This window comes from Arachis stenosperma, chromosome 6 (genome assembly GCF_014773155.1).
Source record: "Arachis stenosperma cultivar V10309 chromosome 6, arast.V10309.gnm1.PFL2, whole genome shotgun sequence".
In the NCBI taxonomy this organism is placed as follows: Eukaryota; Viridiplantae; Streptophyta; class Magnoliopsida; order Fabales; family Fabaceae; genus Arachis; species Arachis stenosperma.
In genome coordinates this window covers 4,519,425-4,663,150 of record NC_080382.1, presented here as the reverse complement: position 1 = coordinate 4,663,150, position 143,726 = coordinate 4,519,425, and the positions used below count along the sequence as shown (strand labels likewise).

The following is a 143,726-nucleotide window of genomic DNA, read 5'->3' as shown; positions in this document are numbered from 1 at the left end:
CTTACTTCTTAGCTTTGCCTTTCAGAGGTTAAAGCTTAAAACTTAAAAAGTGAAAGTGTAAATAAAACACCCCAATACGCTGCCGTTTATTGCATCACTCACATGTCTAATTATTTTATTCTTCACAAAATAGTAAGGTATTATCACATTAATCAACTGTTAATATTCAATGTGGTCCTGAACTTGTACGTGAATCTTTAATTTTGTCATTAAAATTTTAATTATTGTTATTTAATTTTTAAATTTTATAGACGTGCTTTACATTAGTCTCTGAGGCGATGTTTAGTACAAAAACGTTAATAGAGTATTAAAATAAATAATCAAATATCACACTGAAAGCTGTAAAATAGTGCCGTGTTTATTTTGGCATTTAAATAGCTAAAAAATGACGTTGTATCACTTATTTTGTTTGTTAAAGTTTTATTAAACACCACTTATAATGTTGTTTTTGGATTATTTGAGTGTCAAAATTAAAACGACATCATTTTACAGAGTCTAACATGATATTCACCTGTCCATGATAGCATTCTATCAACGTTTGTACATTGAAAATTATTTTAAAGACTAACATGAGTTATATTTGTAAAATTTGGAAACTAAATAAAAGCAATTGAAAGGAAAAACTATCATTTGTATCCATAAATTTTGCGAACGCTGACAAAAGTATCCATCAAACAAGAAAACTAACGTTGTATTCATGAAAGATGGGTTTCGTGTGACAATAATACCAAAATCGTGATTTTTTGTTGACTTTTTAATAAAATTCTCAAATTACCCCTTTTATCTTCTTCTCCAAATTCCAAATTTCACAACCCTCATCCTTCGTCTTCCTTTGCCACCGCCACTCACCATTCCCTCAAGACCCAAGCACTTGATGTCTTCCTCCAACCTTTATCTTCAACCTCCATCTCTCTTTATTCCAATTCTAATTTGTTCTCCAAATCTAAATCCAAATCAACTTTAACATCATTATCCTTGTTGTTTCTTTCTTCTTCGGATGCAACAACAACACTAAGAAAGCACACCCTTTTCAAACTCTTCAACCTCTTCAACCTGAATATTGTTGTTCTTCTTATTCCAAAGCAATAAGTAGAAGAATTCAGCAAGGCCAGGGGAATGCAGGGTGAAGAAGGACCCACACTCTCAAGCCCACCTTCAACGACGACATCATCAGCAAGTGCTGCTCCTCGGGTGAGTTCCCGGCAAAACTTCTCCTATGCAACAAATGCCACCAAGACTATCACATCTTCTATCTCCGACCTATCCTTCCTTCCATTTCCAAAGGTTTTTTGTTCTGCGCCTCTTGTTCCCACAGTAACACCAAAAAACCAAAATGTATGTTTTTTTGTTAATTTCAAACTTTTTTTCTTTTTCTGCACCAAATCTATAAATTCATAATATTTGAACAATAACCTTAAATAATTAATAATTCACAGTTTTTAATCTTTTTAATTTTTTGGTGGCTGGGAGCAACCGAGGAACACGAAGGGTGAGGGTAGTGAATATTTGAAATTTGGGGAAGAAGATAAAAGGAGTAATTTAGAAATTTTATTAAAAAGTCAACAAAAAATTACGATTTGAGTATTATTGCCACATAGAATCCATCTTTCATGGATACAACGTTAATTTTCTTATTTCATGGATACTTTTGTCAATGTTCACAAAATTCATTGGTACAAATGATAATTTTTCGCAATTGAAACTTTATGAACTAAATTGAGGCTCCTATGCAAATTTAGGTATCAAATTGAGTATTATCTGGTTCAATTTATTCTATTTATTTATTATTTCTTCTATTTTATATTAAGTATTTAAGTGTCTCTTCTAATTTAGACATTTAGTGCTGTTTTTTAATTTTAGGAAAATATTAATTAATATTTACTTATTATTAATTTATTATGTCATCCATAATCTATTATTAATAAAAGAAAAATATTTGAGAGTTGTACAAGGCTGTTTGTTGTGTGTTTCAAGGAGGGAAAGGTTCTTGGGGAAGAGGAATGGGTCAATTTCAGTTCTTGGGATGAGTTTCACTTTGGAACTGTTGGTGGCATTGGGAATAGTGAGAAGAAAGAGCAACAAGTGAGTGTGAGCAAGTGATGATACATGAAAGGTGCTGATTCGGGAGGCCATTAGAAGAACCAAGTTTTGCACAGCATAACCAACTATGGCGGGGATTTGTAAGTGTGTTGAGTGTTGACATTGCTACTTGGCAGTGTGTTAATATGGAAATAATGTATTGAATCAAGTCTAATCTTTTGTAGTCAAAGATGCTAATTAAAACAAAATTAATTGTTTAATCGTGTAATTTAGGGAACTAATTGATGGTTATTAATGTCATTTAATACAATTAGATTTAATTGGCTCTTTAAATTTGGTTAAAGAGAAGAATCTTAAAGCAAGGAGTTATATTTTAAATGATATAGTTTTCTCATCTTCACCTAAAGATTTCGAATTTGAATCTCACTTCTAACTTTAAAAAAAATATCCTTAAAACACTTGCAAATAAAAAGATTTAACTTAAAGAAGTAAAATATTTATAATCAAATCAGATATATTAAAACAAATTGATATTTTGTTATTTCTTTTTTTTAAAACAAAGATGAAGCAAAAAGAGAAAGAAAAACAGCAAAAACAAGAAAAATAAACTTAATTCACCGTGATATCTAGCATTTATCAACAACAAAAGAGATTTAAACTACTCTATTTTTTATAGTTCATAATTAACTTTTGAATAATTACCACAATACGGGACTCTTTATTTTGGAATATCTTTTATTTTTTTTAGCTAAATATTTTAAATAACCGCAAAGAATCTTTTATCTACAATTTCTGTAGCTCATCTTTTTTATTATCAACGTCTGCCCAACTCTCAAAATTATTTTGTTATATTTGAAAAAATTCAAAATTTTCTAGTGTTAATCAACTAAGCACATCATACCTGTCAAAAAAACTCACAATCAAAGAACAAATGATGAACATATTCAGTATCTTTTTTACATAACACATGTATATTACTATGCTCAATAAGACCTAGCCACATTTGTTATTTCTACTTTCATAAAATTTGTTAAAAAAAATATTAACCACTCAAATACTGAGGTCTTCATGTAAAATAATAGCAGAGAATGGTTTGTAATCACGTCCATAAATACTTAGGTGAATCATTTCTTCTGTTGTACTAATATCAAGGAGATTATGTTTCATATATTGAGTTTACATCTTTAATGACATCCATATTATCCTAATCTCTCAAATCATTAGACCACTCATATTAGCTTTGATTAAAGTGGTGCAATGAGCATGCTAGCTCTTAACTTTGTTTCAATTAACTGTAGTATACCAGAATTTTGTGCCTCTAAATGCATCAAAACTCAAGGTTTAAACGTCAAAGAAAGCATAATTTTCTTTTATTTGACTATTATAAATATGATCATCATGCATGTACATAATAATGAGCTTCCAAATAATTATTATGAATACACTAAGAGCAAGAATATTGTAGCACATGAAGCATTTTTCATTCAAATCTTGAATGTTGGAGTTTGATCAGATTCAGAGCGAGGGTAAAGTGTCTGATATAACTTCCTATCAATGAAATTCCTGTACGGATCCTCCTGCCTTTTCTTGAGCAAGTAACCCATATTGTTCTCAACTTCTGACTTAATTTTAAGGTATAGTTTGTTGGCAGCTTCTCTGTCTTTAAGCATGTTCTCCATCCCTTTTGTGCTTATTGGCTTCCCAAATAGATAGTAGAATCTTCCAGGCAATTTTGGAAGAATCAATGGTGGAGCTATATCTCTGCTTGCTACCTCACCACTTATCTCATCTCTGAAAATTGTTTGATTGTTATTAACAACTTTGACATATTAACTATTAGAGAAAAGGACAAATAGGTCATTGACCTTTTAATCCGTAGGCATTTAAGTCCTTGAGGATTTGAAAATACATTAAGTCATTGACCTTTTCAAAACCTGGACATATCGATCTCTCATGTTCACTTGGATCTGTCAGACTCAACGGAAAAATCAAACGTAACTCCCGTTGTACTGACCTGGTTGATACGGATGCACACGTGAGAGAGTTTTTAAAATTGGACAAATTAGACTTAGGGATCGATATGTCCAGATTTTGAAGAGGATAGGGACTTAAATGTATTTTTAAATCCTCAGGGAGTTAAATGTCTGCGACCAAAAAGTCAGGTATCCATTTGTCCTTTTCTCTAACTATTAACTATGTTAAATATACATATTCAATCATGTGATATTTACAAAACAATCAAGCAGCCTGAATTTTAAGATGGAGAGTAATTACCTGAACTTAACCGAGCCTCGCTGCAATTCTCTGACATATTCTATGAAATAAGGGATCTTTGCTAAGTCATTGAAGTCAAGAACTATCTGTAAAATCAAGATGTGAGCCCAATTAATTCATCATGTTCCAGGTTTGCAAGCAAAAAGAAAGGATATATAGCAGATATTTTCTTATGAAAAACAAATAGTTAAAAAAGAGCTGAAGATAGTGAAGTTCTCCTAAAATTGCACTGGCTAACTAGGCTGATTCTCAAATTACTGTAATTTTGTGTTGATCACATTCTTAAAGTGTTTATAATTGTTGTTTCAGTGATTATGAAAGCCAAAAATCCCTCCAAGGCTTAAGTAGTATTGAGTATAGCAACATTAATAAAAAAATAATACTAAAAAAAGGGAGTAAAGAAATCATTATAGAAAAAGAAGAAACCTACATCAGCTATATCATCTTCGCCCACAGTACCAAATGGCACGATTGTAGCGCCAAATCGCGCCGCCATACGCACAAACTCTGGATGATCCGGCCAAATTACCTTGTACTCTTCCCCCTAAACAACAAATGGGAACAAAATCAGAGCTGCCCTCAAATTTTGACAAGCATGTTTTGATGTCACAAAAGTACAAAAATATTTAAAACTACTGTATGCACATCAACTTCATGGATTCTTTGAGAGTACAATTTTGGAAACTTGATGCACCTTATAATGCAGAGCCTCGCGTTGACCACCAGGATATAGAAGAATATGTGAATTGTTCTTAAGTAATTTGAAAAGATAGCTTCCTGAAACAGGCACTGAACCAAATATCTTCATCCAATCAAATACACCAAACTCAGAAGAAGCATTCTCCCTTCTTCCTTCAAAAAGCTCAGGATGGGATATTCCTCGAAGCACGATACCCTTCTGAGTTATAAATTCTTCCACAAGTGAGGGAAGATCTACTCCAAGCAACATATGATAACCAACATATATGACAGGACCCTCGACCGGAACACCATCAAGACCTTGCACAATCTTTCCATCCTCCAATGTTGAGAACACGACAGAACCGGTAAGAAAGCGCAACAATCTGCAACAACAGTTATTATGTTGTTGTTCTCATTTACTTGGGAACAAAGGTACAACTTAAATTCTTAAAGAAGAATATGAAAGTAAAGCACAAACAATTATACTTTAACTACTAATACATTTCTAGCAACAATACATGGTGAGCATAATACTTGATTAATTGCTAAAAGAAAATTACCCAACTATATCCATTGCAGTTTTGAATTCATTCATACTGATGGGAATGTAATCCCTGACCAAATCATGTCTTCTTGAAAGGCGGTACATGCAAGTTCCCCTGATAATTGTCAACAAACCAATGCCATCTTCCTGTATCACCATGAACAATGAACAATGAACAATTGATTAACTACAAGTGTGGTGCACAAGCATCCTGCGTTAACACAGGGCTGATTCCACGGCTTGAACACGTGATTTTGAGGTCACATGGAGACAAACTTAACCGTTGCTCCAATGCTCCCTTTCGCATACATTTTGTAAAATAATCAAAATAAAAAAATAAATTCAGGTTTTAGCTTCTAAAGAGAGCAATTTACTAGAAAGATCAGTCTTCAGCTTTTTTCAATTATTACAAGTTGAATGGTCACTTCATTGAGAATTAGAAAGAAGACTCTTACTCATATAGAGCTTCTATCACAAGAGAACTACATAAGCAGTAGTAAATATAAAAAAGCAAAAGTTTGTTATAACAGCTAATGAGTTAATCCTAAAATGCAAAGCATAATAGAACATTTTAACCAGAAGCCATAGGGAAGTTTCTACAATAGCCTTTGAAATTTATGATGATAGTTGCAGGAATATCTGTTCATTCACATACCAATAGAAGGGTGTGTCCGCTGTCCTTAAAATTACGGACTCTGCAATTTTGTATCGAACGTGCTAGTCTTTGAGCTTCATCTTTACTGGGGAGCATGTTATCCTTGCCACTAGAATAAAAAATTTTATCAATCTAACCTTTTAGCAACCAATTTACACAAATTTGAAAGCACATTATACATGTTACATGAACTGATGATCACACACCTCACAGAAAAGAATGCATAAATTCCTTAGTTCTAAAACATAACATTATTGATTCAGTTACTGCTACAACCAAAAACCATGCATTTTGAAGAAGAGATCACAGAAAACAAACACATATAGACACCCCATAAATCATATGAGACATCAAATCTAGAGAGTAAGAACCTAGCAAGCACGAGTACTTCAGCTTTAACCGCATGGAGACGTGAGTTGGCATAAGCAGCTGCTGTTTTAATAAGCTTAAGCTTCCAAATAAGAGTTTCCTTTGGCATAATATTAGCCAACTCCTGAAAAAAATATAGGACGAATCATAATATTGATAGGCAATTCAATATAATTCAGCACCGCATACGTGATAAAAATTCGAGATATAGAGATTAAGGGAGAAGGATAGAGGAAAAAGACAGAACATACTACTAGGTAAAAAACCTTTCACAAGTTTGTAATTGGAAATTTAGGAGTTGAAATCCATGCTACAAGTTTGTCATTCTAGTCAACTAATGCAATTAGAAACAATATAAAATCCTAAACAGAAGGATGACAAGAACAGAATATTGAAGTTTTCTTACAGGAAGACATGGCAGCAATGCAGTTAGATTGGATGATAATTGTTCTAGTTTCTTTGCAGGTGGAAGACTGTTTTCGATACTGACTGATGCCATCTTCATTGGCTCACCTGATCTCATGAAATTACATAGCATTGTATCAACAATGACAAATTTTCGATAGCACAAGAACGATTCAATTACATTTGAAAATAAACTCACTAGTTCCATGAACAAAATGTAATGTAAAAGTTGTGTCATGAGAAAACAGATTACTTACCCATAACGAAACTAAGAAGAAAGGGAACGGTAACATGCAGTTCATTGGGCAAAGCTTCCAAGATGGGAAACAAAGGTTGCAACTGGGATCTGCCAAAGGATGTAGCTGGGTTGAAAAAATGTACTGTCAGATTTTATTATCACGAATAATAACAATTTCGAATACAGCACTAATCAGTGTACCTGGATTGACTAATATCAGAACCAGGTCGATTGTTGGATTGCGTGCAGCAACAGCGAGTGCTAGGCATCCCCCAAAGGAATCACCTACCAGATATATCGGTTTCTTCGGAGCCAAAGCATACTCAACCTTAATAGCTTCTTCAACAAGTTTCACCAGTCCTTCATAAAATTTAAATATGGAAGAAAAAACAAAGTTAAGGACGAAATACCAACCTAACAAGAAATAGAAATCCAAATTCCATAGATAATTTGAAGGCGCAAACAAAATATCTCTTAACTTTCTAGAAACAATTATCAACCAGGAGTTGGTATCAGTTAAAAGCATAAACTACAACACAATAGTATACGAAATTACCTTCAAACGGTGTTCTATCAAGAACAGGAATGTGCAAGCAACGAACTTCGAAAGCCCTGAAATCCAGAAACAAAATGGGTGAGAAAGTAGAACACAAAATAAAATTACAAGAGAAGTGCTAACTCAAAAGAATCTCGCAGACTATGACATGTTCTAAAATGCCATTCCTAGAGTACTTGTTTATATTAGTTATTAAAATATGCATATAGCACAACATACTTCCCAAGAGCTTTGTGGTGCAAAATGAGGCCAAATCCTGTACCATCCAACCCTGCACAAATAAAACTCAAGAACTTTAACACTGCATACATGTTTCATCAACCAACTAACCCGGTTCGGGTTCATCATTTCCCCTCTCATTACCTTCCTTATGGCTTAAGCTTCACATTGCAAGGAAGGGACTAGACCAACTCAATGTTGGAGTTGGCATTCAATATGCAGCATTACAAACAAGTAGCCAACATAATTGGAAATTGAATCCAACTAACACCAAAGAAAATCATGAAGAATTTTGAGGAATAAAAAAGTGCCAACCCTAGAGTAGTCTAGACAGATTGAAATATACAGGAGTGAATAGTAGAAATTGTTATACCGGGTAGAAAGAGAAGAGTGGGAGAGTTTTTCAAAGGAGAACCACACTCAACTGGGCAAAACCACCTTGGTGGGCCACCATCACCATTGATAATCTCTTTTGCTGCTGCAAAGTAATCTTCCACTGTTTGAGTACCATACCCATCATCCCAAAGGGGTTCCAAAACCATAGCATCATCTGCATCATTGCCCTTCCTCTTCTCTTCAATTATCAACTTCCCATTTTCCTTGTTCTTCTCAACAATAAAGGAATCATTTTTATCATGCTTTGTATCAAGAACAAGTGAGGAAGAAGAAGAAACTCCATTTATTGCAGTCACTGCTGAATCTGATTCAGATGGCAATACTGTGTTGGTGGGGATTACTGGACCGTCCAAGTTCTGAGCTTGAACTCGAAAACGAGGCCTCATTGCAGAAAAGGGTGACACCCCAAAACTCATTATAGAAGTAGAAGCCATGGCAAAAAGTTGAACTGAACCTTCACTCTTCAACTCACACAAGGCTTTTGAGGAAATTGAAGACGAGAAAAGAGTTCACCTTTTTTATTATGGTTACTTTTTGTTTTCTTTTTTGGTGGTTGTTGTTGTTGGCTTTTCAGTTTTCATTCAAGTGAGACTGTAGAAGCACCACACGAAACTTGCTGTGATTATTATGCTAAAATCCTTAAAACCGATGTCTGAAAATGAAACCGTCAGAGTCACATGTTTGGTGTTCGGAACACTAACGGAAGAAACAGAACAGAGGATGAGAGATACAAGCTAACATGCCGCTAAACACACGAATAGTACATGCGCACAATCTTCTTCTATCTAATGCTTATTGGTTAATATAATATAATTAATAATAATATATAGTTTTTTAATGACAATTTTAAAAAGAGAAAGTCTTATTCCTAGTTAGCTAGTCATTGGATTTATATATATTAATGAAAAAATGTGATAGAATATTTTGAATATTCTATATTTATGTTTAATAATTTTTTTTAAATGATTATTTATTTATTGTATTTTAATGATAATAAAGAAAAAATTTTATAGAAAAATAGTGGTTCAAAATTTAAATAGTAGTTCAATTTTATACTGATTTATAGGCAATTAGAATACAGGTATGAGTAAGTAATTTAATGGATAATTTTTGTTTTGTTGAAAATATTAGTGAGTTAGTATTTTTATTAAAATTTGACTAATATTTAACTAATAAAAAATAAAATTTTATATTATTATATGTAATTTTATACTATTAAAAATATTAATAATAATTAATTAGTGACTATAAGTCACAAAATCTGGAGGTCTCCTTGCACTTGTCTTTGAAAAATTAGGATTAACAATTAATGATAAGTCATAGTTAGCTAATTGGGTGTTGGTTATCCAGCAAATTCTTCTTTTAATTGATTATGTATTTAGTTTTTTATTTATTAGGATATTTTTTTAATAGATTAACATTTAATTTGTCGCGAATTAAAATTCTATTTAAGAGTGTATCATTATGAATTATTCTATACACAAAATATAATTAAAATCTTAACAATTATTTAAACAAACAAGTGAACCAACTACTCCACCAGTCTAAATTGACTAATTATGTAAGTTTCTGTTAGTTTGTTAATTAACATGATAATTTATTTAAACAAAAATATTTAATATTGACGTCTTAATCATCAAATAAATAAATACACAATATATATTAAAATCAGTTATTATTTATTAATATAAAATATATATTAAAATATAAAATATTTATTAAAAATAAATTAAATAATATATATTATACATAATATTTTAGTATATAAAATTATAAATAATATTTTTATTATTTTTTTATATTCAGAAGGGAATGAATAATCTGTAACGCGGGAGACTGGGAGTAACTGAAGCATTACCGTCAATAAGTGGGCTTTGATGGGGAATATACCACAATAAAAATATTATTTGTATATTAAAATTAGTCACTAAAATCAGTCACTAATATATTTATGTATAAATATATATATAATTTAATTTATTTTTAACGTATATTTATATTTGGATATATATTTTATACTAATAATAAATTTTAATAACTAATTTTAATGTACACATAACATAATTCATATAAAAAATAGTCCTAATCTTTTAGTCGTATGCAAAAGGATATTTTTTTTATTTTTAATATTAGATTAACAATGGTATTTTTTTAAATTGTGATTAACTGTGGCATTTTTTTAAAATGTGGGATGATTTAATGTACGGAGTACAAATCGAAACATCCGATGGACCGTCCGATTTTTAGGTACACAAATCGGATCGTTCGATTTCTGTACTCGGACTGTCCGATTTGTGTTGAAAAAATTAAAAAAAATTTGGAGTACACAAATCGGACCGTCTGATTTGTAGAGGTACAGAAATCGGACCGTCTAATTTGTGAGAAATACACAAATCGAACCGTCCGATTTATGTTAAAAAAATTAAAAAAATTTGAAGTACAAAAATGGGACCCTCCGATTTATGTACTTCTACAAATTTAAAAAACACAAAATTATAATGTTAAAATATATCATTACTTCTATTTTCATAACAAAAAAAATTAGCCTGTAAAAGAATGGACTATTATAGAATACGGCAAAAACTCAGTTATAAACTTATAATTAACTTTATAAAAAAATAATAATTAAAAATTATTAAATAATAATTTAATTAAATTTATTAAATTATTTAACTATACTCGACTATTATTGTCAGTTAACTATATCTGAATTTCATTATAAAAAAATATTGAGTTTAATAAATTGTAACCAAAAGGCAAAAGAAAAATATTTATTTTTCTTGAAATAATTTTTTTGGAGAAACTAAACTAATAATTGCAGGCAAATATCAAAGAAGGAACCCATTAACTCAACAGTAACAGCATGACAATTGGCTTGAAATTGATGTGGCCAACATTTATACACGCCAACCTCTCTTGTGCTTCTCTGAAATGTGCGGATAGAAAATCAAGAGAGAGAATGTACTTTTTTCATTTTTATTTTTTATTTTCAGAAATTCTTTCAGCTCTGATTTTTTTCCCTTCTTTCACTTATCAATTATCATACTTGACAACAAATGAAATAGATAATTAATATTCGGATAAACTACCAAAAATGTCATCTGATTATTAAATCATTATTAAATCATTGTCAGGACTATTTTCTAAATTTAATAATAATAAAAAGGTGAAATATATGGTAAAGATGTTGTTTTAAAGATGTGTTTACGGGGCAAAATCCAAACCACACATTCTAAAACCACACTTTTCACTTAAAACCGTAACTCTTCACAAAGAAAAGCGTCACCTAATGGAAAAAAGTAAATTAGAAGATTTAAGAGAAGAAATAATTAAATTATCAAAATTAATAGATCAAAAATTAATGATTTTAACCAATGTAATTGTAATGACACTGAATTCTTAAAATCAATACAAAATGATTTCTCTCAAAATCTTTATTTTACTATAAGTTTTATCGAAGGACTTCAAAAACCTGAAAAAACTTATTTTTCACATGGAATTTCTAAAAAATGCTACCATGAAAATGATTCCCCACATCTTTATCATACTTTTAACCCACAATTAAATTCTATAGTAGATATGCTTGAAGAAATATTAGTATCCATAAAATTTCAAAGAAATAAGGAAAAAGAAAATCCCAAAGAAGAAAAATTTCAAAATATAATCAACATAACAGACTTAAAAGTAAAACCACCATTGAAATTATAAATATTGAAGAAAAATTAGAAGAAGTTACAATGCTTTTTAAACAATTAAAAATGGCTCAAAAAAATAATATTATGGAACATGGTTTTCAAATAGAAGAAGAATTAGTAAATGATGAAAATATAGAAAATGAAGAACACATTCTAGATTATTCAAGTGAAGAAGATCCAGCAATTCCAATACAAGTAAAAAATGAAGCTGGAACATCTAAGGATAATCAATCTCAATTTAAATGGGAAACAGATTTTGATAATTATGCTTTTAAAAAAGGGTTTATAAATAAAGATTCAAAATATACAAAAATACCATCAAAATACGTTCCTAAAATCCAGGAAATGGAAGGAGAAAGGATGCTCGATTTAGACTGCAAAAAGAACGAAAAAGAAATTTTCGAAAACTGGTTGAATTCCTTCTTATTAGAGGCCTTTACTAGTCCAAAACTTAGTGAATTGTCTGGAAGAGACATTTGGAATTACATAGGATTTCATACTAAAGGAACTATAAGAGATTATATGACATCAATAGAAAACCAAATAATAGAAGAATTAGAAACAAAAACAACAGCTTATGATAAGATATTATATATAATGATGATTCTATATAAAGAATTTTTTGGAAAAAATATTATAGATCATAGACAAGAAGTCTATAATAAAGAATATCAAGAAGCAAAAAACCATTTAGCTAATATTCAGATATATGATTTATGTAATGTGGAGTCTTATATATGTGAATATAGAATACATTATTACAAATTAAAAGAAGAAGATAAAAATCATTATCTTAGTATGTATATAACAAAACTTCCATATCCTGCTAATGAATTTATAATGGGAAGATTTATAAGAGAAATAAATAGAAGAACAATTGAAAATAATTTTGGTGGAGCAACCTCTGCAATAAGAGAGGAAATAAAAGAACGTTGTATGCAAGAAGCAACTCAAAAAAGATTTGCAAATATAATTAGAATTTGCTGTCAGGATAATGAAGAGATACCTCAAAAATATGGACTTAATAAAAATTTTCAAAGAAAAAAAAAATATCAATTTAGAAGAAGAAAATACTATCCAAACTGGAGAAAAAAAGAGATATTTTAGAAAAGAAAATAACAATAAAAATAAAAGACAAAGAAATAACTATTGCCCGAATAAAAAAGAAAATTGTAAATGTTGGTATTGCCAAAAAGAAGGACACTACGCAAATGAATGCCCAAAAAAGAAGGATAAAAAGGATCTTACTAAACAAATAGAAATTGCTAAGTCTTGTTTCATGGAACCATTAGAAGAATCTGATGATAACTTAGACTATATTTTTGAATATGTATCAGAAACAGACTCAGAGACTGAGTAATAATGCTACATTTATTACTATAAAAATAACAGAAAAGTTTATAAATGCTTTCATAGATTCTAGAGCAACACAATGCTTTGCTAGTTCAAATATAAAACTTGATTGGAAAAAATTAAAGAAACCATTAAGAGTTAGAATAGCTGACAAATCAATACATAAAATTGACCAAAAAGCAGAGATGGTTGAAATTTTTATTCAAAATTATAGGTTCATTGTTCCATCTATATATATGTTAGATTCTGGAATGGACTTTATCATAGGAAATAACTTTTTAAAGCTATATCATCCATTCATTCAAGAATTAACATATATAGTTTTAAAAGCTCCACACGATTCTTCAATAAATCAAAAATCAAAACGTATAAAAATACCAACTACTACTATAGATAAGATCTTAAAATTTAAAATATTTTCTATATTAGAAACATGTTATTTAGATCTATACTTTCAGATAAATATTCCAAAAAATAATCTTGAAATAAAGATAGAAGAACTTTTGGATGAAATTTGTGCTGAAAATCCTTTAGATATTAAAAATACAAATAATGAATTAGTAAGCATTAAATTAAAAGATCCCACAAAAGAGATAAATGTTCCAAATAAAATTCCTTATTCCGCAAGAGATAGAGAAGAGTTCTCATTAGAATGTAAAGATCTTTTGGAAAAAGGAATTATAAGATTAAGTAAAAGTCCTCATGCGGCTCCAGCTTTTTACGTTAAAAACAATAATGAAATTAAAAGGGGAAAACAAAGAATGGTAATAAACTATAAGAAAATGAATGAAGCAACTATTGGTGATGCTCATAAACTTCCAAGAAAAGATTCTATTTTAGAAAAAATTAAAGGAGCAACTTGGTTTTCATCTCTTGATGCAAAATCGGGATATTGGCAACTTCGTTTAGACGAAGAAACAAAGAAATTAACTGCTTTTACTTGCCCAATGAAAGAATCAACAAGTGTATTGCTCTATGAATGGAATGTATTACCATTCGGATTAAAACAAGCCCCAGGTATTTATCAAAGATTTATGGAAGAAAATCTAAAAGAATTAAATGAATTTGTTTTAGTGTACATTGATGATATACTAATTTTTACAAAACAGGATAAAGAAGATCATCTTCAAAAATTATTAATAGTTTTAGAAAGGTGTAAACAGAAAGGATTAGTTCTTAGCAAAAAAAAAAAAGCAAGAATAGCAAAACAAGAAATAGAGTTTCTTGGATTAATTCTATCCACTCAGGGAAAGCTAAAACTTCAACCAAATGTTTTAGAAAAGGTAAATTTATTTCCTAATAAAATAGAAGATAGAAAACAATTACAAAGATTTTTAGGGTGTATAAATTATATTTCGGATCAAGGATTTCTAAAGAATATAACAGAATACACTAAAAGCTTATTTCCAAAAATAAGTACTAAAAAAGAATGGAAATGGGATGAAAAAGATAGTATGCAAATTCAAAGAATTAAGAAATTATGTGAAAAACTTCCAGAACTTTATATTCCAGAAGAAAACGACTACTTAATAGTAGAAACAGATGCTTCAGACATAACCTGGTCAGGATGTCTAAAAGCTAAGAAAGCTATAAAAAGTTTGGAACAAAAAAAGAATCACTAGATTCTAAATATTCCATAAAGGAATTACTTTGCAGGTATATTTCAGGAACTTTTACTCCAACAGAACAGAGATATACCACTCATGAAAAGGAAACTCTAGCAGCAATTAAATCTCTTAAGAAATGGAAAATTGATTTACTACCCAGAGAATTTACATTAAGGACAGATTCAAGTTACCTAACAGGTTTTATACGATATAACTTAAAAGTTGATTATAATCATGGACGATTGGTAAGATGGCAATTATTTTTGTTACAATATCCAATAAAAATTGAATATATTAAGGGTGACAAAAATGTTATTGCAGATACATTAACAAGAGAATGGAGTTCGTCTACAACGCATTAGATTAAGAAATTCAAAAATACGAACAAGAACTCGAAAAATGCAAGCATTGTCAGCAAATAAGGATACAGATCCAATCCCTCAAAAAGGCCATCGAAGCAATGAAATCAACACAACAACCAAAACCATCAGAGTTCAGCCAGCTAAGCGTGGTGGACAAATCAGGTGAAGAAAAAATTCCAGAAAATAAAACAATTGCTGAAATTATCAAAAAATCCACCCAAGATAAAAAATATTATGTAATTTATAATGGCCCCATGAAAGGAGTATATGATGCCTGGGAAAAAGCAGCACCATTTACACATCAATCAAGGATAATTCATAAAGGAGGGTTTTTAACACTGGAAGAAGCAAAAGAATCCTTCAGGGAATATGAAGCTCTTCATCCAGAACAAACCCTAAAAAGAGCAGATAAAGCTCCAATTCAAACCCAGAGAACAGGGATAATAAGAAACATTCCTACAAGGGCTGAAATCAAGGAAAAGAAAAGGGTCTGTAGATCAAATCTCAGAGAAACCCTTAACATAGTCCTGAATTGGACTGAAGAAAAAAGGGCAATCTTGGGATATTATCCTATTGCCAAAGAACAGCTAACAAAGCTGGTTATATTTCCAGATGCTTCCCCATCTGACACCTATCAGTTTTTCCAGTATGGATTAATTGATACAATTTTAATTTTTAATGATTTGAAAGTTATTAGTGAGTTTCCTGCAGGATTCGTTGATGCAGTAAAGAGATTTAAAAATATGATTGACAACGTAAATCCAAGGGATATATCCCTAAAATTTACGAATAGTCAACCTATTTTTAATGAAGAAGAAGAATGCTTGGTTCCAGCACATCAAGTAATCTTCATGTCCGTCTTTCCAGGAAATTTTCAACCAATTGATCAAGTTCAAGATTTAACAATCTACAGTCATGAAGGAAGACTAGCCAGCACACTAGCAAGGGTCTTCGAAAGAACTCAAAAGATAACAAGGGAATCTCACACAAGAATCAATTATAAAAGCAGAAATACTTTGCTTGTGTCCAGTAAAAAGAATGAAATTGAAGAAAGAGAGATGAGACTCTTAGTGGAATTTGAATCAGCATTCTACAACTTATCTGGACTCTTAAAAAAGCTCCCCGAAGGGATAAAGAGGAATCTCTGCTATTTGATAAAAGACAGAGAAGACCACAAGTGCCAGCTATGTGTCTCAGAGTTATCTGAAGAAAGCAATAATGAAACGGAATCAACCCACATGATAAAGGAATGAGACAACGCATCTGAAGGCCACATAATGAAAGAGGAGGACAGCACATCTGAAGCATCTCTCAACATTATTGCATAATGACGTCAGCGCTTAGGTCATAGAGCACCAACAATGTAGCTGGTGCAAGATAATAAACAATGACGTAAGCAATTACGTCATAAGAAGGGTAAGGATGGGAATTGTCCATCAGACCCAACCATTATAAATAGGTTGCTTAGGCAATTGTAGAAATCATCAAACCATAGAAAGCAGGAGGCTAAGAGTACTCATATGCTAGGAGAGCAAGGAGGAAGCTGTCGAGGCGATTCTATAGTTTGAAGAAGAATTCCCTTAGGAAAAACCAATTCTAAACTTCCCTCTGGAATTAGTATCTACAATCTCCCCTCTGGAGATAAAAACATCGTATGTAAAATATTCTAAATAAAGGAAGTTTTTCTCCAGAAAGGTACGCCTTTATCCTAATCTCTTAGTTATGAATTATTTAGAAAGTTTAGAATTAACGGAAGAATCTGACTATTATAGATTATCTGCCTTATTAGATAATGAAAAACAGGCTGTTCTAAAAACAGAATTAAATCTCAAATCAAATGAAAATTTTACTAAACAAAATCTTTTAAAAGAAGTTTTTAATAGAAAAAATATAATATACTATGGAAAAATTCAACTTGAAGCCCCTATAAAGATAAAATCCGCCAATGAAGAACTTGAAATAGCTTTGATAAATGATGAAGAATTGAGTAAACAGATTGAGAAAATTAAGGATCAACAAAAAAGATCTAAAATTGGATGGATCCATATTAGTACTATACAAGTCTTAATCAAATCTACATATATGAAAGGAATTAATTCACCAATAAGCTTAGCAATCTGTGACAAAAGAATTACTGATGACCCAATAGATCAAATAATTGGAATTGTTCATGGAAACTTGGCAAACGTAAATGTTAAATTCAATGCCCATCTTGGATATGCTATACCTTTGTCAACTGAAAATCTTGGAAGATCTATAAGTTTGGCTTATAAATTTCACAGAAAGAATCTAATGGAACAAGATGATGAACCATTTTCAATTACATATGCAATAAATTATGCTTTAACAAATAGCCATCATAGTATAATATTTAAAAACAGAGAAAGAATTTATGTTGATGAATTATTTCAGAAAATTGTAAAGACAGAAATACCAAAATATAAAGATATTGAAAACTCAGTTCTTTTACTAAAAGAACCATCAGGAAAATTAGTTTCATCGAATTTTCAAATAAGAGAATCCAAAATTAATAGCCCTTTAAGTTTATCTAAGTTAAAGACTAAAGAAGGAAATTTTGAAATAAAAGAATTAACAAAAAAGGTTGAAAAATTAAATGAAACCCTAAACACTAAGTTATGACAATAAATAAAGAAAAAATATATGTAACATATCAAGACAAGAAACAAGAGCTCTTTGAAAGAGAAAATCGGTTGAATTATTTACAGTTTTCTGAAATAAATCAAAGAGCATTTAAAGCTCTAAAAATAATCTATGACAAATTGAAAAGAGAAGTTGAAGAGTTAGAAAAAATAATAGAATCTCTAGAAAATAGTGATGAATCGATGATAGAATTTGCAGAAATTCTAAGATAAATAATGAAGTTTACAAAGATTGAAAGACCAGAAAACAAAATAAAAAGAAAAAGGGCGAAAAAATTAAAAAGTAAAATAAAGGAGTATAAAAGGGAATTAAATAATCTTCAGTTCGAAATTAATGACCTTATAATAAAAAAGGATAGAAATAAGAACAAATATAAACAAGTTGGAGCTAAACTTAAAAAATTTATAAATGCTTGGAAAACCATATTATGACTTAAAAGAATTAAAGTTGTTGAAAGAAAAAATGGAAAATGAAGTTGAAAAATTAAAAAGATATTTAGAAATAACAGAAAGTGTAGAAATAAAAGAAGTTTTTGAGGATTTAAAAAATTATATTAAAGAAAAGGACAAACAGATAAAAGATTTTATATACAATAATCCATGCAAAAAAGAATATTATAAACTAAAACAAGATTGAAAAACTATAAAAATAAAATCAGAATTAGTAATAGTAGAAATGGTTAATATTTTTTATTATGAAACTGCAAATTATAAAGTACCACCAACCAAATCTATACAAATTATAGAAGCAAAATACGAAGAATTTTTGAAAAAGAAATTACATTTTAAAAATTGGTATCAGAGCCAAGTTAACGATTAAGGGTAACACTTTCTCTTTAAGTAACACTTTTAGTGATACGCTTTTAAAATCAACAAATAACCATAAAAGACAAAAATCTTTACAAATGCATCTGTACACTAGATGCCCCCTAATAAAAATACCTTTAGAATATTTTAAAATGCAATAACAATAACAAGAAAATACATTTTTTTAAATAGCAAATGACTTATGTGTAATGTGTCAAACTGTTTGGATATTTAATTCGAAATTTTATAGAAAATATTTGGATATATTTAAAAAGTACATGAAAAAAATTAATCTCTAAATTTTAGTTTTTTTTAAATACTTTTGACATTTAAAAAAAATCGTAAAATTATCAAATTTTAAAATAAAAATATCTTATTTTTCTAATTATGCTTGCAAAAATACATTATTAAATTTCAATATCTAAAACATTTTTTTCTAAAAAAAGGATAAAGTATATTTTGTTTTTGAAGTTTGGCAAAAATTTTAAAAATATTCCTAAATTTTAGTTTGTTTCAATTTTATCCCAAAAATCTTCAATTTGCATTAAATATACTCTTAAGGGCTAAATTTTCAAAAAATTTAAGACCAATCTAGTTAATACATGAAAATTATGCTTGATTTGTTTGTGTTGAGGGTTGTTCTAAATTATTGTTGAATTGATCTTAAATTTTTTGAAAAATTAGCCGTCAAGAGTATATTTGATGCAAATCGAAAATTTCTAAAAACAAAATTAAAACAAAATAAAACTTAAAAATATTTTTTAAACTTTTATCAAACTTCAAAGACAAAAAATATACTTTACCCTAAAAAAAAATATATCTAACAATTGCGTACTCTTATCGTGTTTTAAAATATTTTAAAGATATTTTTATAGTAAAAATTTTTTAATAATACTTTTATCAACAATTTAATAATTTAGGATATTTTTGGTGATTTATTTTTAATATTTTAATAATAAAATAACAAAAACTAAAAAGTTCAACTTGAAACCTACACAACATTGTTGTGATACCAAAAATTATTGGAATCATTTCACATATGGACAAAGGTGAAGGAAAATTCAGATTACATGATAAAAAGTAAGTGATAAAAATAAAGAGTGAAAAATGTTAAAAAAAAAAACCAATTTTTAATTGAGGAACTATGTGATTAAAAACTATAAGATAAAGAAGAGCATATATTGATATCATGACTGATATGATTCTAAATTTTTATATCTAGCAATAACACTAATTTTTTTGCCAATTTCAGGTATGACCTAGAAGTCGATAGTACTTTTACTTCTTACTGCTTTTCTCTTTCTATTTTATTATAAAATCTTTGGCTATACTATTTTTCTTTGGGTGCTACAAACATAACTCAAGTGAAAACCCTTTAGTTTATCTATGAAAATAAATATAGGACTAATATTTAAATTTGTCTTTAAAAATAATTTATTGTCTAAATTGATTTTTTAAAAATTTTGTTAGTCATATTAGTCTCTAAAAAATACAATTATAAAACAAGATAATGACATATTATGTGATATGTCGACATAACAGATTAATATCATGTGTTATAAAATAATTAGTTGACCAATTATTCTATAACATGTAGTATTAATCGCTACATTATCATATCATGTAAAATTTAACACAATACATTATCATTTAATGAATGAAAACATAAAATTAATTTATAATTATATTTTTTAAAAATTGATATAATTAATAAAAAATTTTAAATATTAATTTAAATAATAAACTATTTTTCTCAAATTCTATCAACTCATAAATATTCTCATAAATTATTCACATGATTCGATCATGAATGTTGTTTTACCGATAATCTATTTTTGTCATACGCGATTGATTATTTGAGTCTCACCTCTCTACTTTTTATAAAATAATATAAAATTATATATTATTCCTACTATAGTTTTGATAAATCATTAATAGAAACAATTTAAAGAAAGTCGCTAAAAGTCAATGACAGAAACACAGGTAACCTCTTTGAAGCTTTTCAGCTCAAATGTTACTCCCCATCTCCCTAACAAGAATAACTTTAAAAAAAATATCACATATTTTATCCACGTAATTGAAATACTGCTATGCCATGTATGAAACAATAGTTGGTAAAATATTTGTTATACAACAGATAATACAATATTTAAAAAGCCTAAGTCTCTGGTGGCTATGTCTATAGTAACTAGTGGTGGATAAAGCTATACTTTTAACTTAAAAGTGTAGCTCTTCACAAAGAAAAGCATTACCTAATGAAAAAAAGTAAATTAGAAGATTTAAGAGAAGAAATAATTAAATTATCAAAATTAATAGATCAAAAATTAATGATTTTAACTAATATTAACTGTAATGACACTGAATTCTTAAAATCAATACAAAATGATTTTTCTCAAAATCTTTATTTTACTATAAGTTTTATTGAAGGACTTCAAAAACCTAAAAAAACTTATTTTTCACACAGAATTTCTAAAAAATGTTACCATGGAAATGATTCCCCACATCTATATCATACTTTTAACCCACAATTAAATTCTATAGTAGATATGCTTGAAGAAATATTAACATTCATAAAATTTCAAAGAAATAAGGAAAAAGAGAATCCCAAGGAAGAAAAATTTCAAAACATAATTAACATAACAGATCTAAAAGTAAAACCACCACTAAAATTATGAATATTGAAGAAAAATTAGAAGAAGTTACAATGCTTTTTAAACAATTAAAAATGGCTCAAGAAAATAATATTATGGAACAGGAATTTCAAATAGAAGAAGAATTAGTAAATTCTGAAAATATAGAAAATGAAGAACATATCTTAGATTATTCAAGTGACGAAGAACCAGCAATTCCAATACAAGTTAAAAATGAAGCTAGAACATCTAAGGATAATCAATCTCAATTTAAATGGGAAACAGGTTTTGATAATTATGCTTTTAAAAAAGGGTTTATAAATAAAGATTCAAAATATACAAAAATACCATCAAAATATGTCCCTAAAATCCAGGAAATGAAAGGAGAAAGAATGCTTGACTTAGACTGTAAAAAGAATGAAAAAGAAATTTTCGAAAATTGGTTGAATTCCTTTTTATTAGAAGCTTTTACTAATCCAAAGCTTAGTGAATTGTCTGGAAGAGATATTTGGAACTACATAGGGTTTCATACTAAAGGAACTATAAGAGATTATATGACATCAATAGAAAACCAAATAATAGAAGAATTAGCAACAAAAGCAACAGCTTATGATAAGATATTATATATAATGATGATTCTATATAAAGAATTTTTTGGAAAAAATATTATAGATCATAAACAAGAAGTCTATAATAAAGAATATCAAGAAGTAAAAAACCATTTAGCTAATATTCAGATATATGATCTATGTAATGTGGAATCTTATATATGCGAATATAGAATACATTATTACAAATTAAAAGAAGAAGATAAAAATCATTATCTTAGTATGTATATAACAAAACTTCCATATCCTGCTAATGAATTTATAATGGAAAGATTTATAAGAGAAATAAATAGAGGAACAATTGAAAATAATTTTGGTGGAGCAACCTCTGCAATAAGAGAGGAAATAAAAGAACGTTGTATGCAAGAAGCAACTCAAAAAAGATTTGCAAATATAATCAGAATTTGCTGTCAGGATAATGAAGAGATACCTCAAAAATATGGTCTTAATAAAAATTTTCAAAGAAAAAGAAAATATCAATTTAGAAAAAGAAAATACTATCCAAACTGGAGAAAAAAGAGATATTTTAGAAAAGAAAATAACAATAAAAACAAAAGACAAAGAAATAACTATTGCCCGAATAAAAAAGAAAATTGTAAATGTTGGTATTGCCAAGAAGAAGGACACTACGCAAATGAATGCCCGAAAAAGAAGGATAAAAAGGATCTTACTAAACAAATAGAAATTGCTAAGTCTTGTTTCATGGAACCATTAGAAGAATCTGATGATAACTTAGACTATATTTTTGAATATATCTCGGAAACAGACTCAGAGACTGAGTAATAATGCTACATTTATTACTATAAAAATAACAGAAAAGTTTATAAATGCTTTCATAGATTCTGGGGCAACACAATGTTTTGCTAGTTCAAATATAAAACTTGATTGGAAAAAATTAAAGAAACCATTAAGAGTTAGAATAGCTGACAAATCAATACATAAAATTGACCAAAAAGCAGAGATGGTTGAAATTTTTATTCAAAATTATAGGTTCATTGTTCCATCTATATATATGTTAGATTCTGGAATGGATTTTATCATAGGAAATAACTTTTTAAAGCTATATCATCCATTCATTCAAGAATTAACATATATAGTTTTAAAAGCCCCACACGATTCTTCAATAAATCAAAAATCAAACCGTATAAAAATACCAACTACTACTATAGATAAGATCTTAAAATTTAAAATATTTTCCATATTAGAAACATGTTATTTAAATTTATACTTCCAGATAAATATTCCAAAAAATAATCTTGAAATAAAGATAGAAGAACTTTTGGATGAAATTTGCGCTGAAAATCCTTTAGATATTAAAAATACAAATAACGAATTAGTAAGCATTAAATTAAAAGATCCCACAAAAGAGATAAATGTTCCAAATAAAACTCCTTATTCCGCAAGAGATAGAGAAGAGTTCTCATTAGAATGTAAAGATATTTTGGAAAAAGGAATTATAAGATTAAGTAAAAGTCCTCATGCGGCTCCAGCTTTTTACGTTGAAAACAATAATGAAATTAAAAGGGGAAAACGAAGAATGGTAATAAACTATAAGAAAATGAATGAAGCAACTATTGGTGATGCTCATAAACTTCCAAGAAAAGATTATATTTTAGAAAAAATCAAGGGAGCAACTTGGTTTTCATTTCTTGATGCAAAATCAGGATATTGGCAACTTCGTTTAGACGAAGAAACAAAGAAATTAACTGCTTTTACTTGCCCAACAAAAGAATCAACAAGTGTGTTGCTTTATGAATGGAATGTATTACCATTCGGATTAAAGCAAGCCCCAGGTATTTATCAAAGATTTATGGAAGAAAATCTAAAAGAATTAAATGAATTTGTTTTAGTATACATTGATGATATATTAATTTTTACAAAACAGGATAAAGAAGATCATCTTCAAAAATTATTAATAGTTTTAGAAAGATGTAAATAGAAATGATTAGTTCTTAGCAAAAAGAAAACAAGAATAGCAAAACAAGAAATAGAGTTTCTTGGATTAATTTTATCCACTCAAGGAAAGCTAAAACTTCAGCCAAACGTCCTAGAAAAGGTAAATTTATTTCTTAATAAAATAGAAGATAGAAAACAATTACAAAGATTTCTAGGGTGTATAAATTATATTTCCGATCAAGGATTTTTAAAGAATATAACAGAATGCACTAAAAGCTTATTTCCAAAAATAAGTACTAAAAAAGAATGGAAATGGGATGAAAAAGATAGTATGCAAATTCAAAGAATTAAAGAACTTTGTGAAAAACTTCCAGAACTTTATATTCCAGAAGAAAATGACTACTTAATAGTAGAAACAGATGCTTCAGACATAACCTGGTCAGGATGTCTAAAAGCTAAGAAAGCTATAAAAAGTTTGGAACAAGAAAAAGAATCACTAGATTCTAAATATTCCCCAAAGAAATTACTTTGCAGGTATATTTCAGGGACTTTTACTCCAACAGAACAGAGATATACCACTCATGAAAAGAAAACTCTAGCAGCAATTAAATCTCTTAAGAAATGGAAAATTGATTTACTACCCAGAAATTTTACATTAAGGACAGATTCAAGTTACCTAACAGGTTTCATACGATATAATTTAAAAGTTGATTATAATCATGGACGATTGGTAAGATGGAAATTATTTTTGTTACAATATCCAATAAAAATTGAATATATTAAGGGTGACAAAAATGTTATTGCAGATACATTAACAAGAGAATGGAGTTTGTCTACAACGCATTAGATCAAGAAATCCAGAAATACGAACAAGAACTCGAAAAATGCAAGCATTGTCAGCAAATAAGAACACAGATCCAATCCCTCAAGAAGGCCATCGAAGCAATGAAATCAACACAACAACCAAAACCATCAGAGTTCAGCCAGCTAAGCGTGGTGGACAAATCAGGTGAAGAAAAAATTCCAGAAAATAAAACAATTGCTGAAATTATCAAAAAATCCACCCAAGATAAAAAATATTATGTAATTTATAATGGTCCCATGAAAGGAGTATATGATGCATGGGAAAAAGCAGCACCATTTATACATCAATCAAGGATAATTCATAAAGGAGGGTTTTTAACACTGGAAGAAGCAAAGGAATCTTTCAGAGAATATGAAGCTCTTCATCCAGAGCAAACCCTAAAAAGAGCAGATAAAGCTCCAATTCAAACCCAGAGAACAGGAATAATAAGAAACATTCCTACAAGGGCTGAAATCAAGGAAAAGAAAAAGGTCTGTAAATCAAATCTCAGAGAAACCCTTAACATAGTCCTGAATTGGACTGAAGAAAAAAGGGCAATCTTGGGATATTATCCTATTGCCAAAGAACAGCTAACAAAGCTAGTTATATTTCCAGATGCTTCCCCATCTGACACCTATTAGTTTTTTCAGTATGGATTAATTGATACAATTTTAATTTTTAATGATTTAAAAATTATTAGTGAGTTTCCTGCAGGGTTCATTGATGCAGTAAAGAGATTTAAAAATATGATTGACAACGTAAATCCAAGGGATATATCCCTAAAATTTACGAATAGTCAACCTATTTTTAATGAAGAAGAAGAATGCTTGGTTCCAGCACATCAAGTAATCTTCATGTCCGTCTTCCCAGGAAATTTTCAACCAATTGATCAAGTTCAAGATTTAACAATCTACAGTCATGAAGGAAGACTAGCTAGCACACTAGCAAGGGTCTTCGAAAGAACTCAAAAGATAACAAGGGAATCTCACACAAGAATCAATTATAAAAGCAGAAATACTTTGCTTGTGTCCAGTAAAAGGAATGAAATTGAAGAAAGAGAGATGAGACTCTTGGTGGAATTTGAATCAGCATTCTACAACTTATCTGGACTCTTAGAAAAGCTCCCCGAAGGGATAAAGAGGAATCTCTGCTATTTGATAAAAGACAGAGAAGACCACAGGTGCCAGCTATGTGTCTCAGAGTTATCTGAAGAAAGCAATAATGAAACGGAATCAACCCACATGATAAAGGAAGGAGACAACGCATCTGAAGGCCACATAATGAAAGAGGAGGACAGCACATCTGAAGCATCTCTCAACATTATTGCATAATGACGTCAGCGCTTAGGTCATAGAGCACCAACAATGTAGCTGGTGCAAGATAATAAACAATGACGTAAGCAATGACGTCATAAGAAGGGTAAGGATGGAAATTGTCCATCAGACCCAACCATTATAAATAGGTTGCTTAGGCAATTGTAGAAATCATCAAACCATAGAAAGCAGGAGGCTAAGAGTACTCATATGCTAGGAGAGCAAGGAGGAAGCTGCCGAGGCGATTCTATAGTTTGAAGAAGAATTCCCTTAGGAAAAATCAATTCTAAACTCCCCTCTGGAGTTAGTATCTACAATCTCCCCTTTGGAGATAAAAACATCTTATGTAAAATATACTAAATAAAGGAAGTTTTTCTCCAGAAAGGTACGCCTTTATCCTAATCTCTTAGTTATGAATTATTTAGAAAGTTTAGAATTAACGGAAGAATCTGATTATTGTAGATTATCTGCTTTATTAGATAATGAAAAACAGGCTGTTCTAAAAATAGAATTAAATCTCAAATCAAATGAAAATTTTAATAAACAAAATCTTTTAAAAGAAGTTTTTAATAGAAAAAATATAATATACTATGGAAAAATTCAACTTGAAGCCCCTATAAAAATAAAATCCGCCAATGGAGAACTTGAAATAGCTTTGATAAATGATGAAGAATTGAGTAAACAAATTGAGAAAATTAAGGATCAACAAAAAAGATCTAAAATTGGATGGATCCATATTAGTACTATACAAGTCTTAATCAAATCTACATATATGAAAGGAATTAATTCACCAATAAGCTTAGCAATCTGTGATAAAAGAATTACTGATGACCCAATAGATCAAATAATTGGAATTGTTCATGAAACTTGGCAAACGTAAATGTTAAATTCAATGCCCATCTTGGATACGCTATACCTTTATCAACTGAAAATCTTGGAAGATCTATAAGCTTAGCTTATAAATTTCACAGAAAGAATCTAATGGAACAAGATGATGAACCATTTTCAATTACATATGCAATAAATTATGCTTTAACAAATAGCCATCATAGTATAATATTTAAAAATAGAGAAAGAATTTATGTTGATGAATTATTTCAGAAAATTATAAAAACAGAAATACCAAAATATAAAGCTATTGAAAACCCAGTTCTATTATTAAAAGAACCATCAGGAAAATTAGTTTCATCGAATTTTCAAATAAGAGAATCTAAAATTAATAGCCCTTTAAGTTTATCTAAGTTAAAAATCAAAGAAGAAAATTCTGAAATAAAAGAACTAACAAACAAGGTCGAAAAATTAAATGAAACCCTAAACACTAAATTATGACAGTAAATAAAGAAGAAATATATGTAACTTATCAAGACAAGAAACAAGAGCTATTTGAAAGAAAAAATCGGTTGAATTATTTACAGTTTTCTGAAATAAATCAAAGAGCATTTAAAGCCCTAAAAATAATCTATGACAAGTTGAAAAGAGAAGTTGAAGAGCTAGAGAAATTAATAGAATCTCTAGAAAATAGTGATGAATCAATGATAGAGTTTGCAGAAATTTTAAAATAAATAATGAAGCATAAAAAGATTGAAAAACCAGAAAATAAAATTAAAAGAAATAGGACGAGAAAATTAAAAAGTAAAATAAAGGAGTATAAAAGGGAATTAAACAATCTTCAGATTAAAATTAATGATCTTATAATAAAAAGGATAGAAATAAGAATAAATATAAACAAGTTGGAATTAAACTTAAAAAAGTTATAAATGCCTGGAAAACCATATTATGACCTAAAAGAATTAAAGCTGTTAAAAGAAAAAATGGAGAATGAAATTGAAAAATTAAACAGATATTTAGAAACAGGAGAAAGTGTAGAAATAAAAGAAGTTATTGATGATTTGAGAAGTTATATTAAAGAAAAAGACAAACAGATAAAAGATTTTATATACAATAATCCATGCAAAAAAGAATATTATAAACTAAAACAAGATTGAAAAGTTATAAATTAAAATTGGTAGAAATGGTCAATACTTTTTATAAAGCACCTATAAAAATTATAAACTTATTCAAAGAATATGAAGAGCTAATAGAAATTTCGAAAAAGAAATTAAAAGAAAAATCGAAATTAAAAATTTGGTATCAGAGCCAAGTTAACGATTAAGGGTAATACTTTCTCTTTAAACAACATTTTTAGTGATACGTTTAAAAAAAAAAAAACTAGTTACCAGATGTCCACAATTAATTGATAAACTTCTTTATAGTCACCATAGGTACAATAAAACAATAGGTACCACAGAAGACACCTATTTAAAATATCCTTACAACAATGCATAAAAAAATTAAATGGTACCAATCTACTAGTATAGCATTGACCATCGTTTTTGTTGTTTTATATTAAAAAATTTTTAAGACAACCCACACTATATATCACTTGCAATTAATGAACTAATTTGTTTAATATTATACAAACATTTTTACTAATTAACAAATAAATATGTATCTATTAAAATGTCATGTTTTTCTTGCATCAATTTACATATATTTAACCATTTTATTTATTCTCTTTACTTATAAAAAGATTTAACATGATTTGTAATTCATTAAATTTTTATATTTTTTATTTTAAATAAAAAATTTTATTAATTTAGTCAACTTCTTTTTCTAATAATTTTTTATATCTAAATTTTTTATTTTATCTATATTTACATTTTTTATTTTTAAATTTTTTTTGTCTAAGTTATTTGATATTTAATATTTTTTTCAAAATAAATATCTATTTTATTTTTTAAATTTATTAAAAAGTTAGTATATCTAAATAAAATAATTATTTGAATACATTATTTTTTTTTAAATGAATCTAAGAGATTAAAAAATAGTTAGTTTGGCAAGTAAGAATGATTGTATAATTTTTCAAAAATACAATGTCACGAGTCTAAGACTTTATATATAATTAATGAGATTATCTTAACTTTGAAAATAGTCTGAATTCTTTTTATTAATACATGTATGATACTAAAACTTTAAATATATTAGATCTATATAAATATCATAATATTATTTTTAGAATTATTTTTCATTTTAAAATTTTTAATTTCAAATTGCTTATCTGGTGATTATATAATGTATATTTTATAAGGAACAATTATTTATAAAATCAATAAGAGGTTATTACTGCAATTAAACCCATAACTTTGTAACTATTTAATGTTATGTATGTATGTCGGGTATTTTTTTTTTATTGCACGAATTTATTATGTATATGTTTGGGGTTTATTAATATTTAAATATAGTAAGAAAAATCTGAATATAAATATAAATATAAAACACAATTTTTTGAATTTATATTTTTTATCTTTAAAATTAATTGTAAAACATCATACCCTATTTAAATTAATTTATTTTAATTTAATCAATTTAAAATTTTTAAATTATTAAAAAGATATAATTTAATTTATAATTTGTTAAAATTTTAAATAAAAATAATATTATCATTTCTATGTACTCACATATAACTAGTTTTATAATTTTGTTGTCTGCCATCACAAATCTAACTTTATAAATTTAATAATTTAGCATTATACCCTATTCCTATAATTAGCTAAACTTTTTAACCCCCTAACATGCATCTATTTGAAATTTACTAATAAGGTTCACAAAATAAAATTTATAACTATTGTTGTGGGCAACTCCTAAAATAGGAGAAAACCCTTCAAAAATTGGCGTATGCTACTTAATGCAACATGTACACGGTATTCTTTAGTAAAAGGCGAAAGAATAGTTCGCTTTGTACATAATGCGTAGCTGCGTGCTTTGTTGTTGTTGCCCATCACCACTATTTCTAATAACTCTCATGTGAGAAGCATAAGTGGCTTCATCGATGTAGGACCTATAGAGACAAACACATACATTGGTTGTTGCTGCAAAGTGTCAAAACTCGTTCTAATATATTTCGTGTGGCATGCAATAGTTGCCTATAATTTGTCAGGCCTATAATTCTATATTCTTAGAAAAGTATAATGTGTTTTTGAAAATTCAGTTAACAAAGCTGTCAATGAAAAATTTTGCCTGCCTTCACGAACTAATAAAAGAGTTGATAAAATATTCAACAATTAGTATTTAAAGACAATCCATTATGGATGAAGTCAATATGATGCATTTCCTTTTTCTTTATTTCTCATATCTTTATTAAAAATTTTGGAAGATACTGTGTAAGATTATTTTTCTTCTAGGCAGAGGCGGATTCAGGGGGACCTGCATTCCCCTAAAATTTTAAAACTTAAAATATATATAATATAATGTGTAAACTTTTAAATAATATATCTTCTAGTTCAATGGTTAGAGGAAAGCATCTTATACTCTAACACATGGGTTTGAATCTCATTTTATGCATTTTAAATTTATTATTTTTATTTTTTCAATTTTTTTATCTTTTTTGTAATTTTTCTATTTATTATTATATAAAAATAAATTACATTAAATTTTATTTTTTATGATATTAAAATCAAAATATATTAAGTAAATTATTTATTTTTTATAATAATTACTAATTGAATGTAATAAAAAGAATATACATAAAAATAAATTAGATTAAATTTTATTTTTTATGATATTAAAATCAAAATATATTAAGTGAATTATTTATTAATATGAATATATCTTATATATTATATTCATTAATTTATTTTAAAATATATATATTAAAAGTATTAGAGAAAATAATTTATATTATTTATTTTATATCTTTTATAATATGAATAAAAATTAGAATTTTATGAAAAAAAACTTTAATATAAATGATTTTTTTAAAATTAATTTTAGTTTAAAATAATATTAAAATATAATTATTTTTTATTAAAATTTTTAATTTTAATATGGTACTTTCAATTTTTTGTTTTCGGCCCCCTCTTTATAAAATTTCTGGATCTGTCACTGCTTCTAGGGGTGCAATTTTGATATTCAAATTTAGTTCCTTATTCTTACTACTAGGTAGAAACTGCTATAAGTAAGAGTAGTTTATGTGAGGTTTATTTTTGACCAATTTTAATAAGGTAAAAAGATAATTTATTAAATAGATAAGAATTGTATTAAATGTAAATAGGAGATCAATGTGAATTGGATCGTCAAAATTTTGATTCGATCCATCCAAAAATATAAATAATATAATTTAAATTATAAAACATTTAAAATTTAATAATAATACCAAATATACTATATGAATACACTACATCAGTAATTATTATCCACTTAAATTCAATTTTTAGATAAATAAAATTTAAATTATAAAACTTTTAAAATTTAAAAAATCAATACTTATTGAATTTTAAAAAGTTTGGTATTAATTTTTTAAATTTAAAAGTTTTATGATTTAAATTTTATTTATCTAAAAAGTGAATTTAAGTGGACAATACTTATATATTCATATAGCATATTTGGTATTACTTTTTAAATTTTAGAAGTTTTATAATTTAAATTATATTTATTTATATTTTTAGTGTAGATCAAATAAAAATTTTGAATACAATTCTTATCTATTTAATAAATCCTCTTTTTATTTTATTAAGAATGGTGAAAGATAAATATGTAAAAAGTTGCAATTGCATTTTGAGTTTGAGAAAGTTGTAATATGATAATATTGATTTGTAACCATTTTATTTAAGTAACTTAGCCTTAATTTTAATTTATAGTAAAAATAAGAGAATTGAAATCATAAACTAGTTAATTTTATGTAGTTACTAATAAGAATATATACGATCCTATTGGCAATCATCTCAAAATAAAACTCGTTTTTTTATTCATGAGAAAATTTTCATTATATATTTTTATCTTCTTTACTTTAACTTAAATATGTATATAAAAAATCAAATAATATTAAATAGGATGTCATCTTTATAAAAATCTTTTTTTTACTCAAACCCGCAACCTCTTAACTATGCCATTTAAGCTATTATTCATTGGCTTTATAAAAATCTTTTGCATTTAGTTTTTGATTGCAAATAAATAGGATGATAAAAAGTAACTTTTATTATTATTATTATTATTATTATTATTATTATTATTATTATTATTATTATTATTATTATTATTATTATTCTAATCGCATATAAATAAACTATACTCGTTAATTAAACTGAAATATCATAGCATTTGTTTTTTTTTTATCTTTACACATGTATAATTGATAGCTATTTTAAAATATAGAGATAATCATTAAAAAAATAATATCAATATATATATTTTTTAGACTTACCATATATTTTTACTAATATGACTAACGATCACTAAATGATATTTATCAAAATTAAATATTGATTAATTGTCTAAATTACCAAATATTTTTTTACTTTTATACTAGTTGCATATTTATTTTTGTTTGGTTTTAACATATGAAAGGGTCATTAGAAAAAATGTGACTTCAAATTTAAGCTCAGCTTACTCTACATTCTACAACATATTATGGCTTGAAAAAGAGAAGGCTAAAAATTTTGCAATGCAAGTACAAGTTGCACAACCATAGAATTTTGAACCAATAAAAACCGGAAAAAGAAAAGACCATTTGCATGTATTTGGTGAATTTTTCAAATTGCATGCTCACAATAATTTTGCCAACTCAATCTAAACTATATAAGTTATTTAATATAAATCTCAATGGCTGTAAGAATTGAAATATCAATATGCCAAAAAAGTATAATGATATACTTGAAAACCTTCCTAACTTTTAATGAAACTAATTTTTTTTATATAGAAGAAAATTGTGTGTAATTTATTATTATAGATAATTTTTATGTTTTTCTTTGATATAAGATTAATTTTTTTTAATTTTAAGTAACAAATCGGACTCTCAGATTTGAAGTAGAGAAATCTAAGAATTAGATTTGTATATTTAAAAAATTTAAAATAAAAAAACTCAAATCTAACTCTCATTTGTATTTAAAAAAAAATTAAAAACCAAACTTTTTTCACCTTATTAAAAAACACCACTATCCCCCCCCCTCCTTTTCCCATATTAAATTATACGCCTCTTAATATGCTGCATCCAAATTTAAATTTCGGTGAATAGACCAAGTGTTATGAATCCTTAAATATAGTGTGAATAAGTGTGTAAAAAAAAAAAAATACAAAGCGTTTAATGAATGCCAAGATGGAACATTTTATAATTTATTTCAATTATTAAATTGTTAAATTTATCCCGGAAGTATATTGAACAATTTAAAATTTTATGGTTTGATAAATGGTTAATAGGTATTAAAAAAATCGATTTCACAATAAATTATTAGTGAATACTAGCTCAAATTCAAAGTCAATATTTCTCTTTTTAAAAAGGAGAAAACACACCTTATGCTATATATCCTCTAGTAATGCTACATAGCCAGTACATATTACTTTTTTTTACACATAATAAGTATATAATTTACACTTATATTTACCAGAGTTTATACATGTAAATCAATCTAATTTACGTCCACATTTTTCAAATTTTACATGAATTAATAAAACTTATTTGTTAAAAATAATTTAAATTTTACATGAATTAATAAAATTTATTTGTTAAAAATAATTTAATATTTATAATGGTCAAATAATGACAAAATACTAAAAATTACTTATGTCTCATATAACCTCTGCAAGAGTGTCCAATGAGTTATATTATTATTAACTCGTTAAATTAATGAGTTTAAACACACATTCATAAAACGAAGGCAACGAAGGCGCCTAACGGTAACCGACAAATACAAGTTCAATATGTCAGCCTAGGACACGAAACTGAATACGTTATCAGCTAAGATTTCAACACTGCCTCATTCTTAAACTTCTCAAATATACATAGAGAAATACATAGATAGACAAAGGTAAATACAAACCAAACAGTGGATGGCTGACAGGCTGAGAAGACAACAGAAGAGCATCTATCCATAGGAGATATCAGATATCCAACTGTCTAATTTGAACAAATGAAAATATTATTAGCAATTAATAATTAACAAAATTTTATTAAAAAAATGGGGGGAGCTAAATGTAAGTTACACTCTGAGAACACAAATTGAATTTCTATGGCTAGGTACTTAATGCACAGTCCAAATTTACAACGTTTTCGTTGTCATCTCTAAATTTCAATATACCTGATTCCTGAACGAAACAACCCCCCACAATATGCAAGTATGATCCCCAACCCACTAATTATCAACAGTCAATTAAAAATTAAACCCTCATGTAGCCAGATGCAGAAGAACACCCCCACGACTCTGCCATGTCCGGCAAAGGTGTGCACGCCGCCTATATTTCAAAATTTTATGGTAGGAGCTATGTGCTTAAGAGACACTAGCCAAACTGGTCAGAAGAACGGCCGCGAATTCGGTCATCAACGAGTGATCCCATAATTTACAAACCGATCAATTCAGGCATCCAAGAACCAATGCTCAGAAGTATTTTTACACAAGCACAAGAAAACCTGCAACAACTAATAATAGTTATGTACGGAAACCATGCCGAGACAACATGTATTGGCTACATATTTTTTACACACAAAAAATCAATCCATCTACATCAGGAGTAAATTTTCAATACACTTCAGTAAGAATAGTGTACGATAACCCACCTCGATGCAATTGCAATTTGTATTCACCTGCCTTGGACCACTCTGTAATTTAAGACCAGGTCATCTGATTTCTTCCATATATAAGCTCTCACAGTAGCTAAGCTCATTTCAGGAGACAGCACCTGGAGACAATTCAAGCAGTTGGTTAAATGCAGATTTCAACCAAAATAATGATCATATTTAAGCAGAAAAAGTACTATAAATTGAACAAAATACAATCCAGAAGATTAGGTGAAGCAACATTGAAAAAACAAATACCATGATACAAAAATTACCAAAAGTTCAAAAACTGCATTAAAACTCAAACTTTAACACAGCTGATTGCATCTCAAAATAATATGTGATCTGTTCTAAGACTTAAAATATTCTCAAGATTTCAGTTGGAGAATATAGCAACTGGCATTAAATTTTATGACAAATACAGACCAGTGGAGTACAAGTTAAGCATTTAAGTCTGAAGATGTAGGTATCTTTGCAGGTCTGCATTATCTGTTTATCTTATTCTCATCATGTCAAGTGAATAAAATTTATACATGGCTACCAATTTTTATGCTAAAAAAGCATCACTATTGTTTGAATTGAAGCATCTAGGTGCCATACGTGTGAGTAAACTGATTTTTAGCTGTAAGCAGGCCAGAAATATTTTACCCACATCAATAGCTAGTGACCAGATTTTTAGGAACTCTTCCTCATGCATTTGGAAATTAGTGAGTTGTAACATTGCAGATGCATTACAACAACATCAACAAAGCTTTATCCCATTAGGTGGGATCGGCTATATGGATTAGACGACGCCATTAATAAATAAAAATTCTTCAGGAATAACATAATTCTAGTAATACATATGTCATCAAATTCCAGAGAACACATACAATCATTCAGAAGCAAGCTACTAAGCAATGAACTTGCTCAATATTAGCATCAGCAAAGCTATAAGATATGCACTATCATAAGACTGCATTGAAGGAGAAATATAACTCACCTGATTGTTGCACAATATTTCAATAGAAGGTCTAAGCTTCTGCCAAGGCTTAAATCCCGATCGAAAAGATCCATCCCCAACTACTTGATGCTGCAATTGTGGCCCAGCAAGTCCAGGGGCAAAACTACCATCGGTATTTAAGCTATCTAAAGGTTTGTCGAGGACCATCTTTTCTATAACGTAATTAATAACCTAGACCAACAGTTAAAAATAAATAAATTTAAAGACAAAACAAGGAATCTCTTTCAAGCATTATCAACATCAGCTAAACAACACGTACTTCCTATGAAAACAATTATTTCCAACTGTCAACTACTGTAAGTATTAAAACTTACTTTGTGAATTCTTAATATACGTGGAGCACTTAGCTTCCCTTGTGTGAGGATCTGGACTGAAGAACCTTCACATGGATGCAAATAGAAGCTACACCTGCAGATGTTATAACAAAGAACCAATTTCAAAGAAAGAACATCATATCGCTGTCTCAATCATGGTTAAAGCTTAAAGCTATCATACTCAGACTACAAACTCATGAACAAAATCCCATTTGTTTTTATGGCAACAAATATTAGAAGTAGAAAAATGTTCAAAAATTTTAGGATCAATAAAACAATGGCACTGTATTAATAGGAAGAAAAAATTCCCACAACTTGAGATACAATAGTTGATAGCTGTCTCAAGCATGGACTCTTGCTCTTCCTTTTGACTACAACAATGTGCAAACACAACCATTTAGGAGAAAAAGAACAAGAGTAAGGAAAAAAAATTACTTAGTATTTTCTCTGGGAGGCAACCGGTTATGCAAAACACAATCCAAACACCACCATGGGAAGTCTTTCTCATCTTCAGTTCCATCCAAATCCGTGATTTTTTTTCTCCATGGACCTCCTTGTGTGCCCTCTGTAATAATGGATGGAGGTGAAACACCTGAGAATTCAAAAGGAGGATAAACCATAGCATCATTCTCAGAACTACTATCAACTTCAATTCTTGAATGGGTATGACTTCTAGTAGCAATATCCTTTCCAGATAATAATTCCCCATTCGCTGGAGCTGAGGAACCCATTCTTTGCTTCCGTTTTATCAACCAATGAACCAGGAGCCCTTTAAGAGTTTCTCGAGCCAAATTAACCTGCAGAATAATGTTAATATTTTGGATTAATGATGGTAAGCTACCAAGAACGTTATCATAATGTCATTGTGCATGAACCTGACTCCCTGAAGCACATAATAGAATTAAGCCAAAATCACTTCCACAAAAATATTTATCCCTTACTTTTTGAATTAAATAATATTTCAATTATAAAACTATTACTTATATAGTTATATTTTAGCTTAAGGATAGACTTGAGCCAAAATCACTTTAACAGAAATATTTATCCTTTACTTTTTGAATTCAATAATATTTCAATTATAAAACTATTACTTATATAGTATATTTTAGTTTAAGGATAGTTTTGTCCGATGAAAATACTACATTCTAAAAAATTTATGTGAAAATAAAAAATGTCAATTTTGACACATGCCTGTCAATTCACTAGTAATTATAAAAACATTAATGTTCATTAAGACTAACACCATGAAAGAAATCACTCCAGAATTCAGATTGAGCAAGAACACGAACTATAGATGGTTATGTATATTGATCCCATAAACAATACACTAATAAGATGATGTTGCCAACATATTTAAACTTAAGTGACAACTATCATAGCTTAACAAGCAAATTGTAAGTTAATGCTATTGTTATAGCATGCCAAAAATAGGGGCAAAATCAATACCATTGGAAATTCAGTACAAGGGTAGGCAGGTATGTTATTTTTGACAATAAACCCATACCTTATCATCTTCAGGCTTCCCTGCAATGTTAAGATCAACTGAATACATCTCTGCAGAAAAGCACTGGGGTGTATCTAAATGTACAGACAAACTTCCAAGCCTAGTATCCACAGTGAACCATGCGGGAATGCTAACCTGAATCAGCATCAAAAGAAAATAGATGTTAGCTAGAATTAACAAATTAATATAACTCATAAATGAGGCCCTACCAATTAAAAAATATGAAAGTTAAATTCTTAAGGTGAATTAGTAATCATACCATCTCAAATAGCTCTTCCTTTTTTTCCTCAAATGAAACCTAAATTAAAGAGTCCACAAGTAAACAAATGAGCATGCTAGCTGTGGTTGAAATTGTCAAATATTATTCACTAAAGCTCAGACCCTCCGTAGAAACAATAATGTCATGCAAGTTACAAAACAAAATGCACCTTCCCATAATCTTCAATCACAACACCTCTAGTAATCTCCCATAGTTTGACTGATCCAGAAGTATCCTAAGAAAAGATACATTTATCACTTGATTCGGAAAGTCATAGAGAAAGATTAAAATTTAGCAGCAAATGGATGATAATATTGACATGTTTCAGCCTAATATCATGAAAAAACACTATGCTTACCTTCGTCAGAACATGCCTCTTATTATTTAAAACTTCATGTTGCACTATTCCAGGGGTGCCAGGGATGGTTAAGTTGGGCTCTTTATAAACAGGAACCTGTTAACATTTGTAATATTGGTAACAAAAAGTAAGAACTATTAGTTCCCCAGAGCAGAAAGATTCAACAGAAACTTTAGTTTCATAAAAAGAATTTCTTTAACACAATCCTCCCATTTCCAAACATCAAGCAAAGAGATGAGATAAATAAAATATTCATCTCCGTAAAGAACACATGCAACTGGTAGTATAGAGTTCCAGGTTCACAAAATAAAACTTCATAGATTATATAAATAAAAAATTAACTGGTGATTTTTTCAGAACTAAATGTAACATACAGGTGTAGATCCCTCTAGTGACACCCTTGCTCTTGAAAAGGACAAGTTTCCAGCTAAAAATGAATTGCCTCGTTGCAAAATATTTTGGGGATTGCGTCCTTCAACAGGCCACCTGTGAACTGAAGAATCTGTTGATGCAATCCATATATTATTATCATGCAACGCCACTTGAAGAATAGGATGTTCCCCTGTGCAAAGCAAACTACTTTCTCTTGTTTGCAGGTCTGTTAAGTATAGCTTACGATACCCCAAAAAAGAAAAAAAAAACAACAAATGCATTAGAAAAATCAACAAACCATACAACACAATAACTAAATAAACAATTTTGACATAATCTTTAATCAAAAGTTGCACTCACTGAAAAATCTCTCCCACCACTATAGACATGACTAAACGTTGGGGTGCTGGCAAGTGCCCAAACAGAATCTGTGTGAACTGCATAAGAATGAACACATCTTTGCTGGCCTATATCCCAAAGCCTATCAGAAAAGATGGAGATCTTACTAGTCAACAGAAAAACGGGGAAAATTGAAAGATAGAAACACTTATGACACCATATGCATAAGTTACCTTATCATAGAGTCCGAAGATCCTGATAAACAATACCTGAAATAATCATTGTTAAAATAATTTGGCTGACTTGTAGGAGATGAGTTATTAATATGTTGAGAGACCATATAACAACAAATGAGAAAGATTTAAGATATTAGAGAAAAATAATAAATTTGAAGTACAAAGCAAGTGGCCAAGTACAGCTTTAAAATATAAATTTCTGAAAATATGTATATCTAACCTTATATGTCCACTCAACAACGTGACCCAGACGCAGCACTCTGATGTTAAATATAAATGTCAATTGAAAATATGCAACTAAAATTAGATGTGGACTCAACAAACCTGCCACTGGAATCCAGGAGCAAAGCCCTGATGTTATCCGTATGCCCTTTTAGCTTCAGAGCCTTTGATCCAGATCTTGAGTCCCAAACACGCACAACCTAAAGGGGAAAAAGGGGCAAAAAAGAAAAAGAAATGAAGCAAGTATGAAGATCAGGGCAGAATTCCACAATTAGCTAAGGAAGTTCAAGCCACTATAGCTCAAACAAACCACCTGTAAATTTCCAAAGAGAACATAATCCTAACTAAGAACACAAATTTGAAAATTAATCCCACATAGTACCTTTTCTGTGCCACCAGAAACCAGAAGTGTTCCACCTTCATTCATTGCCAATGCATAAACAGACTCCTTGTGGCCTTTGGCAGCAATTGGAACATAACCCTGAGTATGAGTAGTGTGCATGGATATGTTGTTGCTTGAGCTGATGGTCCGTATGTTAGCCAATGGTAGTGAATTGCCAGGGCCATTGATACCATTTGAAGAATCATCAACCATAGCATCATTGCCCTTGGAAACTGGAGCAAGTGCAGCTTCAATGTCCCATATAAAAACCTCCCCACCAAGGCCACCAGAGGCAACAATATTGCTCTAAAATGCATGCCACTATTAAAGGATCAGAAGATGCATTTGATAAAGATACAAGTTTTTAATTCAAACAAAGTATCAATCATGTTCAATGCGGAATATACGAAAACAATAAATGAACCTTTTATGGATGCACAGACTTAATAAAGAGTTTAGAAAGTTTGGAGTACATTACATTTTTCCCTGCAGCAGCAAGGCAAGTAACATAGTCAGTGTGTTGGCGCAGTGTTCTAGTACACGTTGCATTGGAAAATGCATTCCATGTCTGGCACAAGCATACAGTATCCCAAGTTAACAATAACAGATTGAAAATATTGATTAGAACATTAATGGAGAGCGATCAACAAACCTTCAGCGTCGTGTCTGAAGAACAAGAAACAAGTATATTATCACCAACAAGAACAGCATCATTAACCTGCCAGATTGAGATAACATCTATAAAATTGACTATCACTCATGGTATTGGAATTGAGTTATAAACGTGTGGGTATCATGTTTTGTGGGAATGACGACTCACAACGTCGGTTTCCTATTAATGTAATGAGTGCTATTGAAACAAAAGTGTTGAATTTAGGGGAAATTGTAAAAGTGCAAGATTATATGCTCAATAAATACAGCATACCTTAAGAAACTAGCTGCTGAAATTTTTAGCAATTTAAACAAGAAGGAAAAAGGTAAAATAATAAAATGTTATTTTAAAGGAGATGACAAAATAAAACTTGAGTGGATCAGGATTTATACAAGCAAAGAAAATAAACCTTTAAAAAGTTCAATTGTTGTTTTTCTTTTTTTTTTTTTTTTAAAGATACAAGAGAGAAGGTAACAAATTTTCATTGCCTTTTCCTTCTCAACCATACTTTTCCACCAGAACTGAGCTTTATTTATTGATTTTAATTATAATTACAGAGCTTAATAAATTTTAAGACAAAAAGGCAACAAACCAAAAACATTTACAAAATGCAAGTAACATGTACGATGAAGTAATAGAGAAAATAAATAAATAACAGTCATATAAAAATCCACATCTGCTGGAGATGAAAAACAGAAGATAAAGTATTCAAATCAATTGAACATCACAAGGTGGTATGGGTGCCACATAATCAATACCAAGTACCCAATAATCAAATGATATTTGCAGATGGCATACAACTCACTTAACCACACATCAATCATATTATTTCTTACACTGTTTGACCTGACCACTGAGAACGGGCATTAATGTTATTAAAATTTCATTATTAACAAAAAGCCACTAGACCCGTTATGGAAAACAGAATAAAAGAATGCATTACAGACGAGCTTCATCAAGTAACAGTAGTATAGAAACAATGCCGTTTTCTCAAGGTTATCAAACAATGTGAATAAACTAATTGAGATAAAAGAATAGGGGGAATAAAATAAGAAACTACTGGTTACCCAATCCACGTGAGATTCAAAGGTAGCTGAGCATGTTGCTGCATCCTCAGCTAATGCCCATCGTTTTAGCCTGCCATCACGGCTCCCAGTAAAGAGAAAATCAGACCCATCAGATACTGCAGATTTATGTACAGCCAAACAATTTATGCCTGCACAATGCTGCAGAAAAGAACCAGCTCTTGATGAAAATTGACAGCATAAATAATAAAAACAAAATCCCAAAAGTTTAACTTTCTTCAACCAAAAGAGGAAATGTTGGTGCTGACGCAGAAATATATAATGTATGACTTAACATCTCAACAAATCTTCAAAGAAAAATGCCATGTCCTAGTCTCAATTGATGGAGCTCTGGTTGATCATAAGTTAACAGCGTTGGTAATTATTACAATATAAGGCGGGTGATGCACAAACAACAAAGATTCTATGCATAACACTATTAGAAAGAGAGATGTATTTTAGCAGAAACCACACAATCTCCTTGATTTTGGGGAGTGTCAACTTGTTCCTACTTTTGCAGCAATTTGGTCTTCAAATGATAAGTATTTGACATCCAAAAGAATCCAAAAGTTATTTTTAACCCTGAATGAATTGATGTCCCTAATCATCTCCACATGAAATATTACAAAGATCTTTCAAAGACCACATTCAATGCATGAATTTTATTCAAGAACAACCCAACCATCCATCGAATAGGCAACAGGTTTTAATGCTCAATGTCAACAAATACATTTCCAATAACAAAGATTCAATATAGAGAAGTAATGAGCTCACCCTTGTGTCAACAGAATCATTCAACACATATGTTAATCTCTTCTCCTTACGAGGGCGAGAAGAACTGTTTGTGTTCCCCGCACTACCCACACGGTGCATCGCGAAAGCTATGACAATACATAAATCAAGAGTACATTACAGAAAGCAATCACAATAAGAAAAGTCTACTATGGGTCATTCAGAACCATGTAATTAGGGATTAAAAGTAATACAATTTGCGAACTATAACCATTTATTTAACAACAAAAGTTCATAATACAGGACAGCTGTCTCAAGGGAACAGTTGAAGAAACATCCAAACATTTCCAAACAAGCCATACAAAAAATGTATTTGGCACAACCAAGGAGGTGCCTCTTAAGTCTTAACTCAAACAAACTAGCACAAAGAGTTCTCTGTAAGTTTTCCATCACAGATTGACCTCAGTCTACTCAATAGTCAAGATTTCAATTATCCGCTCTATACCCTAAGTTTCCACGTGTCAATTATTTTGACTATTACAACCATACCACGGAAAGCAGGTGAACTTCAAGCTCATCGTTTCCACACAATCTGAATTTGCCAGTCGGAACAGATATAGCACATCAAATTCATCGAGTTCTCAATGTGAATCAAAACCAAAGCCACAGTTACGTAATCAAACACCAAATACAAAACCTATTAAGATGCAACAACGAACTGAACCAGCTAAAAATATCAAATACCCCAAAAATCATCCCCAAACACACAGAACGCTAACGAATGAGGCAAAACAATAGCTGCTAGAATATAAAATAAATTAACTATCCCGATCATAAGGCTACTCACTTAGCAACATGATTCTAAGCTAAAACAAATTAAATAGCTGCGATATAATCTTCTATTTTCTTTTTTCCTTTTTTTTTATGGAATCGAATCAAAACGAATAATCGAACAAGCTGAAATCAACTTCGACGACAGAATACTGAGAGTCCAAACCGTGATCAGTGGTGAAGAATTCGACGCACTTCCTCTTGTGATTTCTTGTTGTCCTTCTTTCTACTGCCGAAGTTTCAACTCTAGAGAGAGAAAGCGGGGTTGTCTCTGAATTTCTAGAGCGAGAGAGAAAGGGAAACGAGCATTAGGAATTTAGGACTTTGGGAGTAAATGGGCTTTCGATTATATTCTTGCAAAGATCCTTTGACCCGGTTCGGCCGAATTTCAATTTTCAATTACGACGGGGGCACGATGGTCTTTTCATCCTGAGGGATAAACTAGCTAAGCGGAACTTGCAGTTGTGGCCATTGATTTCGCGCTGATTGTTCTCGCTGGCTTCGGTGGCCGTTTGATCAGAAAAGTGGGCCCCATTTGGGGTAAAAGCGAAGTCTTATCGTAGCGTGGCACTTAGACAGAAGAAGCGGCGAGCAGTGCGTGCGGTAACCTTTGTCTATTTTCAATTTTTCATATGTTGTATGTTGTAAGTTGTAACCCACTTACAACATAATTTCTATAAACTTTGTGTAGTTACTCCTTAATTAATGTTAAACTCGTGGAATGTACAGACTTATATTTTAATATAACATGTTTAAAAATAATATTTTATAATTATAAATTTTTTAAATTTAGTATAACACTATTATTATTATTATTATATATTAAACATATTAAATATGTTATTTTATTTTTATTTAAAATAAAATACAAGTAAAATAGTTTAAAGTCTATAATATTTTTAAATTATAATAAAAGAAATCTGAAAATATAAGAATATATGTAACTGTAATAATAATATGTTAATTTTATATTAAATTTTATATCAAAAGATTAATAAAATTTATCGACAACTTTATATTTTACTAACTTCATTAGAAAAAAAAATTGACATATGATATTGTGTTTTTTGTTGCACATTTTATTTCACATCTAAAAATAGAGTTATAGATAAATTAATTATATTTCTAGTAAATAGTTATAAAAAAATATAAATTATGAAAACACACGACAAATGAAGACAGTTTATATATTGGGCTTATGGAAGAAATGAAGTAAGCAAATGTAGCAAATTATGTTCATAAAATACACGACAATGCTTTTTCTTTTAAAAATTTTGGATTCATCAAGAGTTCATGATCGAAATCATCAAGTAATGAATAATCAATGTAAAACAATTATATATTGACTTCAAAGTTCGAACATTTTAATTGTCAACGACCAATATGTTGGTTGAAAAAAAAGTTGGCGGAAGAAACAAAGGGCTTAAGGTATGTTGCATGAGTAAGCATACAAGAACGCAATTCATAAAGGACAGAAGGAATTGAAAGGGAACAAGAAAAGAGTGAAAGGCATAGAGATGTCGCTAATATGGATCATTTAAATTTTGAATTTTAATTTTAATTTTAAATTTTAAATTTTTTATTTTAAATAATAAAGTGTAATTTATTATTTTTAAATAATTTTTTTTCATATTTTTTTGTCTTATTTATAAAATAAATAATAAAAAATTATATTTTATATTTTATATAAATTAAAATTTAAAATTTAGAGAATTCAAATCTCGTATAATAATATTTGATTTCTGTATACCAAAAAAAAGCTTGGGCACTAATCCCAAATGCATTCCGGCAGCTATATCGTGACGGAGTACCAAATCTAGAATTGGAGATTTGAGTTTGGGTTGATTTGTAATTTTGAATTTTGTGTTGTTATGTAATTAGGGATATCTTTAGGGTCTTGCTGAAATATATTTTGTAAGGATGGTGTATAAATATAAAATTCTTTAAAATTATTGCTAAATTTCATGGTGGTGAGATTTATGTGTATAAAAATGAATATGGTAGGAGTCATTAGAAGTAAAGTAGAGAAAATAGAAATTTTATGTGAAATTAAAAAAATAAATTAAATATGTAAAATATAAAATTTTAATAAGATTTAAATTTTAAAATTGTAAGATTTAGTATAAATTTTATAAAATTGATTGATTCATTTAAAATTATAATATCAAAAGATTTTAAAAGTTAAATCGATATTCTAACTATTATGTTTAAAAAAATTATTCATAGATGCAGATGATAATGTATTTATTCTCTCTAATTAATTTATATTATATACACTAAAATAATTTTGTTATAAATATTTATGAATTACTTGTCACTTAAGAATTTTGTTCATTAGAAGTGAGTTTCTTGGAAAGTTAAGGTATAAAAATGGGTGAGGATATTTTTATGATAAGAAAGGTATATTTTTTGTTTTTAAAGTTTGTTAAAAAATTTAAAAATATTTTTAAATTTTATTTTATTTTAATTTTATTTTAAAAAAATTTGATTTGTATCAAATATACTTCTGATAACTAAATTTTTAAAAAATGTTAGACTAATCCAGTCCTAAGTTTTTTGAAAAATTAGTCGTTAAAAGTATATTTGATACAAATAAAAAATTTTTAGAATAAAATAAAAAATTAAAATTTAAAAATATTTTTAAAATTTTTAACAAAGTTTCAAAACAAAATATATATATACTTTAGTTTTGGGGGTAAAGCGTCTCCAAACATGTTTGATTTATGTACATAATTTTGTAGTACATTGTTGTATTGCTAGGTATTTGGACTCGGTCCCAAGCCCCCCATAGAAGCAACCATAACTCAGTTATCCGGATCGTGACTATGGGTGGCAAACGAGCTGAAACTCGTCGGGTCGATCTGCATAACCCGCCAAAAAAGGCAGGTTGAGTTGGAAATTTTAGACTATCAAACTTAAAAATCCTGTCTAATCCGCGAGCTTTGGCGGATTTCGGCGAGGCGGACTTCTCTGCGGGGCCAGGCATTTTTTTTGTCAAGGTTATTTTTTTACAAATTTCTATGATGTTATTGAATTACAAGAGGATGAAGATGATAATTGAAGATCTTCTAAATTATATTTTGAATTATATTTTATGTTTTATTGATATAAACTTGAAGATATTTAATTATATGTTTTGGATAATGTTTATTTTGCCTTGGACAATGTTGATTTTATTATTTTGTTTCAAAAAACTTAGTTTATAATTATATTTATTACATATTTATAATTATAAAGATTTTAATGTTTGTGAATTTAAAAATTATAATTTTTTATCTCTTTAGAAATTATAAATTTATTGAAATAGTTGTGAAATTATATATGTTGTTTAATATTTAATGGTTTATTAAAAAAAAAAGATTTGGTGGGGCGGCCTTTCTCGTTTGCTACCCATAGTCGTGACCACTACCGCGGTCCAAACCAGCCTGCTAACCGTAAACCCCTAACCATCAACCAAATTCAAACACTTCCCTTATCTTAGCCAACAAGATAAGATAACTACCTCGGACTATATAAAGGAGGCCAAGGGTGCCCTCAGGTACGACACACATACCTAACCCTCCCTACCTCTTAGATCTATTCTGACTTGAGTGTCGGAGTATCTTTGCATGTACCACCCCCGCCACTCCAAAAATCCAGGAGCAGAACACGGTGAGGCTTTCCTGATTAAGGAGATTACGGGAGAGAGTGTGGGGAGAGCTGCATCAGGTGACAAGGAGGATTTCCAACAGGGTAGTTTTAGAGTGGCTCTGAAGATTTCATTATGTGATAAAGTGGTCAGTTCTTCTGAAACCTTGGAGCGTATTAGAGTTGATACCTTAGATAAGGATTCAATGACGGTCACAGAAAAACAAGGCGACCCCAATGCCTCCAAAGGTAAGGTTTTATGAGGAGGCTAGAAATGCTCTATTTGAACCCTACAAGAGGCCATCGTGATTAAGGTCCTTTGGCAGTATTTCAGTTATATTGCCTTGGTGCATAAATTGAAAAGCGTATGGAGGCTTAAAGGAGGCTATGAAATTTTGTATATTGGTTTCGATTACTTCTTAGTCAAATTTAATCTTAAGGAGGATAAGGAAAATGTGTTATTAAGGGTCCATGGATAATGTTAGGGCATTACATTGCAGTCAAGCCATGGATTCCAAATTTTAAACCATGTAAGGCATCATTTGGGGACATAATAGTTTGGATACGTATTGCATGGTTGAGCATATGGTATTATCATAAAAAGTCCATGATATGGATTGCTTCAGCTATAGGCAAACCCATTAAGGTGGATCTCGCAACCAAGTCGGCAGAGAAGGAGAAGTTTGCTAAAGCTTGTGTACAAGTGAATCTGGGGCTACCAGTTGTTCGGCGAGTGATTATCGACGACTTTAAATATAGTGTGGAGTATGAATGTATACCATTGATATGTGAGAAGTGTAATTATTTTGAGCATATAGTAGGAAAATGTAGCACACCCATGGTTTCTTCGGTGGCTGTAGATGTACAAGCAGGACCAATTGTTCATGAGAGCTTTCTGGTGACCCAGAATCAATAGATTTTTTAATTTGGAATTGCACCCATTAATGCCGCGATAGTAGCGGATTCTGCGGAGAAGATGCAGGCAACTACGTTGCATGGGAAAGCGGATGTGAAGGAGCCATTGGACAGACAAGGGGGCTGGACCAAAGTTGTTGAAAGGGGTAGAGAAAAATTGGGTCAAAAAGCTAAGGCCCAAGCGATGGCTAAAAGCTTAACACCCCCCTTTTTGGACACCAGTCGGCTAAATTTTTTATATTTGCTGATGATCTACTACTATTCTGTAAAGCTAGAAAGCTTAGGTAGACGAAGTTATGAATTATATAGACTTGTTCTCTAAAGCATCAGGCCTATGAGTGAATCTTAGTAAGCTCAATGTTCAAAGAATATTTCTTTGAGAAGCAAGGAGATACTCTTAGAAGTCTCTAGTATTCATTTTTTTATCAAGACTTGAGAAGATACCTAGGGATTAATATTGGGCATGAAAGGTCTTCCAGGAGGACGGTTCAAGAAATGATTGAGAAAATTCAGAACAAGCTTGCTAGTTGGAAGGGGTGTTTGTTGAATAAGGCAAGAAGGCTTTGTTTGGTTAAGTTGGTAATGGCTTCTATTCCAATCTATAACATGCAGGTTACTCTCCTTCTGAAGTATGCATGTGAAAAGATTGATTCACTAATGTGACAGTTCTTATGGATATGCCATAATAATGGAGAGAGTTGCTATTGGTTAAGTGGAAAGTGGCTTTTACTCCCAAAAAGACGGGTGATTTAGGTGTAAGAGATACATATTGTGCTAATCTGGCACTTCTTAGCGAGTTGGTTTGGGAATACTTTAATAACAAAAACAAACTATGGGTGCAAATTGTGATACAAAAATACCTCCAGAATTTGACTTGTTTTGGTGGTAGTGATGGACAGAATGTGTTGGCCACTTAGAACAGCACTGTTAAAACATATGAGGTTCTTAAAGATGGGTTTAGGTGGAATGTAGGGGATGTCCAGTAATCCATATGGTATGATGAATGGACTCCGTCTGAAAGATTTTGTGATCTTGTTCCTTATGTTCACATATCTGAGTCAGAATTTGTAGTGGCTGGTTTGTGGTGTGATGGATCTCGGGTGGTAGATATGCTTGCTATGACAATTTTTCTTGCAATTAAGCATTTCATTTGCAGCCTTTCCTACCCAAATTCGGTTGACCTGGATCCGGGACAGAGTTGGTGGCCTGCAAGGGAAAAATGTTACAGTGCAAGATAAGGTTACAGTTAGTTGTTGAAGCATAAAGTGATTGGAATGGAAATAGTGATTGAAGATAAATTTGGCATTTAAATCTTCCGGAGAAGATCAAATTCACTATGTGGCTGGGTTTTATAACATTTTTCTGACAGAGGCTTTCCGATTCTAGCGGCATCTAACTAGTTCAGATTTGTGCCAGAGATCCAATACGAATCAGGAGACAATTGAACATTGCTTGTGCGACTGTGTTAAATCCAAGAGTCTTTGGCAAATGTTAGTCCTTCGCTTTATTTGTTTCATTTCAATGCACTTCCATTGAGGCCTGGTTTAGAAAGGTTGTGCCTGGTAATCAGATTCTTTCGAGACCATAGTGTGGTAGTTGTAGAGACATAGGTATAATGATGTTCTCAATGTTGGAAATCTTTGGACGGATCACAAAGTGATTGTCTTTATCAGAAGCACTGTCATAGACCTGAGACTTTATATGCATCGGTGTTTTTCCTTTAGTACCTTCAAGAATCGTTGGTACTGGGAACCCTCTGTAGGTAATAGTTTTAAAGTTAATTGTGATACAAATTTATTTTCTGATTTGAGTTTGGCTGGTTTTGGCTGTATTATTAGAGACATTAATGGAGTTGGATCTCAGACTGTTCTGATAGTTCTCCGCTCTAATCTATCACCAGATGTGAGCTTTTTGCCGTCTAGAAGGGGTTTGTCTTAGTTTAGGACTACGATTTGAGAGACATTATGTGTGAAACGGATTGTTTGGATGTTCTGCACCTTTTGCATGACTCTGATGGTGGATACACGTTTGAAATTATTGATTTAGTTCACAAAATTCATAAACTTTTACCAAGATCTTGGTATATTCAAGTCGATTGGATAGCTAGAGAAGCAAATGAAGCGGCAAATTATATAACTAGATATGGAATTAGAAGTAATCCCAATCATATAATTTGGTGAGACCTAGTGATATTATTCAGCAAATTATTAGTTTTACTTTAAAATAGGTGTTTGTTTTGGATTTAGATCCTCTAAAGTTTGAATTTCAAGTAAAACGTAATCTTCTACTCTTGAATAGTTTCTCTTTCATATTTATTCTTGACCCCACCTATAAAATCAATGGTAAGAGATCATACTTTACCCTCTAAAGTGAAATTCAAATTTTAGAAGATTCAAATCCGTTTGTTTGGGTCTTTTCTTTTGTTTAGATAAAAAAAATATTAAAATAGGTTTCATTTAAGAGAGGTCCTCTAATAATTTACGAAAGAATTAAAAAAAAAAAAAAGAAAAACGATGTCGTTTGAAGTTTGAACACGATGGGGGAGCACTGCAGTACCCTTCTGTTTAGCGGAGACGAGCAGTTGAAGACAGCCGCCAGCGGAGGTGACAGCATCGGAATATAAAAAAAAAAAAAAAAAGAAAAAACCCCTCAGATTGAAGGAACGATTCAATGCGTGCACTCGTGAGAGTGAGCAATAACTATCTTTGCTCATCCTTTAGCCAAATCCACAAGTCACAGTATCGCTCCATCTTCTCTACACCACAGCTTCAGGCCTCATGGATGGACAAGGTCAAAAACGTCTTTACAGGCCAAAACCCCAAGCAAAACGACTCCTCCTCCGAATCGTTCACCCTCCTCCGTCAGATCCTCCTCTTCTCTTCATCTCATCTTAGCTTAGCTCGTTCCTCATATTCTAATGGTGATTTGTCTGTTTTGCCCTTCAACAAACAGGCTTTGCGGATGAAATGAAGAACGCAAGAAGGATCGGCACCTTTAAGCAGTTTGTGGTTGGAAGAAGCAGCGAAGTCACCTTCACCACCGCCTTCGAAAAATACGAAGCTATCCTTCGATGCCTCGCCAATTTTGATCCTACCGGAGAGGTACGTACGCTTTCTCCTTCTCATCGATCTTGTTTCAGTTATTGTTAATTTTAGTTTTTGTTAAATTTTATTTTCGGTAATTTTCAGAATCTGACTAGGGATCAAAAACAAGAAGCGGCGAAGCATTGTAACTCGACGCTTGTTGAAGTTGAGAATACGCTTGCCAAGTTCACTTGGGCGAAGTTAGCACAGAAGAAGATTGAGAAGTTAAAAGAAGAGGGAAAACCATTGCCCACAACTATTAGCGAGGTTAATGCTTCTAATTGCTTAAATCAATTCACCACGTTATGATTAAAAAAAAGGTTTTGGTTTGGAGATAATTTTGAATTGAATTCAGTGTAACCGATCAACCAACTAAATTTAGGGTATTTGGATGTTTTATAGGTCCAAAAGCTGGTTGGTTCAACTCCATTGGATCTTGCAAGGTCTAATATGGCTCAGGGTGGACAAAATAGCATTGGCAGGAATGCACCCTGTCCATGCGGATCAAAGAAGAAATATAAATGGTTCATTTTTTTTTCTTCTTTCATTACTTTTTATTCGAAATGTTCTTGGCATTGAGGCATATTACCTAAACTCGTCGCCACTAGTTCATTTGGATTTTGGACTAGGTTTTTAATTTTCTCTGCATATATAGCTGAAGTTATGATATATTTATTCTCTGGCTAAACTGGATTTCTCACTTAACTTGTATCTAAAATATGGATTTGGTGTTGTATTATGTATTGTAATTATAATGTAAGGTTATGTTGAATCTGGTGTGTCCCTGTTTGCGCAACTGGGAACAGCAACTTAACATTTCTCATCCGTTTCAATTGAACAACTAATTACTAAAATACATTGGCCATGCTTATTTTTTTTGAAGTAGTATATACCAGAACCCTTATGAAAAGGTTTTTCCAAATTGATTAGCTAATGCTTTGCTTGGTTGTTTATTCAGGTGTTGTGGAAAGACTTCAAGAAAATCAGGGGTTGTAAATTAAACTGCGAGGAAGGTGCTCACAAATGGCTGAATGAATCTGCAGTCCTACATGTTCTATTTTAATTCTGATCAAGCTGCATACTGCAATAAGCTGGTGTTAGGATGAGATATTTTGCAAAATAGTTGCTTGGGTTTATTTTGCTCATAATTTTGAGTTGTGCATAGGCAGAACTGAATAGAATGGTTTTTGTTCACTGTAACAGTAGCTAGCTAGTTAGTTCTCTTCTTTCCCTTACTCCCAAATAAAAGGCACGAGAATAAGAAACAAAGGTTGAAGGAATATATTATTTTGTTGCTATATCATCTCTCTTCTGTCTTTGAAGATCCACTGTGTGGTGTGTACTATTGTTTGCAAAGTTAACACGATTGAACTGGTTTAGGGAAGAGTAACATAAACTGATCATATTTATAAGGAAGATGTCCATTTCCTGTATCATCGTTATTTTGTGGGAACCTTTAATTTTCGTTTTTATTGACCATGCTTTAAGCATGTGGAGAATTGATACGCACATGACCTCAGACTCTAAATTATCCAAATCTTTTTTTAAAAGCTCACTCAACCAAATCCTAAAAACTTAAATACTCTCTCATCACCATAGTATTGCGGTTAATCCATCTTCTTGAGCTCACTCAAACTATTATTTGTGAGGAGGAATTATGAAATTATATTGGTGAGTGAATTACACGTGTGAGGGCCGAATTCTCAACCAGCAGCCTTAGCTTTCAAGCTCTTCCATAAAGGAGAGTTACTTGCATAGTTGCATGTAAATAAAATAAGTGAATAAACAAGTCAATCATCCTTCATGGTTAGCACTTAGCAGTTAGCACTGTGGAAAAGCGTGGAGCTAATTAAGAAGCTTTTAGAGTACTGGAGGTAACAGGAATAAACAAGCCTGGTATTCAGCAATGTATTCATAATGTTAGATGTGCAGCCATATACATAGAATAAGTGAATAATTTTACAAGACTAACTGTGTATTGGATTTCTTTGCAACCCAAGGAGCTTCAATCATGCAATCACTCGTAGTTAATCCGTCATAGTTAGGAAGGAATCCACATACCATCTATAAAGTATAAGGTCAAGGTGAATTGAAATGTCACACAAGCACAAATTACAGTAGTGGTGATGGATGTTGATTCATTTGTGTAAGTGATATAAATATAAGTGAAGTAGGGTAGCAGTAGTTAGAAAATCAAGATCAAGAAGTGTTTGTTGAGGTCATTACTTCAGTCACATATTAGTAGTATGCATGGCTCTGCATCTGTATAATGCAGAGGTACTTGGCCTTGTGTTCACATTATTCATTCTCTGCATAGAGTGCAATTGATATTCAGTCTCAATTCTTTACTTTTCTCTGATTTTGCTCAAAACATCTTATGCTATCAGACCCAAAGAATCAAGATCTTGACCGTAGCCTTCATTCTCTCAACCTCATCTTCTACCAAACAGGCTTTACTTCCTATTGCTGAGAAGTTGGAAGATTCAAACTTCAACACATGGAAGCATCATGCCTGACTTAACATCCAGAGTCTCTCTATGGAAAATCATCTTGACTGGGGAAATGTTCCAAATCGATTTGAGCCAGTCCCAAAGCCTCAACCAGCATCAGCATATAATTGTATTCAACAAACATCAACATAGTTTATGGAACACTTGAAGTGAAAGAGTGAACGAAATTATTATTAAAATTTAAACACCGATGTCTTCCTTTACGAAGTTTGATTCTGCTACCTACTTTCATTTATTTATTTATGTTTTTGGCAGGAGGCTTACTTTGATCTGCCAAAAACCTTATGTTTTGAGAAGAAAAGAATTAGCCTCACAATTTGTTCAGTGAAAGAGATACCGTAATCCAAAGGGAGAAACCACAGGTTCATAGAGATAGAAGGAACATAAAAACCCTTGAGAAGCTAGATAGTCCCACATCAGCTGGGAGCAAGAAAGGGAGGTGGAATGCAGTGTACAAATAAAGATTAAGCAACAACGTTTCAATATACTTACCTGGACGGGGTCAATGGGTGATCAAGAAGGCCCATGGCTTAGGTTGGTGACCTCCATTGCACTTAGGAGGGGTGCCCGCCTAAGGTCTCCTCAAGTAGGAGAGCCTACGTCATAATTTGTGGCAGCGGGGACTTGCGTTCGCGCAGTCCCTACCTAATTTCAGTTTGAAATCTCTTCAATCATATATTGTTGGTTTTCACCCATGGAGATTCAATGGTGCAATCACTTGTACGTGAATCGTTGTATCATATTTAGGAAGGAATCCACATACCATCCATAAGGTCAAGGTGAATTTAAATGTCACACAAGCACGAATTATTGCGGTGATGGATTCTTGATTCATTTGTGTAGTTGTGTAAACTTGTAGATGGAACACTTGAAGTGAAAGAGTGAAGGCAATTATTATTAAAATTTAAACAACGTTCATCTTCAGTTTAATGGTAGGAAGACTACGTGTTCCCTTGCCAAGTTTGATTCTGCTACCATCTTTTCAATTTTGCATCCTAAAGTGCTCATCTTTTTATTTTATTATTTAAATTTTTAGCAGGAGTCTTGTACTTTTGATAAATATCCGAGGCTTGCTCTGAATCTTTGTTCTTAACTCACTTCTCATGTGTTTTATATGGAAAACCATGTTGATTGGGGAAATGTTCCAAATCGATTTGAACCAGTCCCAAAGCCTTAACCAGCATCAGCATATAATTGTATTCAACAAACATCACCATAGTTTATGGAACACTTGAACTGAAAGAGTTAATTCAATTATTATTAAAATTTAAACACCGTACCAAGTTTTCTGCTACCTCCTTTTCAATTTTGCATCCTAAAGTGCTCATCATGGGATTCTTCTTTTTCCTTTCTTTCATTTATTTATTTATATTTTTGGCAGAAGTCTTTTACTTTTGATAAATATCTGAGGCTTGCTCTGAATCTTTGTTCTTAACTCACTTCCCATGTGTTTTCTTGCTTTAAACAATAATAAGAAAATGAAGCAGCACCTTCAAAATTCTCATACATGTCTAACACTCCAACTACAACAGGTATACTTTGATCTGCCAAAAACCTAATGTTTTGAGAACAAAAGAATTGGCCTCCCTATTTGTTCATCGAAAGAGATACCGCCAATCCAAAGGGAGAAGCCGCAGGTTCATAAAGATAGAAAGAACAGAGGAACCTTGAAGTCCCACATCACCTGTGAGAAAGAAAGGAAGGTGAAAATGCAGTGTATAAATAAAGATTAATGAGCAACATTTTAACATACTTACCTGGATGGGGTCAATGGGTGATCAAGAAGGCCTATGGCCTAGGTTGGTGATTTCTATTGCACTTAGGAAGGGTGCCTGCCTAAGGTCTCCTCAAGTAGGAGAGCCTACATCATAATTTGTGGTAGTGGGGAGTTGCGTTCGCGCAGTCCCTATCCAATTTCAGTTTAAAGTCTTTTAAATCATATATAAATTGGAAGAAAATAGTTTTTGGCTGTGGCTGTCCATTTTATTTACACATATTTTAAATTTATGGGGTAAGGTGAGTGGGTCCTGACAGAGATAAAAAAATGAAAGATATACGGGGATAGTGGAGTAGGTGAGTTGGTATACTAGACTAGTAGGTGATGGTGTATCAAAAACAAGGCCGCTATAAAATTATAAATAACGTGAATAATATATAAGGCAGATGGTGAAAAATGTCGAATTTGGATCTCTCAAAAATATCTCTGCGGCCATTCAAGCTAAGCGATGTTGACGACTTTTTGCTTTGGGCTGGGGATGATCAAGTCACACAAAACTTAAGATGGAAGACTTGTGGTTCAAGGGAAGAGGCTTTGGCCTTCATAAGAGACGTGTGCATACCTCATCCGTGGCGACGCTCAATCTGCCTTGACGACCGTTCCATAGGCTTTGTTTCGGTGTATCCGTGGTCAGGTGATGATAGATGCAAGGCTGACATAGGCTATGCCGTGGCCGCAGACTACTGGGGCCAAGGCATAGCCACCAAAGCAGTGAAGATGGCTGTGCCTCAAGTGTTCAATGACTTGTCTCATCTGGTAAGGTTGCAGGCTTTCACTTCCCCTGAGAACAAGGCTTCTCAGAGAGTACTGGAAAAGGCTGGGTTCCTTAAGGAGGGTCTGCTCAGAAAGTACACTTATTTTAAAGGGAACATTAAGGATTCGGTAGTGTTTAGTTTCTTGTCAACTGATGAATTTCCTCATGATGACTAGTGGAAATAATCTAATATGGTTTGTGCTGGAAATAGTGTCTAATGAAATCCCTTTTGTTATGGGATATGCTTGTATTGTATATTTCTTTCTTTAATGTGATGCTTCTTTTGAAACAAGCTTAGCTATCTCTCTGTCTTCTTTTTATATTTGATCAATATGTGACTTGAGGTTCATATGAACTTGAATCTCAATGAACATAATGGATTTGGTTAGTTGCTCATAATTTCTTGTTTCAACTTAACAAAAAAACCAACACAATACCACCTAACCAATGCCATGTTACACAAACCATTCCTTTATTCTGAATCCCCACCCCAAATAATGTACATATGCTATAATTAATTAGTTATAGGGTAGATTCTGAGAATTATTTGGTATTTATCACTTCGGATAGGTTGATTTGGGTTCCCAAGCATATCATCAAGTTCTTTTGCAAACCTCTCCATATCACTGGCAGACAAGTAAATTGGAACTAAAACACCACCTCCATTTGCATTCCCATAATCCATGAGATCCATTTCTCCGAAGCTATTGTCTGATGCCCCATTACTAATTAATCGTGTATTGAATTATTGATATATCAATAAAAATAATTAATTTTTAAATTTATTATTTTAAAATCATTTATATATATAAATCTGATTAGATAATTTTATAAATTCTGTAGGATTTTTTTCTGATATAATGTAAAGTTCGGCAGTTTCTTCGGCAAATTTTAAGGAGTTTCGTCCAAATATAAAAATCTGTGACCCTTTCATTTTCACTTTTCATCATTTTCACTCTTCTTCATTCTCATCCTCTTTTCTCTGGTAAAACTTTTTATTTTCCATCTTTTTGATAATTTCAAGTAATTATGTTCGTCTGTCTCTTTTTAATTTTATTGTTGTATTATTTTATGATTTTAACATGTTTATTTAGTTAGATTAAGTTTTGTTGTTAGTTTTTAATTTTAGTTAGTTTGATAATTAGATGATATAGTTAGTTTAGAGTACCATCTATTGTTAGTTTAGATAATGTGAAATGATCATTTGAAGTTTGAATTAATTATGCTTTAGAGTAAAATTATAGTTTATGGTCCAAGTATTTAGAATTTTTAGATTTATTGCCTATAATTTTTACTGGTAATAACATTATGGGAATATAAATCTTTTTAGATTTATTGCCTATAATATAGTTATATTTCAATTTTAATTTTAATATTTTAATTTTAATTTAATATTTAAATACAATTAGAAAATATCATGTTACACATTTTGATAGTCAAATTTGTAATTAATCATTGTTAATGATATATAAGAAAGATAAAATGGGTGAAGGAATGAGAGAGATAGAAAAAGAAAGAGGGAGGAGAGAAGAACTCTTTAATTTTAGAGAGAAAGATTTGATTTCAATTGTAATGAAAGAGTGACATGTGGTATATTTTGATTATAAAATTAGTAATATATAATAGTTGTGTTTGATAATAAATTAGTTAATTTTAAATTATTATTTTTATTTAGATTACTATTTCAGTTGAACTGATTATGGTTTAGAATTAAATTATATTTTATGGAGGTAGTTATATTAAGATTGAATATGTTTGACAAAAAGTGAGTTAATTTAAAATTATTTTATTTTAATTTATTCTGTCATATTGTAGTTTCATGGCGCAAAACATGTTAGGATACGAGCAATAACTACGAGCAAAATGCCTCCATATTTACCATACAAGTGGGTGCCATTGATGGAAATAAATGATTTGAAAGTCTCAACACACGGAAGAAACGTCCAAAACATTCGATGAAACATGACACTATTGACTGAAGTAGGCCAAGGCGATGTAATGAAGCACTCAAATACCTAAAAAACCATCAATTTTTTAACATATAAGTAGTTACTTAATTAAGAATTTATAAGTAAAGGCGATGTAATGAAGCTTTCCAGGTAAGTATATCTGCATTGTGAATAACCAACGAAAAAAATCATTGTATGATTCCTCCCAATCTCCATATATCCTAGCAATGACTCTCTGCTTTTTTACAAGCCAAATTTTTCTGTACGAAGCCTTGTAACCAAAGTGATTCTCCACACCTCTTTGCAGAACCATTATGCTGATGGTTGGATCTACTTTGACCATTGTGAATATGTGCTGAGTAATCACATTCGAGTCAAACCTTCAATGGGCTTTGACTATTGATGTTTGCATGCAAGTATGAGGACTGTTGTATATTCTCACCTCCCATTTTTTCTGCTTTCGGTGATAACCTATGCGTATATTTCATTGACAACCAGTCCCAAACTGAGAATACATTATAGCATACTTTAACTGGTCACTCTCTAGTATTTTATACTCCACACCCCTCCTAATGCTATATGTCTTAACTGCCATAATAACTTCCTCCTTATTTTCATACTATTGTCCAATCTCAAACTCATTGGTGGGATCATCCTCGAGGCCTCCTTGACTAAATAAATAATTTGAAGTCATTGCCTCGAGATTCAACGAGAAAAAGTGATCCGGCCGATCATATGGTCGAAAAATATCAACCTCTATCAGTACGATTTGTGTGTCACTGTAGTAGTTCATCTCTTCCTCCTTCTCATATGGAATTTCAGTTGGTTTAGCCTCAGCATCTTCACTGTCATGAGGGTTAACTTGATAGGGATCTATCGTCGGATCTTTAATAGCAGAACCCTCATAACTTTCAACATCAGCTTGCATCATACCATCATTAAAATCTTCAACATTTGACCCCTCTTGACTACCTTCAAGTGACATATTTAGGTTAATTATCATCCTTCTATATTTCTCCTAACCTCCCCACTTAAAGTGATATCATCAACAGTATCCGTAGAAGTTCCTCCACCCAAGTCAACTAGAAAAATAAATAATTCTAACAGATGGACATTTGTTCAACGGTTGTGCCAAACCCTAATAAGACGTATGTCCTCGTCATCACATAACTGATATCTAGTTTACAAAAACATAAAATCTTACCAAAACCATCATCAAACAAAAAAATAACAAAATAATGATAACAATTGTAATCCATAATATACCTTTTGTAAAATAAAGTATTATCTACTTTGGACGGATATCTGTAGTAGATTTTTATTCGCTCTTTTCATGTGTTGTTGACCAATGATATGCAATATCAAATTCTTCAACGCTGTTAGAATTTCGACTTTAGGTGGCATAGATTTAAATAATGGTTCAGCAGAATTGAACACGATAGATCTATCTTCATCATATAGTATTTCACCATCATAATAAATGAAAAACAATAAAAAATTCGAGACATTGAGACATTATATAGAGTAAGCAGAAGATTAAGGTAAAAGGAAAAGGATGAGTTACTAATAGTAATTTTGATTTCCAATCAGTCTCGCTGAGATTTTATTGGGGAAGCTGCTTGAAGTTCGCCGAGAGAGTCGACGAAATTTACATATTATATGAAGTTCGTCAAGGGGAGTAACGAACCTTGTAAAAACGACAAAGTTCGCCGAAAAAAATGGCAAACTTGTCCCTGGCAAAAAAAAATTCAAAAATAAATTTAAAATAACTTTTTTTTAAAATAAAGTTTTTTTTTATTTTATATAAAAAATTCTCAAATTAAACCCTATTTATAATTGCACCTAAGCAAAGCCAAAAAGAAAACATAAGACTTTGTAAGTACAACATCTTGAAAAGGCAGAAACATATTGCCATAAGATGTGTATTTTGAAGAACGAAATTGCATTTTTAAAAAACGTTTAGCTGGCACGTATGTACTCTAAAAACACGTCTTAAAGATATTGATCTAACAATTAACTCACTAGTCTATTTAAATAAGTATCAAAAACTTAAAATTCGCTTTGTACATGAGTAATCCATTGACTAATGACAAACTTTTAATTGAAAAACAAAAAAAAAAGTTATTGATTGAAAAAAAATTATAAAATTTAAGTTTTAATATATTTATTATATATTTATTAAAAATTTAAAATATTCAATTAATAACAACTTTAACATAAGCAAGTGCTTAGAATTCCATCTCTCCTATAACACCTTACTTCCACACTATGTTTACATAAATTAAACAAGAATTTATAGATAGTACAATATCTGTCAAAAAAGAAATACCCTAAATTTCATTTAGTGAGACCTATTTGAATGTGAAGAATTCTAGTATATTATTGGGCTCATTTTTTTAGATATTAGACAAGGTTTGGTATAATGCTCTAATATTAGATGCTATAGTATTTTGTAAAATTTTGAGTGTGATAAAATTTGCAGAGGACAAATTGTTAGAGCAAAAATTTTATTTTAATTCATCAGTAACAATATGCGAGGAACGGATTATTTTTTTAAATGTTTATAAAGACAATATACGGGTGTATTTTATTATTTTAATAGCCTTCTTTCATGCATACTTTAGATCTATACGCTATGAACTCAACAGAGTTTTCTGAATATGTCAATTCAGGTAATTATTATTATTATTATTATTATTATTATTATTATTATTATTATTATTATTATTGAATCATATAGTAATAGTCAGAATTATTTATTGTTATTAGTGTAGATCCTGTTGTTACAAACGGTGAATTTGTTGTTGACATAGAGTTTAGTTTTAAAGAGCCGCAGACTGTTATTGCAGCAATTAAAAATTATACCATTCATAGGGGATGTGGATTATCAAGTGTGTAAATCTCAGATAACCACATTTTATGCTAAGTGTGTACAATACAGAACAAGTTACGATTGACTTATTAAGGTAGTCTTATTAAGAGAAAGTTTTGTTGGGTTATAAGATAGTACAATGGTAGTCACACAAGCACTAGAACTAGATCTTCTCAAGATCATACCAAGCTAAACTCAGACATGATTGCAGAGGTGATAAAGCCATTGATTGAAGCTGATCAATCTTTGAAGGTAAAATCTGTGATTGCAAAAGTGCAGTTAAAATTCAATTAACAAGTTATCGCAAAGCATGACTTGCTAAACAAAAGGCAATTTCGAAATTTTTTTGTGGTTGAGAAGCTTCTTATGAATCTTTGCCGTTGTAGTTTGAAGCAATGGCACAAAAAGATCCATCAACAGCAGTCGAGATCGAAACTTGATGAGTTTGGAAAACTCCAAATTAATATGATGATCAAACATTATTAAAATAGTAATTAGAAATTATTAAATTAATTTTTGCTTCAAAATTGTTTAATTAATAATTTCTATGTTGCTTGCAGATTTTGGTCATTGGGTATAAAGAAATTTGGAGCCCAAAATGTTGACAAACATTCAGCCCTTGGTACAAAAATGTTCTAAACATTGTGGTAGAATGGTTCTTGTGTTAATTGGGCCAAGAATACCAATAAAAAGCCCAAAACCTTTTCTTGAAAGACCAACAAACCTTTGGTTCAAAATTAAAGAAAAGAGAAAGAAATCAGTGCATGCTTTCCACGGTTACTCTCTTTCAATGGGTTATGGAATTCAAATTTTAATTAACTTGGATTTATTGCATGCCTTGAAAACAGGAAAGAGAAAGTTTCAAATTGATTTGATGGCCTTTAATGTTTTACACGTTACTAGGCAAAGGCTATGGGAAGTTGGTTTTAATTGATTTTAACTGATTTCACTCATTACTTCCAAAGTTTTCTTTTCTCTTCTCTCTCCTCTCTCTCTTCTTCGATCACGTCACAGGAAAGAAGAAGTAAGTTATCAGAGAAATCATGAAAGGAGCTAGGAAGAAGCAGAAGGCTAGGGTGATGGCCCTTGCAAAAATAATATCTATAGTATGGCGTGGCTAAGATCTTTACCACTAATGGTAAGAAGTGGTGAAGAAGCCTCAAGATCACCATGCCTAAAATTGGTGGCAATCCAACTCGGTCAGAGAAGAAGATCCCTGGGGTATGGCTCGTCTCTACTTTTTGTTCATCCATCACAGAAGGTAGCTACTGTAACTATGTGGAGGAAGAAGCAGAAGTGGAGCAGAGAGTTGTCAAGGATCAAGGGTTCATTAAGGGTCAAAAATCCTTCTTGGGGACCAAGTCAAGATGGAAGGCTCAGATTGATGAAGTTTGATGAGAAGGGATGAGAGAGAGGTAATTGCATGTTGGTTTTGCTTTCGGTTCCGTCTCTCTTCTCTCTGTCCGAACCGATTTTGATATTGAAGAAGAAGAAGTTGGCTCGGTTGGACCGGTTTTAACTTTGGAAGCTTCCCCTTCTATAATAAGGGTGAACGGCCAAGGCTTGAAGCAAGGAGAGAAAGCACAGAGTTTTCATAGCTACCCAAAGCTAACAGAAGTTCTTCTCCTTCAATGTGTTTCATTTTGTATTTTCTTTAGTTTTGTCTGTCTTGAGTCTCATGGTGAAAAAGGCAAACAGAGTGAGGTTTGTAAGAAAAAGCCAGTGAGCGGAAAAAGACAGAGGGTACGAAATTAAAGAAAAAGTCATAGATGTCTTAGAGGTCCTTTGTACATCTGTGTTGTGTATCATGATTCTGTGGGAATCCCCTTGCAAGTTGGGTTAGCACTTAGCAGTTGAAAGCTTGGTAGGTGACCAAGTCAAGTTCAAGATTGGAGATAGATTCTAGAGTTGTCCCGGATAGGAAGGGTAGTTCCTAGGGAGAATTGGTGTTTGTAATCAAGATGATTATAGTGAAATTCCATCATTGTTGTGATGGAGACTGGATGTAGGCTGCATTACACTTGGCAGCTGAACCAGGATACTTCTTGGTATGATTCTCTCTCTCTTTCTTCTACTCCATTTCTGGTTCTGTTGTGTAGAAAACAAAATTGAAAATATCTCCTATCTGGTTATGAGACAAAATGAAAATGTCTCTTGACTAGGTACGAGACAAAAATAAGAAAAATCTCCTAAAGCTATTTCAAAGGACAGAAAGTATCACTCAGAAAAAAAGGGGCTAAGATTCAACCCCCCATTCTCTTAGCCACTGATGCATTTAGGAGATGCAAACCAATCGTATAGGTAGATGGCACACATCTGTATGAAAAATATAAAAGAGCTCTATTAATTGCAGTTCTTAGAATGACGATGACAATATTGTGTCTCTTGTGTTTTCTGTTGTTGAGGGTGAGACTTATGATGCATGACACTTTTTTCTTACTCATTTGCACACACATGTGGTGACTCGGAATGGTGTTGGACGTATCTTTAATTGACACGACTCTATTACTTAAGCAATAGCTCGTAGTAATGGATCATGGGAGCCTCTGAGAACTATCCGTATATTTTGTGTTAGGCATATAGCATTCAACTTCTTGAAGTATTTTCAGGCACCGTATTTGCAGAAATTGATAGTAAACTGGGTATGTAAATTATTTTAAAATAGCAGCGTTAACGTTATGTGATGATACTTATTGTATTTGTTTTCTTGGTTATTTACAGGCTATTGTAGGATTGTGCGTGAATTTAATGTGCAGTATGCAAGATTACGTGAGCATTGCAAGGCTGTGAAACATAACCAGTCAATTGTAGGTGAGTCTCATATGCCTTATTATACCATTGCATATATCCTTCAGATGCTTGATAGTGCAATTAGGACCACGTTGTGAGCTTCTGCAAGAATAGTAGCTTCTCCATGAACTTTTTGTTGAAAATCGAACTGCCTCCTTACCCTATCTGATGCATGTTATTCAATGCACTCAAATGATATCAGTGGCACGATTGCACTCCATATTAAAAGATGCTGCAAGATGTCATTTGGAATTACAGTGTTTCCCATACAATCATGATTGTACGAGTTTCACACAAACTGCAAAAACATAACAAAAAGAACGTATAAATATAAATACAAAATAATGCACAATAATAAAAAAAACTATTAAATATAACAAAAAACTTACCCTGTTTTTAGGAATATCATGTAGTGACTGCCTGATATGAGAGAAGATCCATTTTTTGTATACATGAAATTGTGAGCACCAATCAATCTAGCTGAAATAAAATAAAATCCTATTTTTCCAAACCGATATATTTAAATAATATATTTAAACAATACATATTAAATAATATATATTAACATATTATATTAAGTAATTTTACCTGCACGCAAGCAGAAAGCTTTGCTGCGACTGCACCGGTGCTAGAATGGTAACCGTTCCCAAGCCTATACACAAAGCAGCACCAATGGGTCATCCACATCCTTGCAATTAGAACGTGATGCCTGACATAATGCCCTATACAAATGTGGCAGGCAACCAGAACCCTAACTAAAGCCCTTAATTTCAGTAAAATTTTGAAGCAGAGGCAAGAACTTTCAGTAGATTGTCAATCCTGATTTGTCACAAAATAAATTTGTCCCAAAAAACAAGTATATATGAATCGACATACATCTGTCTGCCGAGTGCGGTATCCAACTGCACGAATCGCTTTAGAGTGCAAAGCCATGCAAGTTTAACACCACTTCCTTTGTGATCAGCTGCAGTAGGTATAGTGTCAAATTGTATCATGAATTTATTTTTGAGGCCAATAGTATTGCTATCTTTAAATCCTGATACTGGCATACCATTTGTTGGGAGTTCAAATATAATTGCAACATCTTCCAAAGTAATTGTGTATTCGCTATGTGAAAGATGAAACGTTTGGGTTTCTAGACGCCGCCGATCAAAGCATTAATAAATGCATTGTGTAAAGTAAATTTTCAATTTAAAATATGTGATAGAATTCACTATTTCATAACCCGATTTTAACTCGGGGATCATATGTATCTTGGTGAAGATATCTTGATTCCAAATTTTTTGAACTCTGAAACAAATTGAATAGTAGTAGTAGTAGTAGTAAAATGAACAAATATAAAAAGTAATTACATATGGTAGACGTTTAAGGTATCTAACAATGTGATCTTCAGGACGCATGATGTCACGAGCCATCTGTTACCTTTATTTCTTTTTGAAAAAAAATATATTATGTAATCTTTATTTAGTATATCTCTAATATTAAATAAATATATTTAAAATATTTTATAGATTAAATTTTTTTAATTGCTACTGCCTACTTATTAAAATTTAATAAATATATTTAACAAATTATTTCTCTAACCTCTACGACCTACTTATTAAATAGGGCAATTTACATAAAAAAAAGTAGATCTCAAAATTACATGAATACAACAATTGAGAATCCATTACATACGTGTACAATTATGTATCTATATAAATAGTTACACCCCTATCGCAGTTTATTCGTTTACACTTCTTTAAGGGATAAAGGTGCAAGGAAAAATTTCCTAAGGTAGTAAATGAATATCGGTTTGTAAAACCATCATGGAATACCCTCCTATCATACTATTATGGATGCTCTAGGAGTAGATGACAAGTCTACATGGGCACCACATCACATAGTACTTCATCACTGTATCTTCCAATAAAGAACTGTACACGGGCTTGCTTCATAACCTTCAGTTCGTCAGCATCACTTAGCCACTCCAGTTTGTATGGGTTATTGTGTTTGGTGCTTTTTAACCCCAATCTTTTAACCATAGTATAGCTAGCAATGTTTGTATAACTTCCAGCATCAATGATCATGAATCCAACTTTGCTTCCCAACATAACTTTTGTTTGAAATATGTTCTCACCTTGTTCTTGACGATCGTCCTTAGCTTGGACATTTAAGATCCGCCTAGTAACAAGAGTCTCGTCGCTAACAGTATACTCAACTACATCTTCATCATCTATAGCATCCTCCAAATGTAGAATGTCCTCACACCCATATGAGTTATCAGAGATTCTAAGAAAACATCATTCCCTTTGATGGCCATTGTCCGTTTACTTGGACACTCAGAAGCGTAATAACCAAATCCGCAACACTTAAATCAAATAATTTCACGATGCGGTGAAGGAAATTTAGATGTGTGTAAGAACCCGTCACGTAAAACCATTTTAATAAAAAAAATTTAGTGCGCGGAATAGATTCAAAATTTAGAAGTTTTAATTTGAAAATATAAATGTGAAATTTGATTTCAGTGAATTTTTCTGAGCTGGAAAATATATTTCTTTCGAAAAGTTTTTGTAAAAATGCGAATTGGTGCTTAAGCCGGTAGTACCGGCTCTGGTCTGTCCAGTACTGCGTATTTTGAAAAATAATATTTAGAAAATTGATTTGTTGTTTTGAAAGGACAAAAATAATTTTAGAATTAAAAACCGGGCATTAATCTTAAAGGTTTTGGCCCAAAGTGGGCCAAACGGACTAAAAATACTAACGGGTTGGACCGGGCCCAAACCGAGCCCAAGGCCCAACATATATAAGTTCATTAAATGAGCTTTGAGTTCATTTTTTTCAGAAAAGAAAGAGAGAGGGACGGTAAGAAGAGAGAAGAGAGAAGAGGGTGGGGTGACACTATTCACCTCCACCTTCTGGGAGTCATATCTTGAGCTACGGGGCTCCGATTGACGAGCCGTTTATGGCCACGCGAAGCTCTCGACGAGCTCTATGTTTCTATTTAAGCAAACTTGGTAAGAAATCGTGTCTTACTTCCCAGTTTTGTGCACTAGGTTCTACACGTTTTTATGTTTGGTTTTTGAGCAAGTTTTGTGGTTTTTCTTGTTTAGGTGATCTCTAGTAGCAGGTAATTGATGAGTTTTACTCATACTCTCGTTGGATAAGATAAGGTTCTACTAAATCCTTGTGTTTGGTTATTTTGTGTATCTTAGGTTTTGATGTTGGTATATATATGTGATGTTAGATTGAGTTTTGGTGTTTGTTGGAGTTGGTTGAGGCTTTGGATCGAGCTTGGTGGTTTCATTTTGGTGTTTGGTGCGTTTGGAAATCGGCCAAGGTATGATTTCGGTTTCCTTTATGTAATATCTAATGTTTCTGGACACTTAGGCTAGTTGACCCTAAGATAGGATTGAATGTTATTGGTGTATGAATATTTATATGTGAATTGATGATAATTGTGGGTTGTATTGGATTATTGTGGTTGATGATGATTATTGGGAATTGTTGGTGTTATTGAGTGTTGATGATTGGTGTTGTTGATGAGGATTGATAAATGAAGAGGTGGTGTTGTGTGAAATGAATCCAAATGCTAGTGATAGTGATTATATGATTTGATGAGGTTGTTGGTATTTAATGATTATGAAAGTTGATGAGGAATGTGTGATTTATTGTGTTGATGAGGGATTGATGATTATTGAGTGTTATGGTTGTTAAGAGTTGTTGGTATAGTTGGTGGTTCATTAATGATAGTGATAGATTGATGATTGGTGAATGTGTTGGTGGAGGATTAATTTTAATGTTAGATGTATTTGATGTTGGTGATTGAGGATAGTGAAATGTGAATTAGGTTGGATTTTTGAGTTTTTGAATGGTTTAGAAGGTTGTGTGATTGAGAAAATGGTTGAAGTAGTGTTTGTATAAATTTTGGGTTGTTTTGGTATGGTTGATATATGATTGAATTGGTATTGGTTTGAGGATTTGAGGTTTTGGGTAAAAGTAGATTTTTGGTGAACTTTGTCTTATCATAACTTTTGCCTCGGTTTTCAAAATTTGTTGAATTTAGTTTAGAAATAAATATTATTGAAAACCCTTCAATTTGATATAAAGTTTGTAAAATTTGGAATTTTGTAGAGGAAGTTATGATCATTCAAAGTTGGTGTTGAAAATCTGAAATTCTGCACAGTTGCAAAATTTCAGGATTTCTGATAGGTGCACACGCACACCTTTGTGCAGACGCACAACCCTGCGAAAATCTTATTCTGTGCGGACGCACAGACCTGTGCATACGCACAGGAAGGAAAAGGCTCTCTGCTTGCAGCGTTAGCACAGCTTGTGCGCGTGCACATCAATGAGGAATTACGACCTGTGTGCACGCACAAGTTGGGAAGGGTCATCTGTTGGGGGCGCTAGCACAGGTTGTGCGAGTGAACAAACTTTATAAGTTTTAGTACCTGTGCGTACGCACACCCCTCTGCATACGCACACTTTTAAAATCTTCCAGGGCATGCGCGCGCACACCTCTGTGCGTATGCACACGCCCTGTTTCATAAATTTAAACTTTGTTTTCACCTATTTCACCTTCCCAACAAGATTGTAAGCTTCTATAACACCATTTAAGGCTTTTAGGCTAAAATTTGAGTATGGGAATAAGGGAAATAGGCTAAGGATTTTAGTTGATGATTATTTTGAAAAGTTAGAGGACGGAGGCTTAGGTTTTTGGTGTATTGAGGATGGGTTTGATGGAGTGCGAAGGAAGAATGGTATATGAATTAAGAAGTTGGCAAACTAGTGAGTTTTGAGAAAGGAAAGTTATGAATTAATGATGGTTGTGACGAGTATGAGTGGGAGTGTGATATGAGCAGCGGTCGCTGAGATTGAATGTGTGATTACGATATGCATTGTTCTCCGTCGTAGGGGCTGTGGCAGTCTCCCGAACGTTGAAGTTGGGCTTCTCACTCACATTTCTCGCAACCAGAAGAAGGTGGTAGGGCACGCTCCCTTGGAATGTTTCCCTCTGAAAGGAGAAGGTGGTAGGGCACTCTCCCTCGGAATTTTTCCTTCTGAGCATGGGTTTCTCTCTGATTGCAAGGTGGTAGGGCATTAACCCACGGAATCATGCGACAACCAGAGGAAGGTGGTAGGGCACGCACCCTCAGAATATTTTCCTCTGAAAGGAGAAGGTGGTAGGACACTCATCCCTCATAATTATTCCTCCTTATGCGCAATAGAGAGACTAATCCGGGAGTTGTCGACCGGATTTGCTGTCGAGTTTGGCACAATAACCGATATGTGATATCACAGCCAATAAGGCAGACATTCATCATGTGCATTTTCTATATGCTTGCTTGCTTTGTTTACTTGAGTTTGCCTAATTGTATAACATGCTTACTTGCTTCTTGAATTACTTGCTGTAAATGAATACTATCTGTGTTTTACTTGCCTGCATTATTTGTGATTGTTTGATGCTAGGAGGTTAGGTAGGCGGTGGTGATGGGATCGCACGGATGTTAGGTTGGCGAGGGCTGTGGGATACAGCAGTGTAATTAATATTAGTTAGAATTCCCTTAGGTTTAGAAAACCCTGTTTATTGTTTAAGGTTTACGTTAATTATATTCTATTCTAAGCTTGAATATCAGTATGTGATGTGAAGTTCTTGGAGCCTTACATCTTACATCATTGGGCACTGTTACCATACTGATAACCTCCGGTTCTCATTCCATACTTTGTTGTTATTTTTCAGATGCAGGTCGTAATCTACTTCGGTGAGATTGCGGACATGGTGACAGAGAAGAGTATGGTTCTTTTCTTATTTATTTCTGTTTTACTTTTGTCATAGTATTCTCTCACCTTTTTGTATATTTATCTTTATGGCTTTAGAGGCTTATTTGAGAGATAGGTTGTATAAACTCTTTTAATTCTAAAACTCTATATATATCTTTCTATTTGTAACTAGTCGGCTTAAGCTCCACAAGCTGCGGCTAGTTCTCTATGATTATTATATTCTTATATTTATATATGTTTTATTCTCTTATACCTATAGGTTGTATCTTATGCGTTAGTGTGAACGTTTCGCGCTTTTGTAATTCTGTCTTTGAGCTTATTCCTTCATTGGACTTCTAGATTATATTATCTTCTTTTATATATACCTCTGATTAACCTTTGCTTTACGACTAGAGGTAAGGCTTAGGATAATTGGGGTGTTACAATGTGGAATTAGGTGAATTCTTCTTCTTGTGTTGGTCTGTAGGCTTCTCCTTTGATTCTGCAGTCTGGAGCCATTCTTCTCCCCGAAATTAGCACATCTAGATTCCTATCTTGAAGTAGGGTTAGAAGAATTTCGAAGCCCTTTTGCTCTTTGTTGTTTTTCCACCTTTATAACCAGATTTACCAAGTCTTCCATTTGTACAAACGGTTGAAGTTCAACGACATTTGCAATGTCTCGGTTCATCCTACTCAAGAACCGTGCTATAGTAGCTTCGGACTCCTCCTCAATATTTGCCTTAATTAGAAGCATCTCCATCTCCTTATGATACTCTTCTACTAACTTAGATCCTTGGTATAACCTTTGGAGCCGTTGATGTAGTTCCCTGTAGTAGTAAGAAGGTACAAACTGCTGTCGCATAACCTTCTTCATCTTCTCCCAATATTGAATTGGTATTTTTCCAATCGATTTTCTATTTTTCTCTAGCTCGTCCCACAAGACAAGGATATAATCTAAAAATTCTACAACCGCTAGTTTCACCTTCTTCACCTCAGAGTAGTTGTGACACTTAAATATTAGCTCCACCTTCCGTTGTCATTCTAGGTAAGCCTCTTGATCACTTTTGCCATTAAACGATGGGATGCGCATTTTGATAGTATTGATGTTACTATCAACATCTTTCCGTTGTCTATGACACCTGGATCTGGACGAAGCCTCTTCCTCGGACTCCTCAGATTGATTATGAACATATTCTCGGGACCGTGCTCTTCGAGCAGAAGATAAAGAATTAATTCTTGAATCCATGTCATCAAGACACTGTTGAACCCTTTCAAAGTGGCGATGGCTTTAAGTTGGAATGTCAGTTTCATTCTGGGATCTCTTCCTCTTCATCCATCACAGATTGGATAGGTTTTGTTACCATTGAAGAACCTGCAAAAGAAAAGACCTTACAGAACTCTTCTCACATGTATCACTCGATTGAAGGCACTCGTGTTTGCACTCAATTTGTGACTTTTTCCTCTTTTGAGCTTACGTAATCCGCCATACCTTACTACGATTTACATTCAAACTCTTCCAAAAGATAATTCGTTATACCCATACCACGGTTTATACTCAATGATCTACCAATGATCTAATTTTAATTTTAATTTTGAAAGTGAACAAATTTAGATTTCAACATATATTTTATTACGCATTTGAAAAACTCATCCGATCACCAAAAAAAGTTTAAAAATAAATAAAAAAAAGAAAAACCTGAAACACATTGCTCTACTAAATAATATTTTCTATAAAACATATTTATTATTTAATATATTTCATCAATGTATATTATATAAAATATATTCAATATATTTAAATTAAATTCTAATTTAAATTTAAATATACATTTAAATTCACAATTCAAAAATATTTTTAGGTTTAAATATTTGGATTCAAATTTAACTATATATTTAAATTTGAAATATATTTAAATTCAAATTTAAATATATATTTAAATTCAAATTTTATTTAAATTCATATTTAAATATATCATTAAAACCAAAATATATTTATATTTATATATATATATATTTAAATTCACAATTATATTTATTTTTATATTTAAATAACTTAAATTAAAAAATATATTTAAATTTAAAATATATTTAATATTTATCACTAATTAATATCATAATCATACATAAACATGTAATAAAAATAATCTCTAATTATGTATTATTTGTTTTTTCTAACTACTAGTTGACACTAGCTAATTTAAACAATAACTATAAATATGATTATTGTTTCTACTTTAAATTAAAAAAATTAGAAATATATAATTAATCTACTAATTATAGTATTATTATTAAAATAACTTGTTAAATTTTTGAGGAAAAAGGAAGCTTGATTTTGAGGATTTATTTTTACTATAAATTAAAAAAATTATTATCTTTCTAAAAAAAATTCTCCATAAATCACTGATTGAAAACTAAACTCAAATTCTTAAGTTATTATTATCGTCTTAAAAAATATACAGAAGTACTGTACAAAAATAAATCGTATTTAATAATGTAGTAGAAATGGTCCTTTCTCATATCTTAATTTTGAAAAAATTTAGTTTGGGTTAATTTTAAAAAAATCTAGTTTGGTTTAATTTGCTACAATAACAATCAATATAATCATCTCTAAAAAATACACAGGTATATAGAAATAAGTCGTATGTATTCCTATGTACTCGTATGTACTCCTGTATACTCTTATGTAAATGATTAAGATGTAAGAGATTATCATCGCTAAAATATGTCGTTGTGGACAAAATCAATATTATGAATATCTGGAGGAATAAACAGGGGACGGATATCCAATGGTAAACATTGGATTGGATTCTCCGTTCCCGATGATCCTTTGCCCTTTCTACATAAGGCAGTGGTTCAAAAATTTGGAGAAGAGATCGATATGGAATTGCTTGTGTGCTTTGTAATTGCTTGTGTGCTTTGTATTTAGATTAAGGTGGTAATTAAACATTGGACGTTACCGATGATTCTTTGGTTCAAGTGGTTCAAGAATTTGGAGATGAGACTGATATAGAATTGCTTAAACGGTTAGTGTGCTTTGTATTTAGATCAAAATGGTTTGTAAGATAGTCTAAGATGCATCTAATGGATTTAACCAAAAAAATTTCATCTAATATATTTTTTTGTATTTTTTTAACTGGTACAGGGACAATTTAAGAATTTCTTAGCGAATTTTAATAAAGATTATTTTTGTGTACTCTTATGTACTCTTAACGAATTTATGTTAAACAAAAAAATCATATTCTAAAAATTAAAATCTATTTAATTTTTTTCAATAACTATCTCACTTTTCTCTTCAACAATAAAATTTATCATTAAATATATCATTGTGCTGCAAACAATATACAACAATAAACTATTATTTAACCGTTTTATTTAATATAATTTATAAATGTTTACGCTTTTCATCTTGAATATATATTGTCTTCAGGCTCGAGAACGAAGTATATATAATAATGAAAAGGACTTTTGTTAGATATAAATAATAGTTTTTGTGAACAATGAGTTCTAAGATTAATCCAATAAAATAAAAATACACTATATCTCAAATTACCAGTACATCTAATGAATTAAACATCTGATATATCCATTATTCAATATAATTATTGTTTATCTATACTTTTTTTAATGAAAAATTAGTCGATATATATAATAAACATGAGCATGCAAACAATGAACAGGCATGCAAACAATGAAACATATCATATATATATATATATATATATGAGCATGCAAACAATGAAAATAGGGATGCAAACAATGAGTAGCGTGCTGCATTGAACAAAATGATCAGAAAAGTAAAAATAAAACAACACCAACAAACTACCATCTAACCAAGGGCATGGTCCACAAAACCATTCCTGTATAATAAAAGTTCACGTGAAATTGTATTTATATAAAGTTAATAATTAAAAATTATTAAATAATAATATATTAAATTATTTAAGAACAACTGTACCTAAAATCTACCTTCCTTTATTCTAATTCTTCCCCACAAAGCTTATTAATTACAGGCTTTGTTTTGGCCACTCATTGTAGGTTGATTTGGGATCCGAAGCAAATCATCCATTTCTTTTGCAAACCTCTTCATAGCATTGGCAGGCAAGTAAAGTGGAACTACAACACTTTCTTCTCCATTTGCATTCTCACAATCCATGAGAGTAAGTTCTCCAAAAATCTTGTCGCCACTTATCCCACCATACACTGCATTGCCCCACCCAAAATCCACTTTTCTAAACCCAATACGTGTCACCTTTGACACAAGAAAAGACCATGCTCTTGTAGTCAAAGGTCGTCCCTTAATCACCATTAAATCTGCTAAAGAATGCATGTATTCTTCTGTTGGCTCGGCTTTCGCTTTTTTTATTAACTTCACAATATATTCAAATGGATTTTCACAGAGCTTCTCTACGGTGGTGACCGCCGCCGGAAACGATATAACGTTTCCATAATAACCGATTGGCATGGGAGGGTTAAATCTAGCACGAGCATTGACGACACAATACATTCGAACTTCTTTTTCTGGTGGTAGTTGCAACGCTTTTACAAGACAATACCAGAGACATGCAGTGATAAGCTCAAATCCAGTATGTTCAGCGGATTGATTTAGAGTCAAGCAGCGAAGAGAAGCTATTTCAGTGGGTCCAAAGAAGAAATTTCGTTTAATCATGTTTTTGTCATCAATAATGGTTTCCCATTCCTTAATATCTTTTGCTTCCTCAAATTCTCGATGGTTGCATGTGATGCGTGGCGGGTCTCTTGCAGTTAGAAGCTCCCTACACCAAACGGGTAGAATGGAAGGTTGATGAGAGCCTCGAGAGATCTCAGCCATGGCGTTCATGAATTGCACAATACCAGTTGCATCTACCATCGTGTGGTTCACCCGTATGCCAACAGAAAAACCACCGCACTTAAAGCGTGTGACCTGAGAAAACAAATTATAGTAGATGTATTTTAGAACTTTGTTAAGATCGGAAATTTATGAATTAGTTTCTATGTGAGAAAAAAAAAAGGAAATTGATTTAATAATTTTATAAAAGTATATGTAAAATATTATATGAAGAATGGTAGGAGTCGATAATTTTTGTGATTTGTAGCTATCAAATAGCCATTAATAATGATTTTAATGGTATGAGATTTCATCCAATAATTTATTTTTTTTATTGATTATATATCAGCCAAAATTTAATAAAGTTGCCGCCCTAGACTTTTCTATATTATATAAAATGAATGAATAATTTTTTGAGAGAAACTCATACGAAGATGGTTAGAATGGTCTTGACACGAATTAAATGAAATTAAATGAAATTCACTTCCAAATTCAAACAATTGGAAAGATAAAAATGTTTGAACCTGTAAGAGTAAAATGGGACAGCGGACAATTCCATCTGAGCCAGGAACATTGTAAAGCAATTCCTTATAGCAAGGGAATGGAGGTTGAAGAGCTTCACCAAGTTGATCAAGTGGCACGTCAGCATCGGCCTCAATGAACAATACACCCTCTGCAGTGCAATCAACCATCAACTTGCCGCCATGACCCTCCCTAAGCCTACCGGCAAACGGGTAGTAAAACACAAGTGTTCTTGAGAGTGCATCTCTTATCACCTTTACTGGGTCTTTTCCTTCTATTGATGGATTGTGACGATATATATTTATGATTGGAAGTTGGTAACGTAGCCCTTCTTGATCATCTATGTCTGATAGTTGTTTAACTTCATGGGGAGTGGGCGAGGCCGGAGCCACTAGCTCTGGTTCGCACCATTTCACTGTAAACACTACAGAGGGAGATGATGATGAAACCATTTTGCAAATGGGAGAGATTGTAACAAGGGATAGAAAGAACTTAGCAAATGCTCTATTAGTATTTCTGATGTGTGCTAATTAAGTGTAGTCACGAGAAAGGGATGGTCAACTTGTCTTTCTTTTTTTTTTTCCTAAAAGTTCGCAATACCGTTCAGCGGCGTGGGGATACAAGCCGAAACTATAGCAATTTTGGTAAAATTTTGTTTGAAGAGGTGTTTATACTTGTGCTTATAATTTTTAAAATATCGAAATATTTTTAAAAGCACTTAAATAGAGTTTTTTAAAATTGGTTTGTGCTTTTTTAAAATCGTGCTTATAATTTTTAAAATATCGAAATATTTTTAAAAGCACTTAAATAGAGTTTTTTAAAATTGGTTTGTGCTTTTTTAAAATTTAAAAATCTAGTATAATCTCATATGTTAACTAATTTTTAAATTTAATACTCTTATTTATGTCTATTATAATATTTTTAAATTTTAAAAATTATTTTACCAAATACAATTGTTATTGAATATATTTATTAAAAATTATTTTTAATTTAATTTACCAAATATAAATACTACAACTTTTACAAATAAAAGTTTTACGAAACTATAAACCTTACTCTTTTAAATTTAATTAGTTGTTGCAGACAAAAAAACAGAACAGTTAATAAAATCCAATTATTCCGATGAAATTGGAATTTAAAATTGAGTTATTGGTAGCTTTCAAGCAGTAGAACTTTTTCTTTTTAATATTGTATTACTAAAAGGGAAATCTTTTATCATAAACTAAACTGTGTGTTAAACACAACTATAGTTATTTACAAAACGTCAGTGACATTTTGTGTTTTTTCAATTAAAATAATAATTTTTTAACAAAACATCAATAACGTTTTGTGCTACTACCACAACTGTGTAGAACACTAAAATGATCAAATATTTCTGTATTTCATATTAAAATTATTCACATATAAAAATTTTAGTCTCAAGTAGTAGGGGACCTTAGCGGTTTAATTATACAGCAATATATTTTTTTTTGGTGACTATTATATAGCAATATAATCATTTTAAACTAGCAATTGACTAACAATAATTTATACTCACATTTATAAAAATTTATACATATAAAATATATAATTTATATTTATATTTATTAAAATTTATACATATAAATTAATATATTTATATTCACATTTACAAAAATTTACACATATATATGTGCTTCTGCTGGAACTAAGATCGTGGCTTTCATTGGACAAGCAAGCCTAACAACTCTTTGACTTAGTTTAGTAAAATTTTTTTAATAAATATTTGTGCTTTTTAAAAATTTAAATTTCTCGTTTTATGTTTAATAAATAAAAAATATTATGTACTTGTGTTTACAATTTTTAAAAAATCAAATATTTTTGAAGCATTTAAATAAAATTTTTTAAAATTGACTTGTTTTTTAAAATTTAAAATTTAAAAATATAATATAACCTCATATGTTAACTAATTTTTAAATTTAATATTCATGTTTATATCTATTATAATATTTTTAAATTTTAAATTATTTTACCAAATACAATTGTTGTTGCTTATATTTATTAAAAACTATTTTTAATTTAATTTACCAAACATAAATACTACATCTTTTAAAAATTATTTTTTATAAATTATTTTTAAAAAATAAAAACTTTAACCAAACTAAACATCTCGCTTCATTTTACACACATGTATATCAATATAGTATTTCTTTTTAAGAAAGTTGGCAATCATTAACATGTTATCCACATTTTTAATTTTTAAATATATCTGCCATCAATTTTAATTAATATATATTATATATATTTTTTATAGTTGAAATCAACTATTAAATCAACTGAAATATTGATGTACCAAGAACACTTAGTAAGTTAGTATATCCACCATTAAAAAAAGGATCAATTCATGCTTCTACACTATAATTTGGTCCCGATCCACTATCAACATGTCAGATACACGGATATATCCCTATTCCCTTTATTTCCCCGGGAAAATTGCATAACGCTCCGAAAGAACTCGCATCTAAGAAACGCAGCAGATATGGTTTGTTGATCTTAGTTTCTTGTCAACAGATCAACTTCCAATTATAAAACGACTATCTTGAGTTAATTATATACTATTTTGTGTAGACTAAACTTGTGTGTGGAAAACAAGGATCGGACTACGACCGATCAATTATAGCAATTATATACAATTGCATATGATGCATTTCATGGGGTAGAATTTACAGAAATATCCTAGTCTTGCTGGGATGGGATAACTAGACGCTGAAGGGGCTTTAAAGCCGTTGTGAGCTGTGCAAATGATGGACGCAAATTCGGATCCCTGTCAAACAGCAGAACAAAACATCAATGGTAGAGGACAGAAAATGGTCGTCAAATAAATGAATTAATGCATGCCTTTTGTGCTTACTGTTGCCAGCATTCCCATATTATTCTTGCAACTATAGGGTCAACTTCCTTAGGGATATCAAGACGGCGGTTTTGGAAACCCACAGCGCCAACAACTTGCATAGGATTCATTTCACTCCAGGGCAGCCTTAGAGTGGCAAGCTCCCATAGGATGACCCCAAAACTATAGACGTCACACCTGTACGATTGAAATGATACATGCTATAAGAGGTGTGTTAAATAGTCATAGCTCCCAACACAAGCAACGCAGAGTTCCACATATACATTTGAATCTAAACAAATTTTCAATTGCTTAAGGTCAAAAAGCTCAGGCATTGGTCTTGCTCTTGCCTGTCAATCTTCAGCAGAAAATATATAGAAAAATTTAAATTCCTAATTTATAGCTGCTATTTAATTTGAAGAAATAATTCAATAAGGCACGAACTAAAAAGGGATTCAGTATTAATTGCTAAATGCTTAAAAGTATTATCAATAGACCATTTTAAGTGTCCTTGACACACTGATGACAACTCCTTTGGTTACTGGTCACGTAGGCAGTTGTGACTAGCCGGTTGGAGAAAAAGCTTTATCATAGCTTCCCCTTTCTAAGGACACAGTAAACATTCAGGCACTCATTGTCGATGGACATAATTGAATACAAAAGTTATCTTGCTTTATTAATATATTGTCCCCCCGCTTTAATTCTCTTGTTCTATATCTGCAAGAGTAAGTCTTTCTGGCTTCTAATGAGTGAAGAGAGCTGAACAAAAGTGGCTTAGGCTGGTTTGGAACCCAGGGTAGTACTCTGCTTGTGGCATTGTATAAGGAAGATATTTTCCCTTTATCACAGCTTATTGAGAAAGGGCTTCAGGAACAACATTAGTGTTTAGAATGCCTAGTTACATTCAAGGCAATGTTTCTGGTAATAATTTTCTTTCTTTCTCCCCTACTAACACAGAATCTAAAAGGCAAAAATGAAGCAGCTTTATCATAAATTATAAATACACTCACTTCTCATTCGAGGGCTCGTTGCGGAGAACTTCAGGAGCCATCCATTCAGGCTAACGAGCAGGAAACATAATCTCAAAGTTAAATATTGTGAAGGCAGATTCTAGCCAAGTTATCATCTAGAATAATGCATAATTTTTTCATATTCTCACCGTTCCACCTGTTGACTTAGATGACAAGAACGTATTATGTTTCAAGCGTGACAACCCAAAATCACAGACCTGCAGAAACATAAGAAAAATATTGGTAAAAGAATTTTAACCAAGGGCGAGTAGTATAACAACAAAGCCTTCTTTCACTGGGTGAAGTCAATCATATGGATGAAAGGAGACCATTGACAAGGATATAAAAAGTAAAATAAAATCCATAGTCCATCGTTGATATATGTTGAACTCTGAATCATCCATAGTTAAAAAACATTTTCTTGAAAAGTAATGAATGGAACATTTTCAATGCCCTGTGAAATGTTCAAAACCAAAGCAAACCCAACCAAATGACCAACAGAACACAAACTAGGGATGACTGGTTTTCAGCCTTTGATTGGTTTGGTTCATATCTTAACCTCATATACTGACTGCTAGATTTATGTTTGAAATTGTATTCAGAAACTTATTTGGTTGCACTTCTACAATAAACAGTTTGTTTTTATCCTCTTTGATTATGTAATCATTTTAAAACAAATTATCTTTTGGTCAACTTGATGAACATATACAATACCGAGGAAGAGAACTACATGTGATTTAGCATACATAATTTCGCATCTACAGATAATAAATAACAAAACAAGGTGCAATCATTTATTGGAACCTAAGACTAACTGCCCTTGTATACACAGCCATTTGAAAGATTGACGAGAACAAGACAAGCTCTTGGAATTAAAAACTTTTTCTTTTTTTTTTTGGGGGGGGGGGGGGGAGAGGGGAGGGGAGGGGAGAGGGGAGAGAGAGGAGGAGGAAAGACAAGTTATTTAAGTGTAAGGAAATCAGGAGCACATAAAAATGAAAGAAATGAAAAACAAGGACCTTTTATAACACACAAGGTCCCAATCATATACCTTAACATTCCAGTTCTTATCCACCAAAAGATTCGGAGACTTGAGATCTCTGTGAACAATTGTAGGTGTGCTGGTATGTAAGCAATTCATGCCTCTGGCCTGGAAATTGGAAAGTCATAAACTTATAAATTCAATAATGTAGATGTTGGTCAGCAAGGAAGAAGAGTAGCCTGTTTTGTACCACATCCAGAGCCATCTTAATCCTTTGTTTCTCGTCAATCTGACAGTTAGGATTATGAAGTATTCGATACAAGCTTCCTCTGTAAAATGTAACATCAATGTGAAATTTGGATATGAAATTAGTAACATAAAGTTGAAGCAAATGTTTGGCCAACATACCAACAGTGCTCAAGTAGCAGCAGTTATCATTTATCAATCGTGGGCAATTTATAACAAATTAACAATAGAAAGGTGAAAAATACAACAGTACGGACGCAAAATGTGTACAAATATACCTGGGAAGAAACTCTGTAATGATTGAAAGATTGGGAGGACGTGTAACAGCACCAATGAAAAGAACAACATTTGGATGACGAAGTCTACGCATTATCCGTACCTTACAGCAAAAGGTAGAAGTTAATATTTCAACAAAAAAAATGATGAAATACCATTACTTCATTCCAGTTGATTCTTTCATTTTTGGAAGCACCGTCTACTACACGTGAAGTTAAATATTTCTTTCCCTGATTCAAGATAAATCCTCCAATCAGTTTAAATTATCAAAGGGAGCAATAATTTAACTTTCATGTTTCCTGTATTTATATTCAATTACTTCTATGCTAATCATAATAGTGGACAAGTACAAAACGAAAAACTTGATGCTTACTTCTCTTTTGAATTCATTCAAGGCATCACCTGAAAAATCCTGCTCCAAAAATTTCTTCACAGCAACCTCCTGAAATTACAACGATAAATTACCAGTTAGAAATTACGAAAACTCAAAAAAGTACAACTAGGATCTACTAATCTAGATTTTTAAAAAATAATAATAATATTTCAATGCCTTTAACTAGTAGAATCAGTACGAACTCAATAAAATAGTTATAATGCAACAGGCCCATAAGCAGAGCAGACTAGAGGACTCAAGGATTACATAATAGAGATAGATACATAGTACACAGAAGCGAAGGAGATAAAGACACTCAGTGGGCCAAATTTAGAGTTCGCTACATACTCCTTAGTTCTTAAACTGAGCGAACCAATAAATAAAATATGCACAGTTAGTAAGTTAGTAATATTATTGTTCTCACTGAATCATCAATTTCATTGATAACGATATATGACAGGATGAATGACAAGGAAAAGCTCCCAGACCAAAGACAATTATTTTAACTGTACACGCTCCAACTCCACTTGAACAGAGCTGGTCAGAAAGCGAATAACCATTTTGCAGTTCAATTTATAACAGTATTTCCAGTCACAGTAATACTCACCGTGCCATTCCAGTCAGCATGGTATACCTCACCATATGAACCTAATTGAAAGAAAGGGTGAAATCAGAAAGTTAATAATCAAGAGACACATCTATCGACTTGGAAAGCTAAAACAGACCAAAAGCCTCCCTAACAATCAATTGACATTTTGTGCAACGGGTTAAACACATCAAATTATTAGCACAATTCAATTTGATATGTCAAAGGAGCACCCACAACCTAGGGACCGTGCTGGCATGAATAGATATAGACAACCATGTTAAAAGTAACATGATCACTTAAAAACCAGTACAAATTTATGCCAGATATGATATGCTATAAATAGTTGATTTACATATTTGTTGCAATAGTAAGATATTCCAACAAGATAAATACGAGTTCAGCATACCTAGACCAATTCTTTCTCCAATAACAAGATCCTCCCATGGAATCTCACATTCACTGACATCTACATCATCCAACATTTGATCAACCCTTTTTGTAATGGAGTCAACTGACAGGTTCTGACTCTCTAAATCCCTTAATTTCATATTTTTCCCCATGAACCTGTCATGTGTGGATTTCCTTGGGTCAAGTTGACCACTATAAATGTTTTCATGTTCTTTAACCACATCAACTTTGTCATTTGGAGAATATTCCATATCCCCTTTTTTACAATCAGTGTTTAGATCTTCAGCCATGTTAAGTTCACCTGCATAAGATGGAGAAACTGCACAAGTTCCTTGAGCCAATTTTTGGGTATTTCTATTATTATTTAAGTTTGAACTATATGGTGGTTTGGAATCATTCAGTTCAATCTTAGAAGAACTACTAGAAGCTAATAAAGGTTGGCTATATTCATTAGGATCACAACTAAGGTTCCTAGGGACTTCATTGTAAGCATAACGATTTGTCCATTTTGGTGGGATCGGTGGTCGACCAGTGACGGTATTGTTTCTTGTACTCTGAAGATCATGAGCTTTATTTGCTCCTGATTTGTTAAGCACAAATGTCTTGCCAATTCCTTTTATCTGGAAAGGGTTAAGATCTGCAAAAAGGCTTTGAGAGTCATCGGGGCTATTCTGGCCATATGGCACAATGTTGACATTTAATCTAGTCCTATCACCAGCCACATTTCCATGGGTCCCCTTGTATAGAGAAACTCCAGATAGTGGTGCAATATTTTCTGGTTGGTTAGGCATCAAACAATTAGGCATTTTGTAAGTTCCAACACCAGTGTCTCCATTCAAACGAAAGCTTGAAGCTGACTCGTCAAAACATGGTTTTTCATTCAGTGGAGGCAAAGCATTTCTCATAGCAAAATTTTGACTGCTACCTTCACCATGAGATAACATTGGTCTCGTGTTAGGATAATCAGTTTCCTTAGTGGAAGGAAAACTTGGTAAGACCTTAGGATTGTAAGGTTTAAAGGAAGGATCCTTTGAATTTGAAATATCAATTGGGATAAGTGTGCCAGGAGCAGCCATGAGATCAACCAAAAACTCCCTGAAGGGCGAAAATGAGATATCAGTATCATGGGTCAAAACAGTAATCCAAAAATTCTGGGCACAATTAAGGAGGTTTCCAATGCTGGCATCAGTCAAAACACCCACACACATTAAAGAAGATAAACTACAAAAAACCATGAGCAAACAGACTTGCACACAAAGTAATAAGTTATCATTTATCAAAAACTATATGAAAAATACAAGGATAGTAAAGCCATAACCTTTCATCCTCCAACTTTATAATGTTGACAGCATCATCCTCAACACCAGTATAATGACTGCCTTTAACCAGTCTACAAGGCATATTGATATTGTCAGCTATTACCTACGCCCAAAAAACAAAAATTACATTGCACAACCGGTAAATAAGTAAAACAATAAATTGTAGGAAAATCTACATACTTAACCTTATCAGGATCGTCTAAAGTTTTAAACAACAACATAAAGAATAATTCTGATGATTATCACAATGATCATGATGATGAAATTTAATTAGAAGACCTATTCTCCAAACTCTGCATGCAAATTGAGAAAACTTTGCAATTAGATGAAAACTTTGGATCCAAAAAGGTTTGAAACTTGCAATAATGTTGGAGGAAATGTTATTGGACTTAGCCAGCAAAGAATTTAGTGATTAAATCTAAATTTGAAGTGATGAGCATTATTTGTTCCAAAATTTAATAAATTCAAGCCAAAGCAAGATTAATGAAGAAAACTTACTTAGCATGGATGATCCATTTCCATAAGGCATAATTATTATCATCCTTTATTAGTTTATTAGTTCTTTCTTTAGCAGAATGATTTAATACGTATTTCCTGGATCAGGTTCACTAAATTTCAATTATATTTGTTATGTAACCTGTTGCCTAGCTGCCACCTATTTATGCAGATTGTGTTGGATTAGAATAGCATCATATTATGGACTACAAGCATAGTGCTGACCTTGAAAAGCAAAGCACGATGTCTGGAGAGCCCAATATTTATGCATCCAAGAGGCAACATGATTGTGTGTAGAGATGTTCTTAACTCAGTACTTCTTTCTGTCCATCTTGCCAATATAGTACTAGCATCCTTTACAGGACCACCCATATGGCTTGTAACAAGTTCAGCAATCCTTTGTACCAAAATACCAAGCCCAGTGACAGGGCAGTCCAATGCAATACAATGTGCAATTTGCAACAGCTCTACAATAGCAGGATCAATTGTACGATCAACTATGACAACTTCGAAGCCAGAGCTTTCAGGTTCTGCTTCAAGATCTCTCAGAGATGGCATCTTTCCTTGCATTGTTAAATCAGTATAAAGCCCATATACATCATAAAAACCATCAACCACTTTCTGTTCATAGTCAAGCACGCTGTATTCCTGATCAAATGAAAAGAAGATGCAAAATGGTTATCGGTGCACAATCAATAAAATACAAGTGGAAGCTCAGATATTCACAATTGAGATTTGAAATAGTGATCCACATCTACATTCTAATGGTTAAGCGTGTAATACACTTCCGAAAAAAGAAAAATCAAGTTTGATCTCACTGTTTGCTCGATCATTCCAAGCTCCTGGACTATGAATAGAGAGACATTAAGATAAGTATGAAAATAATACAGGGCAAAATAATTTCTTTTCCCACAGTAAGATAACATATTGTAGCTCCATTTACTAATTAAAGGCAATAAGAAAATTTCAGATTCTTTCAACTACTTTCTGCAGAAAACCAAAATTAACTGCAAATATGGTTGCTATTCCGTTAACCCCCTAGTCGCAAGTGAAATTCCGAATATAAGCCCTCTATGTACAATTCATTAGATTAACAATTAAATGAAGCTGCACTAATCAACTTTGTTACTGAGCAAAAAACCTTAAATCGTTCCTTAATTTCAATTAGTCAATACTAAACAGCAAAAACAGTGCCAGAAGCGAGCTTGTTTGAACAATGGAAGGGACTCACCCAATAATGCCTGGACAGCGCCTCCGCCACACCGTTATCAATCCTTGTTGAATCGATTCCACGTCCTCCTAAGCTCAACAGCGTCGCCGCATGGATCTGATCCTTCTCGTGATCACCGCGGAAGTCCGAATTGGACGAAGCACTTATGGCGAGCGCAAGCTGCACCTGAAATTCTTCCTCCGACGAAAAATAGTCCTGCCGGTTGGCCGCTGAAGCTTCCGGAGTGGAAGCGGAAGAAGGCGTCGTCGCGGCGGCCAGAGACGGCGATGACGAAAGAGAAGCGGGTGAAGGAGTGGCGGGCGAAGCGCCAGAATTCTGAACTGCGGGGTGATCGACGGTGAATGAGGATGAGGCGTTTGAAGCAGAAGTTTCATTGAGTCGGTTAGCGTCGTGGCTGGTCCCTTTGTGAAGCTTCTTGAAAATATTCTTCATCTCTTTCTCTCTTCTCTATTCTGATCTTTGAGGATTCTTTCACTCTCTCACTCACTCGCTCGTAACACTTAAAACAGTTTTATATACACTGTGGAGTGTAGAGTTTCCAAGGACCAAGCTTGTGTGTGTTCGTTTGGAGAATTGCTTAACTTTTCAATCTGAACTGTGGTGACTGGTGAGGTTTGTTTGCTTGTTATTGTTTATATCAGGTGTGGAAGGTCAAAGGAGGGAATGAAGACGAAAATGATGAGACCTGGGAGGGAAAAACTGCAGGCAGTAGGATAAACAAGTGCTGGCCGGTAACTAAAATGGGCGCGTGTTTACATATTAATTACGAAAATGCCATCGATACCTGGGTACGTTAAGATTACAGCGCCAAATAAACGCGCAAACCACACGTCGTTGACATGCTCCTTTTATCCCTTACGTGTCCACGAACGATCTACGTGGCAGTCATCTCCATATCAGGAAAAGTGTCATCAATTCATGGCGAATTTTTGTCTAGAGTATTTAATTTATTTTGGTCTCCAATAAATTTTAAAACAGATATTTTAATTTTTAATTAAAATTAATTAGTCTTTCATAGTTAATTTCATCAGTTATTTTAGTTTTTGGTTCAGTTTGCTCCATTAACTCTTTAACGAAACTATTCTACGTATCGCATTTACTTGTCACGTTAGATGTTAGTGTCACATGGATAAAAGAAAGAAAATAGTTTTTGATCTTCTCTGTGCAAAAACGATGCTCTTTCATAGATGTGTCCTATGCTGTATTTTGGAAATTGACCAGACAACACCATTTTCAACCACCCTGAGCACATCATTGTCATCTCCCTCACAACCTTCTCCACCTTAGCCTGCATTATTGTTATTTCGGGAGTAATCGACATAGCAAGTCAGCAATTGCAAGTTGGCGTCGCTCGTAGTCGTGTCCCTGTTACTCTTGACCGGTGTAAACATTTTGTGTTTATTAATCGACTGTTGTTACTTGTCTTTATGGTGAGCATTTATTGATTTTGTGTGAATGAATATTTTGTTTGAGTAAATATCTGAAATGGAGATTATTCAATAATATGATTGTTTTGTATGAGTGGCTCTGCTATTCTGGTATGCATGCATGAATATAGAAAAAGTGGTTCCTATGACATTGTTTAAAAAAGGGATAATGATTTTAAATTGTTAAAAAGTTAGATAATGCATATTTAGAATTTTAATAAGCTGAGTTTGACTTTTTGATGTTGATTTTTGTCATATACCGATGATTGAGTTTGTAGTTTCTGTATTTCAACACGGTGACACCTTGATGAATTATTTTAGGACAATAGAAGAGTATTTCATTACATAAATGATACTGTGAAAGAAGTGTCTCCTGGAGGTTGACTTGATGAATTATTTTGACATGAAGAAATTATTTGAGGAGCTTAGTTATCATGCTTACAAGTTACAAATAGATGTACTGCTTGACTCGAAAGCCAATAACTTTGAATGCGAACTTCACCCCATCTATAGAGACAAGAAAATCATAGAAATGTGCAACAAGCGGGAGAATAAAGATACTAATGAGTTATACATGTACGTTGATCATCTTATTCCAGATGAGGTGAACCTAAGTAGTGAAGAATAAGACAATGGCAATGCTGCATATATGGCAATGTAAAGAGAGAGTCAGAGACCATTTTGTTCTTTTTTGTTTCGTGGTACATAGGATAGTTTCGTTAAGGATTGACGGAGTAAGTTAGGACACAGAGCGAAGTGACTAACGAAATTAATTATTAGAGACTAATTAAGTAATTAATTTTAATTGAAAATTAAAGTATTTGGTCCAAAATTTTTTGAAGACGAAAATGAATAAATACTTTTTTTTATATGAATAAAGATAAATACTCGTATACAGTTATTTTTATATGAAGTTAATAGATAAAAATGATTAGATAATAATTTAGTCAAATACGTCAAATTATTTAACCGTTTTCAACTAATAACTTCACAAAAAATAACTATATGTAAATTTTTATAGTAAATAAAACATATGTATGTGTAGCACATTGATATTAGAAGCATAGGTGTTTTCATTTGTATGGAGTAAAAATTTCTACTCACCATGTTAAGGTAATACACCTCAAGCACCATCATCTTAAATAAATTTTCGTCAATTCATCTCTTATAATATAATATGTATTTTAGGATAAAGTATTATTTTAGTTTTTAATGTTTTGAATTAAATTTAATTTAGTTCTTAATATTATAAACATTTTATTTTAGTAAAAATTTTAAATGGGTTCAATATTATCCTCTAGTTAAATTTAACACCAATAATTAACATATTTAAGAGTGAATATAACGTTTGATTTTAGTACGTAAATAAAATTGATATACCAATGATTATTAATGTAAAAAAAAATTTCGTTAATATTTAAGTCAAATTTAATAGTAAAATAACATTAAACTTGAGAATGAAATAAAACTTTTAAAATATTAGAAACTAAATTAAAATTCGGACCAACATTAAGAGTTAAATTAATACTTTAATTTATCCTATATTTTAAAGTAAACAACCAAACATTCATCTCAGAAAATTTTAGATTAAATTTGTTATTATTTATAATTTTAAAATTTTTAAAAATTAAATTTGTTTTTCTAAGGAGAAATAATTTATTTTATAATAATATATGTTAAATTTAATTACTTTACAGTATAATTCATTAAGAATTTAATTAAAAACGATGAACGGATTAATTTATTTGTAGAATAAATTACTATTTGTACCCATAAAAGGTACCGACGTTGACAAATGTACCCATATAAAAATAAAACGACAATTGTAACTACGGAAGATGGCCTCTGTGTGCCAAGAATACCCGAACGTTGGTTACGCAATTGTTCTGTTAGAGTACTTTTGGCACACGTAAGCCATCTTCCGTAGTTACAATTGTCGTTTTATTCTTATATGGGTACAATTGTCAATGTCTATATCTTTTATGGGTACAAATAGTAATTTATACTTTATTTGTAAGAAGTAACTTTTTAAAATTTTAAAAATAGTAAAATTTATTAAAAATTAAAATATTAATTTAAAATTTGTTAAGACCAAATATTTATTCTATGTTTTTTAAAGATATTATAAATCATTCACATGACATTTAATGGGTTATTTCTATAAAATTCTGTCATTAATTATTTTCTTATAAAATACAATAAATATATAACAGTTATAATTTAATTACACAATTGTCTACCATTTAAATTCAAGTTAATAGAGACGCCAAAAAAATGGATATTATAATTAAGAGTGATAAGCAGACACATTTGTTCTGTCCCACAAAAAATTTGACATTTTAGCAAGTTAGTCTATTCTATTTTGTCTATTGAGGCAATCCTAAATATCTATTCATTCCGTCTAATGGTAAATTAGTGAGATAAGTTTATTAATTTTTTTTTGAAAAAAATATTAAACCATTAAATATATTAAAAAATATATAATTTTACAAGCATTTTAATAAACTTATAATTTTTAAAGACAAAAAATTATAATTTTTAAATTTACAAGTATTAAAATCTTAAATATCTAATAAACATAATTATCAACTAAATTTTTTAAAATAAAAGAATAAAACTAACATTGTTCAAAACAAAACAAACATTATTCAAAATAATAATTAAACATTGTCAAAATCTCGAATCAATCAAATATAATTCAAATTATAACTTAAGATAAAACAAACAAATACTTTAAAAATAAGCTACAAACTCAATTATCATCTTAAAATTAAAAGTTCGTTTTGTCTCGCTGAAATCTGCCAAATTAAAATCCGTGGATTCAGTAGTGTGGATTAGATAAATTTTTTTTAGGGGTAAGTATTGTTTTGGTCCCTAACGTTGAGGGTGAAAATCGAAACGTCCCTCGTCTAATTTTTTATTTAGAATCATCCTTAACGTTTTTTTTTTCATATTAAAATCGTCCTTTTTAATAAATTTTTTTATATTATTTCTAAATTACCCCTATTTTAATAAAAAAGATATAAAATTTTTAAAAAATAAAAGAAAACGTGTTTGGGGGGAAGAAAACGCATCGGGGAGGGGGGAGAAGGAAAAGGGGAAAGGTGAAAGGGGAAAGGGGAAAGGAAGAGGGGGAGGGGGAAGGGGAAGGGGGGAGGGGGATGGCGCCGCGTTCTCGCCACTGCTTCTTGCCGCCTCACTGCTGCTCCTCGTCGCCTCGCCGCTGCTCCTCGTCGCCTCGCTGCTGCTCCTCGCCGCCTCGCCGTTCTCGCTACTGCTTCTCGCGTTCTCGCCACTGCTTCTCACCGCTTCGCCGCCTCGCCGTTCTCGCTGTTGCTCCTCGCCGTTTCACCGCTGCTCCTTCCCACCTCGCCGCTTCTGCTTCTTGCTTCGATCTCTGTTTTTGCTTCGTCTTCTACTTCTTCTGAGTTTGCTTGAGTGCTTCTTCTTCTTCTGGGTTCTGCATCTTTTGGGTTCTGCTTCTACGTCATTATTGTATATTGATTTGTTGAATCTGGATTTGGATAATGGATTTGTTCATCATAATCCCTAATTTCCTAATCTGGTTTTGTTGGTTTTGTTCTTGTTATGATTTTTTTTTCTGCTTCTGCTTCTTGGTTTTGTGCTTGAGCTTTTGCATCTCTTTTGTATTGATTTTTTATGCCTTCTGCTTCTGCTTGTGTTTGTGTTGGTGTTGGTGGTGTTGGTGGTGGTGCTGGTAAAGGTGTTAGTAGTGGTGAGGGTATTTTTGTCCGAAACAAATTAAAAGGACGATTTTAATACGAAAAAAACATTAAGGACGATTCTAAATCGAAAATTAGATGAGGGACGGTTTTGATTCTCACCATCAATGTTAAGGATCAAAACAATACTTATTCCTTTTTTTATTATAATAGTTTCAAATCACAAGTGAGGCAGGAATTGGCGGCGATTTTTTTTATTGATTAGCGGCGGTTATAAACCGCCGCAAAATCAAATGTCAGCGGTTCATAGGACCACCATGGAGATGGGCGCCGGGATTGAGTTTGGTGGCGGTTTTCATAAACCGCTGGTATAACCGCCGCTAAATCAAAATTTTGCGGCATACAATAGAAAACCGCCGCAAAATGAGTTTGACACGATTTGTTTCATATTTACTAGCAGTTTTCAAACCGCCGCAAGTTATCACGATATGTCCAAGTTTCCACAAGTTTAGTGGCGGTTTTAAACCGCCGCCAAATGGGACATCAGTTTCGCTCAATGTTACCGGCAGTTGCAAACCGCCGCCAGATATAAAAGTTTTTATAATCTCTGAACCCAAACAGAGGTGGTTTAAAACCGCTGCTAATTTAAAAAAATAAAAAAAAAAAGAAATTTCGGTTTTTTCAAAAAAAACTCACTCAATTTATTTAAAGTATTATTGAATTATTTTTTAATTCTTTTTATATTTATTATTATTTTAAGAGTGAATATTTTCAACAAAAATAAAATCTAAACTTGTAGCAATAACAAAATAAAAATATAAACAAAACAAAGTTATATATCCATCAAAATACGAAGTAAATAAATCTATTTCGTAGAGTTGCTCAGTCTAATTCAGTAAAATATTTGCTTTAATGCAAAATAACTCCAATCCTAATGTTCTATTTTCACTCTATCATTCCACAAAACTCATCCCTGCAGCGATTTCTAGTGGTAGCTCCTCACCTTGCCGTTAAAAAAGATAAATCAGAGCACTCTCCATCGCCTTCATCTTTTTCTTCTCTGCTACTGCCTCATCCTCCATCGCCTTCCTCTTCAACTTCTCGCCATCCAGCTCTGCCTGCAGTTCAAGCAGCTTCCTCTGGGTCTCCTCTAGTTGGACTCCGTTGCCAGGCGCATGTGAATTCGGACCGAAGAGTTGACTATGAGTCGGTCCAAAACCCACACCATGTACTCTACCCGGTTTCTCTTTTCTGAAAACCTGAGCAATGAAATCATTTTGAGAGAAGATTTTAGAAGACTCATCATGTTGCTCAATCTCCTCAATTCTTTCTTACATATACAAATTAGCGATTTCCTCAATTAACTGTATTACTTACATCACGATAAAAAAAACACACAAATAACGCAGCAAAAAAAGTTAATATTACACATAAACTCTCAGCCAATAAAAAAGCCAAAGAAGAATGAAAAGAAAAATAACAAACAAACGAAAAATTAAAATTGATTTCTGATAGTAAATGAAATGTTTTGAAGATTAGCATCGATGATCATATTACATATAAACTCACAACATAAAGATGTGATAGGTTAGTTCAGCATACTATAGAACTCATAGGCCATCTCTAATTCTTTACACACAGTAAGTTCATCACATAATAAAGCGTGAGAACACCATAACAGACCAAAGAAGCCATCTCTATATACGAAACACATAGTGCAGCATTTTTTAAGCTTGGAGCATGCAATATCATAGTAATGTGCAAAGATATGCACTATGAACCAAAACCAAAAAAAAAAAGGAAATTCTCCTAAACTGACTTGTGTCAACCTTTATCAATTAACAAGTAGTACTTACACCAATTTCTCTTACTTGATATATGAGCCATCCTTTTTTTGTGCACTTTGATCTATAACTCTCCTCTACTGACTATCTTTCCTTGTTCTTCCGATTGTAACAACAAAGTTTTTGCATTAAAATTTTTCATAAAATCAATGAAAATGAAGTCACAGAGATAGTAGCATAACTAAATAAAACAATTAAAGTACCTCTTCTTCCATCCGCCATGCGAAGCTTTTCGAACCGCCAGCGTGGGTATATTGTTGTTTTGATCGATTCTCTGCGTTTTTCCTGCACTTCTCCTATTGGTCCATCAGAGACAAAGAGCGATTAGAATCTGACAGAAAAGGACTCAATGCAACATAATTGGTATTCTTGTGTAACAATGATACATTATATTACCTTCGTCTCAGGTTCAACACGATAGTCAAGGAACAATCTCCAATGCTCTCGATCAATTCCCGGCAGGCAATTCTCAAGATTTTGTTCAGTCATGAATGTTGGATCATAAAAACGGTCATACAACCTCAGCCTTGTTTCCTTCCAAGACTTCCTCATACTTTTCGAAATATTTTTCTTGATAGTTTCTTCACTGTCTTCATTGAAGTGGAAAATTTGCTACACAGATATTACAAGTTGTCAATAATTGTAAAAATAAGCAAATTTAATTTACCAGGGATATAAACTTTTACCTTGACACATTCGTTATAAACCTTGTCTTTAGTGGTAATCTGACGCCAACTTTTCCTACAGATGCGAAATTTTCCATAATCAGATCCTAGCAGACCAAACACGCCACTCAACATTTCAGCTTCGTCTCCAATTAATTTGTGTTGTTGAACCTGAGCTTCGTCTCCAAATGATTTGTGTTCATAATCTATTGGATGGGAGGACTCAAACCTAATCCCGTTACTTTCATCTTTTCTCTTCTGGTTGTTCTCTAAAGTGTCCTTGTTTCATTACTTAAGAGTAATATTAACGGATCAATTCATTCAGGCTGATCATACACAGATGTGCAGCTGTATGTATACTCTAATTAGATTAATCTTTTAACATAGCTAATTAAACATACATAGAGTAATATGATAATTAATCATATTCAATTCTTGTTGATCATAGATAGAGTAATACGCTAACTCATCATACTCAATTCTTGCTGATCGTACACAGAGTAATACGTTAATTAATCATCCTGAATTATCTATCTAGCTAATCAACTCTCTATTGTTCAAATAGTTAAAATGATGACAACAACAGATAAATGATTAGGCAGCTGAGCTTGCTCATAGTGGATCAAGTCACATGAATCAAATCTCTAACTCTAAACAGCAGCAATTAACCCCAACACATAGAAGATATAAACAAATTATTGTTCAAAATTCGGAACCGAGAATGAAAACACAAAATAGAGGTCAATATGGATGAACGAACCAGTGAAGGGGGAGATGCTCAACCTCAACCCCGGTGAGAGAAGCACTGATGGCAGCTGTGCGACTCGACGACCAACACGGAAGCGCAAGGTGGAGCAAAGGTCAGGGATTTCTCACACAATGGCTGAGAGAGTATGGTTTCAGGAATTGTGGATGACAAGCAATAGCTCAAAAATTTTAGGGGTTTCTGCAAAATTGGGGGACTCGATTAAAGGGTATAAGATGACAGGAGGAATGGACACATTGAATTATGATAAGATCCTCACCTGGGTGGGTTCTTCCGCTGAAGTTCGCAGCTCTGCTCTTGCTCTTGGCTGGCGCACTGCTAAAATAAACTCGCGGGTTTCTGCACAATTGGGGGGAAGAGATTATGGGTTGTAATATAAAAGGGGGAATTAAAACACTGAATTAAAACTCACCTAGCGGTGTTTATGGAAGTAGTCGCCGGGTATGTTGTGGAACATGGGGGTGGGTGTGTTTCGCGCCTCTGCTCTACTTTGGTGCGCGCCAAGAAGATAGGGTAAGACGAGGAATGTTGATGATATATATCCTAAATTGGCAGCGGTCTTCGCTGTCCAGCCGCTATCCAGGGGGCGTGTTGCGTCATTTACCAGACCGCCGGACATATTTGCAACTATCCGTCCAATTTGCGGCGATTTTGGCCACGGCCGCTATTTCTCTGCCGCAGTCTCCGCTTCTGCGGTAGTGAATTTTTACTTCAATCCACCTTTTTTAATAAGTTATGTGAGCCAATTCAATAAATATTGGCTTTTTTAACAGTAGACAAAATATATATGATATAATAATAAAATAATATGATAATTTAATACAATAAAACTAATAAATATCACTATTATATACTATTAAAAAAATTTTAAAGTCTAGCAAGACGCTGCCCAATTCACAGTCCCAAAGTATACGGGTTTATCCCTAAGCAAATTTCTAATAACATGGATGATCATCTGCATATATAATTTTGTCAAGATATATATTGCAGTAAAAAAAAAATATATCAAACCAAGAAAAAAAGTGGACAAAATATATATGATATAACACTAAAATAAATTTTATGATAATTTAATACAATAAAATCAAATTTAATAATACAATAAAACAAATAAATATCACTATTATATATACTATTAAAAAAATTTAAATTCTAGCAAGACGCTGCCCAATTCCCAGTACGTCCCAAAGTATACGGGTTTATCCCTAAGCAAATTTCTAATAATAAGGATGATCATCTGCACATATAATTTTGTCTAAAGATATATATTACAGATTAAAAAAAAAAGTAACAAACCAAGAAAAAAATTATAAGAATCAACTTATAAATGTAATGAACGTTGAATTTGTCGCAGTAATCACAAAATAATACATAGTCATATTTAAGTATAACTTATTTTTGACACAATGCATGAGAGTGCTTATTAAAGCAAGAAACACAACGCAACACTATCAAATGCTGCATTACATACATTTCCCCCATATATAAGTAAGGACCAAGCTTCTTAATTAATATACATATATAATAGAAGTTGACGGCATTCATTATTTTATAATGTTCACAAGCTACAAGGTAGACCTCATAAACATAGGAATTTCATCACTCTTTGTAGGCTGATTATTATTAAAGTCTCCACCAAGAAAATCACCCAACTCTTTCTCAAATCTCTCCATAGCGTTGGAAGGCAAGTAAATTGGAAATAATACACCTTTTTCTCCTTTTTCATTTTCATAATTCATAAAAAAAGTTGCTCCATGAAAAGCCGGCCCAGCTCCACCTTGAGACACACCAGCATATAATGCTTTGCCCCATCCAAAATCCGCTTCTTTTAACCCAAAACGTGTCAAGTTTGACACAATGCAAGATCCTACGGTTGTAAATAAGGGTCGTCCTTTTGTAACCATTAGATCTGCCACTGAACGCACGTACTCTTCTGTCACCTCAGCTTTTACTTTCTTTATTAACTCTACGGCATAACCAAACGGATTTTCACAAAGCTTCCTTACACTCGCAACTGCTGCCGGATAAACAAAAGCGTTTCCGTAATAACCAAGGGGTATAATAGGGTTAAACCTAGCGCGTGCATTCACGATGCACATCATGCGAACATCATCTTCTGGTGCAAGTTGCAATGCTTTTGTACGGCAACGCCATAAGCATGCAGTTATAAGCTCAAATCGAGTGCATTGGCCAAGGTGACGTGGAACCAAACGACGAAGGGAAGCTATTTCAGTTGGTCCAAAGAAGAAGGAGCGTTGAACCATATCGTTCTCATCATAAGAAATGATGGTCCCTTCTTTGTTATTTGGAAGTTGCTCATATTCGCGATGGTTGCATGTGATTTGTGGTGGGTTTCTTGCAAGTAGGAGCTCCCTTTGCCATACAGGCAGAATGGAAGGTTGATGAGCACCTTGAGCCATTTCGGTTAAAGCACTCACAAATTGTACTAGACCAGTTCCATCCACCATGGTGTGGTTCACCCGTATGGCAAAAATGAAACCACCGCACTTAAAGCGTGTGACCTGTCAAAACGAAATTACTTTAAAAAAGTACAGATACCAATATACTAGGAAAATATTAAGAGGACAATAACTTTGTTAAACAACATGAATAACTACCAATTAAATAAAAATATATTACACCTTTAAATTAATTCTCTAAATTTTAATATTAAAATAATTATCCGTATACTAATAAAATGAACATCCGATATATCTATTATTTACATTGTTTAATATTTTCATTGTTTACCTATACTTTTTTTCTCAATATAAATCTAGAAAATACATATATAAAAAAATTTTTATTAGACACATCCATAAACAAAAGTTGACAAAAATTGACAAAATGCTGTTAATAATGTAGTAAAATTGAATTACTTTTCCTCATTCCAACTTTTCTAGGTTATTATTATTATTATTATTATTATTATTATTATTATTATTATTATTATTATTATTCGTTTTTATAATTTTATTAAAATTTTAATTAATTTTTTATGTATTTATTTAATTAAATTCTACATTATTTTTAATTTTATAATTAGATTTTTTTTAGTATAAAAATTATGAGTTAATTGAATATTTTTTTACAAATTAAAGGTGTTTATAATTAAAAATCTAATTAGAATTTTAATCGCATATATTTTAAAAAAATTATTCTGTTAATTTTAATATTTTTTATATAAAAATGACTTAATTACAAAATTAAAAATATAAAAATTCAATTAAAAAAATGTATAAAGATCTAATTAAAAATTTAATAAAATTTTAAAAATCAATAAAATAATTAATTATTATTATTATTATTATTATTATTATTATTATTATTATTATTATTATTATTATTATTATTATTATTATTATTATTATTATATGGCACATTAATATATTTTGCTATAAAATGGGATCTTAGTAATGTTTTTTCCTTAAATGAGTTTCAAAATTAAGCATAATAATACTATAAATAACGTAACTATAACATAGGTACACTAAAATAAACCAAAATCAATAATTAATATAAAATATATATTAAATTATAAAATATACATTAAAATAAATTAAATAATACATATATTTATACATAATATATTATAATTAATTTTAATAATTAATTTTTATGTACATATAATATTTTTATCAATCTATTAGATTTTCTATAAGTAAAATGTTTTAACAATATATTTTATCTAATTTATAATAAGTGTCTAAAATTAATTATTTACTAAAATTAAACAAATATTTATAATAATTTTGTCTACACTTTTTATGTAAATTTTTATTTATAGTATAAAATATTTTTTTTTATGTTATATCATTTTTATTGATTATTTTCAATACTAAAATTAAAACGTACATAAATAATGATGTATGTAAAAAGTAGTCCATCTATATATATATATAACATTCCGCTCGCGTATCTTTCCTAAGTAGACATCTTATATTCATAAAATAAAATAAAATACTAATTTTAGAATAGAAGAAATATTTCATTTTATATTTAGTAAAATTTGTGAAGAGGTGCTTAAACATAACCATTGTATTTGATAAATTAAAAAAAAATTATATACTAACCTAATTAATCATTGCGGGCCGTTAATTATTTGCGACGCAACCCCTCCTTTTATCAAACAGAATGAACTTTAATTTTGTAAAGTTTAATTATTCTGTTAATTTTTAGAATTTTATCAAATTTTTAATTAAATTTTTATTTTTTTAATTAAATTTTTATATTATTTTTAATTTTATAATTAAATTTTTTTAATATAAAAAATATTAGAATTAACTAAATATTTTTTCGTAAATTAAAAGTATTCATATTTAAAAACTTAACTAAATTTTTAACAGTATGTATTTTAAAAGAAATTCTATTAATTTTAATATTTTTTGACATAAAAAAACTTTACTTACAAAATTAAAAGTATTAAAGGAATTCAATTAAATATATATATATAAAAATTTAATTAAAAATTTAGTAAAAAGATAAAAATTAACAAAATAATTAAAATATTTTTTAAACCTGTATGAGTAGAAGGGGGCAGTTGACAATTCCATCAGAGCCTGGAACATTATAAAGGAGTTCTTGGGAGCATGGAAATGGAGGATGAAGAGAGCCACGAAGTTGATCAAGTGTTACGTCAGCATCTGCCTCAATAAACAAGACACCCTCCTCGGTACAATCCACCATCAACTTGCGGCCATGACCTTCCCTGATCCTGCCGGCAAATGGGTAGTAAAACACAAGTGTTCTCGAGAGTGCATCTCTTATAATCCTAACTGGGTCTTTTCCTTCCATAGATGGCTTGTGCTGATAAATATGAAAGAGTGGAATTTGGAAACGCAACCCTTCTTGATCATCTATGTCAGATAATAGTTTAACTTCGTGGGGAGTGGGCGAAGCCGGAGCCACCAGCTCCGGTTGGCGCCTTTGGACTGTAAAGACTAAAGAGTGAGACGATGATAGTGAAGTCATGGTATTATCAGAGAAGTTAAGAAAGATTTGGGATAAAAAGAATAGTGGATAAGTGGTTTCAATTTATAGTGATTTAAATGTCGGGCCGTAGCTAGGAGTTGTAGTGGCTGAGCTGCTTTTTGTTTATAAGTCAGGGACATTAAGAGAAGAAGATGAAGATATAACATTATGTTTGATATAGATATAAATATGAAAAAAGATTGTATTTTAAGTTATTATATTAGTGTATTTTGTATTTTTATAGTAAAGATATAAAAATATTAATAAAAATATAACCTTTTTATTTTTATTAATTTTTTATAATTATATTTTTTATTATTTTAATTTTTATTATATGATGAAAGAAAATATAAATAAATTAAACTCTTATAATTTGATTTTTTATATTTAATTTATTATTAAATAAAATATATTTTTATTTTTTATGTCTTATTCTTAATGATTCTTTTTGTTTTGTACTTAAAAATAAATGCAATCTAAAATAATAAAAGTATTGTCAAAATTTCTAGTTCAATGTTATTGGCAAATGCAGAATATTAACATAGGTTTGGCTTGTATTTTTATTTTTGTTTCATTTTTAATATTTTATTTTAATATTTTATAAAATAAAATTTTATTATTTTTACTTATTTTTCTTTACAAATTTTTATAATAAAAACACAAATTTAACCTATTTTTAGTAATCAACATTATTAATGTTAGGTTAAATTACACAGTTGGTCCCTACACTTTTAGTGAAATTACAAATTAGTTTCTGCACTTAAAAAGTTTGTAATTGGATCCCTAAAGAGAATTAAAATTTGCAATTTAGTTCTTACCATTCAAAAAGTGTTGATTTAACAGAATATTTTCGGTATATGCTGAGAATATTCTGTTAAAATGGAGAATATACTGAGAATATTCTGTTAAATCAAATACTTTCCGAACGGCAGGGACTAAATTACAAATTTTAATTTTCTTTAACGACCCAATTACAAAATTTTAAAGTGTAAGGACCAATTTGTAATTTCACTGAAAGTGTAGGACCAGCTGTGTAATTTAACCTTAATGTTATGGCTTCCTATCCGACGCAACGAAAAGGATTAATCTACTATGAATTTGAGTTACATTTTTATTGTTAGTCAATAATTACTACATGTATATCGAGTAGAATTTGAATTTTCGACATTTGTTTAAACGAATGAACGAATTGACCATTCGACCTGTGAATGAATATAAGTGAATTAGTTAGTCTCTATTGGTAATTTCAATATATATATATATATATATATATATATACTCTATTATTTAATACAGTAGTTACAATTGCAATGCATTAGTTTTCAGTTTTACACTGTCACTTCTACTTCCACTTCTGTGTCTCAAGTCTCCTTTTTCTTCTCCAATTTTACTTTCTGCATCAATGCATGAGAACACTCTCATGCTTTCAATTCCTTACTCTATCTCAGTTGCTATTATGGTATCCAGAGCCTGAGATCCTGCTTCTCTTCAAATTCTGATTAATCTTTTGTTTTCTTTCAATTTTTTCCCTAATTTTTTTGTCCTAATTTTGTTTTCCCCCTTTCTTGATTTCTTCAATTTGGTGTTCCATAATGTCAATTACTCTATTAGAATCTTTAACCAAGAGATCGATCTCCCCAATTTCTGAGAAGTTGGATCACAACAATTATAATACATGGAGACACCAAGCTTTACTTACAATTCAGAATTTAAGTCTTGAAAATCACTTGTACCAAAACAAGATTCCACAACAATATGAAGAAGATGCTACCAAGAAGACTAAAACAGAAACTGAAGTTTTCAAACAATGGAGATTAGATGATCTTACTCTATCAACTTGGGTTCTTGCATCAGTCACAAAACCCTTCAAGAACAAGATTCTTCAGTGTCATCAATTTTATGAGATTTGGAATGCACTCAATGACTATTTTACTGAGACCTCTGCCATAAGAATTCAAAGCTTAAAAGCTTAACTGAAATCAGTAAGAAAAATTGGATCGATACCAGATTATCTCTCACAAATTCAAGATCTTGTTAACTACAATCCATTGGATATCAAATTCAACAAGATGACCATATCTCGGCAATTCGTGATGATTTACCTGAGGAGTATACCGTATTTATCACTTCTATAATGTCAAAATTATCAACCTACAACGTACCTGAAGTTGAGTCTTTCCTTAAAGCCTATGATGATATGCTGAAAATATACAAAAAACCACAAGGTGGCATCCCCATGGCAGATTTGGCACAAGCACCATCACCGTATACCATTCAATCTCAAAGAGGTTCTTTTCTTCGAAGAGGAAGAGGGGGAAGATTTGGAAGAGGAGGTCGTTTTTCTAAACAAAGTAATCGACCTCAGTGTCAACTTTGTGGTCGCCAAGGCCATGTGATTCAAACTTTCTTCCATAGATTCGATGCTAACTTTCAAGCTTATGGAAATAGCTCACAATCACCACAATCTACATTCCCCTACTCTAACACACAACCACCACCATCATCATCACAGTTCTATCAATCAAGAGCTTATTTCTCAAATCCTCAAAATTATTAGGAATCTGTATGGTACCCAGATTCAGGAGCAAGCCACCATGTTACACCAGATTCACTTAACTTGCTGAATTCCAACTCTTCCATTTCAAATTCTGATAAATTGTTTGTAAGTAATGGTCAAGGTACGAAAATTCTATCTCAAGGAACCTCAATTCTTTGTGATAAAGACAGTAAAATCAAGTTTCTTTTAAATAAATTACTTCATGTCCCTGAAATCACACAGAATTTATTAAGTGTATCTCAATTTGCTTTAGATAACTATGTCTATTTTGAATTTTGGCGTTATGATTGTATTGTGCATGATCAGCACTCTCAAGAAATTCTTCTCCAAGGCAAAGCTAGAAATGGCATATATTCCTTTAAAAATTTGTTTGTTCCTGTGCTTAATAAATCCTTAATGCATAGTTCTTTGAATAATTCAGTTTCTTGTAAGCATAGCATTACAGATTATTCTATTAAGAAAGCATTTGTAGCTCAAAGAAACAAAAATGTAACCCTTGACCTTTGGCATAAACGCCTAGGTCACAGTTCAATAAAAACTGTACTTTCTGTCTTGAAAACATGTGGAGTTCCTATTCAATTTGATTCTAAAAATTGTGCTATAAAAAAGTACATCAGTTGCCTTTTGCAAAATTTGAGTCAGTCTATACAACACCATTAGACCTTGTTTTTGTTGATATTTGGGGGCCTGCCTCTATAATGTCTAGAAATATATATAGATACTACATCTCATTTGTGGATGCTCATACAAAATACATAACTATTTTTTTACTCACTCATAAATCTCAGTCACTACAAGCATTAAAAAATTATAAAAGTGTTTATGGAAACTCAAACAGGATTGAAGATTAAGGCTTTGCAAACTGATAGAGGTATGGAATTCATGTCACACTCCTTCACTCAATTTTTAACTGAACATGGTATTATGCATAGAATCTCATGTCCCTACACACATCAACAACAAGATAGTGTAGAGAGAAGACATAGGCATATAATCGAAGTAGGATTGTCACTTTTGGCTACTGCTGTATTACCAATGTTATTTTGGGAAGACTCCTTTCTATCAGCAGTATATATCATCAATAGATTACCAAGTTCTGTATTAGAAAATAAATCACCTTTTGAAATTTTATTTGGAAAATTATCAGATTATAAGAACTTTAAAATATTTGGATGTGTTTGCTTTCCTTATTTGAGATCTTCTAACAAAGTAAAGTTTGCTTTTAAATCAGAAAAGTGCTTATTTCTTGGCTATGATAGTAACTACAGTGGTTATAAGTGCATGACTAAAGATGAAAAAATTTACTATTCGAGACATGTGATATTTGATAAAACTGAATTTTCTTACAATTCTCTATTCACAATAAAAATTTAGTAGTGAACCATGATACAGTTAAAGATCTGCTAGCTTTTACATTCAACACTTCACCCAAACCTTCTAACCCTCCCTAAACTCTACCTCTTTAGATATCTCAGATTCTCCCTCATCGACTACTTGCCCTGACACTCAAATTACTGAGCATACCTCTTTTAGTACTAGCCTCAATCAAAATTCTTCCATCCCAACTTAAGGCCTTAAAATCTGTCTACCTTTTGAAAATGCTACAAATACTAGTTCTACTACATTTTTTAATACTCACAATATGCTCACAAGATCAAAAACCAGAAGCAATAAACTCAAGCATTAGCTATAACTTCAGTAGAACCTTATGATTTGATTAACAATACCCCAAAGAATGTTAAATAAGCTCTTCAGTGTTTACACTAGAAAAATGCAATAGATGCTGAAATACAGGCTTTAGTAAGATGTAACACCTGGGATTTAGTTGAACCATTAAAGCATAAAACTGTTATTGATTCTAAATGGGTATTTGATGTAAAAAGAGATTCATTAGGCAACATCATCAGGTACAAATTCAGGTTAGTTGCAAAGGATTTTTTGCAGGTTGAAGGCATAGATTACAGTCAAATATATACAGTCGAGTTGTGAGACCTACTACCGTGAGAATTATAATTACTATAGCTCTATCACGTGGATGGACACTAAGGCAATTTGATTTTGATAATGCCTTTCTAAATGGTATTCTTGAAGAAGAGGTATACATGTCTCCACCAGCAGGTTACCAATTTGGGAATGCATTACATGTTTGTAAGTTTAACAAAGTAATCTATGGATTGAAGCGAGCTCCAAGAGCTTGTTTAATACATTGACTGCTACGTTATTATAGTTTGATTTCACTAGAACCAAAAGTGATATTTCATTGTTTGTTAAACACACTAATACATATACCACCTTTCTCTTAGCCTATGTAGATGATATTGTTGTTACTGGAAGTGACATTGGTGAAATAGACAAACTTATCTCTGATCTCAATAAAATCTTTCCCCTTAAAGATCTTGGAAATTTCAGTTATTTTCCTGGGTTAGAATTCTCTTATTTAACAGATGGATCCATTCTAGTTTCTCAACAAAAATATGCTCGAGATCTGCTATAAAAGGCCAAAATAGACACTGCAAATTCAATGGCTACCCCTATGGTCTCAGCCTTGAAGCTTACATCAAATGATGTTGATCATTTTCAGGATCCTAAATTGTATAGAGAGATTGTTGGATCACTTCAGTATTTGACTATTTCAAGACCAGATCTTTCTTTCTATGTGAACAAGGTCTCTCAATACATGCACTCTCCAACAATTGAGCACTGGAAAGCTGTCAAACGCATCCTCAGATATATTGCAGGTACAGTATTAGCATGTATTAAATTTAAAAAATGTGCTGACTTGAGACTACTTGCATTCGCAGACGCAGATTGGGCAAGGAATTTGGGGGACAGGATTTTGATTACTGGCTATTGTGTATACTTAGGAAGCAATTTGGTATCATGGAGGAGCAATAAGCAAGCCAAAGTTAGTCGCAGTAGCACTGAGGCAGAGTATAGGAGCATGGCAGCATGTCAGTCAGAACTAGTATCTATACAGTATCTTCTAAAGGAGCTTCGGATTCCACAATCAATAGCACATACTATTTACTGTGATAATCAAAGTTCTTGCTCATTAGCGGCTAACCCGGTCCTTCATACTAGGTGCAAACACTTGGAAATTGACCTACTACCTAAGAGAGATGGTGAATAAAAAACAACTCTATGTCCTCCATATATCCTCTATAGATTAGATTGGGGATATTATCACTAAATCCCTTTTATCATCTCTATTTCACAAATTTTGAGACAAACTTAGAGTGGTTCTTCAACCCATTACTAAGTTTGAGGGGCCTGTGAATGAATATAAGTGAATTAGTTAGTCTCTATTGATAACTTTACTATATATATTGTATTACTCTATTATTTAATACAGTAGTTACAATTGTAATGCATTAGTTTTCAGTTTCACACTTTTACTTTCACTTCTATTTCTGTGTCTTAAGTCTTCTTCTCTTTCTCCAATTCTACTTTCTGTATCAATGCATGAGAACACTCTCATGCTTTCAATTCTTTACTCTATCTCAATTGCTATTACGACTAATCTAAGATGATTAAATTGACTTGAATACAAGAAAAATAGAAAAGAAAAACTAAAAGTGTATTTAGTTTGTGTTTTTTATTTTCTGTTTTTATTTTAGTATTTTTTATTTTAAAAATTTTATAAAAATAGAAGGATGAAACAAAAAATAATTTTTTTTATTTTTTTCCATAAAATTCGAAAAACAATAAAAATGTTTGGCAAATTATTAACGTACACGTTCAATATTATACTATCTGCTAGCACATTTCAAATGTTTTTCCGTTAGGCCAATACTCCGGAATCCAGCCCCACGACATTCTTGTGCGAAGTATGTCAATGCCATCGCCACATGAAATGTTTTGATTGGGCTAGTGGTCACAATCCACAAAGAAGGGTAACACGTCATTTAATTTCTCGATGCCTAAGAGTTGATTAGCGGTCTTGACCAAAAAAAAAAAAAAAAGAGATGATTAGCGGTCCATTTTATTTTCAGGTTTTCTGTATGTTCATCGGTAAGTTATTAAGTGGTCCAAAATACAATTAAAATGTGATGTGAAGTCGATTACAATGTTGTCCACTTATTTTATGGAACTGGTCCGGGTTAAATTAGCTACATACTTAGCTGCATGTGAAGCGAACGTGGCATTATTCACCAATCACCGTGCCTTTTGTATAGATATTCCAATAAAGATGTTTGAAATGTTTTTTTTTTTAAAATATTTATTATTAACTAAAATTTAATATATATAATTAATTAAATTATATTATTTTTGTCAAAATTAGATTATGCAAATTAATTTAATCAAAAAATTGGTAAACCAAATCTTAAACCGATTTAAATTAATATTCTTTTTTATAAAAAATGACTACAATAACCTTATTATAGAAAATGACAAAAATATGTTTATTATATATTTTTTAATTTTAAAAATCCTAAATTCTAACTCTATAACGACAAAAAGAAAAAAAGGTTAGAATTTAGAGTTTTTAAAATATGTATATATAAAAGAATATTTTAGTAATTTTTTAAATAGAAATATTGTAATTATTTTTTATAAAAAAATATTAATTTAGATCGGTTCAAGATATAGTTTATCGATTTTTTGGCCAAATAATCAATTTATCTAATCTAATTTTAATAAAAATAACATAATTTAATCAATTATATATATTAAATTTTAATTATTTAAAACAATTTAAAAAAAATATTTTAAACATCTTTATTTAAATGGTTCCCTAATATAATAATATTAATTACTAGCAATGCAGTCATTTGTCTACTACTATGAACTGTCTTAACTTGAAGAAGTCTGAAATTATGTTTTATATGACCTAATTTTACTATGTCAAGTCACAAGTGACAAATATATAGTTAAGATGAAATTAGTAGGTGTTCATTTCAAGTATTTAGAAAGATTATTCTGGTAATGTGCAGAAAAAAAAGAGTCTTTTTGTTCTTCTAACATGAAGATGATTTTTTTTTTTCTGCTTTATTTTTCTGTAGTTCGATTATTCGAGTAAATAATTTATTTTTATTTAAATAAAAAAGAAGCCATTGTTTATGAGTATATTGATTAAACTACAAAACATGAGTATATTATTATTAAGTGTCGTCCATATATTACATGGACGAAAAACCATCACTTGTTAATTAACATAAATATTTTTCATTGTTTATTTGGAAAAGTGGAGTGAATTCCAAATCAATTGTCGACGTTATATGTGTTTTTATTGGACTTAACAATAAAAATAAAATAAATAAGTGAGCTGCTGAAAGCACATTGTGTGGCGAAGGACAGAAATAAAAGCTGAGGGGGAAGAGAGTGATAGATCGGACTGATAGGTCAAGAAGACAAGAACGGAACATTATTATTAAAAATGAAAATATGTTGAGACTCTTTTTTATGATTATTTTTGAAATTGTTGAAGCCTTATCGGTACCCTCTCAGCAAATCTAAAGTGAGAAACATCATATCCTAAAGAAAGACACAGCTGACACGCAAAACATGATACGCCATATGGCTAGGAGCAGGACCAAGCTAGACAATATTTAATTCGGACTAATTTTTTTATTTTTTATTTTAATAAAAAATAATTAAATATATATATTTAATTAAAAATGACAACTAAAATTTAGAATTTATTTTTATAAGATGATTAAATATATTATTTATTCAAATAATTAAACATAAATATCTAAAAAATAATCTCAAATTTTATAGATATAGGTTATTACATTTAAAATTTTTAAATACTATTCAATTTTTTTAGAAGTTTCTTGCAAAATTACTAAAAAATATATTATGCTTTTGTAAATATTTTAAATCACAACTATAACTTATGCGATGAAAAAATTAAATAATAATAGAGCTAGAGTTAAAATGAATTAAAATTTGTAACTTACATAGACAATTGATCTCGACGTTTTTTTTAATTTAAAGTCATCTATTATTGAATTTGTATTGAAATTAGCTGCAACTATTTTTCAATATAAATGACTAAATTATCTACAAGAAAGTCATCTACCATTTTACTCTGAAACTTTGTTTTAACAAATTTTATTAACGAGAAAGCTCTTTCTGTTATTGCTGTAGATATTAAAAAAGTCAAGACATTACGAATCAATCTATCAACCAAATGCTAAGTTTTTTATTTTCCTGTTTCTTTCAATCTTTGACATAACTCAAAAACTGTACCAACATCTTTTAAATGATTCGGTATATCAAATGCATAATGTTATAATTGAGCATTCAAAAAAATCATTTCACGATAGAGAAATCTGAAAGATAAAACTTTTCAACTAACTTGCATATAATCTGAATATTAAACAACTTAAAATTGTCTTTATGATCCAAAGAAATACTTAAAGTCAAAAGTTCAATAATTTTTTCATTGAATACTATTTAACTCTTGTATTTGAGAGTCAATTGCTGTAAAAAACACATCTACCCGATAATAATGTTCAACTGTTATCTTTGGTTGACGAGATCGACCTCTTTCAATTGTTTATTGTGTGCTCATATCAGGGATGTCAATTTCATGCTTCTAACAAAAATTCTCAACAATCTCAAGTAAATTGCACACTACAAGAAACAGTATAATTATCAACGCCAAAAATCGACGGTTAAGTTTTCCCTCGATATTTTTTGACGGCTTGTCGTCGATAAAATGAAAAAGGGAGGATTAAAAATAAAATATTAAAATCGACGACAATGTCGTCTATTATTTTGACAATTTTTTAACACCTTACTACTATTGTCAAATTACTAATGAAAAAGGGGTCAAAAATTTTTTTTCTTTAAAATCAACATACTGATTATCTATTTTAATAATTAAAATATCGACAGTTTCTATTGTCGATAAATTTAGACAATAAAGTTCACTTTTCTAAATTGAGTGAACGGTATAGATTTATTATATAAAATAGACGGATAGAGTGTTGATTTTTATTTTAACTAAAATCGACAAAATAGTCGTCAATTTTTATCAACAAAAAACTACTCCCGCGATTGCTTCCCGCGTCTCTACTCGTTTCACTCATTTATCAACAAAAATCTTCAGAGAATCAGAGTCTAGAGTGACGACTCTTCTTCTCTTCCAACGCCCAAGAGTAAAGACCAAAACAGAGTCATGGTCACGGAGAGAGGTAGAGAGCAGAGCTTCTTCTTCTCCGACTCTTGAGAAAATCCGCCGTCTTCTGCCTGAGAGCAGAACTTTTTCGTATTCTTCTTCTTCTCCTCCGCCGAGCCCGCTGCGCCATTCTCTTCATATAAGTTCCTCTCTCTCTTTCTCTCTTTCTCTCTCACTCTCTCTCTCTCTCTCTCTCTTATTGTGATTTGTGAATCTGCATATAAGTTTTTCTTCTTCCACAAACTCGTCATTGCAACGTCTTTGCTGATCGCTGTCGTTGTGATCCCGTCGCCATAGCACGTCGCTGTCGCAGCTTCTTGTAAGTTCCTCTCTGTCTCTCTCTGATTATTAAATTTATTTTTGTAATGTTTGTATCTACTATTTTCATCATGAAATTCTGAATTTGGTGTTTGTTAAACTTAATTAGTATAATCAATTCATCACATTACTTCAGCTCAATTAGTCACATTAGTTTTACAATGTGATTATATAAAACAAAATTTAAAAGAAAAAAAAGAAAAACCACTTGCTTACTTAGTATTAGAAAAAGGTAGAGTACTAACTTCATATTCAATTACAAATTTCAAGTAAGTAAGGAAAATACTGTGTATTATTTAATTAATCTTCATGAATATTGTTCATAATATTAATTGTTCTATTTATCTCCGTTTATTTATTTCTAGTTTGGTAGGATTCCTATTTGATTTGATATTTGTTTTGGTGAATTTATGCTTTAGATTTACTAATTTGTTGTTTATTTTGCTTTTATTGATGTGGAATCTAGCTTGGCATGGAAAATTACAGAGTGTATTTTCGAATTTTTTTTCTGATTTCCTTATAGAAAATGTCATCCGTTTTTAATAAGTCATAACATTGATTTATGTAGAGACTATTCAAAGACCTATGCTCGGTCCAAATATTATGACGAAGCAAAACCCTAGAATGAAAGGTGTGATGTTGCATTTCCTTGTGCTTCGCAAAATGAAATTGAACAATCTGATACCATTAATTTGGTTAATGCAGGTTGTCGTCTACTAGTAGAAGGTATTTTTTTTTCTTTAAGGGTGCAATATGTCTTTGCTCTTTGGGTATATTTTTTGTCTCTCATAAATACTAATGGTGACTTCCATATATTATTTGAATGCTAGGTTCCAACATGCCCTGTACTCCTGAGGCAGCTGACTTCCTAAAGAAAGCTAGTGTTCTCATTGCTCCTGCAATGGCTGTTGGCACTGGAGGGGTACGATATTTGCTATATTCAGAGTGCTATGTTTTGCTCATATTATTATAGATTCTAGATTGGCATGTTGACATGTTGATAACCTTTCTCCTTGCTTACAAGTTACAAGTTGTGGTTAGAGAGCTTGAACTGAATCATGAATGCAATTTGATGCACTGATCGCTAGAGGATTTCAAATCTAAATTGTAGGTATTTTAAATATTTTTCTTTGTTGAAAATATATTACCTATACAAATCACTCATCGTTTATTTCGTTATGACGAGAATTTATGCTAGATGAAATTTTGACAAATAGCTGACGTCGAAATTGTGAACTAGTTTTACTTTTTATTTCACACTTTGGTAAGCACTAGTTGCATAATGATCTATGATTCTTCATATCCTGTAATATGCTTGCTCCATATCTCATATTTTCTGATTATTTCCTGCAGCTGCTTTGGTTTTACCCGCTATATGTGTTTAGCATGGTTCTAAGCACCATCTGGTAACATTCTCTTTCTAATCATCTTCTTTTGTTAGAATTTTCATTATTGATAAAGATTTACACTGTTGTAAATTAAATACATTGATAATGCCAGTGTTTAGTTGGTTCCATAGGAAAGTGCTTCAAGTCATGTTTGAGTTTGTCTTAAAAATTAGACTTTCTATTCTAATACTATCAGGTATAATAAAGAAAGAGTGACATGAATCCTACAAACAAAATACTGGGTTATCATGTTTTGTTCTACTTAATTCCTTGCCTCCTCATACCATTTCATTGCAAGTCATTCCCTTGTATATGATGGGAAAAAGACTGCACACAGCACTTGCATCTAGTACTCAATGGTAACGGCGAGTCTCAATAGGAGAGATTACAGCTCCTATGAGATATTAGGGAATATTGTATGCATTGCTTACTATCATCTATCACAAATACATGCTCACATCCAGGGCTCTGAATGCTTCGATAAAATCACAAGTTTAGCCATGGATAGATGCAACAATATCACATTGACCTATATCCAATACATCACACGTGGGACAAACACCATTGATGTCAATATTCACTATTTTTATATTTTGAAAACTTTTTCCCTCCAAACTTCTATAATACATTGACATTAACTCTGATTCCTAAGGAAACACAAGCATTCCTATTTTGTCCTAAAACCTAATGACAAAATTCAGTTTCCAGGCTCTACTATTTTGTCCAAATATAGTGTTTGAAACATGTGAATTATTTTTGGTCATCTAATTAACACCTAATGAAATGTTACATGTCAATTTTGGGAATGAGTTTTATATTGCGATTTATTTTTCACTAACAGAACAATAAAACTATTGATTTATTCTCCACAACAGGGGGATCACTTTTTCTCTTTAACAAAAGAGTCCTGTGCTTCTTTCGTAGAGATGGCCATAATTGGAGCAAGAAGAAAGACGGAAGGACTGTTTGGAGAGGCACACGAACGCCTTAAGGTACTTTGCAACTTTCATTTATGAAATACTTCTTTGCCTTTTGATCTCTATATTGATTTTCACAATCTTCAATTATAATGATTTGCATCATTAGGTTGGAACTGTCAAAACCTTAAATTGTTACTCTGCACATGGAGAGGAGAACCCTACTTTCCAGAGGTAAAGCTATTGGATGTTGGATTCGTGAGTAACTTTTAACTATTACAGTATTACTTCACCAATCAGCACCATTGTGAGGAAAAAGTTCATACAGGGGATAACTAAATGTTGAAAAAGAACTTCTGAGATAACTTTATTAACTCTGGAATAATGAACCTAATATATACATAACTGCTCTTTGAGAAATGTTTGTGCATATGTTATTGTAACATTTGTTCAGAATAATTGATATTCTGTTGTTTCATGGCAGGACATATGAGCATATTGTTCTTGTGCATTATAGAGAAACAAGTGAGGTGACTCTTCATAACTTGATTCTGGATAAACATGATAATAGTACTTTGTCCTATTGATATTTACCTTTATTTAAAGGTGAAAACTCAGGTGAAGCGACTTTACATGAAATTAATATCTGAGAGCTGTTGGATAAAAATTTAGTCAAATCAATTAAATTATCTAACGACTCTTAGATATCAACTTTATGTAAAGTTAACTTCACCTGATTTTCCACCTTATTTAAATGGCTCATGCTAGATTCTGAATAGTTTATATTTTTTCTATAAGTTTGGATGATGGTTTTTTTTTTCTTTACTATTGGTATTAACATGGTATTTACTATTTCTATTGACCATCTCTTTTTTTTTTTTTCTAATTTTGAAGTGAAATTCAGTTCAATGATAAGGACATTGATATAAGAGAAAATGGCTATTGTTACTAAAATTTTTCATGACCTATAACTTTTTTATAAAAATAGAATTTTGTAAGGAATTTGTTAAAATTGTCTAGATCAAACATTGAGAAGCTCAAAAACTTTGTAAATGAAAAATCTAAATAAGGTTTGATGGAGAAAATAATGTATAAACGCAGTTTTAAAAATATTTTATGAAATTGAATTATTAAAATACGAACTTGTTATACTTATGATTGAGTTAGATATAGTTGAATTTTAATTTTCATTAAAAAAGGAGATAGGAAAAAAAAACTTCCTGCGGAATTATACTCCTTTCATAACAGTCGGAAAATCCAGATGTACGTTGATAATTCAACGGAAAAAAATAAGAAAAAAAAAAAGAAAAATAAGAAAAAGTTTGATTGCGGCATTCAAACAAACAAGAAGAGCCTAAAATGCTTGTCACCATATATTTCCAATCCTTGCCACTCGCCAGTAGTAGTCGCCACGCATTATGAAAATAGAAGCCGGTGAAGTGTGAACAGAAGAAGTACACAACCCATAAACCTTACTCTCAGACTTCATAAAAATCGTATAAACTGGTCAACTTCGACAAGAACAATTATTATTAGCTACGAAAATAATTTTAATAGGATATTTTTTGAGTACCATTTTTTATTTTTACAATAACTAATTTAAAATTAAAATTTGTATTGGATATAAATTTTAAAATAATATTAATATCTGTAAAACAAATATTATATTATTTTTAAAAAAGACCAATATAATACCACTACTTGATATTTATTAAACTTATTAAATAAATATTATAATGTTAATAAATTAAAACAAAACCAAATATTGACTCATATTGAGTATTAAATTAATTTTTATATATATAATAATATCACAAATACTTATATAAGCTTTTGTACAACTCAAAATAAAATTAAACTAAAATTAAATATTAAAGATACTCTTAAGGTCCCCACCAAACAAATCACCTAACTCTTTCTCAAATCTCTCCATAGCTTTGGAAGGCAAGTAAATTGGAAATAATACACCTTCTTCTCCTTTTTCATTCTCATAATCCATAAAAAAGGTTACTCCATGAAAAGCCGGCCCAACTCCACCTTGAGACACACCAGCATATAATGCTTTGCCCCATCCAAAATCCGCTTCTCTTAACCCAAAACGTGTCAAGTTTGACACAATAAAAGATCCTACGGTTGTAAATAAGGGTCGTCCTTTTGTAACCATTAGATCTGCCACTGAATGCACGTACTCTTCTGTCACCTCAGTTTTTACTTTCTTTATTAACCCTACGGCATAATAAAAGGGATTTTCACAAAGCTTCCTTACACTAGCAACTGCTGCCGGATAAACAAAAGCGTTTCCGTAATAACCAAGGGGTATAATAGGGTTAAACCTAGCGCGTGCATTCACGATGCACATCATGCGAACATCATCTTCTGGCGCAAGTTGCAATGCTTTTGTACGGCAACGCCATAAGCATGCAGTTAGAAGCTCAAATCGAGTGCATTGGCCAAGGTGACGTGGAACCAAACGACGAAGGGAAGCTATTTCAGTTGGTCCAAAGAAGAAGGAGCGTTGAACCATATGGTTCTCATAAGAAATAATGGTCCCTTCTTTGGTATTTGGAAGTTGCTCATATTCGCGATGGTTGCATGTGATTTGTGGTGGGTCTCTTGCAAGTAGGAGCTCCCTTTGCCATACAGGCAGAATGGAAGGTTGATGAGCACCTTGAGCCATTTCGGTTAAAGCACTGAAAAATTGTACTAGACCAGTTGCATCCATCATCGTGTGATTCACGCGTATGGCAAAAACAAAACCGCCGCACTTAAAGCGTGTCACCTGTCAAAAACAAAACAAATTGTTCGAGTAACTTAGTCGGTAATCATTTGCATTCATATTTATAGATATTTTACACACAAATATATAATTTATATTTATATTTATTAAAATTTTACATATATGAATTAATTAAAGATATTTATAAAATAATTAAATTATGGTTAATTGGTTAAAAAAATTATAAATATATTTTGGTTAATCAATTTAATAAAATAATTTTAAAAATTATATTCATATTATTAAAAAATAGTTAATCAAAATCAAAACTAAATTTTATGTAATTCTTGTGTTCAAATTAGTTGTAAAAATCAATTTTTAACCGATTAAAAATTAATTTTTAATTTTTTTTAAGAAATTCAATTTTTTTATGTATAAAACTGGTTTTTTTAAAATTGATTATTTTTTAAAATTGGATTTTATTTTTATAATCAGTTAAAACCAGTTTTTGAATTTTTTAACCGCTTAATAACTAGTTTTATCGCATAAAATTAATTTGGTCAATTAAAACAAATTATATTTTTAATTAATCCAAAAATATGTTTGATTTTTGAATTAACCAAACTATGGACAACTCTAGAATTAATACAGTTTATATATATGAATCAATACAATTTGTACTCACGTTTTTCAAAATTTATACACATAAATTAATAAAATGATAATTTAATATTTATACTAATCAAATAATAACTAAAAATATTAAAAATTACTTGCTTCGAAAGTCTTTTAAAAAAATTAATCTAAATTAATTTAAAATTATCTTATTTTAATTTATATTTATTAATTGTTGTTATAATAAATATATAATATCAAATAAATAAATGTATGGATAATTATAAATATTTTACGTATAAGATTATGAATATTAATTCAAATCAAATAATTTTAAATTAATATTTTAAAGAGAGAAGTAATTATTAGTTTATTACTTCCCGTGATTCCAACTTTTTCTACTAGCTAACTTGATTATCGAAACATAACGAACTGATATCTATTGTTTGAAAAGGATGTTTTAAATTAAGAAAATGTGTAAAGTAATAATAAAATAAAAAGTTAAGTATTAGTAAATTTATTATTTTTATTATCCATAAATCCTATAATTTTAATGAAAAATAATTATACTCTCATTTTTTTACCAACTTTATTTTAGAAGGATTTAATCCTATTTTACTATGATCGGAACCTTGCATTGGCATTGTTTCTCTTTAAATGGGGTTCAAAATTAAGTATAAATGATACCGTTTATTAGATTTACTATAACTCTATAAGTAAGGATTTTTAACAAAACAATATACTCCATCTCTATCTATTTTATAGTAAGTGTCTAAAATCAAATGTGCACACAAATTAAGCAAATATTTATAAATATCTTAATTTTATTTGAATGTATAATTATTCATCGTAACATTTTTTTTTTTACTTTTTCTCTTTTTTATAGAAGAAACTTTTTTTATTATTCAATCTCAACATACATCAGACACGTTCGCTTAATATAAGAGTATTGTTGGATAAAAAAAATCATTTTCATATATTAAAAATGATATCTGTATAAATTTTGTGTACACTTTTTTCTGTAAATGTTTCATCTGGAGTATATATAAAAGGTAAATATTTTAATTTTCATAATTTTTATCAATTATTTTAATATTAAAACTAAAAATTACACTAAGCAATAATGTAGATATAAAGGTAGTACATATATAACATTCCTCTCACGTAATTTTCCTAATAAATAGACATCTTATATTGGTCCAAAAAATTTAAAATAAAACACTAATTTTAAAATAGAAGAAATATTTTGTTTTCATAGCTAAGTATACGTCTTTTAATTTAAGAAAGTACGCAAAATATGTATTTTTGAAAATATATAGGAACCAACTTTTGGATTAATTACCATTAACTAACTTATTTTTTTATTATCAAAATCATTTTTATTTTCACACTTTTAAAAATTTTAGAATTTATAATTTAAAATTTAATATTAAAATATATAATATTTAAATTTTAGAATATAGAATTTAGAGTGATTGTTAATGATCGACGATCGTTATTTGAAGGGTGAGGAGGCAGATTTTAGTTTTTTTTTTTTTATATTGTTCTCTAATTTATAGGTAACAAATTAATTTATTATAACATTTTAATTAAGAATTATTTATTAGCTAATAAACTTTTGATATTTATTTAAATAGATAAGTAAATTAATTACTTGACTAATCCATTATATTGTAAATATAATATAAGTATTAAAATTTAAAAAATAGTTAAAATTTATTACCAAAAATTAATTTTTGAGTAAGATTATATAGAAAGGAATAATTAATTAGAATTTAAATCATCTAAATTTTGAATTTTTATTTAAAAGAGTAAAATATAATTTTTATAATTTATTTTATAAATAAAACTAAAAAAATTATATTTTATCTTTTAAAATAAAACTCAAAATTAAGAGCATCCAAATTCAACTAGAGAGCCATTCAGATAAAGATGCTTAATAATTAAAATTTAATATATATAATCGATTAAATCGTATTTTTTTTGTCAAAATTAGGCTAGACAAATTGATTTGACCAAAAAATGGTGAATCAAATATTGAAGTGGTCTAAATTAATATTATTTTTTATAGAAAATGACTATAATATCCTATTATAAAAGATGATTACAATATTTCTATTATATATATTAATTTTGAGAATCCTAAATTTTAGTCCTTTATTTTTCTATAGGATTAGAATTTAGAATTTTTAAAAGTAATATATATATATATATATATATATATAAATAATAAGAGTATTTTAATTATTTTTTATAATAAGAGTATTGTAATAATTTTTTATAAAAAAATAATATTAATTTAGACTAATTCAAAATTTAATTCACAATTTTTCAATTAAATCAATTATTTATCTAACCTAATTTTAACAAAAATAACATAATTTAATCGATTATATATATTAAATTTTAATTACTGAAAAATATTATAAAAAAATATTTTAATCGTCTTTATCTCTCTCTTAATTATTGCGAGCCGTTAACTATTTGCGACGCAACCCCTCGTATTATCAAACAAGAATGGCCTTTAATTGTTTGAACCTGTATGAGTAGAAGGGGGCAGTTGACAATTCCATCGGAGCCTGGAACATTATAAAGGAGTTCTTGGGAGCATGGAAATGGAGGATGAAGAGAGCCACGAAGTTGATCAAGTGTTACGTCAGCATCTGCCTCAATAAACAAGACACCCTCCTCGGTACAATCCACCATCAACTTGCGGCCATGACCTTCCCTGATCCTGCCGGCAAATGGGTAGTAAAACACAAGTGTTCTCGAGAGTGCATCTCTTATAATCCTAACTGGGTCTTTTCCTTCCATAGATGGCTTGTGCTGATAAATATGAAAGAATGGAATATGGAAACGCAACCCTTCTTGATCATCTATGTCAGATAATAGTTTAACTTCGCGGGGAGTGGGCGTAGCTGGAGCCACCAGCTCCGGTTGGCGCCTTCGGACTGTAAAGACTAAAGAGGGAGACGATGATAGTGAAGTCATGGTATTGCCAGAGAAGTTAAGAAAGAGTTGGGATAAAAAGAATGGTGGATAAGTGGTTTCTATTTATAGTGATTTGAAACTGAGTTGCTTTTGTTTATAAGTGAGGGACATTAAGAGAAGAAGATGAAGATACATCATACATCATTATGTTTGATATAGATATAAATATTATGTTTTAAAATATTAAATTAATGTATTTTAGATATTTTTTATTATTTTTATTAATTTTTTATAATTATACTTTTATTGTTATAATTTTTAAATTTTTATTATATAAAAATATAAATAAATTAAATTATCATAATTTAAATTTTTTATATTTAGTTTATTATTAAATAAAATATAAAAATATTAATTTTTATATTTTTATTTTTTTATATTTTGATCTCAGCAATTTATTTTATTCTGTAAATCTAAAATAATAAAATTATTGTCAAAATTTCTAGTTTAATGTTATTAGCAAATGGAGAATATTAGCATGGGTTTAGCTTGTATTTTTTTTTTATTTTAAAATTTTATAAAAAAATGATTATTTTTACTTATTTTTCTTTACAAATTTTTAATAATAAAAACGCAAATTTAACATACTTTTAGTAATCAACATTTTGATGTAAAACAAAAAAAAATTGGCTAAATTTTTGTTATTTTTTATGATTTTTTCTAATACAACCACAAAGTTTTATTGGTCAATAATTATTGTATGTATTGAGTAGAATTTTTTTTTGTTTACACCAGAATATCCATCAAGTAAAAAGCTTAATGACTAATTTTTTAAATACTACAAAAATAAAATGGATAATCTTTTTAAACAAACTTTGTTCTCATCCTCCAATAAATATTAAACCCAAAAAAAAATGGTTAAAAAACATAGTGCCTCGTACATATGGACGAATTTGCGTTAGTTGTATTGAGTAGAATTTAAACTTTTGATATTTTTTAAAGCTAACGCTCCAGCCCCACAAGTGCGCAATGTTTTGATTGGGCTAGTGGTCACAATCCACAAAGAAAGGTACACAGTACACACGTCGTTTGTCGAAGCCTAAGAGTTGATTAGCGGTCTTTTTTTTATATAATATTTTTAATTCAACAAGTAAAAAATTAATCTATTATAAAATTAAATTTTATTTAACAATTTGTTTATTGACTAATCGATTATTATATATATAAGATAAAATTTAAACTCTAATATTTATTTAAATAAATTAATAAATTAATTATTAGACCAACTTAATTTAATTATAATTTATTTTATTTTCTGATTTTTCAAATGTTCATCGGTTAGTTATTAAGTGGTCCAAAACATAATTAAAATGTAGTGAGAAGTCCAATATAATTTTGTCCACTTATTTACAATTGCTCGGTCCGCGAGTTAAAATAGCCACATATTTAGATTTAATTTTATAAAATTTTCACATTTTAAAAATAATTTATAAAAATTAATTTTTTAAAAATTATAATATTAGTATTTAATAAATTAAATTAAAAATAATTTTTAATAAATATAAACAACAACAAATATATTTAATAAATAATTTATAAAATTTAAAATATTATAATAAATATTAATATAAAAATTAAATTTAAATATTGGTTAATATATAAAATTATATTAAATTTTTTAATTTAATAAGAACAAATCAATTTTTAACTCTCTTTTAAATATTTTTAAAAATATTCTTAATTTTTAAAAATTATAAATATAAATACATAATTTTTTATTTATTAAATATAAAACAAAATATTTATATTTTTAAAAAATATAAATACTCTTTTAAAAAAATTTACCTAACTAAGTTTTAGCGGGATGTGTGCATGTGAAGCGAGTAGAATTATTCTTCGAATCACCGTCCGTTTTGGATATATATAATATATAATATAATAATGTTAATTACTAGCAATTCAGTAATTTGTCAACTACTATCTTAACTTGAAGAAGTCTGAAATTATGTTTTATATGACCTAATTTTATTATGTCAAGTGACAAGTGACAAATATATAATTAAGATGAAATTAGTAAGTATTAATTTTAAGTATTTAGAAGGATTATTTTGATAATGTGTAAAAAAAAAAGAGTATTTCTGTTTTTTGAATACGAAGATGACTTTTTTTTTCCTACTTCATTTTCTATATATAGTTCGATTATTCGAGTAAATAATTTATTTTTATTTAAATAAAAAAAGCAATTCTTTACGAGTATACTGTAGACTTTGGGGATTCATGCATTGTTTACTTTAAAGAAAAAAAAAAGTATGAATCAACTAGTTCACATAATTTTGGCATCCTTTTCTTCTCTTTCTTGTTAGCTGAAAAAAAAATGTTTAAAGAACTTTCTCAATCCATTCTATTTTGCGACATGCTTGCACAAAATTAAATAAATGAAGTTAAGACCACGCTCGCCAGAGGTGACTACTGTTAGTTCTACGTCAAAGAGAATAAGAAAGAGTAATGAGTTTATAAGATGAGATATTTATTAATTTATTATTTTAAGATTTTAAATTAAATGTGGTGTTTTTTTATCTGATATTTTTTTACTTAATTCCTCATACAAGTCTTTTCAGTAGTCGAAAGTTCTCCACAATTGATCCAATAAGTGATATCAGAGCCGTGAATTTTTAGTTATAGAAGTACTTATTTTTAGACAATTGATTCTTACCACGTAATATCATTAAAAATTAGTTCTTTTACTTCACCTTCACCCATAATAGTGTTTTTGTATATGATGAATAGTAATAAAATTTTAATTCACAATAATCTTGATGACAATGTCAAAGAAATTATTGTATATGTGTAAATAATGTTTGCCATTTTATTGTGTATGATATGATAGGTGAACATAAAAAATAAATATAAAATGTGTGTTAATATATGTATATTTTGTTGTTATTTCTTTTTTTTTTTTACTCCTATTAGCCTCCTCTTTTATGGGTCATGAACTTGTTATAACTAAGTAAACTAACTATAAAAATAATAAGTTATATAAAAATAAAATCACATATGAAAAAAATAAAATTAAAATTGAGATTTCATACCACACAAATTAAATACAAATTTAATAATAAAAATAGAATGGTAAAATGATAAAAAAATAACTGAAAAAAATATATGCAATAGGTGGTTTATTTTAAAATGGTGGTGGAGAGTCAATACTTTCAGCAGATGCATTACGTAAAAATGGTGGTGAAAGGACAGTGCTTCTAAGAGATGGAACCTTGCGTGAAAATGATGGTCGAAACAGAAAATATTTTCACAGAGTCGGAAATAAAAGTAGATTTTTTATTTTGAAATCAATTTTTTTAAGAAAGTCATAAAATGACTTATCGAGAACGAGAAATCATATATTTCTACTTCTTCAAAAAGCTGTGAATTAACATTTTAAAAAATTAAAAACTTTTTTTTAAATAATATCAAACACACATATTATGACTTTTCATAATTTAAAAATTAAAAAAAAACTAGCTTCTATTATTTTTTAAATAGACTCTAAATACTTGTTGAGTTGTTAAAACTTTATCCCATTTATTTGTTACGAGAAATGATTTTTAAATAAAAATAAAATAATTAAAGAAAATAGCATGATTTATTTGTTATATATGAATCTACCATGCTTTTTTCTAATTATTATTTAATAAAATATTTTATTTATCACCTTTACCTATACTTCTCTTGTATATTTTTTATATTTATATCAAAAGTTAATAATAAAAATTAAAAATATATAAAAATTTAGCTTTTATATCATAGAAAATATAAAAACATACAGAAATTATTTTTTGAATAAATTAAAACACATTCACTTTAATAAATTCATAGATTATTTTTTCAATATTTAACATAATAAATAAATAATAACTAAAATATTAACATAGGGTTAATTGTTAAATTGGTCATCGAAAAATTGGCTAATTATCATTTTCGTTCTCTAATAATTTTTTTAATCAAATTAGTCCATTAAAAATATAACACCAATTTCGTTTATTCTTCCATTTTTGAACTAACAGTTTCTGTTAATGATTGTCTATGTGGAGCGTTATGTCACAGTAAATTTTAGAAGGTTAGATTTAACAGTGTTTGTATAATTTTATGGAATGTTTGAGAATGCTCTAGATGGTTTCGGAACGTTCTAGAATGTCCTAAAAGGTCCCGGAATACTCTAGAAGGTTCTAGAAAACTCTTTAAGGTCATAGAGTATTTTAGAAGAGTGTGGATGTATATAGGAGTATGAAGAGTAGTATGGAAGAATCTAGAAGCATTTAGAAAGTTGTAATAGGATAGATATTTGCAATGAAGGTTCTAGATAATTAATCTGGACCGTTGATTAGATTTAATCCTAACCATCCATTAAGGAGGTGGATGGCTATAAATAAGAGGTGAGAGTTAGTGTGAGTCATTTATAATAGACACTTGAGCAATAAAGTGTTCTTCCACCAAAGCTTCCTTTTTCTTGTGTTCTCTTGTGTTCTTAACTTTCTTTATAAGTATTGAGGGTTGGGATGACTTGATCTTAGCTCAAGAGATTGAGTAAGTTCGAGTGTCGGCACGGTAGCTTTGGAGTGTGTCCAAGACCGTGACAATTTTGGCATCAGAGAAAGGTTCAAGAGGGAGCACAAGTAGTTTGTGGGTATGGCTTCTAGTGTAACCATGGAGCATGTTGAGTCTCAAAGGGGAAGGAATGCTATTCCTTCTCAATGGGGAGACAAAAAGGTCCGTTCTTCAAGTGAGCCTACAGGTAAGGCCTCTAACTTCTTAGAAGAGAGAGTTTTTGTGTTGGAGAATGTTTTATTATCTATAGATGAACATTTCCAAAGGATAGAACATGATAAGGAGACCCTCGAGGCTCATGTGTTAGGAGAACTGGATGCTTTCAAAGAAAGCATGTTCCAAATCGAAGAGAAGCTCGAGAATTCCTTGAAACTATTTGAGGAAGTTCGAGGAGGTAAAATCTCAACTAACCATTATAAGGGATAGGACAAAAATTGATCTCCTCAAGTCAAACGAGTTCAAGGGCATGAGGAACACTCGAGAGGTAAAAAACTTCCTATGGCAAATGGAGAGGTACTTCGAAGGCCAAGGGGTGGTTGAAGAAGCAATAAAGGTACGCACTGCAGCTCTCTACCTTTTTGATAATGCTACTTTGTGGTGGAGAAAAAAATGCGTAGATATGGAGAAAAAAATGCGTAGATATGAATGACAAAGAGGCAAGCACCGCAGAAAAGAAAGGCTTGATGTATGTCAAGGCCTTTATCAATGAAAAATCCGTCATGGCTATGATCGACACTGGTACTACACACAACTTCATCACGCCTGATAAAGCAAAGAGGCTTGGGTTGAAGATCACCGAAAAGAATGGCTGGTTCAAACCCGTGAATACCAAGGATGAAACTCTTAAGGGAATAGCAAAAGGGGTTGAGATTACTCTTGGTTCTTGGAAGGGTCTTGTGGATTTCTCAGTAGCACCCATGGACGATTTCAAAATAGTAATTGGGCTTGATTTGAAAAGGAAGGCAAATATAATACCTATGCCATAATATGACATAGTATGTGTCATGGAGAAAGGGTCTCCATGCATGGTTCCTACAGTCTCTAAAGTTGGAAGACTACCGATACTTTCTGTTTTGCAACTCAAGAAAGGGTTTAAGAAGGGGGAGATTACATATTTGACTCTATTACAAGAGGAGTCAACATCTGAAAGAGAAGATGTTCCTCCCAAAATTAACGAAGTCCTTGAAGAAAATAAGGATGTGATGCCTCCTGAGTTGCTAAAATAATTACCACCTAGGAGGAAGGTGGACCACAAGATTGAATTGGAGTCAGGAGTAAAGCCGCCTGCTTCAACACCTTATAGGATGGCATCGCCAGAACTTGAGAAATTGAAGAAGCAACTCAAGGATTTTCTAGATGCTGGGTTCATCCGTCCATCAAAGGCACCTTATGGCGCACCAGTCTTATTCCAAAAGAAGCATGATGGTTCGTTGAGACTATGCATCGACTATCGAGCACTTAAAAAGTTAACCATCAAGAACAAATACCCTATATTCCTTTGATAGCCACTTTGTTTGATCAACTTGGTAGAGCCAAGTGGTTCTCAAAACTGGATTTGAGGTCAGGATATCAGCAAGTGAGAGTTGCTGATGGTGATGAGCCTAAGATCATGTGTGTCACGAGATATGGATCATATGAGTGGTTGGTGATGCCTTTTGGCTTGACCAATGCTCCTGCGACCTTCTGTACCTTGATGAACAAAATCTTTCGACCTTACCTTGATCAGTTTGTAGTGGTCTACTTGGATGACATTATTGTCTATAGCAATACCTTGGAGGAAAATGTAGAACACTTACGAACTGTGTTTCAAGATCTTGCGTGAGAATAACCTATATGTGAAGAAGGAAAAGTGTTCCTTTACAAGGGACAAAGTTCACTTTTTGGGACACATCATTAAAGGTGGAACCCTCTGCATGGATCAAGGAAAGGTGAAGTCTATCAAAGAGTGGGAGCCGCCAAATAGGGTATTTGAATTGAGGTCATTCCTTGGGTTGGCTAATTACTATCAGGGGTTTATCAAGGGATACTCAGCTAAGGCTGCACAAGTAACTGATCTTCTCAAGAAAAATCACTCTTGAAAATGGTCAAAGGAGTGTCAAAAGGCCTTTGATGAGTTGAAGGCTGCTATCACAGAAGGACCAGTACTAGCACTACCTGATTACTCAAAGGAATTTGAAGTCCACACTGATGTTTCTGACTATGCTACTAGAGGGGTTCTGATGCAAGAAGGACATCATGTTACCTTTGAGAGTCGCAAGTTGAATGATACAGAGAGGCGATACACCGTCCAAGAGAAGGAGATGACTGCCGTGGTGCACTGTCTGAGAACTTGGCGTCACTACTTACTTGGTTCACACTTCATCGTCAAGACAGACAATGTGGTTACAAGCTACTTCCAAACTCAGAAGAAATTAAGCCCCAAACAAGTTAGGTGGCAAGATTTCTTAGCTGAGTTTGATTTCGAATTTGATACAAGCCTGGCAAGACTAATGTGGTAGCAGATGCGCTGAGCCGCAAGGCTGAGTTGGTAGCCATTTCTATGGTTGAAGGAGATATTGTGTATACCATCAAGAAAGGGTTGCATCACGATCTATTAGCCAAGTTGGTGGAGTTGGCTAGAAAAGGTAAGACCAAAAGATTTTGGCTAGAAAATGGCCTTCTCTACACTAAAGGGAAAAGACTATACGTCCCTAAATGGGAAAATCTAAGAAGAAAATTAGTGAGAGAATGCTACGACACCAAGTGGGCTGGTCACCAAGGTCAGTGAAGACCTTAGCACTCATTGAATCTTCTTATTATTGGCCTCAAATGAGAGATAAAGTAGAGAATTATGTGAAGACTTGTCTTGTGTGCCAACAAGATAAGATTGAAAACAAGACACCAAGTGGGATGTTGGAATCTCTGCCTCGATTAGAACGACCATGGAAAAGTGTCTCTCTAGATTTCATCTCTACCTTAACGAAGTTCGAGGGATTTGGATCTATTCTTGTGGTAGTAGATCGATTTTCAAAGTATGCTACCTTTATACCCGCCCCTACTGACTGCACTGCAGAGGAAGCAACACGACTATTCTTCAAGAATGTGGTGAAGTACTGGGATTGCCTAAGAGCATCATTAGTGATCGAGATCACGCTTCACAGGACGACTATGGATAGAGCTGTTCAAACTCCTTGGGTCGGAGCTTCATTTTTCAACAAGCTTCTATCCTCAAACCGATGGGCAGACTGAGAGAGTGAATGCCTTACTCGAGTATTACTTGAGGTATTTTGTAAGTGCTAATCAGAAGGACTGGACAAAACTCCTCGACATTGGAGCGAGTCCATAGGGAAGAGCTCATTCGAGATTGTGACTGGATAACAGCCGTTTACACCTCACTCTCTTTCTTCTTCTTACTCAGGGAAGAGCCCTGGAACTTATCATATAATAAGGGAAGGACAAGCAGATATCACTCGTTCTTACCTCGACAAAGCTGCCAAGAGGATGAAGAAATGGGCAGATAAAAAGAGGAGGCATGCAAGCTATCAAGTGGGAGACAAGGTAATGATCAAACTACTTCCACAACAATTCAAAGCCTTTCGCAAGATTCATAAGGGTTTAATATGCAAATACGAAGGGCGATTTGAGATCATTGGATGTGTTGGGGAGGTTGCTTACAAAGTACAACTCCCTCCCTCTATGAAGATCCACTTGGTCTTTCATGTGAGTATGTTTAAACCATATCATGGAGACCAAGTCGAACTGAGTAGAGGTGACTCGAGTCATGCTCCGCCCGTGGTGATTATATCTTTTGATAAAGAAATCGAATAAATCTTAGCTAATTGCGTCGTGCGACGAAGAGGACTACCACCAAGTATCCAATACTTGATCAAGTGGAAAGGGCTCCCGATAACTGAAGCTAGTTGGAAAGCTCGTGAACATATGTGGCAATTCCAAGAACACCTATAGCGCTATCATGAACATAACGCAACGAGGATGTTTGCACATTAGGTGGGGAGAATGTCACGGTAAATTTTAGAAGGTTAGATTTGACAGTGTCTGTATAATTTTCTGGAGTGTTTGAGAATGCTCTATATGGTTCCGAAACGTTCTAGAATGTCCTAGAAGGTCCATGAATACTCTAGAAGGTTCTAGAAGATTCTAGAAGGTCGTAGAGTATTTTAGAAGAGTGTGGATGTATATAGGAGTATGAAGAGTAGTATGAAAGAATCTAGAAGTATTTAGAAAGTTGTAGTAGGATAGATATTTGTAATGAAGGTTCTAGATAATTAATTTGGACCGCTGATTAGATCCTAACCATCCATTAAGGAGGTGGATAACTATAAATAGGAGGTGAGAGTTAGTGTGAGTCATTTGTAATAGACACTTGAGTAATAAAGTGTTCTTCCACCAAAGCTTCCTTTCTCTTGTGTTCTCTTGTGTTATTAGCTTTCTTGCAAAGTATTGAGGGTTAGGCTGACTTGGTCTTATCTCAAGAGGTTGAGTAAGTTCGAGTGCCGATACGGTAGCATTGGAGTGTGTCCAAGGCCGTGACAGTTAAGTCACATTTATTCCCATTTGTATGAACCCTAATCCCCAAAATCAATGGAAACATTTATTGATCTTGTTAACTGTTATTATACTAGTGCAGAGCCATTATCTAGATTGCATTTTGAGAGGGACAGAGACACTGGACAAAAAATTTTGGTGGTCGTCAGACAGGCAGAAAAGGATGGGGTGATTCACAAGAAGGAGGAGATAGAACTTCACCTCAATGTGATCACTGAGTGCTCGAAAAATTACCGAGAATTCCCTATCAACTAAGACCTTTGAAACCGAAACGCTAAGTTTGGAGGGTGCAGCTCCATCAAATTCAGACCATGCCAAAAATAGGACAAAGTATGAAGAAGTAAATTTGACATTGAAATTGTAGCATTAGAGGAAGGATTGAAGATGGTGTTAGCAGTGAAGAGCAATAAACAAAGTGTTGAGGTATGCAATTATGCTTCCTAGGTGAATCACCACCTTTATGTTGTGCTGTTTTCAGTATCACTATTATCAATTATGGTTGTAGTTGCAGGTGTGCATACTTTTTCTATATTTTGAAGAAGTTAAACAGATGATGGAAGAACAAACGAAATTAATATTAAATTTTTTAAAGATTAATTTAATTAAAAAATTATTCAAAACAAAAAAGACGATCGACCAATCTTTTAAATATCAATTTGACCATTAACCTTATTAACATATATTAAATATATCAAAGAAGGGATAAAGCCTCCCAGGATCCAAAGAGAACAATGGCTCCCTCCAAATAAACTTTAATTATTTTTTTATAAATTATATATAAATTTTATCTTCATTCTCTTAAAATTTTTATTTTAATTTTTTTATTATAAAATTATTTTTTGTCCTTTTCTTAAAATTTAATCTAATTCTGCTCTAAATTAAATCATTTATATATTTTCGGCTATCATTTTTACCGCATAAGCATCCACTCATTAGTATTAATAATATAATTGTGTTAGGTGTAGAGCAAAATTAATAATTAAAATTAATTAATAGTATATAATATAAATTAAAGTATAAATATATTATATATATATATATATATATATATATATATATATATATATATATATATATATATAAAATATGAGTAATTTTAGTGTTGAAATAGTATCTTTTTTTAACAAATAACTATAAGTTATAGCTACGAGGAAGATCTGATAAAGGTGGGATACCCATAAGCAATTCAGCATCATGACTCTTACAAAGCATATCAGCCACCTTAAATCAATTTTCATCTTTCAATTTCACCTTAAAACACACCCACTTCTAATTATATATAATGAGCCCGTAGATTATTGCTCAGCTCATTCTTTCAACATTCACAAATTACTACAAGTTAGAGCTACAAGGAAGATCTGATAAATGTAGGATATCCATCATCACAACTCTTACAAAGAATATCAGCCAACTCTTTCTCAAACCTCTCCATAGCTTTGACCGGCAAGAAAATTGGAAACATTACACTTTCTTCTCCTTTGCCATTCACACAATCCATCATAAACGTTACTCCAAAAAAATCCCCAGCCCCACTTTCAGATACTCCGCCGTACAATGCATTACCCCATCCAAAATCCACTTCTCTTAACCCAGCACGTGTCAAGTTTGACACAATGCAAGATCCTACGGTTGTAAATAACGGTCTTCCTTTTGTCACCATCAGATCTGCCACAGAATGCATGTACTCTTCTGTCACTTCATCTTTTGCTTTCTTTATCAACTCTACCGCATATCCAAACGGATTTTCACAAAGCTTCCTTACAGTTGTAACTGCTGCAGGATAAGCAAAAACGTTTCCGTAATAACCAAGGGGTATAATAGGGTTAAACCTAGCGCGTGCATTCACGATGCACATCATGCGAACATCATCTTCTGGCGCAAGTTGCAATGCTTTTGTACGGCAACACCATAGACATGCAGTTACAAGCTCAAATCTAGTGCATTCGCCGAGGTGACGTGGAACCAAACGACGAAGGGAAGCAATTTCGGTTGGTCCAAAGAAGAAGGAGCGTTGAACCATGTGTTTCTTGCTCAGAATAATGGTGGAGGTGTCTACTATGGGTTCTTCGAATTCGCGATGGTTGCATGTAATGCGAGGTGGGTGCCTTGCACTCAAGAGCTCCCTGGACCACACAGGTCGAATGGAAGGTTGATGTGCACCACGAGCCAGTTCAGCCATGGCAGTCATAAATTGTGCAAAACCAGTGCCATCACTCATGGTGTGGTTTAGGCGGAAGGCAAGGGTGAAACCACCACATTTAAAGCGTGTCACCTGTTATTTAAGTAAGGAGGCGCCTTTAATACAGACATTAAAAATATTTTTTATTTTTTTAAATTTATATATGTTATGTTATTATTGAATATTTTTATTAAATTGATTAATAATTTATTTTTTAATAAATCAGAATAAAATTAATTTATTATAGCAATAATAATAAATTTATTATAATTATTAGATTCAATTTAATTTGATCGAATTACACAATCTAAATAGAATATTTTTAAATTTTTTGATAAAAAAATAAATAGATTCCTAACTTTTTATTTTACGGATATTTAAATCCCTAAAAATTTAAAACTAAAATTAAATTTCTAAAAGAAAATATATTTATTGTTATAAAAAATTAGTTTTATTCTAATTTGTTAAAAAATTAAAAAAATAACTAATTTCTAATAATAATACGACACGTAAGCGTCTTTACAAAAAGACGTTTTACGCATCTTTATGGGAGCATCTCCCAGTAAGTAATACTAAATAATCAATTTTTTTACAGTATAATTTAATTAATTTATAAAATTATTTTATTTATTTTAAATTTTATATGCTAAATTTTTAATTCTAAGTTATAAATTTTAAATTTTAAATTTTTAAAAAATAAATTTTTTTTAAAAAATGAATTTTTTTTAAAAAAATAGTTTTCTATATTTTTTATTTTTTTAAAATATATTCTATAAAGTTTTATTTTTTTCCCTAGCTATTGGCTTGCAAAAAGTCAAACAACAAATTACTTAGGTTCGTAGTATTTTTCTTGTAATAGAGGGACATATATTTTCACCTATTCAAGATTAAATGGGAAAAAGGTTATATGAAACAGTATTTTGTTTCAAGTGTCATCCAACTTTTTAATCTTTATTTTGAAAAACTCTATTATTTCTACACATACAAGTTCTAAATGCTGATCAATTTATACATGAAGTAAGGAAATTAAAATTATATTTATAAAAGATTAATTTCGTATCACAAATTTATTCAAATTCTAAAAAATTATCTATTTTAAATGGATATAATTTTAATTTCGTAATTTTTTAAAATTTTTAAATAACTTATTTTTTTTATGTTTAAATAGTTCTATGGTACAAAATTTATCTTTTATAATATAATTTTAATTTTATTTTTTTATAAATAAATTTATCCGTATTTAAAGTTTTCGTAAATAGAAATAGAAATAGAAATAGGAGTTTACTCCTTTTGACATTTAAGTAGATTTTGTGCTATTTTGATATCTAATTTAGGATTGTTTTTACTATTCAAAATTTGAAGAGTCATTTTTTGGAACCTGTGTGAGTAGAAGGGGACAGTTGACAATTCCTTCCGATCCTGGAACATTGTAAAGGAGTTCTTCAAAACAAGGGAACGGAGGATGAAGGGAGTCACCAAGTTGATCAAGTGCCACGTCAGCATCAGCCTCGATGAACAAGACACCCTCTGCAGTGCAATCCACCATCAACTTGCGGCCATGACCCTCCCTAAGCCTACCGGCAAATGGGTAGTAAAACACAAGTGTTCTTGAGAGTGCATCTCTTATCACCTTTACTGGGTCTTTTCCTTCCATTGATGGATTGTGACCGTATATAAATATGCTTGGAAGTTGGAAACGAAACCCTTCTTGATCATCAATGTCTGATAGCAGTTTAAGTTCGCGGGGAGTGGGCATAGCCGGAGCTACTAGCTCTGGTTTGCACCTTTTCACTGTAAACACGGGAGAGGGAGATTTTGATGATGATGAAGACATGTCGTATGCGTGTGAGAGAGTTAACAATTAGTGATGTAAGAAGAAGGAATATATAAAGAACTTAGGAAATGGTCTATTATTATAGTATGGTCTGATGAATGGCAACTAGTGTTGTTACCAGAAATCGATGGCGGTATGTATATATAGGGCAGTTGGTAATAATAAGATGCATATTTGGTGATATTGGTCAACTTAACTTGCTTAGACGAGTGCCAGGGGCAACTTAATTTGGTGATATTTTGTCAGTTGTAGCCATCAATTAGTCATTAATAATGTATTTAATAGTATGAAATTTTATTTAACGATAAAAAATTACTTATTTTTTTTGCTGATTAAGTGCTGGCCAGATTTTAATAAGGTGAATGCTATGGTGCCTTTAATATTGTGCCTAACTTACCAAAAAAGACAAATACATAATATTTAATAAATTTTAAATATTTTATTTTTTATTTTAAATATTTTATTTTTTACCTTTAAAAATAAGTTAGGCAATTTAGATACCATAATAAAAGACATCATAAAACTCAGGTTTTAATAAATCTCTGCTGGCCCTATTCTAATAGACTATTGTGTGCCATTCATCACATTGTTAATATGCATGCAGCATTTTTCACACAATGCATGTTTATAATGTTATTTATGTGCTAAAATTAATTATTAAAATTAATTATGTATTATTTAATTATTTTTAATATATATTTTATAATAATAACTGATTTTAATATATACTTAATATAATCGATATTTATATTATTAATACTAACTAAATCATTTAGGTGAAAATTAAGAATTTACTTGTTAGAATGTGAATTATATCAAATTTCATCACTATTGATCAAGTGTACTGGTACCTCGTCTAACTAGGGGGTCTCATAACTCATTTCCATGTGGATGCATATATGCGAGATAATTGGTTGTTAATCTTTTTTGGTGATTAAATAGAAAAGAAAGAAAAAAATAGAAACGAAACTAAATTAATTAGTTAGATTTATATCTAAATTTATTAGATGTTAAAGCTTATTTTATGGTTGGCTTCAATTTGAGTGAATGTCTACGCCACAAGCAACTGCCATTCAATTTGCAACACTATTTGTATTTCTCTTAATTAAAAAGAATAGAGACTCTCCAATTTCAATTCATAACTTTCTGTATATGCTTTGCCAAATTTCATTTCGGAATATCCTTACCAAGCATTTTTTGTTTACTAAGAAAGAGCTTCTAAACCGTCTGTTTCACAAATAACCTCACGAAATCCACTCTCCCAAATAAGAAGTAAACCTCTCCAAATTGCATACAATTCAGCAAAAAAACAAAAAACACTGCATACTTCGATTTTTCCAGTGCAACCTTTCAACCAATATCCATTAAGATTGCAAATGATACAACCAAAACCAGCATAGCCAAAAGGAGCAAAATAGCTAGCATCACAATTCAATTTAACAGAATGAACTGGAGGTGGAACCCAATGCAAACAAAACGAAGGAAAAGACAAAGATTGATGCATAGCAAAAATAGTGTGAAACTCCCTTATTGAACTACGAATTAAACTCACCACTTTACTAGCACTCCAAGAATCATATATATTAAATAAGTCATGATTCCTGCTTCTCCAAATCTACCAGATGGTCGAAAAGAAAAGAAAAACATCTCCACTCCTTGCACCTCTGTAGAGCCAATCACGTAAATCTGAGTTATATGAATACATGCCTAAAAGGTTCCAGACATCCTTGACACTAGGGCACTCCCAAAGACAATGAAGAATGGATTCAAAACCATTTTGACACCGATAACATGTGCTAAATAAAGCTAAGCCACGATCCAAACGAAACTCTGCCGTAGGAATAGCATTATGAAGATTGAGCCAAATCAAGAACTTGTACTTCTCAAGAATATGCAGTCGCCATACCCACAACCAATTATCATGCTCATTCCAGTCAAACTTTCTTTTGGCTAGCCAACTGTACCCACTCCTAGTTGAGTAGAGTCTAAAAGATGCCACATGCCACGATCAACTCGAACTCTCTCCATCATTCAAATCCGGATTATAAGCATTCAAACGCTTTTTGACATCTTCTGGAATAATAAAGAAAATATCATGAAATTCCATTGACCATTTTTTCAAACGTCTTTAACAGTTAAATCAGAGTCAGATATATGTACAAAAGAGACATCTTGAGCAATTGGGCCCTCAATACTCCAATTGTCAAACCAAAAAGATTGATCAAGTGACTTAACGCACCAAGAGAATGCATCCTTAAGAGCACTAAAAGCCTTTGAGATACTCTTCCAAACATGAGAAGCATTGCAAGGGACATGGCCATCTAAAACTCCCTCATTCCTCAGATATTTCGTCCTCAATAGAGCAACCCAAAGCTTGTCCTGACAATGAAAAAATTGGCAAACCAATTTACCAAGTAAAGATATATTAACACAAGTAGGATCTCTAACACCCAAGCCACCAAATTTCTTTGGAGTGATTAAGGTCCTCCAATTAACAAGAGAAAGACCTCTACCATCAACTTGACCCTTCCAAAAGAACGATCTCATCATAGAAGACAATTTATCGCAAACCCAATTTGAAAAAAAAATACCTGCATATGATAGACAGAAATAGATGCCGCAACAGAATTGATCAGGCAAAATCTTCCCGCTTTATTTAGAAGCCTTCCTTTCCAGTTAGCTAATCTTCCCCTCATCTTTTCAATCATCGAATGAAAAGAAGCCCTACTAGTATGGGAATGATTAAGGTTAACTCCAAGATATCTTTCTAAGTCCAAAACAAAACGTATTGAAGAAACACTAGTAAAAATATCTCTTCTCTGAGCAGTTACATTTTTAGAACAAAAAATTTTAGACTTTTCAAAATTCACTTTCATGCCAGATGCCTTGCAAAAAATGTTAAGAGAATGCATGATCATTTGGACCTGACTCTTTGTAGTCTGACAAAAAAGTAAGAGATTATCTGCAAATATTAAATGAGAAAATTTTAGGCCACCCCTAGTAATAAAAATTGGTTGTTAATCTAAGAACTGACAGAAACTAACGGTGTACTTAGATATTTTTAAATATAATTTTTATTTAATTAAAAAATAAAAAATAAAAATTTTTTATTTTCTAATTTTTTAAATAACTGTTAATTTAAATTAATTAAATAATAATAAATTTTTGAAAAAAATTAACCAGTTGAATTTAAAAAAGTAGTATTTTTTAGAAATTAAAGCACAAAAAATGTGTGATGAGAATAAGGGGTCCATTGATATTGATTGGTCAATGGTTCTGTTCCAAGTTCGAACGTGCTAATTAATACTCTGATCTTATGCATGAATCATATCGGAAACCGCACGCAACTCTGAAACTAATTGTGCATTACAAACAACCTTATCTTCAATGAATCTATGGCTGTTAGCTAGACTTATTAACGATGTCAATGTCCATTACTAACAACCTTTATGTTTCTGAAAGGAAAATGTTTTGGGGCAAAGTTTGGGAACGCCAAAACTTATCTTTTTTTTTTTTTTGTATTTATTAATTATTATTAAAATAAATACATAATACATAATTAGATGTAATAAATATATCTATAACAATATATAATATTAATACATAAAGTTTTAATGTCTAAATTTAAGTTTTATATTATATTTAATGATAAAAGTTTTTTCGTATATACATCAGCGACTCATATTCTTCTATTTCATTTTTATTCTATATTTTCACTAACAGTTATAGAAACGAATAACTTTTTTTTTTCAATTTTTTACTCCAAAAATGTATTCTTTTAATTATTTTCATCCTTTTTCAAATTTTTTTATTTTTCTTTCCAATTCTAAGTGTGTTTCTCTATATGTAATAATTAGATTATCTCATTATTTAATTAGTGCTTCTCTTCTTTTTTGTATTTTTATTTCTACCATCCTTCTTCTTCCTTTAATATTGTGATTGTATGGCCTCTATCTTTTCCTCATTTCTATTAATTACAATTACAAATTTTATAGAGTAATACCCCAAATAGGTCCCAAGGAATTGGCCGTACGACAGATTTATCCTCCAAGAAAATTAACTAAGTCCCAGTTCCCAAAATTATTAAATATGTGCCATATACGTCCCTGCTCCAGGTTTAGCCGGTTAACTGAACACTCTCTCTCCTACGTGGAGGTGATGAGTGTGACGTGTCAGGTCAAAGGCTTTCAGGACACGTTGGTCCCTGTACACGTGGTCAAAACGACGTCGTTTAAGGCCTTATCAAAACGACGTCGTTTTTAATTGGACAGATTAGTCCCCAAGCTTTATGATAAGAATGTGTGAAAACGCAACGTTTGAACATGGACCTTGGATAAAAACGCATGTCCCTCTCCCTTGGCTCTGTTAAATGACTTGAAACCCCAAACCCTTACCCAAATTTTACAAGGCAACCCTTCATCTTCCTCAACTCCGTTAACATTGACTGTAGTCTGTAACAGTTGTTTGACGAGGCTAACGGCGACTGTGTGGTGGCGGTGGACTGTGGTGCATATCGCCATTGTTGGAGGTAAGTCTTCTAATTTCTTTTCTGAATTAATTCAGAGGCGAAGATTCATGTATGATGAACATGCATGTCATGTGTAGGGTAGATTAAAGATATTGTTTTGCTAGTGTTGGTTAAGTCAAAGTTCTAAATTGATTTAGTCTGTGACGTTTCATAATAACATTATCGATGGTGTTAAAAAATTGAATTCTGTTTTAATGTTCTTGTAATGGCTTCGTTGCTTGTTTAAGTTGTGATAGATTTTTATTTTGTTAGTTTAGATGAGTGAAGACGTGATACCCGTATTTCACCACGGTGGAAGCTTTGTGAGAGACAACAAGGGAGTACTTGTGTACATCAATGGAGAAGTCAAGAAGTTTCCCCCAATGGACATTGATCTGATATGTTTCTTTGACCTGAAGAAACTTTTTTTGGACTTGGGTTACCATGACTATAAGGAAATGTTTTGGTATGATCCAAGTGCTACTGACCTGGAGTCTGGTCTTCACCCAATTCATGGAGACAAAGAAATCAGAGATCTTCAAAAGAATAAAATGCTAAATGAGGACACTGATGAATTCTATATCTACTTTGACCATCCAATCATGGAAGATATAGAGTTCATTGATGATGATGGTGTTAGTGTTGAGGAAGTGGAAGTGCAAGAGGCTAGTCTTGAGGATGATGGTGTTGACAATGATGCAGATGTTGAGAGTTCAGATAATGATGATGGGTATGAGTCAACAGAAGATGCAATATACAAGCCCCCACCTTCAGGAGATGGTTTTTTGGATTCAAGTTCAGAGGAAGAGTTAGTTGGAGCTGGTAAGAAAGGAAAGAATAATGGGAAGAAGAAATCCAAAGTTAATAAGCCTATTAATGGGCCAGTTGGCAAGGGCAATGGCAAGCCAAAAAGGGCAGCCATTGGAAGAGAAAAGGTAGCTGGAGCATCTCTTCAGAGAAAGAGTCATGGTGGGCCTGGCAGGCCCAATAAGAGTGATTATGGGCCTGCTGAAAAAGAAAAAGTAGATAATGGGCCTTCTAGTGGCAACAAAAACAAAACTACACCTGCTAGTGCCAATGAGGGACCATTGAAGTCCAAAAAACCTGCTACATTTGATGAAGAACTTGGTGTGGAGTTGTTACCTGAGTCAGACATTGAATTTGAGTATGAGTCTGAACAATTTTTGACCCCGGAAGACTCAAGTGATGATGGAGGAAATGAGTTTAATTGGCCTCAATTTAATCCGAGTGCAGAATTTGGGGAGGTCCAATTTCAGCTGAACATGGAGTTTGAGTCACTTGAACAATTTAAGCAGGCTCTGAAGGACTTTACCATATCAGAGGGTAGAAGGATATTTTACATGAAGAATGATAAGAAAAGGGTTAGAGCTGCTTGTATACATGGAAGCTTCATGCCTGGAAAAGAAGTGCAAAAAGCCAAGGCAAAGGCAAGAAAAACAGCTAAGGAAAAGGCAAAGGTACAGGCTGCTAAAGAAGCTAATGAAAGCGAGAAAGCTAAAGGGGTGGTGGAAACGAATGAGGCTTTTCCTGAAGGTGATAAAAACAATGAGGGACATACTACCAATGAGGTAGAAGCATAAGCTAATGCAGCAGAAAATGCAAAATGTGGAAATGAAGGTGACAAAATTGGTGAAACAGAGAAGCATGACTGTCCCTGGCTTATATACTGCGCAAAGAACTCACGATCAGGTGGATACCAAATAAAGACCTACAATCACACTCACACTTGTGGAAGAGAGTTTGGCAGCAATATGGCAGATCAACATTGGGTAGCAAGGAAACTAGAAAAGAGATTGTTGAGTCAGCCACGGTTGACACATGCAGAGGCATGGGATCACATGAAGGTTGATTACAATGTGATACTCAGTGATAAAATGCTGTACAGAGGACTTCGGATGGCCAGGGAAAAGTATGTTGGTAACGAGAAGGCGCAATATGGGAAGTTGCGTGACTATCTAAACGAGATACACCGGTATGAGGTTATTTTATTTCAAAGACTAACATTATGTTAATTCTTGTTTGATAAAAGTAACTTGCTGTGATATGAAAAAACATTAGAATATTGTTAGTGATCTTAGTGAATTATGGTGTAATTCTGGTTTACACAGGAGCAATGAAGGTTCATCTGCACTGTTGGCAGTGGAGCCTATACCTCAATCTCCTCCTTTATTTGATAAGTTGTATATTTGCTTAAATGCCTGTAAAAGGGGGTTCAAGGCTGGATGTCGCCCTTTGATAGGTTTAGATGGATGCTTCCTGAAGGATTTTTATGGGGGACAATTATTGTCAGCTGTAGGACAAGACGCGAACAATCATTTTTATGTGATTGCGTATGCAGTAGTTGACAGTGAGACGAAGGCAAGTTGGAAATGGTTTCTGCAGTTGTTACAAGATGATCTTGGGCAATGCACTGCCGATGTTTGGAACTTCATTAGTGATCAACAGAAGGTATCCCTGAACTAGCCTTAGTGTATGTTATGTTAACTAACTAAATGCATTGTATCCTTCATGGTTTAATGACTGTTAACTATGTTTTTTGTTACCATAACAAGCATGTTAATGCATATTATTTTCTGGTCTGTCTGAACTGTAATGCAGGGTCTTCTACCAGCACTGAAGGAAGTCATGCCTAACGCCCATCACAGAAACTGCGTTAGGCACATCTGGAAGAATTTCACAAACAAATACAAGGATACACAGCTTAAGAATGTGGTGTGGGCTTGTGCCAAAAGCTCAACCGTTGCAGAGTTTAATGATAATATGCAAAGACTGAAGAGAATGAATGAGGACGCGTGGGCTTACCTTGCAAAATTGGATCCAGGATGCTGGACTAAGTCAAAATTCAGCCACTACCCTAAACTGGACAATATCACCAATAACATGACAGAGGTGTGGAATGCCAAAATAGTACACTATAGGGGAAAACCTATACTCACAATGCTAGAGGAGCTCAGATGTTACATTATGCGAAGGATGGCACAACACAAAAAGGCCCTAAGCATGTACACTGGGGTAGTTGCTCCTGTACAACAAAAAAGGATGGAAGCAATTATGAAGGACACCAAGCACTAGACTGCTCAATGGACTGGTGATGATGCTAGACAGGTATTTGAGGTGCAAATGCACATGAAGAAGCTGGGGGTGCACTTAGGTAATAGCACATGTACATGTAACATGTGGCAACTTACAGGTATAACACTCCAAGTTATGCATTTTTAGTTATTATTCTTACAAACTGTATATCTAATTGTTTTTTATAATCACTTATAGGAATTTCATGTGTGCATGCCATGGCTGCTATTGCTAAGAGGGGAGACAGAGCGGACACATATGTGCACAAGTGGCTGAAGATGGATGCCTTCAGAGCAACATATGGTCATTCCATTAGCCCCGTCTACAGTGAAGAGTATTGGGAGAAGTCTGGAGAAATAAGCTCAATCCCTCCCAAGATTAAGAGGCCAATAGGGCGTCCAGTAAAGAGAAGAAAACGAGATCCAGTAGAAGACGGAGCAGAGGGTAATAAGGCAAAAAGGACCTTCCGAGTCACATGCGGAAAATGTGGAGAGACTGGCCACAATGCTAAGACCTGCAAGGGAGCTCCTAAGGCTGGAACTAATCCTAAAGGAAAGGTCAAAGAAAAATCCAAGGAAAAGTCAACTGTAACACAAGAAGAGGTTCAGGTTTCTCAATCGGCACCAGTAACTGAGGTATACATGAATAATACTTACATTCTTCTGCTAAATGTGTTACATTGTGCAGCCTGATATGTGTGATAACATGCTTAGGATTCAGGTTTTTGACATAAAATAGTTGTTGTGTTATAGAGACTAACTTGACATATAAATTAGTATTTAGGGACCTATTTGACTTATAGTAGCATTTTTAAAGGACCTATTTGACTTATAAAATACATCGTCAAGGGTTTAATTGTCCTAATAAATTTGCTTACTTATGAGGTTACCCAGCCTGAGGCACCAACAAATCATACTTTACCAGACATAGGAATGAATGTGAATGCTGCAACTGTAAGTATACTTCATAATATGTTTCACTATTAATTCCTAAACATTACTTACTAATATCTTATTTTAGAATACTCATAATTTTTTACAATTCAATAAGGGAATACAAAATCAGCCTCAGCAGCCTAGTAGACGTCCAAAGCAGACAATAATTAGGCCCAAGAGACAGGAAAGTGTGAGTGTTGAGACAATGGCAGCTGCAAGTAGTGGCACAACCTCCAAAATATTCAAATTCATTCCAACGCCCGGACTGAACCAATCTAAGAAGAAATGATGCTTTGGAAGAAACTTATTCTGAAATGGACCTGCTAGTGTTTACTCTTGTTATTTTGAAGAAAATAGACATGCATTTGTAATACTTTTGAGCACCACTTTACCTCAGTATGTGTATAAGGAAATAGACATTCTTTATTTTGCTAACATTTTGAAACAATTTATGTACATCCTCTATGTTGATGCTACCTGATGTTAACATTCTGATGCATGTTATTTGAATAGTCTGGTTTGGATTATATACTATTTTTGGTTTAATCCACTTTGCCAATTTACTTTGCATACTTTGAATTCGATATAGACTAGCTTCAAGTTAGCTTCATTATCAACTTCTAATATTCATTTAACTAAAATGAGCCATTCAAATACAATATTTTTTCAACAAAGATACAATGGCAATTGCTTAAATAACCACCACATAAATACAAAATATAATCACAACTACAAGTGCACCTATTATTACACTACTAAACAAGCTTAGAACACTGTCCTTCTTGAGTTTCGAACTATCTTCATTCCTCTTTATTAACATCACCTCCAATTATTTCACTCTCTCCTCCAAGCAATAATCCGAACCTGCAACAAATTCTTCACCCACGCATGTCTCCACAGAGGCCAATCTACCCCTTTCAACTACATCATCCACCAAATACCCAAAGATCTCATCAAACCATACAAAAAAATCACAATATCCTTGCTTTTCCTGCAATCAGAATAACAGAACATAAATCATCACATTATCAAAACTACAGCACCACAAAAATTCACCACTCTAAAGTACCTTGAATTGAGGACAGCCAAAGAATAGCCTATTCGGGTTTTCTGCTGTGCGAGACCTGGATATTATGGCATATGTCCTGCACTTACACTTCGGATGTTCTCCTCTTCTAAGTCGCCCCCTTCGGATGCCAGTTGAACCGCTGTCAACACTGAAGACATCATCCATAGTTCTCCGACCGCGTCTCCGACTTGCAACTGACGTGTTGCCTCCACTCGCCATCATCTTCTTTGAAGCCAAAAACTCTCTCTCACATACTAACATACATGGGTTGGAAGCACAGGGGGTAAAAAGTGAAGACCTAATTTCATGTTCATCCCCTTTATAACAGCGATGTCAGGTTCCTGTTCAAACGCTGCATTTTCACACATTCTTATCATAAAGCTTGGGGACTAATCTGTCCAATTAAAAACGACGTTGTTTTGATAAGGCCTTAAACGACGTCGTTTTGACCACGTGTACAGGGACCAACGTGTCCTGAAAGCCTTTGACCTGACACGTCACACTCATCACCTCCACGTAGGAGAGAGAGTGTTCAGTTAACCGGCTAAACCTGGAGCAGGGACGTATATGGCACATATTTAATAATTTTGGGGACTGGGGACTTAGTTAATTTTCCTGGGGGACAAATCTGTCGTACGGCCAATTCCTTGGGGACCTATTTGGGGTATTACTCAATTTTATATTGTTTTACTGCAGTTATTAATTTCACGCATAACTTTCATCTTCATTTTTTTATAAATTTTATATTAGTTTTACGTATAGGATAAAATTATTTTTTTAATTTTTTAAATTATTGATTATGTAATATTTTTTTTAAATTTGAATACATAAATATTTACTTTTTAGTTAAATCTCATTTTTTAAACTATTTTATATTGGGTGATATTATTTCTAAAAATTTTTAAATTATTGATTAGTAAAGTATCATAATTGAAATTTTAGTACATGAATATTTATTTTTAAATAAAATAAAATAAATTATATAATAAAAAATTTAGTAATTTTGTATTCTATAATATCATTTGCATTGTTTGATATATGGCTCTGATTATTTGATGAGTTTAATTTAGAGGGCAATTTACCAAAATAAATAAATTTGGTGAAAGCTTTACTTAAATACACAAAATAGATATCCCTTACGTGATTGTGCATTTTACACTTCTATGTAAACTGTGGTAAGCTACCACGGTTTCTGATTATAACATAAATCGTGGCAAGCTACCACGGATTATGCTGTTTGTGGTTTGTGTGTAAACCGTGGCAAGCTCCCACGGTTTACGAAAACAGAAAGATAAGCATAAACCGTGGCAAGCTCCCACGGTTTATGAAGATTGCGACGTGAACGTAAACCGCTATGGGTTACCACGGTTTATGTGTGAGTGCCTATAAATACATAATCCGCTGAAGCTTCTCACGGATTATTTGGGACACAAAGCTAAATTTGGGGGTTGTTGGTTTGAGAGAATCTGTGGAAAGTAAAGAAGGTTGAAAAGAGGTTTAGTTGGTGGAGCATGGAGGATGAGGATCGCTTGTACCGATTGAATTGCGTCGCTCACGTGGCTGGATACATCGACGCCGAGGTTAGTTATTATGATTATTATTAATATTCTTATTATTACTATTTATATAAATATTGATATTATTATTGTTATTGTTAGTAAAATTATTTTTTTCATTTAATTTTTGTTGTTATTGTGAGTGCATAGTATTAGTAGTTTTATTGTTATTATTATTGTTGTTGTCCTCGTTTCTGATAATGGTAGTTATTATTGTTACTCTTAGATTTTGTTAGAATTGGACCGCTTATTATTATAATCACTGTTATTGCTATAATTAGGGAATTAAGAAAAACAATGTGAGGCTTGTAATATTTTTTTATAAATTACGTCTGATGTTATTAGTAATGGTCGTATGTTGAGGGATTTTGTTGCCCACATTTTGCAGCCTGCTAGGGTGATTAGCGGCGTTAGGAGACAACAGAATATGCCCTTACACGACCGGATTATACCCTACCTGGAGACGGCGGGCTTGTATCATTTGGCTAGGCTGAACAGCCAGTGATTCTGGGTTGATGAGCCTCTCCTTAGCGCATTTATTGAGCGGTGGCGTCCTGAGACGCACACCTTCCATATGCCATTTGGTGAGTGCAGTATTACTTTGCAAGATGTGGCATATCAGCTGGGTTTGCCGATCGATGGTGAGCCCGTCAGCGGGTGCCTGACTGAGTTTGAGAATATGATGGAGCATGGTAGACCAGCATGGGTATGGTTCCGCGAGTTGTTTGGGGAGTTACCTCCGTAGAGTAAAGTAAAGCAGATGACAAAGGGTCGTCGCAGGCACCTCCTAGAGTGCACGTTTACGACAGACCAGATAACAGGCGAGCCGATCGGCATCGGCGTATAGGCACCCGTACTACGGATCGAGAGTGGCGAGAGCTGGCTGACCGTTTGGAGGAGGACATCCCTAGAGCTGATCATGGAGATGCGGTGGATTATCGTGTTCCTCGACGTAGAGGCAGACGACAGACAGGGCGGGACGGCCGTGGAGGGGCTCGAGGTAGAGTACCTTCCGTTGATGATCAGGGCACTCAGCATGGTGTTGGTGAGGATGTAGTTGGTTCAGCCTCAGCTATGGATCAGCCGACCTACGATGTGGGTAGTAGCTCTCAGCTCTTTGGGAATGTCGCCCCACATGCGTTTGCTGGGTATACCATCGCAGCTGTTGGGATGGACATCGATGATCCTGTTATTGAGTCAGAGTTCTATAGGGATATAGCAGACATGCTCATGGATGATGATGGGACCCATTATAGGCCACAGATGCCTGACGACCAGTCCCACTTTGCTGATCCGCAGCCACAGACTGACGATGTTCTTCCTCAGTTGGCCGTTGACCTCAACGAGCCTGCAGCATCTCCGACTGACCCATGGAACCCATTTGGAGGGACCCCAGCCTCAGCATTCAGCGGCGTTCTCGCATAGCCATCAGGACCAGCGGCAGAGCAGAGACCTAGGAGGGTGAGGCGTCCTCCATTGTGTGGCACCGGAGGTCACCTGCTCGGTTAGTTCGATGATGATGACAGTGACACCATTTAGGATTCTGATTAGTTATGTCATATTGTCATGTCCGGTAGGAACTATGTTAGTTTATGTTCTTCGCATGCTATTTAGCCTTATGTATTTCAGACTTCTGTAATTTATTATCTGCCATGTATTTGATAGTTAAAAAGGTTTGAGAATTGTCTAATATGTTATCTGCTGTGTATTTGATAGTTTAAGCGGTTTGAGCCTCTATTATATACATGTATTCTGTCACAATTATCATGCGCAGTCTAAATGATACCACATTGATGCAATCAAACATCTAAAAATAAATGGTTTAGGATTAAAATTTTTTCTTCATAAACCGTGGGAGCTTGCCACGGTTTATGCTTATCTTTCTCTCTTCGTAAACTGTGGGAGCTTGCCACGGTTTACACACAAACCACAAACATCATAATCCGTGGTAGCTTGCCACGGTTTATGTTATAATCAGTAACTGTGGTAGCTTACCACGGTTTACATAGAAGTGTTTAATGCACAATCACGTAAGGGATATCTGTTTTGTGTATTTGAGTAAAGCTTTCAACAAATTTATTTATTTGGATAAATTGCCCTAATTTAGATGTATTGATAGTGTAAAATATTTTATATCGTCAATGTAAAAAGTAGTTATGACGTTACATAATTAGATGCACGTGTAAAATTACTTTACATTAATAATGCATCAAAATTAAATTTTTATTTGATTGACATAGAAAGGTAGGAAAAAATTTGCACCTACCAATAATTTGTTAAAACATTGATATATTAATTTTCTAAACTATTAATAATGTGAAGTACTCATATTTAAGTACATGTAAATTTATTTATAATTAAATTAAAAATAAATAATTTATATAGGCTAATTTCGATAACTAAAATAAAAAAAATAAGTAACAAGGAAATATAAAATTTTACTTTTTATTCTATGATATAAAGATAATATAATAGTATAATAAACTATAATATTCTAATACAAAAGAACATAAAACTTAAGACTATCCTTTTAAGGAGACATCTACCTTCTTATTTTAATTTTATTAAATAATATTAATATTATTTAATTTTAACTTCTAACTTTTAAAATAAATAAAAAATATAATTTTTTATACATTAAATAATTTAAAAATGTTGTTATATAGAAAATAAAAAATATGAGACAGAATATTTTTTAACCTATTAAATTTGAGTTATATCAAGTAATGATTAAGAAATAAATTAGAACTCTAAATTAATTTTTTTTTTGTCTCTTTTTGTATAGTGTTAAGTAACTATGTTTTATGAATAATATTTAAGTGACAAATAAAATAGTAACAAGATTCGCATTAGATTATGAAAACTAATGTCATTATTATAGTACAATCGCATTATTTCAAAACATGCAAAATAAAATAATAATGTATAGTTTAATTAATTTACACAATAAAGCAAATGTAAAACTTATATAATAGTAGTTAAATGTGAAAAGTAATGACATCTTTTTATTCCAAGAAACTATATTAAATTGCAACTTAAATTTATAATTATTAGTTAAAAACTTATAATAATATACTATTTTTATTATATTAGTTAAAAATAATATATTTTGATATTATTTTTAAGGATTTGACATCAAATTTTGATAATTTGAGCAAAAATTTTGAATGCTTTGTGTCGTTCATTTTTTTAATAGAATAATAAGATAACTTAACACGCACATGAAAAAAAAAATTATTGTTTTTATACATTTAGATATTCAAAAGACACTAAATGGATTCTTTTAACAACACTTTAATGATTCATAAAAATTAACACAATGGATGGTTATAGAT

At 31.5% G+C, this 143,726-nt stretch overlaps 12 protein-coding genes and 3 non-coding genes across 19 annotated transcripts; 6 read left to right on the top strand and 9 right to left on the bottom strand.

The window, feature by feature from the left end:
- Positions 1-3,380: 3,380 nt before the first annotated feature.
- LOC130936058 (phytyl ester synthase 1, chloroplastic) lies at positions 3,381-9,151 on the bottom strand. The gene is made up of 13 exons (XM_057866035.1): positions 8,355-9,151; positions 7,982-8,033; positions 7,763-7,818; positions 7,408-7,566; positions 7,226-7,330; positions 6,970-7,076; positions 6,566-6,687; positions 6,195-6,303; positions 5,556-5,686; positions 5,009-5,378; positions 4,745-4,858; positions 4,315-4,400; positions 3,381-3,831 (listed from the first exon to the last, which is right to left on the bottom strand). Exons 1-13 carry the CDS (start codon positions 8,809-8,811, stop codon positions 3,525-3,527), a joined length of 2,175 nt encoding a protein of 724 aa, XP_057722018.1. The 5' UTR covers positions 8,812-9,151; the 3' UTR covers positions 3,381-3,524.
- A 20,677-nt stretch (positions 9,152-29,828) lies between these two features.
- On the bottom strand, positions 29,829-29,946 carry LOC130937000 (U5 spliceosomal RNA). The gene has a single exon (XR_009068239.1). It is a non-coding gene; the product is annotated as a U5 spliceosomal RNA (small nuclear RNA).
- Positions 29,947-33,866: 3,920 nt separating this feature from the next.
- Positions 33,867-43,326, bottom strand: LOC130934972 (uncharacterized). Its single transcript, XM_057864496.1, has 19 exons — positions 43,171-43,326; positions 42,216-42,322; positions 41,445-41,603; positions 40,378-40,443; positions 40,204-40,293; positions 39,726-40,031; positions 39,446-39,543; positions 39,119-39,154; positions 38,907-39,027; positions 38,549-38,785; positions 38,175-38,270; positions 37,986-38,051; positions 37,817-37,855; positions 37,558-37,692; positions 36,489-36,850; positions 36,054-36,147; positions 35,719-35,910; positions 34,737-34,858; positions 33,867-34,589 (listed from the first exon to the last, which is right to left on the bottom strand). Exons 2-18 carry the CDS (start codon positions 42,312-42,314, stop codon positions 34,760-34,762), a joined length of 2,295 nt encoding a protein of 764 aa, XP_057720479.1. The 5' UTR covers positions 42,315-42,322; positions 43,171-43,326; the 3' UTR covers positions 33,867-34,589; positions 34,737-34,759.
- A 6,824-nt stretch (positions 43,327-50,150) lies between these two features.
- Positions 50,151-52,016, top strand: LOC130935823 (uncharacterized). The gene is made up of 5 exons (XM_057865728.1): positions 50,151-50,406; positions 50,499-50,647; positions 50,735-50,896; positions 51,032-51,153; positions 51,588-52,016. The coding sequence occupies exons 1-5, from the start codon at positions 50,217-50,219 to the stop codon at positions 51,628-51,630; spliced, it is 666 nt and encodes a 221-aa protein (XP_057721711.1). The 5' UTR covers positions 50,151-50,216; the 3' UTR covers positions 51,631-52,016.
- Positions 52,017-53,623: 1,607 nt separating this feature from the next.
- On the top strand, positions 53,624-53,783 carry LOC130936992 (U1 spliceosomal RNA). The gene has a single exon (XR_009068235.1). It is a non-coding gene; the product is annotated as a U1 spliceosomal RNA (small nuclear RNA).
- Positions 53,784-54,888: 1,105 nt separating this feature from the next.
- LOC130936991 (U1 spliceosomal RNA) lies at positions 54,889-55,049 on the top strand. The gene has a single exon (XR_009068234.1). It is a non-coding gene; the product is annotated as a U1 spliceosomal RNA (small nuclear RNA).
- A 230-nt stretch (positions 55,050-55,279) lies between these two features.
- LOC130935938 (uncharacterized) lies at positions 55,280-55,962 on the top strand. Its single transcript, XM_057865871.1, has one exon. It carries the CDS (start codon positions 55,313-55,315, stop codon positions 55,844-55,846), a length of 534 nt encoding a protein of 177 aa, XP_057721854.1. The 5' UTR covers positions 55,280-55,312; the 3' UTR covers positions 55,847-55,962.
- Positions 55,963-70,330: 14,368 nt separating this feature from the next.
- LOC130933518 (benzyl alcohol O-benzoyltransferase-like) lies at positions 70,331-74,822 on the bottom strand. Its single transcript, XM_057863149.1, has 3 exons — positions 74,373-74,822; positions 73,032-73,944; positions 70,331-70,395 (listed from the first exon to the last, which is right to left on the bottom strand). Exons 1-3 carry the CDS (start codon positions 74,820-74,822, stop codon positions 70,331-70,333), a joined length of 1,428 nt encoding a protein of 475 aa, XP_057719132.1.
- Positions 74,823-76,690: 1,868 nt separating this feature from the next.
- On the bottom strand, positions 76,691-84,835 carry LOC130932673 (serine/threonine-protein kinase EDR1-like). Of its 3 annotated transcripts, none has more exons than XM_057862062.1 (13): positions 84,148-84,835; positions 83,142-83,564; positions 82,421-82,524; positions 81,101-82,197; positions 80,713-80,753; positions 80,106-80,174; positions 79,735-79,835; positions 79,461-79,539; positions 79,280-79,378; positions 78,378-78,446; positions 78,229-78,278; positions 77,227-77,416; positions 76,691-77,152 (listed from the first exon to the last, which is right to left on the bottom strand). In XM_057862062.1, exons 1-12 carry the CDS (start codon positions 84,577-84,579, stop codon positions 77,236-77,238), a joined length of 2,745 nt encoding a protein of 914 aa, XP_057718045.1. In that variant the 5' UTR covers positions 84,580-84,835; the 3' UTR covers positions 76,691-77,152; positions 77,227-77,235. The 3 variants fall into 3 exon arrangements, 2 of the variants coding, with proteins under 2 accessions (XP_057718045.1, XP_057718044.1); XM_057862061.1 differs by having other exon boundaries at positions 77,240-77,416; XR_009067514.1 differs by lacking the exons at positions 76,691-77,152; positions 77,227-77,416; positions 78,229-78,278; positions 78,378-78,446 and having other exon boundaries at positions 79,317-79,378; positions 79,735-79,962.
- A 5,432-nt stretch (positions 84,836-90,267) lies between these two features.
- LOC130933517 (uncharacterized) lies at positions 90,268-91,901 on the bottom strand. The gene is made up of 4 exons (XM_057863148.1): positions 91,788-91,901; positions 91,498-91,713; positions 91,305-91,397; positions 90,268-90,516 (listed from the first exon to the last, which is right to left on the bottom strand). Exons 1-4 carry the CDS (start codon positions 91,899-91,901, stop codon positions 90,268-90,270), a joined length of 672 nt encoding a protein of 223 aa, XP_057719131.1.
- Positions 91,902-93,853: 1,952 nt separating this feature from the next.
- On the bottom strand, positions 93,854-97,635 carry LOC130932674 (benzyl alcohol O-benzoyltransferase-like). The gene is made up of 2 exons (XM_057862063.1): positions 97,051-97,635; positions 93,854-95,054 (listed from the first exon to the last, which is right to left on the bottom strand). Exons 1-2 carry the CDS (start codon positions 97,501-97,503, stop codon positions 94,098-94,100), a joined length of 1,410 nt encoding a protein of 469 aa, XP_057718046.1. The 5' UTR covers positions 97,504-97,635; the 3' UTR covers positions 93,854-94,097.
- Positions 97,636-108,369: 10,734 nt separating this feature from the next.
- Positions 108,370-110,574, top strand: LOC130932662 (calmodulin-binding transcription activator 4-like). Of its 3 annotated transcripts, XR_009067511.1 has the most exons (6): positions 108,370-108,614; positions 108,706-108,771; positions 108,861-108,913; positions 109,771-109,887; positions 109,982-110,046; positions 110,297-110,574. XR_009067511.1 is itself a non-coding variant. In XM_057862051.1 (5 exons), the coding sequence occupies exons 3-5, from the start codon at positions 109,822-109,824 to the stop codon at positions 110,397-110,399; spliced, it is 234 nt and encodes a 77-aa protein (XP_057718034.1). In that variant the 5' UTR covers positions 108,631-108,771; positions 108,861-108,913; positions 109,771-109,821; the 3' UTR covers positions 110,400-110,574. The 3 variants fall into 3 exon arrangements, 1 of the variants encoding a protein (XP_057718034.1); XR_009067512.1 differs by lacking the exon at positions 108,706-108,771; XM_057862051.1 differs by lacking the exon at positions 108,370-108,614 and having other exon boundaries at positions 108,631-108,771.
- A 1,018-nt stretch (positions 110,575-111,592) lies between these two features.
- LOC130932423 (benzyl alcohol O-benzoyltransferase-like) lies at positions 111,593-116,205 on the bottom strand. The gene is made up of 2 exons (XM_057861745.1): positions 115,682-116,205; positions 111,593-112,591 (listed from the first exon to the last, which is right to left on the bottom strand). The coding sequence occupies exons 1-2, from the start codon at positions 116,132-116,134 to the stop codon at positions 111,677-111,679; spliced, it is 1,368 nt and encodes a 455-aa protein (XP_057717728.1). The 5' UTR covers positions 116,135-116,205; the 3' UTR covers positions 111,593-111,676.
- A 10,120-nt stretch (positions 116,206-126,325) lies between these two features.
- On the bottom strand, positions 126,326-129,326 carry LOC130936160 (benzyl alcohol O-benzoyltransferase-like). Its single transcript, XM_057866180.1, has 2 exons — positions 128,776-129,326; positions 126,326-127,490 (listed from the first exon to the last, which is right to left on the bottom strand). The coding sequence occupies exons 1-2, from the start codon at positions 129,229-129,231 to the stop codon at positions 126,564-126,566; spliced, it is 1,383 nt and encodes a 460-aa protein (XP_057722163.1). The 5' UTR covers positions 129,232-129,326; the 3' UTR covers positions 126,326-126,563.
- A 6,184-nt stretch (positions 129,327-135,510) lies between these two features.
- On the top strand, positions 135,511-138,055 carry LOC130933515 (uncharacterized). Its single transcript, XM_057863147.1, has 8 exons — positions 135,511-135,731; positions 135,868-136,207; positions 136,358-136,783; positions 136,865-136,949; positions 137,030-137,466; positions 137,519-137,551; positions 137,725-137,784; positions 137,882-138,055. Exons 1-8 carry the CDS (start codon positions 135,511-135,513, stop codon positions 138,053-138,055), a joined length of 1,776 nt encoding a protein of 591 aa, XP_057719130.1.
- Positions 138,056-143,726: the final 5,671 nt, after the last annotated feature.

What these genes read in the sequence shown, in the direction of transcription:
- LOC130936058 (XM_057866035.1), bottom strand. Translation starts at nt 8,811, where the DNA reads ATGGCTTCTACTTCTATAATGAGTTTTGGGGTGTCACCCTTTTCTGCA. An exon ending in CACCACAAAGCTCTTGGGAA is followed by an intron (nt 7,819 to 7,981) that starts GTATGTTGTGCT and finishes TCTGGATTTCAG; the next exon opens with GGCTTTCGAAGTTCGTTGCT. An exon ending in GCGAGGCTCTGCATTATAAG is followed by an intron (nt 4,859 to 5,008) that starts GTGCATCAAGTT and finishes TTTGTTGTTTAG; the next exon opens with GGGGAAGAGTACAAGGTAAT.
- LOC130934972 (XM_057864496.1), bottom strand. Translation starts at nt 42,314, where the DNA reads ATGCACCGTGTGGGTAGTGCGGGGAACACAAACAGTTCTTCTCGCCCT. An exon ending in TGATTGAAGATTATGGGAAG is followed by an intron (nt 37,856 to 37,985) that starts GTGCATTTTGTT and finishes TCTTTAATTTAG; the next exon opens with GTTTCATTTGAGGAAAAAAA. An exon ending in AGGAAGAGCTATTTGAGATG is followed by an intron (nt 37,693 to 37,816) that starts GTATGATTACTA and finishes ATGCTGATTCAG; the next exon opens with GTTAGCATTCCCGCATGGTT.
- LOC130935823 (XM_057865728.1), top strand. Translation starts at nt 50,217, where the DNA reads ATGCGTGCACTCGTGAGAGTGAGCAATAACTATCTTTGCTCATCCTTT. An exon ending in CGAATCGTTCACCCTCCTCC is followed by an intron (nt 50,407 to 50,498) that starts GTCAGATCCTCC and finishes TTCAACAAACAG; the next exon opens with GCTTTGCGGATGAAATGAAG. An exon ending in ATTTTGATCCTACCGGAGAG is followed by an intron (nt 50,648 to 50,734) that starts GTACGTACGCTT and finishes GGTAATTTTCAG; the next exon opens with AATCTGACTAGGGATCAAAA.
- LOC130935938 (XM_057865871.1), top strand. Translation starts at nt 55,313, where the DNA reads ATGTCGAATTTGGATCTCTCAAAAATATCTCTGCGGCCATTCAAGCTA.
- LOC130933518 (XM_057863149.1), bottom strand. Translation starts at nt 74,822, where the DNA reads ATGGTTTCATCATCATCTCCCTCTGTAGTGTTTACAGTGAAATGGTGC. An exon ending in GTCCCATTTTACTCTTACAG is followed by an intron (nt 73,945 to 74,372) that starts GTTCAAACATTT and finishes TTGTTTTCTCAG; the next exon opens with GTCACACGCTTTAAGTGCGG. An exon ending in GAGTGGCCAAAACAAAGCCT is followed by an intron (nt 70,396 to 73,031) that starts GTAATTAATAAG and finishes TTTCTTTTGCAG; the next exon opens with GTTCTTCAATGGTAACAAAA.
- LOC130932673 (XM_057862061.1), bottom strand. Translation starts at nt 84,579, where the DNA reads ATGAAGAATATTTTCAAGAAGCTTCACAAAGGGACCAGCCACGACGCT. An exon ending in CGCTGTCCAGGCATTATTGG is followed by an intron (nt 83,565 to 84,147) that starts GTGAGTCCCTTC and finishes TCATTTGATCAG; the next exon opens with GAATACAGCGTGCTTGACTA. An exon ending in ATTACAGAGTTTCTTCCCAG is followed by an intron (nt 79,540 to 79,734) that starts GTATATTTGTAC and finishes TACATTTTACAG; the next exon opens with AGGAAGCTTGTATCGAATAC.
- LOC130933517 (XM_057863148.1), bottom strand. Translation starts at nt 91,901, where the DNA reads ATGTTGAGTGGCGTGTTTGGTCTGCTAGGATCTGATTATGGAAAATTT. An exon ending in TTTATAACGAATGTGTCAAG is followed by an intron (nt 91,714 to 91,787) that starts GTAAAAGTTTAT and finishes ATATCTGTGTAG; the next exon opens with CAAATTTTCCACTTCAATGA. An exon ending in GTGTTGAACCTGAGACGAAG is followed by an intron (nt 91,398 to 91,497) that starts GTAATATAATGT and finishes ATGGACCAATAG; the next exon opens with GAGAAGTGCAGGAAAAACGC.
- LOC130932674 (XM_057862063.1), bottom strand. Translation starts at nt 97,503, where the DNA reads ATGACTTCACTATCATCGTCTCACTCTTTAGTCTTTACAGTCCAAAGG. An exon ending in GCCCCCTTCTACTCATACAG is followed by an intron (nt 95,055 to 97,050) that starts GTTTAAAAAATA and finishes TCGTTTTGACAG; the next exon opens with GTCACACGCTTTAAGTGCGG.
- LOC130932662 (XM_057862051.1), top strand. Translation starts at nt 109,822, where the DNA reads ATGGCCATAATTGGAGCAAGAAGAAAGACGGAAGGACTGTTTGGAGAG. An exon ending in AGGCACACGAACGCCTTAAG is followed by an intron (nt 109,888 to 109,981) that starts GTACTTTGCAAC and finishes TTGCATCATTAG; the next exon opens with GTTGGAACTGTCAAAACCTT. An exon ending in GAGAACCCTACTTTCCAGAG is followed by an intron (nt 110,047 to 110,296) that starts GTAAAGCTATTG and finishes GTTTCATGGCAG; the next exon opens with GACATATGAGCATATTGTTC.
- LOC130932423 (XM_057861745.1), bottom strand. Translation starts at nt 116,134, where the DNA reads ATGACTTCACTATCATCGTCTCCCTCTTTAGTCTTTACAGTCCGAAGG. An exon ending in GCCCCCTTCTACTCATACAG is followed by an intron (nt 112,592 to 115,681) that starts GTTCAAACAATT and finishes TGTTTTTGACAG; the next exon opens with GTGACACGCTTTAAGTGCGG.
- LOC130936160 (XM_057866180.1), bottom strand. Translation starts at nt 129,231, where the DNA reads ATGTCTTCATCATCATCAAAATCTCCCTCTCCCGTGTTTACAGTGAAA. An exon ending in GTCCCCTTCTACTCACACAG is followed by an intron (nt 127,491 to 128,775) that starts GTTCCAAAAAAT and finishes CTTAAATAACAG; the next exon opens with GTGACACGCTTTAAATGTGG.
- LOC130933515 (XM_057863147.1), top strand. Translation starts at nt 135,511, where the DNA reads ATGGCAGATCAACATTGGGTAGCAAGGAAACTAGAAAAGAGATTGTTG. An exon ending in TCATTAGTGATCAACAGAAG is followed by an intron (nt 136,208 to 136,357) that starts GTATCCCTGAAC and finishes ACTGTAATGCAG; the next exon opens with GGTCTTCTACCAGCACTGAA. An exon ending in TAACATGTGGCAACTTACAG is followed by an intron (nt 136,950 to 137,029) that starts GTATAACACTCC and finishes AATCACTTATAG; the next exon opens with GAATTTCATGTGTGCATGCC.